The sequence below is a fragment of the Sciurus vulgaris genome (assembly GCF_902686455.1).
Source record: "Sciurus vulgaris genome assembly, chromosome: 13".
Lineage (NCBI taxonomy): Eukaryota > Metazoa > Chordata > Mammalia > Rodentia > Sciuridae > Sciurus > Sciurus vulgaris.
The window spans coordinates 78,346,879-78,491,057 of NC_136474.1; the positions used below are offsets into that span (position 1 = coordinate 78,346,879).

Here is a 144,179-nt window from a genome sequence, read left to right on the forward strand (position 1 = left end):
TATGATAGAGCATCTACAGGTGTATATAATCTGGTATCTGACAATTCTGAGAAATTATTTTTCTTTGCACTCTAATGTCAAAATTTTTTGTTAATGGACCTTTTATTTATTTATATGTGGTGCTGAGACTTAAACCCAGTGCTGCACACATGCTAGGCAAGGGCTCTATCACTGAGCTACAATGCCAGCCCTAACGTTGAAATTTAAAATATTTACTGTTACTTTTTTTTTTTTTTTTTTGCACCAGGAATTGAACTGGGGGCACTTAACTACTGAATTCCATCCCAGTCCTTTTTTAAAAAAAAAAATTTGAGACAGGGTCTCCAAAGTTGCTGAGGCTAGCTTTGAACTTTTGATCTTCCTACCTCAGCCTCCTGAGTTGCTGGGATTACAGGCATGCTCCACCATGCCTGGCTAAGTATTACATTTTTAAAAAAATAATATTTTTCAACTTACCCTTGTAGTTCATTCTATGATGATGACAAGAGGAACTGGCTTTGGTTGGGCCAAATATTGATTTAAATAGTTATTTGGCAAAAACGTGTATTTAATTCAGTGTGATTGCTTTTACTACTTTAGAATTATAAATTTGTACCACTGTAATTGGATCATATGTCAAAACATGGACGACATTTCAGGTGAAGTTCATTTTCATTGATAGTAGATGTAATTTCTTATTTCAAAGAAATTTGCAGCTGGCTCTCCATACCCACATGCATCCAAAAATTAAACCAATCTTTAAGAATACTGGGGGGGAAAATGTTAGTACTGGACCTGAACAGACTTCTTTTCTTGACATTATCCCCTAAGTAATGCAGTATAACAACTATTTACATAGTATTTGTATTATATCAGTTATCACAAACTAGAGATGATTTAAAGTATAGTATAGGTTATATGCAAATACTATGCCATTTCATATAAGGAACTTGAGTACATCTATGGATTAGAGGGAGGGTATCCTGAAACTAAAACAGAGGACAGCAAGGGTTGACTATATATTCTATTACAATGTGTAGTTCAGTGATTTGTGTGTTTGTGGAGTTAGTAGCTAAAAGGCTCACTTTCTTCTAAGAGTATAGTCTAAATTGGAAGAAAATAAAAATGGGATTTCAACAAAATAAGGCATATTCTAAATCAACATTAGACCTTTAATTATGTCTTCTGAAAATTTATTAGAAAAGGAAAAATAATACTCAGAACTCAGTTTTAGGGAAGAGAGAACAACATTGAGAGTTGAGAGGAGAGTAGAGATTCCCCTTAGTTCTAAAACATAGCTATCTTTATATTTCTCAACTCCAGGCATCTCCCCCAGGTTTCTGTGCATCCTCTCACATAAAGTTGGCAGGAAGACAAATATCTGAGCCTAGAAGGGAATTATCAGGGGAGTCAGGTGTGACTTAGCCATGGAAAGATCTAATTATTCTTCATGGGAATGGTATGTCATCTTCCTACACTTGCATTTTGAAATTATTTTCTATGAAACATCAAAACTATTCAAGCCAGAATTCCAAAAAGGTGTGTGCTTCCTTAGATTTGTGATTTGAAATTTAATATTTACAAATAAATGCAGACTTTATCCTGGAACTAAGTTATTTCCTTAACAATCATTGCAATCCATAGAACGAGATAAAAAAAAATCTTTCCTAGAGAAAATGCTTGTAAAATCAAAAAAGTATTAATAATGCAAACACGTCAGTTATATATATTGGTAAATAATGAGAAGTATGACAGTTAATTAAAATAAATCTAAAAAATGCTATCAACTATGCGATGTCTTTATAGTTGTATGACTCATATTACTTTTTTAGCTTAGGCAGATTTTTCTTCTTATTTACTTACTTTTTGAGATGGGGTCTCACTATATTCTCTAGGCTGGTCTTGAATTTGTGGGTTCAAGTGATCTTCCTGCTTCAGCCTCTAAGGAGCTGGGACTACAGGTGTGCACCACTATACCTGGCTGCTATTCTTTAAAAAATTTATTCTGAGATAATAGTAGATTTGTATGAAGTTTTACATGCATGCATCTGTGTGTGTGTGTGTGTAGAATTTTACTGCATGTGTAGATTTGTGCAATCACCATCACAGTCAAGGCACGGACCAGGTTTATCACAAGGATCCTTCCTGCTGCCCTTTCAAAGTCATAGCTACTTTCCTTCTGGCCTCCTTCCAACCCCAGTGATTGCTAATTTTGGTTCTTCATTTCTAGCTGTCTTTTTGTCATTTTGAGAATGTTGTATTAATGGAAGAATATACTATTTAACCTTCTGAAATTGGCATTTTCTATTCAGTATAATTCCCTTGAGACTATCAGAGTTGTATCAATAGTTTGTTCCTTTTGCTCATTAGTATTTCATTTATAGCTCACCACAGTTTATTTACCTATTAAAGGAATTGTGGGTTGGTCCCAGATTAGGGCTGTTTAGAATAGAGCTACCATAAACATTTGTGTGAACATTTTCAATTCTGTGGGAAAAAGTGCACTAACTAGGCACATGTTTAGTTAAATGAGATACTACTAAACTTTTCCAGAGTGGCAGTGCTTTTTCTCATTCCTACCTGCAATATATGACTGATCATTTTTCCACATCCTTGCCAACACTTGATTTTATCACTATTTTTTAAAGTTTTGGTCATCCCGATAGTGTTTCAACATCTCGTTTTGACTTTTATTTGTATTTACCCAATAGCCAATGATGTTGAACATATTTTTGTGAGCTTATTTTCCATCTATATATCCTGTTCAGTGAAATGTCCTTGTCTTTGGGCCTATTTTCTAATTAGATTGTTTATTAAAATGTTGAGTTTTAAAGTGCTCTCTCTCTCTAAATGTATAATATTTTTAGATACACAACTTTGCACATATTTTCTTTCAGTCTACGCTTGTCTTTTCATCCTCTGTTCACAGGATCGTTCACACAGTATACATTTTTCATTTTATGATAAATTTTCCTTTTATGAATCCTGCTTTTGGGGATCATGTTTAAGAACTGTGCTTAGATGTAGGTTGTGAGGATTTTCTCCTAGAGGTTTTAGGGTATTATGTTTTCCATTTACACCAGGTTCTGTTTTGTGTTAATTATCATGGATGGTGTAAGGACAGGTCAAAGCCTCAGGATGAGGGGCTCCATGCTGTTTGCTGAAAGGCTGTCTGTACTCCCCATTGAATTGCCTTTGATCTTTTGTCAACATCAAATATGATTTAACACACTTAGGAGGATAGTGTATCTTTACCTATTCCAATGTTCTTTCCTTTCTGAAGGACTCTCAATCCTATTTAATTGTTCTTGTTAGCAGTCAGCCTCACTTTTCAGTTGTAATGTTAGGCCAGGTGGTGTTTATCACCAACCTGGCCAAAGTGGAGTATTGACTGACCCTCACTGCAGATAGCCAAGGTGGCAGTTCAGTCCTGCTGATACTGTCCTGGGAAAAGTGAGGCACTGACATGCACATCCATGCTGTCTCCCAGTGGGAATGTAAGCTTACTACTGACACCAGGGATGGGGACATGGAAGAGGAATACTGGTTAGATCCATGTCATACCACCTTTGTTTTATCTTACTGATGCCCAGGTAGGAATGGAGGTTCTCAGGTCCAAATGTCATTGGCCATGTATTCTAGAGGGATTTTTTTTTTTTTTTTTTTTTTTTAGGATTTGTTCTGGGAATCAAACCCAGGACCTTACGCATGCTGCACAAACACTCAACCATTGAGCTATATCCTGTAGTGGAACTGTTTCAATTTTTATGTTCAGGTTTTCTACAATTCTCATTTAGGCAGTGAGTGAAAGAAATACTATTTAAAATGTATTTTAATCTTTAATGCTGAGCTTGGAGTATATCTGTTTTCTGATGAAATTTATAAAGAAATCACTTTTCAGGGACAAAAGGCAAAAGATCAAAGTGTATTAATATCACTTGTTATTTAACATCATTATGTGAGAATAAAAAGTATATTTAATGCTGTTTTCTTGTACAACTATGAGTTTTTATTTTCATAAAGTATCTTCAGTAATTTGTACAAGAGTACTGTCTATGACAGTTTAACAGTATTTAAGCATATTGACTCAGAAGTAAACTGCAATAACTGCTACACCATACTTACTAGCAGTTTGTATGGTCTTAAATCTCTGATTTAATAGTAGAAAGATCTTATTTCTTCTTTTGGAATGATGGATGGCCATTATGACGTCCACGTCCTGATGGAGCTCTGTGTGTCTTTATTCCATCTTTTGCATTGAGGACGAAGCTCACTAAGTTAGAAGGCATGGTTTTTTCAATTATTGATGGGGACAATTTTCCTCTCATTTCAGTTTGGACAAACATTACTAGTCTGGAATATGCTGGGTTTCTGTAAGCAAAGGAAGCATTAAGATAAATAATTTATAGATTTATCTACTGAGTGCTTATGACAGGTTACTGAAAGAGGGGGAGGCGGAAATAGTAGAATGATTTGTAGTTACATTTTATAAATGAAAATTTTACATAAAAATACTAAGTACTTAGAAAATGTATTAAAATCTTCAAAATATGTATTAAAATCTTTAGCTTTAGGCATCTTTTCCTTTTTGTCATTTTATTGAATTTTAAAAATAACATGCATATAATTTAAAGATTATATGTATATGTTCCCCACATATATAATCTACAGTTTTGTTTTTTTAAAAATGAGATATATCTTTCTGCAACTAGTTTTATTTCTTATTAATAGAATATAATGCATTTCCTTCTTCATTTATTCTTACAGGTCTATTTAATTTTTTCCTATGCCATCCATGATATTTCATAGTCAGTACTCCTTTTATAGACTATGATTTAGACTTTTTTCTCACATTTTGCTATTCTAAATAAAACTGCAACAAAACATCTTTGTAATGTATCCATTCACACTTTTTATAAGTACTTAGAATGTCTGAGTTGATCATTCAACATTCTGATGTGCTATTTTCAAATTGCCCTCTAAAAAACTAGTATTTATAATTGTTCATTTGTTTAGTTTCTAGTGCTTGGGATTGAACCCAGGGCCTCATACATTTTAGGCAAGTGATTGACCCCTGAGCTTACATCCCAGTCCTTTTTATTTTTGAGACAGGGTCTCACTAAATTGCTGAGGCTGGCCTCAAACTTGTGATCTTCCTGCCTCAGCCTCCTAAATTGCTGGGATTATAAGCATGCGCCAGGACACCCGGCTTGATTACTTTTAAGGGAATAAAATTTCAAATTCCTAACTTAATTTTATCTGAGAATATATCTTTGATGGAGATGTGGGCTTATTATTTCCCACTGACCTGTTCAAAATAACTCTTCGCTTGCTTTACAGAACAGTCCTACTTGTCATCCACACTGAAAAGTCCTGGATATTCCCATAACGTTTTAACATGGCATATGAGAGTCTTCTAGGTGTTAATGAAAAATTAATCTATTGGAAGTGAGTTGAGAAAGTGAATGACCTATTGTTGGGGGCTGTGCCATGTTGATCACATCGGCAGCGAGGAGGTTAATTGACATAAGCACACTCAGGTGATTTTATCATCCACGCACACAATGTATGCGCACGTGTTCTCAAGCACTCCTAATTGTGCCTGCTCGGACATCTAGTGTCTTGCTAATCTTTGCGTAAGAGGCGTGGCCCTACTCGCTGCCTCCTGGAGGTGATATAAGCGTAGGTGGAGCAAGACACGCGGGGCAGCTAGTAGAAGACACGGAAGCAGCTAGGTACACGGCAGCAGCTAGTAGGGACACACGCAAGGCAGCAGCCAGAGAGAAGACACGCACGGCAGCAGCGAGTAGGGGCAGCTGTGGAAGGCAGATCGCAGAACGGAGAACTCAGACGCATCACTAGGGCACCTTAGGTAGAAGCGCCCTTAGTTCACAGGATGCAGGACGCACCAGTGGGAAGCAGCGGACCTTGGGTGGGGCGTGGCAAGTCTCTCTTCCTCTAAACTCTAAGCAAAGCCTGTCCTTCGCTCAACGTCTCTCTTAAGCAAAGTCTCTCTCTCTCTCCTCTCAAAGCAAGTAAACCTCATTTCCTCTATCCTCTATAAATAAACAAGCAAGAAAGCAGCGCACTAAAGAGAAAGATAGAAGTGCCTCAGTTTCCACTCCACCACCTATAAGACCCGTGCAAGTTGTTGCTGCAAGTGGTGACAAATATCCATGGATTTTGTACCGCAAAGAGTCAGCGACAACTAATGACAGGGTAATAAATATTTTTCAAAAATATTCTCATTAAAAATATTTTTGATGATAGGTATATAATTCATGATCTAAAATCCAGAAGGATTTCAGGGTACTGAATGTCATTTTTATTGTTTTCATTTTAACCTATTTATTTATGTAAATAAAGTTTCTCAGTTCTAAACCAGCCACAGTGGTGCATGCCTGTAATCCCAGCTACCTGGGAGGCTGAGACAGGAAAATCACAAGTTGGAGGCCAGCTTGGACAATTTAGCAAATCCCTATCTCAAAAAATAAAAAGGATGGGGGATGGAGCTCAGTGGTGGAGGGACCTTGAGTTCAATCTCCAGTTCCAGGGCAGGAGTGGGGGTAAGGAGTTTCTTAATTCTTAGTTCTTTTATTTATAAAATGAAAAGTAGGAATAGATTTGGTATTGAAAGTTGACTCTCTTATTAGTAATATCCATTCACTGTTAAACAAAATGAGGGTAGTAGAAATCTGTTTTGGTTTGAAACTGAGCTTTGCTATTATCTATGTATAACCTTGAGACAAGTTAACCTCTGGGTTTCTTTCTTTTTGTGACTGGGAATGGGAATACTACCAATTTCTGGACATACTTTGAGGATAAAGAGTCAATGTATACAAATTGTTTATTAACAATGCTGGGAAATAGTGCAAAGTTTTGCTAATAACTGTTTCCAATGAAAGTTTGCTTTATGCTTGGTAAGTATGGGACAAGATTTGTAATTTAAAATTTTGATTAATGTGTAATAGTAACAACTTAACCCACAAGGAATTTTTTTTTTTTTAAGGCTTAGATACTATGTACACAGAAAAGAAAACAAATTAAAAAACTTAAATTCATATATTTTTGTAGAAAATTATGATAAATTAAAAAAGAATTCAAAGCCTAAAACCGATTCCATTAGGATGCAATTATGTGAGCGAAAAATTTTAATTTAATGTGAGGTTAAGGAGGAAAGGAATAACATAAAATTTCTGACTACTATAGGTTGTATTTGTGATGGATAAAGGAATGGTAGATTTCAAGCTGTTTTGGTATTTAGAATCTATAAGATGCATTTATAAGGGAGATATAACATTTTTTAAAAAGTTAATATTTAAGAGTATGCTTGAAATTATACCCTTTTCATAAATTTATTCATATGAAAAAATTTAATGTGAACTTTAAAACATACAAGGGAACTGTAGTTTTATGAAATTCTTTTGGGGGATATGAAGACCACTGTACTAGCCAATGTGAGTGTGCATTTTCTCAAACTGTTCTCTATGCAGAGCTTAGACTATTTTCACAGTGCCTGAAATGGCTCAATTTAGGGCATGTATGGCTCCTAAATCTCTATCTGAATTTACTATGGATTGATACACATAAGGAAGCATTTCCAGTATTTACTAGCAAGTAATTTACTGGTGATAATGTTTTCCAAGTGTCCTACATGGCTTGTTTACAAATGTTGGCTGACTAAAATGCTGGGCTTCATGGAAAGAGAAAGTAAAAACAAATCTTTTTAAAAATATTTTTTTAAATCAGTATCTTTTCTCTGTAACTGTGAATGAGACTGTCTCTTCACTCCAGCAGGATGGGAGGCTGAGTTCCCATCCAGAGCTTTTGCCCCATGGTTTTTGCAGTGGAAAGTGAAGTCCAACAAGGGGCAAGGAGGGTGCTTGCCTGTGAAGTGCACTTGGGTAACTTCCCAACTAGAATCCCTGCTAACAACCCATTAATTCACTGATTTGAAGTAATAATTCTTTGTTCTATTCTCTGCTGCTATGGAGAATAAAATCTGGGCCATAGATTCAAAACAAACAAGTGGAAAGAACACACATTATTGTTATTATCATCATCTATACCAATGATTTTGTCCATTGTTGCTTAAAAATAGTTTTTTAGCTCTCCAGTTCAGTAGAGGAAACATTAAGAAACACAGGTCTAACAATAAATTTTACTTTAGCTTATACTGTACCAATACAAAGTTTTACATCTATTTTTATGTAGTAATACCTTTTATTAAATAAATAATCATGAGGTATAAAATAAAGCTTAAGGAATTTGTGAAATGATATATGTTGAAATAGAGTACATGTTTTTATAGAATCTATGCATTTTTTATTGCCTCTTTATCCCTAGATTGGCCACCAGTCAGCAATAACTCATCTCTGATTTCTCCAGCTTTTCCCTTATCTGAATGTACTTATTTGGATGTCTCATTCTGTAGATTGTCAGCTGGAGGGAGGCAGTCCATTTGAAAAAATTCATTCAAGATAAAGTAATCACTGCTGGTAGATTTCTGGGGAAATTTATTTCTAATTCACAAAAATCCCTAATAATTTATAGAAGTAAATAATGGAGACACAGAGAACATAAGAGAAAGTTTAACTATAGGGATTGTATGTATTTGACTAATCCAAGAAACCTCAACTCATTTTATGAAAAATTTCCCATTCTGATTATATTTCAGATGAAAACAAGTTTTAGAAAAGTTATTTTAGCCTGTTGGAAATTTTTTCAAATTTGTTTATGTGATTGTAATAGGAGCACAGGACTGAGAGGAAGCAGATGCTTGGACTTCAGATTAATCCTCATTGATGTTAGATTCAGGTTCCCACTCAGAAGTAAGCAATTACCATTATAATTGTCATTAAAATTGTCAATAGTTAAAAAAAAGAATAAAAACTATTTTAAAATGGCACTTAGGGACAGTTTTTATTTTTTTTACCCCAACAGAATATGGTGGTACATGTTTCTAATGATGAACTAGGAATCCTGAACTTAATCACAAGTTGAACTAAAAAAACACTGTTAAAATAAGTAAATGCAAGAAACACTTACTCTTTCAGAGGTGAACACACATAGCCACAAGGATGGTTATAACCACGGACATAATTTGAAGATGGAGGATATTCTGGGAAATCCACACTTTTAGCTAAAGAGATTAAAAATATTAAAATGTAACCTAATTCACAAAGATAAACACTACTGCCAGAAGCATATTTTAGAAATGTATTACACTTATTTTAACTTAGTAGCCAACATTAATTTTTATATGCATATACATTTGCAATAGTATTTCTAAAGATGCTGTTATCTTTTTATAAAGAAAAACAGTTAAAAGTATTATTATGAGATTTGAAGCAAAAGAAGAAATAACAAAAAGACCATTAGTGTCATGGGTTGAATTATTTTCTGTTAATCATTTTTTTAAAATAAAATGTTTGAAGTGACTAGTTTTAAATGTTCTCTTCGCTAATTCCAAATAGCTAACTTCAAAGTATAAAGATCAGTAGAATTTGTTTTAGTAATTATGCAGAAAAGTATCTAAATTACATGTAAATGCAGAGAAAGGTGATTTAATTATGACTGAATTAATGGTTATATATACTCTTTCTAAAATATTTTAAAAAACATATGTTTATTCTGTGGGAATGGGGTTGTGGTTCAATGGTGGAGCACTTGCCTAGTGCATGTGGGAACCTGGGTTCGATCCTCCGCACCACATAAAAATAAAAAATAAAGGTATTGTGTCCACCTGCAACTAAAATATATACATAAAAAAGAAAAAAAAATGTTTATTCTGTACAACTAAATTCTGTTCTTGTCAAAGGTGGTTAATTTTCCTATGTGATTTGAACATATGCAATCTGTTATATGGGAAATACAATGTGTTTGGGTTTTTTTTGGTTTGTTTGTTTTTTTTCCCCATCCTGTGGTGCTGGGGATACGAAGAGAAATACAATGTGAAACAGAAGTTTAGGAGCCTATGTGTTGAGTGAATTTTTCATTTTTGCATAATTATCTTAACAGAGCCTATTGCATTGGCATTATGGTAATTCCAGAAGTGATAGTAAAATATTTTTCTCTATTTCAATATGGAGATTATACTTGTGCTTCTTTTTTAAAGAAATAGTCTACAAACAGGTATGCATTTTTTTTTTTTATGAAGTACACAGTATGATAGTTAGCACTTAATTTGGAAAATTAGAACAGAGTTTTAATCTGGTTCAGCTGCTTATTAGCTAAGCAATTTAATTTCTTAACTGGTTAACTTCTGTGAACTTCAGTTTCGTTATTAGTGAGAGAATACATGCAAAATATTTAGTTCAAAGCAAGGTGCAGAGTAAGCTAAAAAAAAAAAAAACCCACTAAGAAAACCCCAAGTATTCATCAAAAATTCATTCAATAGAAATTTCTTATAGCAAATTCAGTAGTAATTTCTGCACTAAATGACTGATTACCTCTAGTTGTTGATTTTATCCCATTTGATTTTTAAAATTTCTATCTGACCACTAACAGAGAATAGAAATGATCTGATTTCAAAATATGGAAAATAATAGATGTATGATTCAGACATGACAGTATGTTGTATTGTAGGCAGTGAATACATTTTATGTGCTGTCATTTCAAAAATGAGATGAAAATATGTGAACATGATGAACTTCAGCTCTTAGTGGCCTGCTACAAAACAACAAAATGGATTTGATTGAGAGCAATCACTCGGACTGGGTAGAGTAACTGAAACTTTATTGGGACATGCTAATGAAATGTAATTGTCCGTATATCCACAGTAGAGGAAACTATTTAGATAAGAGTGGTAAGATTAAATCAAGTACAGAGAAAATCACGGATCTTTGCCACTATTCTACCAAAGTCTCTTCACCATGAGTTATCTTATTAGTGTACAACAACTTGGTATGTTTTGAGCCAATAATGTGAGTAAGGAAATGGTTACACATTTGCACATTTGCAAAGGGGATGCTAAGGATATACCAAGGTCTTCAGTTTTTAAAAAAAAGTGAAGCACATTTATGTAAAGACATATCTAGTGGAAATTTCTTCAATAGTTTCATCAGCTACTATATACGGCCATTCTAAGAAACTGAAGTATAAGATTATATATCCCTAAATTAATTTTGTTTCTGTGATTTTAAAAACATATGCCTTGAAGTTTTAGTCTATGGGCATCTTGATACAGGGTTTATGCTGTAAAAGTTCAGGAGATGCCATAATCATTGACATTATATATATCACACCTCCTAAGGTGGGTGAAATATCTGGCATATCTACCTGATACATGTATGAATTTGTCCCACTAAGTAAATAAAAACAAATAAAGGAAATAGCTGAAAATAGTGTTTCTTCCTAACTGCAAATTAAAGGGAAGTTTTATTAATGACTCATAGTAATTCCAAAACATGTGCAAAACTTCAACTTACAACTGATAATGTCCATGTTCCCTTCGCAGCGCTTGATATATACCAAGTCGATAAAGTCTCGGGGGGAAATTGAGCCCATGGCAAAACTTTGTGTTATGGTATGACATATAAATGTGTCCTGCAACAAATCAAGCCACAAAGATTGCAAAAATTATTTAATATCTACCATTTGTATTGTTCCCCAAAGAACTGCAATGCACAAGTTGGGTCTCTATTTGGAAAAAGCAAGGCTTTGCAGTTTTAAGACCATCATCACCAAATCAGCTTGCATTTTCAGTGTTGAAGGGGTATGAGATCTATAATTTTGAATGTAGAAAATTCAGGGTGTAGTTAAGATTGTCTAATCTTTCAATTTTTAGATGAAGAAATTGAAGCCTAGCAGATCAAACCATATGTAGGATAAGTGATAAGTACAGAATTAGAATCCAGGTTTTCTGATTCTCAGTTCGGTACTATGTCCACTATTCCACATTGGTTAGGTAATTATTCTGAAAAATACACTGATTTAGCAACCCATGCTATAAGGCCTAAAAATTAGAGACCAATATCATGGGCTACCTTGACATCTGGGGAAACTGGGAGGGTCCTGAATGGAATCACTTCAAATTCCTCCCTTTCTCTGTTCTGCAGGTAAGCACCCCTAGCCAAACACCCCTCCTTACCAAAAGGACCAGCACAGTTACTACTTATTCCTGTTTAGTGGATTTTACATTACAGCAAGAGAGAATTATTTTTCATTTTGGGTGCTTATTTTTATAGCAGTTTTAATGAAGAAAGAATCTATAGTGTGCTGCACGAATGTTCAGAATTCCTTACGGTACGCTGCTTCTCTCTCCTTGCTGCTACCTCTTTACCATGTGTCATTCTTTCTCTTATTTCATCCCCCTCCTGATCCTTTTCACTGTTCTCACCTCTTACTGATCTTTTTTCCATGCCCTTCTAAACTTTTCTTGCCTCTCACGTTCACTCTTCTCATCTGTCTTCAACTTTCTACTGTGATTACCTATGTTTTTCCTTTTGTTTTTATTATCCCACTGTATATTTAACTAAGACAAAAGTATTTCTAAACTGTAGCCTTCTATATAATGCTACTTCTTTGTTTTATATTTTATCTTTAGTCTTCAGTGCTACATGCTGTTTGTTTGGAAGTTCTTATAGTATGTATCTGCATTGCTCCTGTTTTGTAATGTAATAAGTCTTGACTTCATGAAGGCATGTTTTTGTTTTTTATGTCATGGAGGTGAATCCCTGAGTTCAGATCTCTAATAACAAGGTACAAGAGACTTTGCCAGATTCAAAATGTGATACATATTTACAAACAGAATGATGCTAAATGTAATTAAACTCTTGATTAATAAGGAGGGAAGTTTTAAGAATTTTATAAAAACTTTCACTCATTTGAATCTATAAAATACTAAACGTCTACATATATTGTTCCAATAAACAAGTCACTAATATATAAAAATAAAGATGTATTAACACAGTAAAGGTCTAGTATTAAAAAATAAATTACCGAATCAATCCTGTGTACCATATTGTAAACTTTCAATGCTTTATCCCATGTAACCCTGTTTCCAGGTTGGTAGAGGAAATCAGATAGTTTAAACGTTGATTCTGGAATTATCCCTTCAACACGATATCTATTGTTAGCAAAATAAAGAAAAATTAAAACAAGTTTAGTTTAAGCTGAAAATAAACTGCTATCTAATTTGAAGCCAGGCTAATTTAACAAATAAAAAACCTGAAGGTAATATTAAGTATTACCTTATCTGAAACACTTGCAACTAAGAGTTTGGATTTTTTCAGATTTTGGAGTACTTGCGTATACATAATGAGACAGTGTGGGGATAGAACCCAAGTTGAAAAGCAGAATTCATTTATGTTTCATATATATCTTATACAATAGAGCTGAAGGTGATTTTTTTGTGTGTGTTTGTGTTGTTGGGGATTGAACCTAAGGCCTCACATATGCTAATAAATGCCCTACCACAAAGCTGCATCCCCAGTCCTTTTTATTTTATTTTGACACAAGGCCTCAGCAAGTTGCCCAGGCTGGCCTTGAACTTGAATCCTCCTGCCTAGTCTTCCAAGTTACTAGGATCACAGTGCTGGAAGATAATGTAACCCAGTATTTTAAATAAATAATTTTTGCATGAACAAAGCTTCATGGAATGAAGTTGTCTACTCATGGTGTCATGTTTTATGCTCATGAAGTTTTGCATTTTGAAACAGTTCAGGTTTCAGTCTTAAATTTTTTTTCAACCTATGCCAGCAATTTGGTACACTAATATTCAACTGGAAGTAACAATGCTTATTTAAACATGTACTGCAATAATTGTATTTCAAAATTAATTTTTCTACTAATTTTGTTTGCAATATTTTCATGATTGTCTTTTTTAAAGGGCTGCTTTTATTTATGGTTATTCTGAAGTCTTTCCACTAACTTTTACCTGCTCTTTTTATCATAAGCCAATGATCAATGATATTTGTGTGGTGTGCAGTATCTCATGGCTTCCATTTTTATAATTTATTTACTTATTGGTTTTATTTATTTATTTATTTATTTTGGTACTGGGGACTGAACCCAGGGGCATGCTTAACTACTGAGTCACACATCCCCAGCCCATTTTAATGTTTTATTTAGTGACAGAACCTCGATGAGTTGCTGAGCTGGCTTTGAACTCAGGATCCTTCTGCCTTAGCCTAGCGAGCCTCTGGGATTACAGGCATGTGCCATTGCACCTGGCACCCTGACATTTAATTTATGAACATAATATGGTCTAGAGCACGGGTCAGCAGGCTTTTTAGTAGAGGTCTGGATGGTAAATAATTTAGGCTTTGCAGGTCACATTTTCTCTCCTAGTGTAGTGGTAAAGCAGCCATAGATAACATATAATGAATGGGTGTGGCTATGCTCTAACGAAGCTTCATAGATATTGAGTTTTGAATTTCATTAATTTTCATAAGTAAGAAAACATTCTTGTTTTGATTTTGTTTCATCCATTTGAAAATATAAAAGCCATTGTTAGTTTTAAGGCTGTGCAGAAATAGGCAGCAGTCCAGATGTGTCGTACTGGCAGTTGTTTGTGGACTACTGTTCTGAGTTAGTGTAAATTCCAGCTTAACATCAACAACTTGGGCAAATAAACCTTTGTGTGGGTTTGGCTATATACCAATGAAATTAAGACAGTGTGAGAAAACTGAATTCAAACTCACTATAACAGAAGAGCAACAGAGGAAAATAAAGTCAGGTCAGTGTGGGCCCTGTTTCCACTCTTTCTTTTCAAAGCAAAGGGATAAATTTAACTGAGATCAAACTTCTAAACCTTTAAAAATTTAAATTTATTCAGGAAGTGAGTTAAAAATAAATACTATTATTATAGAAAATAGTTGTCATATTTATGAAAAATTATTACTCTGAACTTTTATAATTTGGTAAACAAGGAATTCATTAGGCTATTTCTCTGTACGTTAATTTTTCTCTAAAAGTTCCGTTGGAGACAGGCTTGGTGACACAGGCCTGAAATCCCAGACTCAGAAGGCTGAGGAAGGAGGATTGCAAGTTTGAGGCCAGCCTGGGCAATTTAGTGGGACCCTGTGTCAAAAAACAGAAAAAGTTGGGAGTGTTGGAGCATGCCTATAATCCCAGTGGCTGGGGAAGCTGAGGCAGGAAGATTGAAAGTTCAAAGCCAGACTCAGCAATTTAGTGAGGTTGTATGCAATTTAGTGAAAATGTGTCTCAAAATAAAAAGGGCTGGGGATGGGGCTTAGGGTTAAGTGTCTCTGGGTTCAATCCCTGGTACCAAAAAATAAAAATAAATAAATAAAAAGACTAGGGATGTAGTTCACTGGTAGAGTTAGTTTCCCTGGGCTAAATTCCCAATACCACAAAATAATATAAATAAACTAAAATTTTAATTTAAAATTGTTGGTTGCTAATTTTTTTCTGTGAGGTATTATCAAATTCCTTCATGTAAAGTTTTCTTCTTTCAGATCAACAAAGTTTTTAAGAGCTTATTATTGAACTCTGTATAAGATAGTGAGAAAACAACTTAAATATAAATTAGCAAATCCTGCAAAACAGAAGTCAGACGTGAAACAATTAAAGTTCAAGTATAAAACTTTTGTTCAGAGTTGTGCATACATGGCCATGGATTGTTTTAAAATTATTATTATTAATCTGTTCTTTCTCTAATTATATTATAAATTTTATAATCTTTTTGTGTTTATAACTGATTAGGTGTCTTTCATAAAGTAGTTCTTCATTACATATAATTACTGATGATGACTACCACTAGTCTTTTAATCCATAATTGAGTGATCAAACATTATCTATTTATTTTAAGGGTACTTTTAAAGATACAAGATTTTCTACACTTAAATACTTCACCCTGGTTGAGAGTTGGACATATAAACCAAACACTTACTGGACAGGATGTAAATGGAGAGGATCTACAAAGCAAAAGACTGAAGGGCAAGAAGAGAAAGGTTTTGGAAGCTTTCAAAGATTGTTTCATAGTTACTCAAGACAAAATTAGGGATATTGAGATGCTGATGTTACTAACTGTTGTATTTGTGAAATACAGAAGTGTGTGATATGGTCTAGTGTAAACCCCAAGTTCTATTTTCCAAAGAGTAATATACTACACAAAACTCACCATGAAATAATACAACTTTGATTCTGTAAATGTTTCATAAAGTGGGAGGGCGGCAGAGTTTAAATAACACTTTTCAAATCATCTTATTAATAATACCTGTATTATTTTGATCATCAATTAGAATTTTAGGACTTGAGGTTTAGTAATATTGACCCAGGATGAATACTGAGCTAAATTAGGACTTTTCATTTTGGTCACAGCAACTTTATTCCTTACTTTTGCTGCTTCCAAAAAATTTAGCCCTAAGATTCCATCTCACCCCAATTAGAATGGCGATTATCAAGAATATAAGCAACAACAGGTGTTGGCGAGGATGTGGGGAGAAAGGTACACTCATACATTGCTGGTGGGGTTGCAAATTAGTGCAGCCACTCTGGAAAGCAGTATGGAGATTCCTTAGAAAACTTGGAATGGAACCACCATTTGATCCAGCCATTCCACTCCTAGGCCTATACCCAATGGACTTAAAATCAGCGTACTACAGAGATACAGCCACATCAATGTTCATAGCTGCTCAATTCACAATAGCCAGATTGTGGAACCAACCTAGATGCCCTTCAATTGATGAATGGATAAAGAAACTGTGGTTTCTTTATACACACACACACACACACACACATACACACACAATGGAATATTACTCAGTCATAAAGAATAATAAAATTATGGCATTTGCAGGCAAATGGATGAAATTGGAGAATATTATGCTAAGTGAGATAAGCCAATCTCAAAAAACCAAAGGGCAAATGATCTCGCTGATGAGCGGATGGTGATACATAATGGGGGTTGGGAGGGAGGCAAGAATGGAGGAAGGTGGAACTATATAGAAGGAAAAGAGGGGTGGGGGGGGAGGAAAAAAATAACAGAATGAATCAAACACCATTACCCTACGTAAATGTATGATTACACAAATGATACGCCTCTACTTCATGTACAACCAGAGAAACAAGTTGTACCCCATTTGTTTACAATAAAAAAATTTAACCTATTGAAATATAAATTATTAATTTAAAAAATTTATGATTATCTCACTTGTCTGTCCTAGAGGGTATGAGAGAGGATTAAATGTAATGATGATACCAATGGTAACAGTAAACAGTATGGAGTAACTGGCAGAGAAGAAGAGAGCAGCATGCTAAATAAGCATGACATGCATAAAGGTAGAAAGGGTACATTCTACTGAATTCCTTCTCTGAATAATTTGCTTCAGTTATCTCACAGGTACATGCAATAGATTTGTGGAGGTCAAAGAAAATAATAAATAAGTACACCTAGCATCTGAGGGAAAGGTTTTGGCTTCTGAAAAGTTTTGTCTAACAGTTATGAGCTAGGTGACTTGGGGACACTTAAGTAGGTCTTGATCTGTAAAATGGGAATACGTTGTTGGATATAGAAAGAGGAAATTGTGAAGCAAAAGAAAAGCATTCAGTGTCATTTCTGATGTATAGAAAGAGACCAATACATGTGAATTGCTTCTCACATTTAGGGGATGTGTAGGCCAGACTGTGTTGCTGGTAGATCTGTATTTCATTCCTCAAGGTCAAAAAGGAAAGAAAATTCAAGGAAAAAACTGGCCCTCTCTTCTCATGCATATAAGCAAGTGCTCAAAGTAACTACAAAAGGTCCCCTTTGGATGCTATATCATTAAGAAAAAACATTAACGTTGACAGAATGTATTGAGGTTTCATATAGTGATTCCAGCATTCAAGCATCAAGAGTCGACTGTGGCTGTACACAGGGAGAGAGAGATTGAAGTGGTAGAAAATGAGGTTGGAGAGGAAGGCAGGGGTCAGATCTTGAAAAAATGTTTAGATATTCTTTTTGTTGTAATTGAGAGGCTTTAGAAGATTTTAGGAAGCAAATTACATTTTAAAAACCCACCTTGATCATTGTGTGAAGAATGGGGCTGTAGCTGAACAAGAGTAGTGACAAGGAGATTGTTAGGAAGTTGACCAATCCAGGGAAAGCTAATAGTTGTCACATAGGGTAGTAGTAAGGAGATAATGAAAAACAACTTCTCTTTCTACATATTTGGTCAGACAGATTTTCTATCAGAATCGAAATCTAGGTCAATGTTTTATAGGATGTTTTTGGTCAAAAATTTGTAAAAGTATGAATTAAAGTTAACTAGGTGTATTTACTTTAGGACTTCTTGAAATTTAAGACCAAATCTCCAAGAACGTAGTATGGAGTGTTTTGAAAATTTATTTGACACTGCAACTCACTGTTTCCCTACAGGGCATTTTGACAGTTTACACTTCTTCCAGACTCTAGATTGGCAAACTGTATTGGACCATAGTATATATCTCATGTGTGTATAATGTTTATGTTCAGTTACTCATTCTAAATTCATACCTACATGTTTCTTACTTTGATTTTTTTCAATTCTTTTTTTTTTTTTTTTTTTTTTTTTTTTTTTGTGGTGCTGGGGATTGAACTCAGGGTCTTGTGCTTGGCACTTTACCAACTGAGCTATCTCCCCAGCCCTATTTTCAATTCTTTTAAACTGTGAAGCCGTGAAGCAATGGAAAAAGGTAAGCTCCCCTTGACTGGTGGTAGTTTAACTTTCTTACTCTCCTCTGGATAATGTAAACTTTCAAATGAGGCATACCAACCTGGCCCACATGCCCAGCTTGATTTCCTTTGTAAGTACCTAAATATCTGCCATAACTAATTAAAAATATATTTTGACAGGTATAAACTACACCAATCATACTCTTTCTATACATAAACAGAAAATTTAGAAGAATCAGTGGGCTGTGATTGAAAAACATGTATACAAAATTGAATTTCATGTACTTTTTATTAATTTTAGTTTTGAAACAATTAAAGGAGGATTTGCCAAAACCAATGTGCAGTAAGCAGCCTCTAAAAACCCTCCAATAAACCCAACTTCCAGGTATTGACACTCTGCATAACCCCCTCCATTTTGAATCAGGATTGTATCTGGTGATTCACTTAATATTGTAAACATGATGGGATATAACTTCTGAGATTAGGTGTGCAGGAAGGCTTTGTTTCTGTCTGTTTGCTCTTTCTACTTGTTGCTGTCTCCTAGACCCCTCACTCTGAGGTAAGGGACATGCCATGTCCTAATAGTTCTATGGAAAGGCCTATATATCAAATACTAAAGATTTTAGCCAAGAAAAATTGAGGAACTGAAGCCCTCAGTCCAACAAGCCCACAAGGAACTGAATTTGTGATAACCACGTTAATGAGCTTGAAAACAGTTCCCCTTAACTGAACCTTCAAGTGAGCCCTATGTCCCACCTGACATCTTGGGTACACTCTTGAGAAATTCCCTGATACAGAGGAAACAGGCTAAGCTGTGCCTGGATAAATGTCTGAGCTACTAAATTATAATGTAACTTGTGCATCAATATATATAACTGGTACACAATGCACATAAATTCCACTCAAAATGTGAATACAAAAAGTTCCAATTGTTTGTTTGGTTTTGCATGTAAGGTAGCAATAAAATATCTCTGATAAAAAGTTTCAATAAAATCTTAAAACAGCCTAAGGGAGGCTATTTGACAGAATGTAGGCATTATATATAGTACCTTGCAAATAAATAACTAGACATATTTGCAGACTACATGAACAATTTTGAAGGTTTTTAAAATGCACAGGTTTCTATCTACATTGGTTTTGTCTGGAAGGAAACAAAAAGTCACAGGATTCAAAAATTTATTTCCTTAGAGGGCCTGGACTTGACTGTACTCATTCTCCCCTTGTTGTTTTTGAAGGTACCACTGTTAGCCACTAATTGTTTAGATAACAGGAAGGCATTATTTTTTCTCATAACTGTTAAAATGAGTGGAAGAAATCATACCAGCTTTGCCCAATAGTAAAAAATCGGATTGATGTACAAGATAGGTACATTTTAGTAAGGAGTTGAAAGGAGTGAATTCTAAAAGAAAAGGAATTGGATAAAATTTGGTCTTCTCAATAATATATATAGATCTGAAGAAACTGATGTCATATTATAAGCAAATGAATAAAGAAGTTAGAAAACGTCAGCACAATTTTCCTTAACATGCTTTCATTTGAAATAGGATCCTAAAACATATCCTTAAAAGCAACTTACAAAAAAATTGCATATATCAGCAAGAGAAATAAAATGAGGAAGAGAACTACTTTTTATGGTTCATTTAAAAGGAAAGGTGAAGATTTTAAAAGACCATAAAATACTACTGCTAGCTAGAAAATACCAATGTACTTTTATAGTAATTATTTCTTGAAGTGCAAATTTCCTATTTTCATGAATTATTCACTAGAAGGGCTTTTTTTTTTTTTTTTTTGGTGGTACTAGGAACTGAACACAGGACCTTGTACATGCTAGGCAAGTGCTTGACCACTGAACTACATAGCCAGTTCAAAGGGATTTATTTATGTTTTTGTGCATGATTATCTTCAGGTGTGAAAATAAAGGATTAGATGGTACATAACTGCTTTATTATATTAATACCACATTTCTGCCTAGGGACAATAATTTTTTCTTGATTATTGTCAAATAATCTATTGTAGCTAATGAACAGCATTAAATTCCAGATACAATAATGCCATTGAATTTAAAAAATGATTGCAAATAGGCAAATGTACTCACAGATTTCCGAGGAATTTTCTAGAAGCCTTGCTGGAAACAGTTATCTTTTTCTCAAAGGGGAATAAAAATCCAGAAAGAAGTTGTCAGTTATAGAAAAAATGAATTTTTCTGCTTTGTAAAAGAAAATATTTTAAAAAATATTTTTACAGTAAATTCTCAAAAGACAAATTCTTGAAATATATTTAACTTTTCTTACTGAAATTTTAACAACTTTCCAGCCCGATGTATCTTGATTGTAACCTAAAACTTCTTGAGCAGTTTGTTGGGCAATTGCCTTATAGTCCATTTATCTGTAAAGTTTTAGAAACAAATGATTGGTAAGAATATAATCATATGAAAACATTATTTTTTAAATACAGGGTCTCACCATGTTGCTCAGGTTGGTCTTGAACTCATGGGTTCGAGATCCTTCCGTTTCACCTCCCAAGTAGCTGGGATTACAGGTGGGTGCCACCATGCCTAGCTCATATAAAAACTTTTAAAATGCTACATTATATTTTAATATAATTTCTATAATGACTGTCACCTAGTAATGCAATATAGTTACTTGTTGATTGCATAAATGTGTGAATCCCTTTCTCTTTTTACATTCTTTCAAATGAGAAACTGGTAATAGTAGGAAAAGTCAAACTTTTGCAAGCAAATACACCTGAATTAAATTGTTTCTACCACTTATTTTGTGAAGCATGTTACTTAACATTTGTTATCTCATTTTCTTCTTGGTGTAAAATTGAGATAATACCTATCCTGTAGAATTAGCATGAGGACTAAATGAAATAATGCACTTAAATGTCCTACCTCAGTGCCAGTTATGTAAGTCATTCAATAAATCATTATTATTTCTAACATCTGTTGTTCATGTGCTCTTGGGAATTGATATTTTAAAAATGAATGGCAGTGACATGATCTAACCCTTGTTTTCCTCTTGAAATAAATATAACTTATACCAGTTATATTATTGTTCACTTAGCTCCAAACATACTGACCTCCTGGCTGTTCCTCAAATATAACCAAGCAACTTTGTACCTCAGGTTCTTTGTACTTGCTGTTCCCTCTGCTTGGAAAACTCTTCTCCAATGTGTTTACATGACTGATGTGGTTTGATTGGTGTTTTTGTTTAAATGTCACTTCCTCAGAAAGGATCAAATTTAAGTCAATTCAATTTAAACACATTTACTGAACTGCTACTTGAACTTAGGTACTGAATACTTTTGCCTCCCTAGAAATTCATTATGTCAAAATCCCAACCTCCAATATGATGTTATTAGGAGATGGGGCCTTTGGGAGGTAATTATTAGTTCATGAGGGCAGAGACCTCTTGAATGAGACTAGTGTCCAAATGAGAAATTGCAGAGTTCATTTGCCCTGTCTGCCATGTGAGGACATAGCCAGAAAGTGACAGCTGAAAGGTGGCAATATGTAACCTGGAAGAGGGCTTTTGCAAGAAACTAATTATGAGGGCAGCCTGATCTTAGGCTTCCAGCCTCCAAAACCATGAGGAACAAATTCATTTACTGTTTATGAGCCACCCAGATTATGGTAATCTTGAAGCAACTCAAAGGGACTAAGACTGGTACAGTGGTAGGAATAACAAAGAAGTTGAAGAACTTAATGTTTTTCCTGTGAGTGAGTTCAGGAAGCTGTGGTCTCATTGGCCCTTCTTCCTATCAAACCAGTTTTCAGTTAGGGGAAGCTGACAGGTATGGTGCAAAGAATCTAAAGACAGCTGGATTCGAATGCTAACCTTGCCAATTATCATCAGCTGTCTTATTGAATAAATTGCTCAACTTTAACTTCAATTTCCACATTTATAGATTGGGATAATAATACTTATTGCATTTATTAAGTGCATTAATATATGTAGAAGTGCCTGAAACAATGAGGGGCCTTGTTATAGTTAACCAAAAAGATTAGTTACTTTTCTTAAAATGGACACATTTAAAACCATTATTGTTCTTTTTTTCCTAAAAGCTGCCTCCTTAAACACCTCAATAAACTGTCTTAGAGTTTAATCATCAGAACATTTCCATGTTAAACCTCTTCTAAAACTATGTTGGATCATGAATTTATTTTCTCCTTTAGTTCTCAGCAAGGCACAACAGGTAGATGATATCTTTTTACATTAGAAAAGCTTTACTAAACCATTATAACTTCCTCTTTTCTAGCAGAGTCCTGGTTTCTTTACCTTTCCTAACAAATCTAGTCCAGAATTTTAGCAATCATTGGGACTCTTCTCCAAATCCTCATAGAAACCTCCATATCTGTTAACCTGGAAGGGAACAAAGTGAAGTAGAATTACTTTGATCCATGAATTAGATCAATATATTTGATAATTTCCTTTAAATATTTTCAGTGTCCTTCATTTATACTTTATTTCTTCATTAGGAAATATCTGCTGTATATGACCCAAGATACAAGAAAAAGCTAGTACAAGACACTTTAAAAGACACTGTTTATGAAGAACCTTCTGAAACTTTTTAAAAGGTTAAAAAATATTTAGGTAGAAAGTGGATTTTTTTTTAATGTCCATCTTTATTCTCTTAAAAAAAATTTTTTTTTAGTTTTCAATGGATGTTTTATTTTATTTATATGTGGTGCTGAGAATCGAACCCTGTGCCTCACACATGCCAGGCAACCCCTCTACAACTGAGCTGCAACTCCAGCCCCCATAGAATGTGGATTTAAAAAAGTCTTAACTTTTTAAGCTCGTGCCATTAATAGTCCTTGGCTGATCCCTGACCTGGGCTTGTCTTAACATACAAAACATTTATTTTCTATCAACAGCCTACTTGATATTAATCTAAAAATTTTCACAGATTATCACTAGCTATAAAATCCTACAGGGACTGTCTTATCATTTTCATATCAGTAACTCTGCCACAGTAGATGCATTTAATTGAACCACTAAACTGAATTTTTTAGCGTCTGGGCTTTTATTTGCTATGAGAAATGGGAAGGTAAAGTTTAGTAGGTTAGAGAGGGTTAAAAGTAGAAAGAAACAGCAAACAAGACTTCAGTGGTATTACCTGGTGACATATCGGATGAGCTGGAAAACATTCAGATGGAGTTATTAGACAAGGATATCTTCACCCACAGGGTCAGTGGAAAATAAACATAAACCAATATTGAGATGGCATCTTTTTGTGACACACCACTTGGATGAAACCGGATTCTTCGCACCTCATATCCTGTCCCAGCTTTGTAGATAGGTTCACACATGCTGGTATTGGGTCTTTACATCGGTTTGTACAAACTCCCTGTTTCTGGGCTGCCTGACTGGGCCCCCAATCCGTGGTGGGTCACTGCCATGGGAATCAAGGTCCCCAAGGGGTCCGTTAAATCCCATCCCTGGCCCAAGTGCCTTCTCCAGTCCTGCATCTGCTGTGTGTATGAGGAGCTGGCTGCAAGCCCAGGAGGGCCGGGGCTCCGCGGTGGGATGGGTGACTAAGGAATGGCGGGAAGAGGTGGCGGGGAAGCTGCCCTGCTGGGACGCCTTAGCCGGAGAGGGAATTCTCTGAAAGCCGGGAGGCCGAGCTCACTTGCAAGGACCGGGGCTGTGGGGCTGCCTCTCAGCTACCGGAACCGTGGCTGCCAACGCCCCCAAGTCTCCTTCCCACCCGTTCGCCTCCCACAGCCCAGGGCGAAGATGTGCCAGTCGGCTGCACCGAGCGGCCGCGAGCAGCGGTGATGGAGGCGAGCACCGCGGCGGGGGTGGGGGGCACTGCGACGTGGACCAAGCACAGAACCGCCCCCTCCCAACCCAGAAAGCAGACCCGGGAGCAACTCCACGTCCCCGCCCAGCCCGCGACCCAACGCCCGCAGCGGCCCCGCCTCCGCCCCGGGGCACCCCGCCCGCGCCCAAGCGCCGCGCACGCGCACCGCAGGCCCGCGCCATGTTGGGTCGGTTTGAAAGCGAGCGCGGGCGTGGCCTGCGCTGTGACGCCGGCGAGGCTGCGAGCTGGGCGCCGGAGGGGATGCTTTGTCGCGTCGCTCGCGTTCCGTAAGAGGCCCGGGCTTTCGGCGGAGACTTGTGGAAGCCTGCGTTTTTTGAACCTCTTTTCGGGCCTCAGTTGGGTGAGTTAGGCCGGAAAGAAGGGTGTAGTTTCGAGGGGCGTCCCATCCTTTGACAGCCCGAGGGCACGGCTAACGGACGGGCGTCCCTGCGGGAGGAGGAAGGCGTCTCGGGAGGGAGGGCGCGCCTCGAGCTGGAGAAGGCTGCGGGGAGTGCGGCCGGCGCCGAGAGGGTCCCGGGACGCGCGGCGAGCGGGCGCGGGGCCGGGGCTTGCGCTTTCTGGGCAGTGGCCCGGAATGCCCGCCGCGGCGCTCTCTGCTGCCGCTGAGTAAAAGGTCTCGGAGTGAAAAGCTGCGGAAGACCCTGTGTCTGTGACTGACGGGGCCGTGGACCTCCCCCCACCCCCCCGGAGCAGGAGGGTTGGAGAAATCGGGCAGAAAGTGTAGACCCAGCGCGCGGCGAGTGCGCGAGAGCCGTGCGGCGGGGCGGCGCTGGCCAGCTTGGCTTTCCCGGTCCCGCTTTTCTGCTGCAGAGCAAAGCAGCGCTCGCTTCCCCAATTTAGCGCCGCTGTCCCAAGAGTTCCTAACTTCCTGTACGATTTTCTCGCTGCTTAATGCCGAACATTCTCTCTGCATCAGGGACGGTGACATTTTTCGCTAAGTGCCAACGTTCTATTCGGCATGATGGACTTGCTTTTGGATAATCGGACTGAAGTGATCCTGGAGGAAATGGTAAGACACTTGGGCATTGCGTCAATCCCGTGGTTGACGTGGGGAGAGAAAGGTGGGGATATAGGTAGTTGAGGTATGTTGGTAATTGGTGGAAGCAGCATGATGGGATGCAGAGGAATTTATTAAACGACCCAACTTTTGCATAGGTTTGAAAACTTTCCATAATAAAAATTGTCAGTCTTGTGAATTAAAATAACTGGTAAATGTCATCACCCACTTATTAAGAACTATAACCCAATAGTTAAGGTTTTGTAAAGTAAAATTGTAACCTGTTATGTTGTCCATACAAGGGGAAAAACGTTCAGTTGAGCTTAGGGAAGTAAATTTGCTTGAGTGCAAATTTGTATTTCTTTAGTAGGAGGGATAAAGAAAGGACAAAACTGACAGTCTAGCCATCTCTGGAGATATCTCAATATCATGGCATTTCAAGGATATGGAAGAAGCTAAATAGTCGTTTTCTTATGTTTTGTGGCTTCTACAACCACTGTCAGATCTCCTGAAAAGGCATACTCTCTGAGACTTTGACAGGAAGGTGATTTACTATCTCTTCTTAAATTAAAACTTTCCATAATTTAAAATCAAATTTGACAGTTGCTAAGGTTACTTCAAAAAGTTACTATGACAAATATTTCCAAAATTATAGTAAAAAACTAAACATACTGACTTACAACATAGCATGTTAAGTTTTAGACATTAATCCTTTTTTAGTATAGAAAAGTCTTTATTTCTTAACAACTGTTACATGTTCTGAGTTAGTGCCTGTCCATTTTGTTATTTCTTGGGTTTTCAAATATAGTTCGTGTTATTACTGTAAAAAGTTGTTTTAGTTTTCATAATGGGAAAAAATCAAGATGAATACATTAAGTTGATTTTCAAACAATCTAAATGTATTTTGAAAGATGAGCTGACTGTGCTCAAAATAAAAATTGAAAGTAGGATGATATAAAAAATGAAGGTATATAATAAGAAGGTTAATTTAGCTGGACATGGTGGTGCACACCTCTAATCCCAGCTACTGTGGAGGCAAGAGGTAAGAGGATTGCAAGCTCAAGATCACACTGGGCAATTTAGGGAACCTTCTCTCTCAAAAAAGGGGGAGGGTGCTTGTCTAGTGTGCATGAGTCTGATCCCCAGCTCTGTCAAAAAAAAGTTATTTTAGGAAAAGTCCAGATTGCTAGCTCATTCTGAAGTAAGATTTCTAGTTTGTTTATATTTCCATTCTTTTCAGTCTCTTTTCGGGGAAGGGTTGGCTGAAGTTTTTTATCTGCATTTACAATATTGAAAGTGGATGCTCTTTTTGCTTTAATATTTAATGACTTTAAAAATTTATTGGAAGCTGGTAAGTTACAGTGGCATATGTCTATAGTCTTCTCTATTCAGGAGGCTGAGACATGAGTATCTCTTGGGCTCAAGAATTCAGGGCCAGCCTGGGCAACAGTGAAACCCCAACTCGAAAAAAAATTTTTTTTTCTTTTTCATTGACTACCTACTATCTACGGTGCCTGGTAGTAGGCTTATGATTTATTGAATATAGGGGAATGTTAGGTTTGTGATGTCATAGAATATGTCACCATAAGAAAACAGATTGTACATGAGTAGTTTTTAGGACTTTAAATGTGAGTATTTTTTCATCGGTGCTTCTCATGTATATTCTCAGTCAACTCTTGTATATATACTTCTAGTCACATCGTAGATGCTTAAGTGTTCTCTACATCATTGATGAAAGGTTTCATAAGATACTAGAAAAACTACAATGCCTGAAAAGGAGTTTCTGTTATAGAAAAACTGATTTTATTCATTAAAGAAAAATTTTCAAAGTTAGCATATTTAGTAATTTTCTCTGCATGTCATCATTATTCCTTTTAATTGGTGCCTTAACTGTTTGTTTTCATGTTACAGTTGTTTTTAAGGAAAATGAATACAAGTAACCCATGTTGAGGAAGCCATGGCAAAATCAAACACAAAGCACAGAGTTTGTTCTCAGGAATCTTCAGTTTCTTCCCTTCTGGCAAGCTGCAGCCTGAGTGGTGGTAATTCTTCCAACACTGATGGCCCTTTTCACTATAAGGATAAGCTGTACAGTTCTGCTTCCCAGGCTCTACAGGCCTACATTGATGATTTTGACTTAAGCCAAGTATACCCTGGTACAAGCACTGGAAAAATTAGCAGTGATGGGAGTTCTGCTAATATGTGTCAATTCTCCAAATATATTTACAAACCAAACAATGGTATGCTTTTATTTTCTTTATGTCTAATAATTTGAAGCATTTCAGAGAATATTGTAGCCTTATAGTTAGACCTTTTTTGTTATGTTGGAATAAAAATAACATGTAGCATCAAAATCCGAATATTTTTTTGAAACGCGTAATTCTCTGGTTATCAGGAATTTTCAGCTTAAAAATTCCTCTTTGACCTTGGAAGGGAAGTTTACTACAGCATAAGAAATAGACTACTGATGTGGTTCTAGCTTTCAGTAACTAACTTAATGAACTTAAACACAATGCAACCTTTCTGAGTTTATACTCGCTCAATTTCAATTGATAGGATATGTTTGTATTAGTCTTTCTAGTCTGTATCCTATGGAACAATACTGGTCAAAAGGGTTTGTCCTTGATAAGGCTTACACAAAGACAAATTTGGATAAAGTGGTTGCTGATAAACCAGTTAGCACTTTCTTGAGCACTTAGAGAATGGGCCTAGAAAGGAAAAAGTTTGCATTAAACTCTTAGATGTGAATAATGTACTTCAGAAGAAGAGAACTAGAATAGCTGTCTTCTGTGTTGTAACCATACCTTTGTAGGGCGAGTAAGAGAGAAAAAAATTATTTTTTTCCACCTAGTTGAATAACATTTTTCTATGCTACAGACAAAATTGAATGACCCATGTTGATTTGATTGTATTAATATATTAAGTATGTCTAGATGAAAAAAATTGAAAGAAATCCTAAAGTAAAAAACACAGGAAAATGTAGGTGATTGGAGAGAAATGTGTAGAAATAAAACATTGAAGAGATGTGCAAAAGAAAGCATGTTCTGTTTTGTCAACCTGTATCTTTTATACTTTCAATCAAAACTTTAGTGAGGATAATGAGAAGGTGGCAAAAGCAATTCTTAAATCCTTAATTATCATTTACAGTTGAATGTTATTAAGTATATGTGATAAAGGAAGATAAACTGAACTATGTTTTATTTTTCAGCTTTTGAAAATCTTGATCACAAAAAGCACTCAAACTCCTTACCCTTATCATATAGAAGAGAGATTGTTAATGACATAGATTCTGTTAGCCTAACAACTGATGATCTGTTAAGACTTCCAGCAGATGGATCATTTTCTTTCACTGATGTTGGACCAGTGAAAATAAGCAAGAAAAACAAGAAATGTACTGGAAGACTGGGTTCCTCGGCCATTAAAAAGCATCTGAATTTTCAAGATTCCTGCACTGCAGTGGGCAAGGATAGCTTAGTTACACGTGTTGTAGACACAAATATAAATGGAAAGCAATGTGGTAAACTAAAAAGCCCCAAACTTATGAATAGGACCAATAAATGTATTTTTGAATCATCTTTATCTTTCCCCAAGAAATCATCATTAAAGGACAGTTCACAACAGAGTCATGAAAAGAATTATCCAAGATGGCTCACTAGCCAGAAATCTGACCTCAATGTTTCAGGGATAACTAGTTTACCTGATTTCAAATACCCAGTCTGGCTCCACAATGAAGACTTGCTACCTGATGCAAGTAGTCAAAAGGTTTATAAAGTATTTAAAGAAGATCATTCTTCCCCTAGACATAGTTATCAGGCACAAAGAACTTCTCGGCTTATGAATAAATTAGATTGTTTTGAATATTCTTTTGAGCCCTCAAATTATTCACATTACTTCAGTGATGATAAAGGATTAGTTAATGAATACAGATGTGATTCTGAACATAACCAATGTCATTGTGAGAATCCACTTCTCCCAGGACAATCCAAAAAGCCATTCAGTGGTAATATTTTGTTTTTAGTTTTTTGTTTTTGATTTTTTAAATGAAGTGCTGAAAATTTGGACTAATATCTAGGACCTTTTATGTTTTATTTTTGCTATAGTGATATATGTTTTTAGAGTACTTCTTAATTTATGTAGATTCGGTAGATTTATTTTTTCTCCCTTTTCGCATTTTGATATAATTTATCGTTACAGATGTCTTAATTGTCTTGTTGCCTTTGTGAGATTTTGTAGTACTTTCCATTTGGTTTTGAAGAATTAACATAATATTCTAAAATTAGGTGACAAAATTGAACTGCTTATCCTGAAGGCCAAGAGAAATCTAGATCAGTGTACTGAAGAATTACCGAAGTCTGTGGAGAAGGATGACAGTCCTTGCTCATTAGATAAACTTGAAGCAGAAAGATCATGGGAAAATATTCCTGTGACTTTGTAAGTGACAATGGAAAAGCTGTTCAGTTTTCTAAATGAAAAATGCCATACGAACATCAGATTTATTTTTTAAATAACAATGGTAATAATAAAAACATTGTAATTCTGTAGAATGTAGACTTCATTGTTACTTACTTTAAATTGCAGTTTTCATTGTTACCACAGGATGGGGTAATGATTTATGCTCATAGGTACATTATGTACTTTCTGTCTTTGTTACATGTTCACTTTGATTCACTGTTAAATATCAATATATATCAGTATGAGGGATTAGAACCATACAGCAAATGGAGAAGTATTAGGAGATTCTTGTTCCTTTTTTTCAACTTTTAAGTTCTACCCCAAGTTCTTTCCATGTATTATGTATTAGTTATTCATTCCTTTTCATTTATATTTTGCATTCTCTTTTAGTTACTCATTTCCTTAAATGATGAGCATTTCCTTATATGGTCTATTGTCTAGGTTTTGTAGTTTCTAAAATTGTTTTCATTTGTTTTGTTTAATCTTTCTATGATATAGTTTCTTAGAATAATTTTAAAAGTGTTTACCTACCTACCTGAGAATGTGAGTGTGGAGTTAGAATTTGGAAAGTGGGAATGTTTTTATTATTAGTGATGTTATTACATTAGGACTTATCAGACATGCATTACTGGTGACACATCATGCCTTAGGCTCTTATAAATTATTATTATTATTATTATTATTGGTACCAGGGATTGAACCCAGAGGTGCTTAACCATTGAGCTTGATCCCTAGCTCTTTTTGTATTTTATTTAGAGACGGGATCTTGCTAAGTTGCTGAGATTGGCTTTGAATTGGCTATCTCCCTGCCTCAGCCTCCCGAGCTGGTGGGATTACAGGCATGCACCACTGTACCCAGCCTCTTATTATCTTCAGTTGTCTGGGCTTTTGTTTTGTTAAACAGAGTCCATTAATTCCTGCATTCATTTTTTATTACTTCTAAGTTAAATAGCTCCATTTTTGAATGTTGATGCTGACTGTAATTCCAGTTCGAATTCCTGCCTCTGCCTCTTTGAGATGGGAGGAAAAAAATAACTACATTGTGATTGTTAGGAAAAGTCAATTAGCTAGAAAGTGAAACTACTTATAGTACAATTTCTGACTAAGGTTGAACTTTTTTATAAATTGTAGTAGTGATGATGATTATCCAGAATATTTCGTTTTCTTTTAGCTTTTCATCTTGAGTTATTTCAACAGTATCTTCTTTGAACCTTGTTATAGAAAAAAGCTCACTTAATGATTAGCATCTCTTATATTTCTTATTCCCTAATTTATTTTCTTACCAGTTGTTCTGTGGATTAGTAAAGTATCATAGCTTCAATACTTTGTTTTCAGTTTGAACCAAAATGAACGGGCAAGTAGTGTCAGAAATGTTTAAGAGGAAAATTTTTGAATGTATTTGATGTATTTTGTAATTAGATATTATAAACCCCTGACTTGTATAGTATTATCAATGGTTTGACCTACCAGCCTGCATACAGTAGTTCATTTTTGGAGGATCAGTTCACATTTTGATGCTTCTCTTTTTAGATAAAACAAATTTGCTTCAGATGGATAAATTATTATCAACCTGTCATTAGACCAAAACAAAGTAGAATAGGAAGCAACTAAAGGTAGCATTCTGAAAGGAAGAACATAACCATAACAACGAATTGTTTTTTAAACAACTTTTTATTATGAAAAATTTCAAACAAATACAAAAGTAGAGGAATAGCATAATAAACCTGCTTTAATAATCATATCACCTTCAGTTAGTAGGTGCAAAAATGTTATTTCACAACACCTGGTTAATGTATATACACTCCATATATATGTATATATATATATATTTTTTTTTTTTTTTTGATAAACAGTAAGGGAAAAGACTACCTGGAGTGAGAAAAGCTCATAGTAAATTACAAATATGTCAGTAAAGAAGTGCTTCTTATTAAGAAACAACATTAGCATGTGACATTTCAGTGATTTAAAAGGTTACTAGATTAAGTTCTTGAGAGTTACATACATTTTAGTGGTCCATAAGTAACAGAAATGGAATGATCAGACTTATTCCTGTGACTAATACAATTTGATTTGGCTAACATTCTTATTTTTGCTGGGGGTGCTCTTTTCTCTATTACTTGAACATTAAAAAAGAAACGAGTATTTATAGAGCATCTATTAAATGAACCAGGTTCATAAAGAGTTCACTCAGTTATTTTTGCAATATCTGTATGGGATAAGTGGGACAAAAAAATGTAGAAACTGAAGTTCAGACAAACTACCTAAGATCCTATCATGAATGGGATTGGGATTTGTACTCAGGAATTTTAATTTTGTAAATAAACCAGTTCTGGAGGGGGAGATCTGTCCTATCATCTTGAAATGGGAGAACATCTAACTGCCATTCCAGTAGAAATTCATGAGATTGTAGGGTTTTTGATTATCATTGGATAAGTAGCCTTTAAAAAAAAAAAAAAATATATATATATATATATATTTTTTTTTTATTTATTTTGTGGTGTGTGGGATCAAACTCAGGGCCTTGCATGTGTTAGACAAGTGCACTACTGAGCTACACTGACCCCCAGTCCTAAAAATGTTTAATTGGAAAAATGTACTGCTAATTTTAAACAGTTTTTTGTAACTGTTCTGTAGTTGAGGGCTTTTTCATTTAGTTGAGTACTTGTATCTTCAGTTTCTTTATAGTTTTACTTTAAGGCTTGAAAGGTGAAGCAGGAGGATAGAGAGGGGTTGGATTGTTATCAGTTTAGGAAGAAGATAGAGGAATTATCATCCAACATTGATATGAGTCATATTCATGATGGTTATTTCTTGGTGACCACTTGTATATAAATGAAAGTGCTTAAATTATATACTATATAATTTTTAGAATTTGGGAACTTAGTTGCTGTTTTATATTCTTTCAATTCTGTTTAGCAAATCTCCTGTTCCTGTTAATTCTGATGATAAGCCTCAACAAGCTTCAAGTGAGAAATATGCTAAAAAGGTTCTTGAAGATTTTTTAAATAATGATAGTCAGGTGAGTAAAGTTAAATCTTACTTATTAAAAGACTTATGACTAATACATAGTTATTCATTTCTAAGTTCTTAGGTATTTAACAATAACAAACCCAAATTCTCTTCTCCTCAACATACATCTATAAAACCATAACTCCTTTCAGAATTATTGGTAATTTTATTTTAATATTCTAAAGTAGAAGGATGCGGGGTTGAATTCTACAGATAGGCTACATTGTTATTACAATGTTTGTTTGTTTATGAAAGCCGTATAAATAGACCATTATGCAGGAAATTGTATTTTTCAGGCCAGTTGAATATTGAGGTTTGTGTTTTTACAGGTATAGATATTTTAAAATAGAAAATGACAGATCTGCATTTTGAAATAGAAACTAACAGTTGTGTGAAGCATATCTTGAAACTCCCTGGAGAAGGAACTGGGACCTAGTTGGGAGGCTCTTTCAATCTTTCAGAATAGGAAGAGTAATGACTTTGATTACAGTGGACATGTTGGAGGGGGTCAGAAATTGTTAGACTTGAGATGTATTTTGAAGATAGACCTGATAGAATGAATACATAGAGAATCCAAAGGATGAATCCAAGATGGTTTGAACCAAGCAATTGAGGGATTGGTGGTGGTGTTTACTTAGGGAAGGTGCACTGGTAGAAGAAAAAATTGGGGGATTTGTTTTTTTTTAAGCTTGAGATAGATGAGTGTTAATACTAATCAGTTGTAACCTAGCCCTTGCCCACACATACACAACCTCACTACCAGGAACATTTTTGTTTTTTGAGGTTTTCACTTCTTTGAAATTTTAGATGTACAGAAAATTGCAAAAATAATATAGAAAGTTCCTGTGTTTCTTTCTCCCTGATTCTCCTAATATTAATAATCTTACTTAACCATAGTACAATGATTACCAGGTCATTGTCTTAGTTACAAAACTGTGTAGTGTGTACCTTTTTACATTTTCACCAGTTTTTACTCAATGACCTTTCCAGGTTCCACTCTTGGATCCAACAATTACATTTAGTTTTTATGTTTCCTCAATCTACTTTACTCTGTTGTCACTTTTTAGTCTTTCCTTAAAAAGTACTCATCAGTGTTTTTGTAGATAGAGTCTATAGAATTTTTCTCATGATAAGGATGGGGTTTTGTATTTTTGGCAGGAATACCAATAAAGTAATATTGTGCTTTCTCAGTGCATCATTTTAGATTGTTCATAATATATTGATGTCATTGATATATTGACATATTAATGTAGTAAAACAGTAGTAATGTAACAATATTCTGTTCATACTCATGGTATGAACATGGTAAGGTGGTACTTATTAGCTTTAGTAAAGCTACCATTTTCCCTTGTAATTAATAACTATCTTAGGGAAGATACTTGGAGACTATGCACAGTTACATCCACTAATTTTAGTATAAGTGGTGAATCTTGTCCTTTCTTCAACATGTATTAATTAAAATTCTTGTGTAATGATAGTTATGCCTTCTCCCTGATTTATGAAATTGTTTACATCAGTAGGGACTCAGATATTTATTTTATTCTAGTTTTATAATGCAAAATTATTTATATTGTTCAAATTGTTGCAGTTTAGGACCATAGGAATTCCTTTAGGTTAGCCCCTGTGTCCTTTTGACATGGCCCCATTCTTTTTTTAAGAACTTCTCTGAGGAACTGTAGTTCTTTATATTTAGAGCCAGGCATGGAGGCACACACCTATAATCCAAGTGGCTTGGGAGGTTGAGGCAGGAGGATGTTGAGGTCAAAGCCAGCCTCAGCAACTTAGCAAGGCCCTAACCAACTCAGTGAGACCCTATCTCTAAATAAAATACAAAATAGGGCTGGGAATGAGGCTCAGTGGTTGAGTGCCCTTGAGTTCAATCCCCAGTAACCATCCCCACTGCCAAAAAAAACAAAAAACAAAAAGTATTTAGAAACAAAGATCTAGGCAGTAGATGTGCTTATTTCTGTTGGGTTGTTATTCATTCTAGACTCAGCAGGTCATCTAGGAAGCATGTTTACAAACCATATATTATCACACATCTATGTTTCTATACCTATACATGTATATTTACATATTCATAAATGTGTGTGTGTGTGTGTGTGTACGTATAAGATCATGAGTTTATACTGATACTTAAGATTTTCAGTATAATTCTACAAGGTTTGGTTTAGCTTTTCCCTTCCTTCTTTTTTTTTCTCTCTTTTTTTTTTTGGGTGCCAGGGATTGGACTCAAGGGTGCTCAACCACTGAGCCACATCCCCAGCCCTTTTTTATTTTTTATTTTGAGATAGCATCTCACTAGGTTGCTTATAGCCTCGCTAAATTGCTGAGGCTAGCTTCGAACCTGCAATCCTCCTGCCTCCACCTCCCAAGCTGCTGGGATTGTGGGCATGCGTCACCATGCCTGACTCCTTATTTTTAATTATTTTCTTCCCAGCTAACTCCCTTTAATGTGGTTATATTTACTTATTATACTTTTAGGTAATTCATTCTTATATATTGGGCTCTCCTAATGTTCTGTTTCATTTAAATTGTCTGTTTTTTGAATATGTAAAACATTAATATGGTTCTAAGAGTTAGAGATAAACAAAAAGATGTACCCAGAGACATTCATTACTAGGTTTTGTTTATTTGTTTGTTTTGTACTGGGGATTGAACCTAGGGTCACTTATGCACTGAACCATATTCCCAGTCCTTTTTTATATTTGATGTAGAGGTAGGGTCTTGCTGAGTTGCTTAGGACCTTGCTAATTTGCTGAGGCTGGCTTTGAACTTTAAATCCTCCTGTCTCAGCCTCCCAATTCACTGGGATTACAGGTGTTTGACATTGTGCCTCACTTCATTATCAGGTTGTAATGACAAGTCTCAAAACAAATTATATCACACAATACCAACATTTATTAAACCCAACCGAATCCTTATACTGTTTCTTTTTCTTCTTAAAAATTTGAAACAAATTTATTGTAGCAAAATATGTATATTTAGCAATATATTTAAAAATATATATGTAACAAAAATTTGCCAGTTTAACCAAACCTTTTGTGTGTCTGGTGCTAGGGATTGAACCCAGATCCTTGCACATGTTTGGAAAATACCACTGAGCTACGTCCCCAGCCCCTTTTTAAATTTCATTTTGAGACAGTCTTGCTAAATTGCCGAGCCTGACTTTGAACTTGTGATTCTTCTGCCTCAGTCTCCCTAGTATCAAGGATTACAGGCCTGCACAGCTATGCTGACCTTTAGGTTAGCTCTTTTTAAATATACTGAGGCATTTAGTATTTTTACATTGGGTATAGCCACTATCATCATTCATGTCCAGAAATTTTTCATCTTCCCACATGAAAACTCTGCACTCATTAAAGACTAACTCCTCTCTCTCCCACCGTCTGGTAAAAGCAACATTTTTCTTTCTGTCACTATGAATTTGTTACTCTTGGAACCACATGTATGAAATATCATATAATATTTTTCTTATTGTGACTGGTTTATTTCACTTCGCTTATTGTCTCTAAGATTCATCCATGTTGGAGCATATGCCAAAGATTTCCTTTGTTCCTTAGACTGAATAATATTACATTCTGTGCATGTGCCATATTTTGTTTATCTATTCATCCAATATGAACACTGGGGTTCTTCAGCTTTTTGCTATTGTGAATGATGCTGCTACGAATATGAGGATAGAGATATCTGCTTAAATTCTTGCCTTTGCTTCTTTTGGATATGTACCTAGGAGGAAAATTGCAGGTAGTTCTCTGTTTAGTTTTTTGAGGAATTGTACTGTTTTCCACAATGGATATACCATTATATATTTCCATACTCTGTTTCTTATATCCTGTTCATATATTGTGGGAAGATCTTGAAAATCTTTTTTGTCATTCTGCTTTCCTTGAATATCTTATGTAAGTCAAACACTTCCTATGTAAGTGAAGTTTAAACGTTATATATACTTGCATAGTCAATGCTGAAATATGTTAAATTATAGACATCTTCAGAGGTTTATTTGCCACTTTGTGGATAACTGTGAGGACACAGCAACTCATTTAAAAGATGTAAAAATAGGGGCTGGGGATATAGCTCAGTTGGTAGAGTGCTTGCCTTATAAGCACAAGGCCCTGGGTTCAATCCCCAGCACTGCAAAAACAAAAGAAAAAAAAAATGTAAAAATAATAGACTATTAAGACTTTTTAAAAGAAGTTTTAAAATATCCCTTACAGATTATCTTAAAAGAATCCTGACCACCTTATGTGGCTAAGTGCTGTTGCCTTCTTTGGACACAGGTAAGGTCAGTGATAAGTGAGATGTAGTGTTATTTAGGTAGTTCTTTAGATATGTGACCCTGAAGCGGTGAAAAGCCAATATTCTCTATTTGAAAACATAAGCATGTAAGTATGCAGAGAAAGCTATATTTAAAATTTTAATCCTTGCTTAACTGATAACTAGTTTCATTCACACATCTGAAAAGAGCATGTTGGTTTACCTGCTCTTTGAAGACATTTTCCATCATAAAAGACTGTGATTTAAATCTGCAAAATGAATTTGTTGTAAATATAAACACGTACTATTCATTTTGAAAGAGTAGGGATTAGAAAGGATATGCCAAACTTAATCACATTGTCTCTAGATAAGCTCATCTGGGGACTGGGTATGGGGAAGTGGTAAGTTACAATTTTGATTTTTTAAACATTTTAATATGCATTATTTAGATTTTTGTATTAATTTTGTGTTGGGGGAAAATAACAAAATGAAACTCTTATTCTCTCACTTTTGATTGGTTAACTTTACTACTATCTGTTTTAACTGTAGAGCTCTACCCTTTCTGGAGGCAAACATCATGGTCCTGTTGAAGCATTGAAACAAATGTTATTTAATCTTCAAGCAGTACAGGAAAGTTTTAATCAGGCTAGAACTACAGAGCCAATTGAAGAGGTTAAACAAGTAAGCAAAAACTTGATTTATAAATTGAGATTTGGGTTGCTGTTCTATAGGAAGTGAATTTTCTTCATGAAAGTATAGTTTTAAAAGTGATTATGAATTCTAATTCTGCCACTTACTAGCAAGTAGAACATTTGTACAAATCATTTAACCTCTTTAATTTCAGTTTGTTTCTTTGTTTTTAATTAACAAATAAGCATTATGTGTATTTTTGGTGTACAACATATTGCTTTAAAATATGTATATACTGTGGAATGGTTAAATTGAGTTAATTAACATACATTACGTCACATACTTATTTTTTGTGATAACATTTAAAATCTACTCTCAGTAATTTTAAGTATATAGTGCATTGTTATTAACTGTAGTCACCATGTTGTACAGTAGCAGCTCCCTTGAACTTATTTCTCCAAATTTAATTTTGTATTCTTTAACCAAAATCTTTTATCTACCACCTACCAGCCATTGATAACTACCATATTTTGCTCTATTTCTGTTAGTTGGACTTTTTGGATTACACATATAAGTGAGATCATGCAGTATTTACCTTTTTGGACCTGGCTCATTTTGCTTATAAGTTTCCTTTTCTATAAAATGCGGTTGTTGAGAAAACTAGTTGAAACTAACCATGTAAAGTACTTAGTATAGTGCTTGGCAACTGGTATATACTCAATAAGTGTTAGCTGTATTTTTTTTTGGTCATTGTTTTGTTGTTGTTATTCAGTAGAGTTTTTATGAAATTCAGTTTTTAATGAGTGAATCAGCTCTTGAGAACTTCCACAGCCTAGTCATTTGAATTTTATTTTAAATTTTTCTCCCAACATTCTACTAATCATAACATTAACATACAGAGTGTAATCCATCCTTCTTTTCCTTCCCCTTTTAAGCATCATTGAGATACTACCTTATTCAGAAAAGTTGTAATTTCAGGTCAACATTTAATTTTTAACAAACATATAATTTTTAATGGACAATTGAAAGATGAATCTAAGTGGCAGTTGTATTTTTAGAATATAGGAAAAATAAAAATGTTTAATGTTCTCTTGTTTGCTAGAATTAATTCTTTGAAAATGTAGAGAATATATTTTAATGTTCTTAATCACATTTTAATAGGATTTAATTTTAAAATTTAAAAAAATTAATTTTTTTGTTCTTTGGTGTTTTTAATAATAGATTGCAGAAGATGATTTCTCTAAACTACAGTTGAAGGAAAGTATGATTCCTATTACTAGGTCTCTTCAAAAGTAAGTATTCTTTACTAATGTGGATACAAATTCATCTTAGTCTTCAGTCCTTTGAAATTAGGATGGAATTAAGTAGTTCTAAAAATAGATGCATAGTAGGCATATTTAAGCTTCTTGGAGCACATTATCTTTAAGAAAACATTGCTTTCTCTTATTCCTATTCTATTTCCTATTTAAAATGTTCTAAGGACCTAATGAGATATCCTTAGACATTTAAAATGTAACAGATATGAATGGCTCACTCTCTCCTTTCATTTCTGAGTAATAACAATTTGAGATAGTACCAGTATAGATATCCTATAATAATAACTTGTTATGAAATGAATTTTCATATAGTTTGTCTAGAATAAGTATAATAGTAACAAATGTGTCATTATTTGACACATATCTGAAAGTATATACAAAGTATATATAAAGTATAATATTCTGGATATAAAGATACATATAATTTTCTTAAATTGTCTTAAAAAAGTGAATAGAAGTCTTTTCTGTGGTCATGATATTTACAGAAGAGAAGGCTATTTATGAGTTTGTGTGAATATGAAGTGTCCTCAGAAGACAGAATTACTAAGCTTAAGAAATACTAAGATTAAAAAATTTTACTCTAGTAACCTATTTCAAAACTTGACTATAAGTGAAGCTAAGTAAATGTTTCCTACCTTTTGTATTTTCAAAATTTGCTTAGCAAGTAGTGGAGACGTAAAATTCAAGACATAAACTTATGACTCTAATTTTTAAATATACATGTTTGTTAGAAATAATACTTCTTTATTTGTAGCTTGTTATTGTACTTGAATAAGGTGTTTTATACTTAGTAGAATTCAGTGTATAATGATATATGTAACATTTATTGAATATTTACCAAGTATCAGTGTTTTAAGTGCTATTGAATATAATTCCTGTGATCCTTGGGACCCTGTGAAGAAAGTACTATTTTTGTCTTCATAATATAGATCAGGGAATAGTTGTGGAGTAATAAGAAAGAATTTTGCCCAAGGTTGCACAGCTAGTAAGACGCATCACTGGGACTCAGTTAAAAAAAAAAAAACAAAAAAGAAAAAACAAAAACTATTTCTAACATGAATGATAGCGTAAACTGTTTATGGAGAAGTAGTGGAGAAGTAGGTGCAGGACCTTAGTTGATCATCTAGGGTGAAGACATCATTCTACTTTAAAGTGAATGATTTCAAGCTATCTATTGCTGTGAAAAACATTGATATTAAACTTGTGTTGCAGACCCAAATGTGTTTTCTGAGATAAAGTACATATCTTAAGAGATCTTTTTCTTGGTAAAAATGAACACTGGGCTGTAAGTCATCACAAAAACTGATACTGATCTATAGGTACTTTTACAATGTGCAAGAATTTTTTTTAACATTAGTAACTTTTTTGTAAACAGTGATCTGGTCTACCTATAAAATTCTACTTTTAAGGAGAGCAAAATTCATGTTTTGTTAGATTGCTTTTAGTAGTTGATTTTGTTGGGTTAACAAGAGCAATCTTAATTTGGCTTTTATTTTATATTTCAAAAATGTTGTCAGTAAGGAATTTACCGTTTATGTTACTTCATAAACAGGACAAACTGTTATGAAGTAAATTTAGACTTACAAAAGTATATCAATGTATTTTTCATTGTTTTCAGTCTGTAAATTGACACAAAGGACAATCGAAAATTAATTCAATTCCAGAATTACTCTTTCTAGATTACAAAGTATTATGATTATGCGTGTGGTCATCTTTTCCATATTTTATCATTAGGATAATACCACACTATTCAATCTTATTGGAGAAGTCATTGATTTTCCTTCTATTCAATAAAATGTGTTTTCTTCACAACTGTAACTAACCTTTTAAATACTGTTACTTGTTAAGTGTGATACAAATGATATCTGTTATTTTTTCTTCTTAGGTTACTTGGCAGATTAACTTAAAAATTGAAAGTCAAAAATAAAATTTCTAAATAAATGTTTATTGAAGATAGGAAATTATTTTAATCCCCAAATATTCAGATCTCAAAGTTTTATAAGGAATAGTTTTCAATAGTTTGATATTTATATTATTCTCTTGAGTTCATTTCTTCAACTAATTTTGAAGTTAATAAACAATGTAAATCACCCTTTCTTGCTGTCTTCATTGGCTGTTCAGTTCTTAATATTGGTTTATAATGTGTTCTATACTTTTTAATGAAGGGCCTTGCACCACTTATCTCGCCTGAGAGACCTGGTTGATGATACCAGTGGGAAACAGTCACCGAAAATGTGAAGAGGAAAATAAAATTGTCACCACAATAAATAGTCACCACAGAACAAATATGTATTTTTTTTCTATTACTTAAGCTAACAAATACAAACCATGCACTATTCTATGATTGGTTCAAGTATATTTCTCAAAAGCTAACCTTGAAAATGTTCATACATTTTGTGACCTATCTTCATTTTGTGCCTAAATAGTAGAATGTGAACTGAAGGACCCACAACTTATGTTAAAGTGTTACTTTAGTCTTTAGAACAGGAAATGTATAATATTCAAACATGGATGATTTTCATTCTTGATGCTTGTCTATACTTAACCTTTCAGTATCCTCCATTTTTTTAAAATAAAAGTGCAGCATCCACTTTTAAGCACTTAAAGTAATACCATACCAATATTGTTATAGTTTTATATGAAGTCTGTTACTTTTAAGATTTCAGAAATCAAATATTTAAGATATGCTGTGTTTGTTTATGGCATTAGTTTAACAGGAAGTGACACAGACCTAAAAATTTTTTTTTAATTGTGATGTCTAACAACACATTCAGTTAATGTTTTGATTCCGTGTGAGATAATCTTGATAATACTTGACAGTTTACAGATCACTTTGCAGGAAACATTTGAGTACTTATTACTAGACATTATTTTCCAGATTTTAGTTTAGAGAATAACTGTGAACTCAGTTGCCAGTTGCTTTATGAAATTTGGGAAACTAAACTTTAAAAAAAGTTTGCAAATCAGAAAGCAACTCTATATTTTAAAGATTTTTTAAGGGTTGGGTTTTCTTTAAAGCCTCTATAGTCTTTAAAGTTTGACTTTAGCTAGAACTGAACAGAGCTCTATAATTTTGTAATTTATTCCAAGCAGCATTATAACTATTTCTAATAAACAGGAAGCATCTTTAACAAAACTAAAAATTGTCATAAAGCATGACTAATACAACATATTAAAAATTCTGATGAAATTAAATAATACCTATATATTTTCAAGTACTACAGATTAACACTTTACCCACATGGCAGCATCTATGCTTAGTAGATTTACTTGTCAGATAGGCATTTCTTTTTTAAAAAAATATTTTTTTCAGTTATAGATGGACGCAGTACTTTATTTATTTATTCTTATGTGGTGCTTAGGCTTGAACCCAGTGCCTCACACATGCTAGGTGAGCACTCTACCACTGAGCTACAACCCCAGCCCATCACATAGACTTTTCTATGCATTTAGTGTCAAAGAATTTTTTTTCCCAAAATACTGTTTGCATTTTGTACTTTGTACTGTTGTGTCAAACCCTAAAGAGTTGAATACTTGTTGGGTTCCCCTCCACCCTTGAGGGTTTTTTTTTTTTTTTTAAACCTCTACTCTGGCTGGTTTGAGAGGCACTTTCCAGTAGTTATTTTGTTTATTCTGTGGAGATATACTTTTAAAAATACCTTTATTTATTTATTTATTTTTCTGTGGTGCTGAGGATTGAACCCAGTGCCTCATGCCAGGCAAGCACTCCACCACTGAGCCACAACCCCAGCCCTGTGGAGATATTTTTGCCACTAACATTCTGTTTTATGATTATGGTCTACTGCATAGCAAAGAGCCTGCATAACCAAACAAGGAATTACTTTGAAGATTATATTTGGCTATTAAAAATGCAGATTTTCAGTGGGTATACATCAGGTGGATCTGAATGAATCAAGTTCCAGGCCTTGTGAAATCTACCTTTAGACAAATTCTAAAGAAGGCAGAGATGATGAAGACATCAGGTAATGATTTTCAATTGCATATTAACTATATGTTGACCAGAATGATATATGCCATACTCAGAAAGCATCTCCAAAGAGATTTTGCTGTAATGACTTTCAATAGTGCTACTTTTGGTTTGTGCTCCCATTTGCAAGAACGAGTTCCAAATTGTGAATAAGATAACCTTGTTATAAAATTGTATGTTATCACTAATATTTTAAGAAACTTTATAATATCAGTGGAGCAATATTTTCCCTTTTGTGTTAAATATGGAAAAGATTTTTTTATTTTTTACCTACAAAAAGGGATTTATGTGTGGTGGCACATGCCTGTAAATCCAGCAACTTGGGAGGCTGAGGCAGGAGGATTGGAAGTTCAAAGCCAGCCTCAGCAATTTAGCAAGGCCCTGAGCAACTTTGTGCTATCTTGTCTCAAAATAAAAAATAAAATGGGCTAAGGATGTGGCTCACTGGTTAAGTACCCCTGGGTTCAATCCCTGGTACCAAAAAAAAAAAAAAAAAAAAAAAAGAATTTACCAAAGTCCCATCCTTCTTTGAAGAAAAATGCAGATGAGTCTACTAAGAAGAACAAATCTAAATAATAAATGCTCAGGAAATTCTGTAAAGAAGTCATTTAGTTACATGCTTAGTTAATATTTCAAGATTTTTTGTTCGTTTTTGAGATTTGTGGGAGGAGAAAGGGACTAGCAGTATGGTGACTGCTAAGTTGAGAATTAAAACTGATAATGAGAACAAGTATATTTTAAAAAATGCATTGTGAATATAAAATTGTATCAATTCTTTACTCTTATTGTTTTAGGTATATTGAGAAAATGTTAAATAGAAAAAATCAAATTTATTAAGATGTTTCAGAATTTTAGTTGAATTTGAAAAATGTATTTTAAAAAACCTAATCCAAATTATTTGAGATCAAGGGATAAAGGTATGATCAATATAGGAAGAATCAAGAAACATGTTGTCTTTATTAGTGTGAATTCTACTTTCAGTCTTTTCTGTGACTTTTCTTTCCACCTTCATAGAGATGAAACATGTGAGATGTTTCAGAATTTTATATTTAATGGTTTATGATGCCTTGTTAAATTATATGTAGCTACAAAAAAAATCACCCAAAGATAAATCATGACAAGATTCCTTGTTTTTTTTTTTTTTTTTTCTGTGTTGTGAATACAAGGGATTGCTCTTCTAGCTGTGAATTTTTGTTTTTTTGTTTTTTCTGTTCCACCCTTTACTCTTGTATTTCAAAACCTATTTGGTTGAAGTACTGTCAAGAAGTGAACTTGTCAAAAGGAACATAGCATGAAAAGAAAAAAAGGAGCAAAAGGTCAATAAAATTGATAATTTTTGAGCACAAGTGAGGGTTCTTGAAATGTGCAAAGCTATATATGCTGTTTCATGTGTAGATTGCATGTTTCATACTGGATTATATGATATATTGGATTGCATTACCTGTTACATAAGATTGGGTAAATCTTGTCCTCAACCTTGACTGGTTGTACAACAAGTTATATTGTTAGATATTTTTTTCCCTGTGTTGTTTCATGTTATTCCTTTCTTTTTTGTTTCTTCATAATCACGTCTCTATGATTGTTTCCCCTCTTTTGGCAAAAAGATCTTGGCTTTTAATTCTCCCTGTTTATTCCACGTTGTCCTTATTCTAGACGAGGCTCTTCTATGTACATGTTTCTTCTAAGATTGTAACTACTTTATCAGTCCTTTATTACCTTCATTGGGACTGGTTCATTTATTTTCTAATACCTATTCCTACCTTAAACATTTCTCCCTGCTTGTCTTTGTCTTTTATACTGAAACCAGACAGATGTGTCTTTGTGCAACATTGTGTACCACTACTCTAACTTAACTGATTTCAACAATTTGCTGTAGCCTTACTGGTTAACTCAGAATCTTGCAAGTTTTCCATTTGTCTCCTCACCTTTGCATATTATTTCTCATACTTGAAATACAGGTTGGGTATCCCTTTTTCAAAATGTGTTAGATATTTTTTTCAGGAGTTTTAGATTTGGCATTTTTCAGATTTGGGAATGTTTGTGTAGACTTCAGGTTAGGCATTCCTAATCCAAAAATCCAAATCTGAAAGGCTACAAAATCTGAAAAATTTTGAGCATCATGTCAGTGGTAAGATTTTCAGATTAAAGGGATTCAATTCAGTTTTCATTCTTTTTTTGTGTGTTTATCTAAAAACTTACTATCACTTTTTTTGTTAAAGCTCTGACCAAGGTTTGCATTTCCTTTTTCAAACATTCTAACCATCTTCCAAACTTGTGTAGGTTGCCTCTTACTTGTTTAGCTTTTATATTCCTTGCTTTGATGTTTTGCATAGTTCTTATACTCCTCCAGTAGAGAATATATCTCAAAAAATGTTAGCTGATAGGGTTTTATTTCTTTGATGATAGCACAGCTTCTATCTATATAATAATCAGGAAAAAGTAAACTCTGTTGTGTATATTGGTCTTAAGTATTTATTGATGATCCTAAACTTGGTTTTCTGTATAAATTATAAATTCAAGATAAGAGATATCACATCCTATTCTGCAAATCCATTTATTCAAAAAATTCTTAAAAAAATTTTGTACTTGTTCTAATTAGTTGTACATGACAGAATGCATTTATACATTTTGATCATACATAAATGGAGTGTAAGCTCTCATTTTTCTGATTGTACATATTGCAGGATCACATCAGTCATGCAGTCATATATGTACATGAGGTAATAATGTCTGTTTCACTCTGTTGTCATTCCTACCCCCATACCCCTTCTCCCTTCACTCCCTTCTACCTAATAAAAAAAAAATTTGATAACTTTCTTATTACTAAAAACAATTTTAGAGCACTTTTAGAGCAAGTTAATAGAGTTTTCCCATTAACTCCATGCTCCCACACACATAGCTTTCCCTCTTTTCAGCATTTACTGCCACCATCATAGATTCATTGCCATTGATGAACCTCATTTGTCACATACTCACCCAAAGTCCATATTCTATATTAGGGTTCACTCTTGGTGTACATTCAGTGAGTTTTGGCAGATACAAATGACATATATCTACCATACATAGAGAGTAGTATTTTCATTGCCCTAAAAATCATTCTGTATTCTGATTATTTATTCCTCCCTCTACCCATACTATGCAAACCCATTTTCATGAATAATTTAAAAATGAATAAAATTGTCCATATTTTGGAAGACATTTCCTTTTTGATGTTGCTGTTGCTATTCATCACATAGGATCAACAATTGTGTAAGTACTATGGATAATATAGCTGTAAGCCTTCTGACTTCTTGAGCTCTCAAACTTCGGATTTTAGGAGTGTTGAGTATAATCCATTTTACAGATCTAGAGCTAAATCTAGAAAAAAAAAAAATCAGTGATTCTCTTAGTTCATCTTTATTGCTTTAATACAATACCCCAAACTGGATAAATCATGAAGGACATAAATTTCTTACAGTTCAGGTGGGTTTGGAAGTTCAATATCGAGATGCTGGTGGGTTCAGCTGTCTCTCCATTGAGGACTGCTTTACCCTTCTAGGTTGGTGCCTTGATGCTGCATTCTTGGGAGCTGGGAAGGATTTCTGTTTTCTGGTGGTTGAAGGATGGAAGGTAAAAGGGACCAAACTCCTTAAGTCAAGCCCTTTTATAAGGGCATTAATACTAAATACCTTTCAAAAGGCCCCCCTCCCAATATTGTTGCATTGGGGATCGAGTCTTAAATACCTCGATTTGGGAACACATATTCAGACTTTGCATTGTGTTGCTTCTCTGAGCCTGGCTTAGTAACTATCAGTTTGAATTCAATCTAGAAACCAATTACACCGTGATTTTAAATAAGGGAAGTTTGTTTTGTTCAGTGGTTCTGGGGATTGGACCCAGGGCCTCCTACGTGCTAGACAAGTGTTATCACTGAACTGCATCCCTAGCCCACAAGGGAGATTTAATATTTAAAACATTTTAAACTAAGGGAACTTTGTAATACCCTAGTGCTGAGGGAGAGAACCCAAGTAAGGACAAACTTGGAAGAGAGGGGCCAGTTTCTGGGTTTAGAGTTTACTGAAGGAAGAGTAGCTTAGCTCACGGGGTGGTGGAGGTTACTGGTTTGCCCACACCACAGCTGAAGGGGTGCTGGAGTTTTCAGGCCTGCAGTGTGAGATATCTGTTGGGAGGGTGGAGGAAGGTGATCAGCAACACAGGCCAGGTCTATGAAGTCACTGAGGAGAGTGGCACATTCTTGGAGCATGGCTGAAGCAGAGTGCTACCAGATGTTTTCACACCCTTACCTCTTACTGATACCACACCTGTCAGAAAGCAACAGGAGAGCCACTTTAGGGTGAATTTGGAGTTGAGGGTCTATAAGTTGGTAACTTATACAGAAGTTGATCAGATTCTAGAAAGGTTTTGGTGAAGGGAACATCAAAAAAGATGTCTTCAAAAAAGACCACTTCTGTCCTCAGTTTTGCAACATACTGCAGAGCTTGTACAAGAAATTCAGGCATATAGTAGCCAAAATGTTAGCTCATTTAGAAAACTGAAGAGTGATGAAAAGGTCTGAACCAGTATTTCCAAAACCCAATGATAACTTTCTAAAAGAAAACAGTTCATGAACTAAAAATCTGGGACTATTAGGAGTTTTATGAATGTTACCCTCAATCAAAATATGAGGACTATAGAGCATTCCTTTCATTGCTCTTTCTCAAGATAGCTGTAAAGCTTTTATATAAACATTTCAGTTAAGCCATGATGTGCTTTTCTGTTTGTCACGCACTACTCTTAATTTTGCCTTTCAAAACCATTTCATATACATATTTCAGTTTTCCTAAAATTAAAAAAAGCAATGTTCCATCCTTTAGGTGAAATGTTTCCAGTTTCTAAATTATTTATTTGGACACCATTTTGTTTCTTCATTATTGTATCATGTTTCTGGATGCTCTTTAGCTTTCAGGGTTTTTTTCTTTTAAATGTGGCACCCGATGTCCAAGATGCATAGGGTAGATTGTGAGAACTCTGATTCCTTAGTAATCACTGTGCTGGATGCATGTGAATGGGTGGGTAGGGAAGGATGGTGGGTGGGATGGGTGATAATGAGCAAGAAGGCATAGGTAAAGGTACACTACAACCAGGTAAGTGCAGCTTCAGAGACATGAGGATGGAACTGATAATGAAGCACAGAAGATGGATCGACTCAGTGGCCTGAGAAAAATTAGAAAAGATTTCACTCAGTATAGGCTACTTAAGTTGATCAAGATAAATAAACAGGTTTTCATCAGAGGAACTAAATCAAGGTATATTGATAATAGCCAGAAGGTAATACAAAGACCTGAGTGCTAAAAAGTTCTGATGCAGAATGAATTGAATCAGAAGGGTATATTCTGTGTTGTGGAAGAAATCTGGGCTTTGGGATCAGGCAGGTTTGTTTTTATCATTCTGCTCTTTATTATTCTGCTATTTAATATTGTGAACAAGTGATGTGATCTTACCTGAGCCTGTCCCCCCCGCCCCCTTTTTTTTCTTACAATGGGGATCCAATTCAGGGCCTCACACGTGCTAGGAAGGTGTTCTACCACTGAGCTACAGCCCCACTCCACTCTCATTTTTATACCCTTAAGTTTCATTTTTAGGATTGAGAAAAGGAATGTCTGGCCCATATCTCACTAGCTGCTAATGCAGTAATATATTTAGTTGAGGGAGGCACTAGGACTAAGATAGGAGGCTGCTTCCTTGATCTGTGTACCAGCAAGAATATTTCCTGTACAGATACGTCAGATGATAATGCAACTTTTCTAAAAATTTTTGGTGCCTTCTATCGGTAAAATTTGAAGTTCCTACCATATCCTAGAAAGGCCTGTGTGGCATGCCACCACCTCTCAGTCCCTTTGCCCCCAAAACTAGAACCTTTCTCACCATTTACTCTGTAATTCTGCCACATTGGCCTTGTTCTCATATAAGTACCAACAGGCTCTGGCCTCCATCTGGAGAGTCTTTCCTCTCATATTCCATGTCTTATGCATTCACTGCCTTCAGTGTTTGCTCAAGGATACTTTCAGCAGAGCCCTGCCCTGATCACCAACCCCTCCTGATGCTATTGCTCTTTGATTCATTACTCCTTTTCTTCACTTAATATTGACAATAGGATCTAGGTTTCATTTCCTGCTATATTCCCAACAGAGTACTGCCTAGCAGTAATGGGAAGTGCTTCATAAATATTTGTTTTCTGCGTGAATGAATCTGAGATGGTGATTTGGGCCATCCAAGGCACTTGGTATAATCACCTAAGAATTTTGGATTTTGACCTGTAGGCTAAAAGGAGGGAGACCAGCATTTTTATGCAACCTAATATGAATATAATGTTTCATAGTACTGTCATTGACTTGTGCTTGCCATAAGAACTTTTCCTCAAAATCCAAAACCATTTAACTTCTTTTCAGCAACCAGTTCCTTATAAATCCTGAAAACCATGGCATCAATACTCTGTTGATTTCTATAGATAGTAGTGAAAATTATAATGCAGACCTATTATTTTTGTTCTTGTTTGGACATAGAGCTACTACTCTTAGGTTTAAAAAGGTAAGAAAAACATGAGTATTAACGAAAGTTTCCCAATTTCCTATTGCTATATTATGTATGTGTGTGTGTACGTGTGCGTGCACATGTAGTTTTATGAGACTTGTTGTTTAGGAAGGCTTAAAATTTAAATGTTATCTCTGTTTTTCTCGTATTTGGTGGGGTACTTGGGGCAAATTGAAACTGTGACCCTAGATTTCTAGCATGGTTTCTCACACAGATGTAAACATTAAATGAGGTGATGCCTATAACGAGCTTGCTTAGTGCAGTTCCTGCCACATGGTAAATTATCTTCACTAGCTGTTACCAGTAAGCAGTCACGCCACCATGTGATATCAGAATTTCAGCTGATTATAATTATTTGTTGCTACTCATCTGCCCATGTCTCTATTTTGTAGGAACAAAGCATAGGTCTGTTGGAGCTGTTACCACCCCCCCCCAACATTGGAGGGTATCTTTCAACATTCTATAAGCCTGATTTATTTTTAGACTTAAGGTACTATGACTGGGGCCCATTTCCTTCTCTTCCCTTTAGTATGCTTCAGCCCAGGATTACTGCTGACTACCATGAACTTACATGTGCCAGTCTCTCCCCAAATACTATCACATGATCCAAGGTTTGTCTTGTGCCTTGGCACGCTTTTGCCAGTGTAAAGGGGTGGCCTTTGAGAAAGTAGAAAAGGATAATTGAGTATGTATCAGTGAGACAAAGGCTTGACCTAGAGAGCCGAGAGCCCTGTCCATGTGATTAAAACTAGTTAGAAGACTGAACTAGTGGCATCGTCTTTCCAACATCTATTCTAAGCCAACTTGGGGAAAGGCAATGAAAGTAAGGCTCAACATAAAACAGGTTAAAATACCAACTTTGATACTATCACTCTTTTGAACTGACAGAACCTGAAATTTAAAACTGGGAGCTGGAGCCCTGGAGCCCCAGTTCTGAGTGTGGAAAGTAGCATTCTATAGGATCCTTTACCTTGGGTTTGAATGAAACAGTTCCAACTCTTAGTTATGACTGTGTTCTTGGGACTTCCCTGGATATTAGAGGGCCTCACTTGTCAAGAATGAGCTAATTCCTTCTACAGTTCTCCCTATCTGGGAGGTAAAAGTAAACTTTTTGACCTTGCGGAGAAAGGGGGCAAAGTAAAAATACTTTTGATATTGACAAAATTGAAGTAAAGGTCAACATTAAAACCCCAATAAAAGATTTTCCAAAAACAACTGACTTAGACAAAAGTGGCAACTACTGGTTCTGCTGAAACTAGATTCTAAGCAATCTACTACAAATAATTATCCCTGTAATAAAGTAGGAGCCACCCTGCCTGAAAAAGAAGCCAATAAATGATGATCAATGGGTTTTGATCACACACCTTTCTAAATGACTGTAGTTCCTGATTTGGGGAATGGGGAAAAGACAGATTTGTACTGGACAGCAGGGGTGGGCAAACTACAGCCCGCAGGCTAAATCTAGCATGCTGATGGTTTTTATAAGGTCCACCAACTAAGTGATTTTTAAAAGTTCGAGTAAAATTAAAAGAATATATTATGACACCAAAATCTTATGAAATTCAAGTTTTAGTTTCCACAAGATTTTATTGGAACATTATGTAATTAAGGATTTTCTGTGGATGAATCTGCACTGCACTGGCAGCACTGAGTAGTTTCAGCATAGACCATTTGTGGTGCTTTCTTGACTTTGCATCACTGCCCAGCACACTGTAGATTGTAGTGCTATGCTTACAAATTGGCAGCACGAGCATGGATGCTGATAAACTGTCAGATCCCTTTTCCTCCAGCTGTATGTGACCACTGGTGATCCTCAGTCCTTCCAATTTGGGTTCAGTATCTGCTTTCCCCAGAATTTCTCAGGTCACTCGCCATTCCCTTCCCTATATTTAGTGTTGTGCCTACATAAAAATAAGTATGTAAAATTTATAAATACATTTATCATGAATAAATATTTCTTACATATTAAAAGTTCTGCTTATTGAACTATAGCATGGATTCTATGTATATTTTTATATTGCAACTGCCTTTATCAATAGTTTATAATACTTTTTATCTTTAGAGTATCACCATGAATTTAAGACCTTTTATAGATTCAATATATTTCAATTAGCCACAATATAACTGTTATTTGAAGCTCAAATTGTCACAATCTGGTTTGTCCAATCTGGTTTTGGAGCTCTTAAGATCTTCTTTTATGGTGACATTCTTTTTCTTTTTTCCCCTGGTACTGGTGATTGAATCCAGGGCTTCATGCATGCCAGGCAATCACTCTACCACCAAGTCATACCCCCGACCCTGTGTTGATATTATTGAAAACATTATTGCTCTCTGGCAACAGGAGGAGCAAGAGGATACTTCAGACTCTCCTGATATTGTCTTGCTGTATGACATAGACACAATCTCCTAGGAGGGCAGAGGTATAGCTACTACAGTTGCATTGTTTAGTGGTGTCCAGTGAAAAATGTTGACATGAATTCACATTGATATTTTTTATTTAGCACATCACATATTCCTATACCATACATTAAAAAAGAAGACATGGTCTCACCACATTTTCTCCTATGCTAACAGCACCCTAGAAGGGTAAGATAAGGGGAGAATGATGAGAGCTGAGTGCATTGTTGTAGTTGGTAGTGGCTTGGGGGAAGAGATGTAGTTGTATTATATTGTAAAGATAATGTAAGAATCAATTATATATTTAAACCTACTAAATGCCAGTCCTGATACTAAGCTTCAATGATGATGTCTCCATTCTGTGCAATTTGTAACCAGACAGTGGCAGTGTTAAATAAGTTTTACAAATTTTTAAACAAGGTCTTCAAATGTAACATAACAGGATGTTCTGAGAACCTAATCTGAGTGTATTAGTTTTGAAAGATAGGAGCAAGAAAATGACATTTGGCAGGTGGGTAGTAAAAAACAGTGAACCATGTTTAGAAGAAACTTGCTGTATTTGGAAGCATTAAGGGGCCCACTTAGGAGATAGAATTGTAGCCACTGAAAACTGCCCCCTGCAAAAGATGAGTTTATTCAGGAGTAGCACAGCATTGAAACAGGAATAGATCTGACATAGCATGTGGGCTTATTCAAGGAAATATTCAAGGGAATTATTAATAACTATGGGCTTATTCAAAGAAGTTGAGGCAACATTAAATTTTTAAAGGCAAAATGAGAATTACTGTACTTGTTATTTCCAAATGATAATCCTTTCCTACACAGAAAAATAACAAATATGGTATCAATTCAAATTTGGGAAGGCGTTTGCTGAGCAAATGACTACCTTGTAGAAATACATTTTTGTGTAAGGTTGTGGTAACCTTTGTACAAAGTCCAGGTCCTGGTAGTCTTGTGATAGTGTTTATATCAGGCATAATGTGATGAGATTCCTTCATAACCTCCTGACTTCATTTTTGTTGAGATTTGACACAAATGGCTCCATTTTCTTTCTGACAACTTTCATATTCCCACTTTAATCAAGATCCTTCTCCAAAGACATTGTCCACCAACTATTTTGTAGTTAGGTTTTTTTTTCCCCCCATTGGTACACACGGATGATACAAAATGGTAGGTTTGATTATGGCATATTTGTGCATATATGAAAACATAATTTGATCAATTCCCCAAGACCTTCCCTCTTCTCTTCCCTCCCCTTCCTGTATCCTATTGGTCTCCCTCCTAATTTCATCATTTTTTTCTTTCCCCATTTTTTTCCCCATATAATTTCAACATATGAGAGAAAACACATGATACTTAGTTCTTTGAATCTGACATTTTCTTTATCCATCTGTTGACAGACACCTAGTCTGATTCCATAACTTGGCTATCGTGAATTGTGCTGTGATAAGTATGGGTATATGTGTATCTTTAAAATATGTGGACTTTAATTCTTTTGGATAAACACCAAGGAGTGGTATAGTTGGGTCATATGGTAGTTCTATTTTTAGCCTTTTGCTGAACTTCCATCCTGATTTCCATAGTGACTATACTAATTTGCATTCCCACCAACAGGGTATAAGAGACCCCACCCATCTTCACTAGCATTTATTGTTATTTGTATTTTTTTAACATTATTTTTTAGTTGTAGATGGACACAACGCCTTTATTTTAATTATTTATTTTTATGTGGTGCTGAAGGTCTAACTCAGTGCCTCTCACATGCGAGGGAAGTGCTGTAACACTGAGCTACAACCGCCATCCCTGTTACTTATATTCTTGATGCTTCCCATTCTAACTGAAGTGAGATGGAATTTCTGTGTAGATTTGGTTTGCATTTCTCTGGTGGCTAAAGATGTCATACATTTTTTTCATATAATTGTTGGTCATTTGTACTTTCTTCTTTGGAAAAGTATCTGTTGATACAATTTTAAGAAATAATTTCTTTTTCTTCCAAAGATTTGTTAATTTGCAAAAAGTAAAACCAACACAAAAATTTTTAAAAAATCATTGACATTCTGCATTCATCGAGGTGAGAATCGACCACTGTGGTGACTAGCAGTGACAATGTCAGGGTTTGCCAGCAAATATGCACTGATATTGTTCAAAACAAGTTCTCTCAAACTTGTATGATTGCATCAGAGATGTCGCATTCCTTACCCACAGTCTTACATTATGTTCTTGGGTCATTAGTGAGCAAGGCATTGGAAAAGTATAGAGGTTTGGGGGAGCATGTTTATTCCCCTGGTTAGCTGCTATGAAAGTGAAAATTTTGTGTGTTTCTTGAGGGGAGAGATCATGTTTTGTTTTCTGATTTTCTTCTCAGCTTAACACACTGTTTGAACAGAGCGAGTACTTTATATGTATCAGTTGATCAATTTGTTTGCTGTAATGTTATTTGATGAAGCGTGTCAGTGGATCTATCCTTGCATTTAGTGATTTACTTGGTTGCTTCTTTCTTAGAACTGTGCATAGTGTTTACTTTGTAACTTAATTCTTAAGACAGAGGTTTTTTTTTTTGTTTTTGTATATTAAAAAAATTGTTGGGAGTATGAAAAATTTGGATGGATATTTATTTTCCCTCCAAAGGGAGGAAGACTAGGTATCTACTAATCCCTTCAATTTTATGGTGAGTTAAAGGTTTTCTGAAACACTGTCTCATGTATTTCTTTGAATTTTTACCACAACCTTCAGAGGTTGTTGGCAAGGGCTTGTGCTTATAACTTTACCTGTTTACCTGAAGAGTAAGAAAGACACTTAGACATCAGAGTATGTATTCTTTACCTTGGGGCACAAAGCTGAGACAAGCACAGAACTCTCTTTTCTATGTAATTTTACTAAACCCCTGACAAGACACATCTGATCACCTTCTTACAGTAGCTTCCTATGACATCGTGCACTAATGCCCTCCCCTTGATTTTTTTTTCTCAAAGCACTTACCACCTTCTAACACAGTGTGAAGGTTATCATTTTATTTTATCTAGCTGCCCATCCATCCATCTATCCATCTGACTCTTCTGCTTGGGTGTAAACTTTATGTGGGCAGAGAATTTTTGTCTATTATGTCTACTAATAAAACCCAAGCACCTATAAACATGCCTGGCACATAGTAGGCATTCAATCTATATTTGTTGAGCAAATACACATGAATTATGAATTATAATAAAAGTTTACTGACTTTGGATTTAGCTAATTTTGTTTTTCATGGAGTTACTCAGCAACCTTCCTTATGTTTTACTTCTCTTACAATATGTTGTTAATTGGCATTTAAAATTACATATGAAGCATTTATTTGGGGGAACCAAATAGTTGGAATGCTGAATGTTTCATTATTATGTTTTTATTATTATATCTAATGGAATCTTGAAAGATTGGTAGTGTTGGAGAGCTAGGAGTTTGATACAATTTCTCAAGATAATTATATCACCAACTCAAGTGATAGACAGTCAAGGGTCTGTCTTAGTCTCCTTTGTTTTGCCATAACAGAATACTGGAGACTGGGAACTTTATAAGGAAAGTTATGATTTTGGTGAGCGGAAGGTTCAAATAGTGTGGTGCCAGTGTCCTGGCAAGAACCCCTCTGGGTTTTCACAACATGATAAAGAATTGGAAAGGAACTGGCTATGTGCAGAAAGGACACATGTTCAAGAAAACAAGCCAAGACAGTTGAACTTGTTTATGACAACTGATTTCCAAAAGAACGAATCCAATCATTGGAGACTTTGAGCTTCCCTGAGATAATATTCATCCATTTGTGAGGGCGGAGTTCCAATGCCCTAATTACTTTCCATTAGGGATCCCCCCTTTATTTTTGGTGGTGCTCAGGATTGAACCCAGGGCCTTGTACATGCTAGGCAAGTGCTGTACCTGTGAGCTAATCCCCAGCCCCTAGACCCCACGTCTTAAAGGCTCTGATGCCTCAGCACTGCCACACTGGAAACCAAGCTTCCAGCACATGAACCTTGGGGAACAGTCCATATCCAAACCATAGAAAGGTCTTTATTCTAGTTTTCATTTTGGACACATAAACACTTTAGCGTGGTTAAGAAACTAATCCAAAATTGTATTGCTACGTGGAGTAGAGCCAAATGAATAGAATAGTTATTTCACTACTGTCACAAGGTCAAGGCACCTTCCCAGAATTTCCTGACACTTCCTGGAAGTTCATTTCCATCCAATGCCAGTATACTTTGAGTTCTTCCTAAAAACAAGGGTGGTTCTAGAGTGAGTAATGGTGGGTGTGGGAACATTGGGGATATATATTGACCCTTTACCCACAAAGATCTAGAATTGCAACGTATGGCATTATCTGTGGGGTCAGTGAGGTGATTTCCCCATCTTATCAGGGTACCATAAAACACAATTTTTTTTTACATTCAATTTTCCTTGTGTGTGTTAGTTGAATCATTACGTTGTAAAATCTTTGAGGTAAGGGGCTATGTCTTTTATGACTTAGTGATTCTCAATCTTGTCATCCATTCCTGATATCTAGTGCTCTTCTGAGAGTTGAGCAATAAATAAGTAACATTTACATAAGGAGAACGTTGATAAATCCTATTACTGGTAGACATTTCAAAGGAGTTCCAAAGAATAATACAACATCGCCTTATCAGCCTTTCCACCTGCATAATTGCCAACAATTTGTTTTCCTGAGAAATTGCTGCACAGTTTGTTCTCTTAACCACTTCACTATATACTTGTGCTCTGATTGTAGCCATTGACAGATCTGATGTTCATCTAGTACACATGGATGTGGCCACACCAACTAATTACTTGGGTTCTGATTGGTCAGTGCCTGTGTCCTGTCACTTGTTAAATATTTGAGGTGTAAGCCTGGTCATTGGGAGATGAAAATGTTTGTATTTCCTAAATATCTTAAATTTAACAAGGTAGATAATCGAGAGATGGGAGCAATTTCTTAGTGGAATTTTCTATCACTGCTTTTTCTCCTCTACCAGCATGGCATGCATAATAGAAGGATCTACTTGGCTCAGTTTTCTGAGGAAAACATTATTCTTTTGTATTGTATGTCTTCTGGCCAAATGAACTCAAGTCATGAGATGAAGAGTTATCTATTCAGTTTATCCCTTTGACAGATACTGTAGTCAATGACTCTTGTATTTGCCACATTTATTATTAGTATGCTCCTAGCCCTTGTGATAGAGATAAACATTTCAAGGAATAAAGTTTACAGCATATCCTAGTGGGAAATAAGGGATAGAAATGTTATAAATATGTTTTAGCTTTAGTATAGGGTAAAAAATAGATTGCCCAAAAGTATAATGGTGCAGTGTGTCAAAACGTTAGTGCTGGTGTATGTGGGAGTTTGAAGCGGGTGTTCTTCATTGGAAGCTGGGTTTCCTTCGCACAGCAAACGAGAGACTTATGCTCCTTCCACCAGTGGCTCCGCCACCTTCCCTCGATCCCACAGGGTATCATAGTACCCAGCTGGTGAGAATGTAAGGGGGTTTGCCTTCGCCTTCCGTTTTTTTTTTAGATCTTAACTTGAAAATGGCACATGGACTTCTTTCTCCTCATATTCTTTTGAATAAAGGTTAATGAGAACTGCTAAATTTAAAGGATGTTGTGTACCTAGGAAAAAAGAATAGCTTTTTTTTTTTAACTGATTTTCCTTCCTCCTTCTTTCCCTCTCCCTTTCTTTTTACTTTTTCCCCCCCGCAGGCTAGGAAGTGAACCCAGGGGCACTCTAGCACTGAGCTACATCCCCAGGCCTTTTTATTTTTGAGACAGTGCTTCATCAAGTTACTAAGGCTGGCCTTGAACTTGTGATCCTCCTGCCTCCTTCTCTACTTCTTTTTTGGAGGTAATTTTAGATTTCAGGGTTGCAAAGATATTCCCTGAATACTTTTCTCTCAGCTTTTCCATATGCTAGTTCCCACATAATTACAAAGTATGGTTTGCAATTATTCTGGCACAAAAACTGTTAACCAAATTATAGACTTTACTCAAATTTCACTTATTTTTCCTGTAACGTAATTTTTCTGTTGAAGGATCCAATCTATTTAATTATCACTTTTCTTTAGTCACCTCAATCTGTAACAATATCTTTTTCCACCTTTATGACTTCATTGCCTTTCTTTAAATATATTTTTATTTTCAATTGACACATGCAATTGTACATATTTATGGAATACAGTTTGATATTTAACTACAGCTATGCAAAGTGTAATGTTTAAATCAGGGCAATTGTTTTATCTGTCACTTTAGACATTAATCATTTCTTTGCTGGGAACATTTAAAATCCTCACTACTAGTTCTTTAAAAATATTCAATTTATTATTGTTAACCATAGTTATCCTACTGTGATATAGAACAACAGAAGCTATTCTCTGCTTTTGTGAGATCAACTTTTTAGTCTCCACATGTAAGTAAGGAACATGCAGTATTGTCTTTCTCTGCCTAATTTACTTCATTTAACATATCTTCTAGTTCCTGTCATGTTGCTGCAAATGATAGAATTCCATTCCTTTTTATAGTCAAAGAATATTCCATTGTGTATATTTGGTACCTTTTACTTACCCATTGATCTGCTGATGGATATCCACATTGATTCCTTATCTAGGTTATTGTAAATAGCGTTTTAATAAACATGGGCGTGTAGATAGTTTTTCAACATACTGATTTCATTTCCTTTGGCTATGTAACCAGAAATGGGATTGCTGGATTGTATAGCAGTTCTATTTTTAGTTTTTCAAGGAAGCACCATACTATTTTCCATAATGACTGTACTAATTTACATTATCAAAAAAAGCAGGTAACAATTCCTCTTGCTCTTCATTGTTGCCAGCATGTACTATTATTATTTTGTTTTTGATAGTAGCCATATTAAGTGGGCTAAGATGATATGTTATTGTGTGGTTTTGATTTGTATTTCTTTGATAAGTGATACTGAGCATTTTTTCATGTACTTGTTGCCCCTTTGTGTATATTCTTTTAAGAAGTGTTTATTATTTCCCCATTTTCTCATCAGGATATTCATTTACTTTTTGCTGTCAAGTTGTTTGAGTTCCTTATGTATTCCGGTTCTTAATCTCTTACTGAAAGAATAGTCTACAAATATTTTCTCCCTTTCTGTTGGTGGTTTCTTCACTCTGTTGATTGCTCTTTTTGTTGCTGTTACTTTGAAGAATTATTAATTTTGTAAAATGTTTCTTGATTTGTATATTTTGCTGTTTTTTCAAGATTAGGTTGAAGTTATGCCTTACTGGGAAGGCTACCATAGACTGGAGATAGTCTGTTCTTCTCAGCGCATTGTATCAAGGGTGTGTAATGTCTAGGTTTAATAAGTTAACACTGATCACTTGAAAAGGTGATGTCTTCCAAGACTCTTATAAAATTATTATTTTCCTTTTATAATTATCAAACATTTGAGAGAGCTACTTTAAGAATATGCAAATATTCTGCTTTCAGCTTAATTTTTTAACCAGCATTCTTAGCACCCATTAAAGAATTTTGCCTACAGCAATTGTTATTGTGATGTTCTAATGATAATTTTGTTCTTTCATTAAAAATAGATTTTTGGTATATATGATAGTTATATAGATATCAATAATTCTTTTCCTCTTTCCTGCATCATCCATTGTAGAAATTAAAGTGGCCATGGTTTTAATGATACTCAATGGTGAGTAGTGATTTAGAAAATGGTGAAGGGGTTAAATGATAACAGTTATCCTGCCACAGCTTTGTAGTGATAGGAAGCTCCCTGAGATGACTGTAAGAAAACCTGACATTTAGCTATAATTCACTTTTGAATTAACATAAAAAGATGTTTCTGCTCTAATTTTCTGATTTGTAGTATAAGTATAGTACTACCAATCATTCAATATAATAAGTGAGGTTGTAGTACTTTAAATTTCTAGAAGTAATTCATTTTATTAATTCAAAGTGTTCTTACACCATATTAAAATATATCTATTATTAAAATAGTCTGCTTGTGGAGCAAGGCTGATATTTATTGGACATCTACTATTGTGCAGGCCCTGTGTTAAGAGCTTTACGAATACTAATGAATTTAATCCTCTCAAACCAGTATTGTTGCACCATTGTATAGAAGAAGAATTTGAGACACAGGGAGGTTTAACCACCTGCCCCTGATCATTTAGCTAATAAATAGTGGAATCAAGATTTGAACCATGCTGGTCTGGCACTAAGCCACTCCATTATAAACTTGTGCTTGTTGGTAGCTGTTGGTAGGACTGATGTTCATCCAGTACCTATTCCCACTAGTGTGACCGCACCAACCAACTACTTCTGTTCTGATTCATCAGTGCCATGCTCTGCAGGTTGTTAAATACTTAGGGCATGAGCTTAGACACTGGTGATTAAAAATGTTTGTATCCCTCATTATGCTTACCTTGACAGCATAAATGAACCTCAAGAAATATTTGGTGGTGGTCTATATTGAAGTTAAAATAGAAGCATTAGGCATGTATTTAGCAATTGTTCTTTCCCAGTTACGAGTGCATGTCTATCTTTGGCCACAATATGAAGTAGTATGATTCTTGTTTAGATGTGATTATTAGAGCCAGGGCAGTGGTTCACACCTGTGATCCCAGTGACTTGGGAGGCTGAGACAGAAGGATCACAAGTTCAAAGCCAGCCTTAGCAACTTAGGCCCTAAACAACTCAGTGAGACCTTGTCTAAATAAAATATAAAAAAGGGCTAGGATGTGGCCCTGTGGTCACTACAGAGGGAAAGGGAGCTGGTGTAGCCTCTGATATGTCCTTTTTGGGATGATGAAGCTGTGTGCAAGCCAGCAGGAAGGACCACAAACATCCTCTGATGTGTGCTCCATCCTACTGGCTGATAATTTATGACCTAAATTTAGAAGAATAAAAGAAAACAGAAAAAATATTCTTTACACTTTTCTCAACAGTTCCAGTATTGGCATAAAAAATTATATATGACTTTAAGTTACTCAGAGAGTGAGCAAGACTAAGAGGCACTTTCAGCCAGAGAAGCAACTGCTAATGACCTCTGAGAAGTCACCTAAACATGATACCTGTAGGATGGGCTCTCTCAGAGACAGAGGACCCCGGGGACAGGAATGAATTATATGAACAAGTCTTAAAAGTTTCTGGTGAGTGAAAGAGAAGCATTTCTTATCAGAAATGAGTGCAGCTCTGTCTTTTCTCTGTCTCTTTGTGTCTTTCTCCTGTAGAGCCTCTGATGTTCACTTACTGTCCACATTGTCAACGCTTGGGCATAGACAGCCCTGGCAGGATAGTGGTCCAGACCCAGGGAACTCCATCTTTACAGAGTCTCCATCACATCTAATGAGGAAAACAAAGTACCTCCATAGGTTATGAGGAAATGTGGCAAGATGGAAGAAGGGCAAGAAGAGAGGGAAGAGGAAATGCCTGGGTCTAAAACGTCTTCTGCAGATTTTGTTCTGTGGCTGTGGAGCCTCAGGCAGTTTGTAGCTGTGGCTTGGAGTTAGACAAGTCTTGTCTTAGGTAATATTCAGGAAGGATGGGTCTATGCATTGCACTAACAGAGGAACTGTTACACAGGGAGCCAGCTTCATGCAACAGCACCAAAATGACCAGCTGTCAAGGACTTAGTGAAACATCTGCAAACAGGCCCAATCCCTATTCTCCAGGTCAGTGATGCTAGTTTTCACTCTTGTGAGTGTGACAAAAACAGAGAAAGGCCTCAAGGGCTTAAAAGCTAAGTGGAATGGAGGTAGTTCTTCTAAAAGATGATTGGAAATAAAATTAATCAAACAGAAGCTGCCCAGGATTGTTAGATTACTGGGCCTTTCCCTGCAGTGTCTGTTGTATTTGACACTTTGCCCCACATCCAATCTTTATGCGTATGAGGGAACCCCAAAGAAAGTGGATACCCCATAACACCTCTTGGGCATCCTGACCTTAGCTTTGTGTGTTGTGCAGATAAAGGAGTGAAATAGGCTATCCAGACAACTGCAAAGACAGAGTGGACCTGAACTGAGTGTCCTCTGAACTCTTGAAATGTTGATCAATTTTTCATGGCTACATGAAGCAACTTTGAGAGATGTAACCACATATAGGAAGATAAGGATGATGCCGACAGAAATAGTGAATACCACAGAAGGCTAAGACTGAGAACCAGTTATGGATTCTGTACCAATGGGATGTGAGTCCCTCTCTGGATCTTGGAAAATGAGGTTCAAACACAGAGGAGCCTAAGCTCCCAGTGTATACTTGGCAGGGGGTGGATTATGCTGCGAGTGGAGGCATGTGATTGAGACTAGGCCTCTGATTATCACCCCTCTTCTCATCTATCCTTGTCCATGGTGCGTGTGGATGGCCCACTCTGTACAAATAAATGACTTTGGAGTAAATGAAGAAAGAAGAAACTGTTGTCACATGTATAGTCTACCTGGGGAGATTGGAATTTTCCATGCAAAACATGTACACAGTGGCAGATTGAGTTCAATGTTAGAAAATCAGGAAATATGATTCATGTGGTTAAGAAAATTAAAAATAAAAATGGGTAGGAATGTAGCTCAGTGGTTTAATGGCCCTGGGTTCAATCCCTGGTACCAAAAAAAAAAAAAAAAAAAAAAAAAAAAAGTGATTATTAGATGTATATCTAGGTATTGTACAAAGAAATCTGAATGGAGTCACCAGTTTTCTACTCTTTCTATATGTCTAGCACTAGCTTGACTTCTATTTGTAGAATCTGGTTTAGTTTAAAATTCTACCTCTTTTCTTCCCATTCTCCTATGCATTTCTGGTTTAACAGGGCCAAATCCATTTCTGGGTGATGTGCGTGGCTGACATACCCACTATTGGAGTGGGGGTCTCTGCACCACACCATGGAATGATATTTACTCACCCTAAAGACATTTTAAAAATATTCCTGCATTCTGTGGTCCTGCTGAATTCACCTTGAACTATTTACATGTGTATCAAAGACATAAAGTCCTCCTGCTGCAAATAGAAGTTGTAGGAAAAGCTCTGACAGACAATGGGAGAACTGGCCTTTTGTTTTGGTTCTGCCAGTAACTTATTCTGTTACCTTGGGAAATACGTTGAGCCTCTTTGGGCTTTCTTTTCTTATCTGTAAAGATCAAAGGGTCCTTATCCAGCTGCAGTGTTGTTTGATTCAGTGCATCTGGGAGTTTTAGTTTGGTTGATGATTAGCTGGTTCTGCCGTTTAAATAAATGCTAAGTACAATCCCCAAATAATGCTGGTGTCAGAGGGTGGTGTTTTCACATTTCCAAGAAAGAGAAGCAACCGCTGGGGTTGTAGCTCAGTGGTAGAGCACTTGCCTAGCACATGTGGGACACTGGGTTTGATCCTCAACACCACATATAAATAAATAAAATAAAGGTATTGTGTCCATCTACAACTAAAAATATTTAAAAAAAGAGTAGCCAAACAAAAAAATCGTATAAAACTTGCTTTGAAGACTTATTGTGTGTTTCAATGATTTTAAAAGATTATTCATTTTGAAACCCATCCCATTTTCAGATATCAAAATGTGGGAATTTCTGCATCTTAAATTTGATAAAATTTAGTAGGAAGCCCAAAGTTTAACTCCCCATCACTGAAGTGTAGATTTACCTGAAGCCTCGTTGGAACCTAGGCTGACATTGTTATCACAGATGTCATTACCTGTGTATGTGTCATCAGTGGGCAAAGGATTGGGAAGTATTTTATTGGTCTCTTGTTTGGCAATTCTTTCAAGGGTTTTTATTTTTCATCCAGTTATAATTTGAGTTACTGCTTCCTTATTTCATTTCCTTAACCGTCAGTTATATATAAGTAGTCCCCTACTTAGGAATTCTCATACTTCTCCTAGGAGTTTCCTAGTTTGCTAAAGTCATCCTTTTCTCCCTTCTTCCTTTCTTTTTCAGTGAACTGCTTTATGCCTTTTGCCAATGGACAACTCAGCATTTGAAATGCATGAAGGAGGAGCATGGAATGATTTGTCTGCGGGGAAGATCAGCACCAACTCTAAAATGGTAAGATGGGGATTCATATCCTGAGGTTAGGTTCCCCTCAAGACTCTTATGCAGAGCTCAGGAAAGAATCCTTTTTTAGACAGGTCTCCTCAGAGACCCTCTTCAAAAGGTAACATCTGCTCTGAATATTTCCTGCTGTACCTTTTCTCTCATAAACTTGACACATCTCTCACTCTTTAACAGCACAACTCTCTCTGTTGCTAATGGTATCAATGAGTGCTTTTGACTTTGTGATTTATTATCACCAGCTAAAAACCTGCATCTTACTTGAGACTTTCTAGAGGCAATGTTTTTATCCATGCTGATCAGTGAGCTTCAGATAAGTTAAAGGAGGAAATTTAAAGTTTTTTTGTTCAACTGGTTTTTTTATAGTCCTTTTCATAATGTTTCCCTTCTCTATCAATTTGAAGAAGCAGAATAACAACTCATCCTCTCTTCTATTTAAAGGAATCCAGACAAACTACAGGTTGAATGTAGTAGTCATTAAATACATATAGTGGGCTGGAACTGACATTTAAAAATGGAAAGAATAATGGATAAGTATTGTTTGGGAAACTTTTGTTTAAATTGTGTGTGTGTGTGTGTGTGTGTGTGTGTGTGTGTGTGTATACACATATGTATGCCCACATACATGTGTGTTTGTATGTGCATTTATAGGTGTGTTGTATTAGATCACAATGGAAAATGTATTTCTTAATTAGATGTAAAATATTTGAGAAACATTGATGAAGGTCAGTGATCAAGGAAAAATATTAATGTCTAGTAAAGTAATACTCTTTGAAATGTATAAAGTTATATGCTATCCTTTTGTTTTTAATTTAAACATGAGCCTGGGACCATATGTAAATGTAAAATTTCCTTTGAGGGTGCTGGACCATAAGAATTGATTCAAATTTTAATGATTGCCAAATGATATGGAGTAGTAGCACTATGGTTTAGTGGAAATAGCAGAGATTCAGATCTACAGTTGCAGTGTGGCTTTTCAGAAGTCATTGCTCTTCTCTGAGCCTCACTGGGAAAATGGGACATACAGGTTAACCTAAAATCTTTAGGATTCTTTCCCCTGCAAAATTTTTGCTTTGGGTTTCCCCCAGGATCCTGATACAGAGCTCAGGAAATATACTTTTCTTTGGGAAGGTAATGCCTCCTGTTCTGATCATTTTCTGATTCAATACCAAATAGATAAAATAAAATTTAAGTATAATTTAAAAAATACATTCTTGTACTATATTTTTGTCCATCGAAGTTAGTGGAAAGAAAAATTTAAGAGATAGAGAAAGGAGGTAATCTTTCTTCCTAATGTGTCTTGGGTAGAGAATAATAGCTTCGTCATTTCTCCTAGGAAAAGAAGAGGCAGTGGTCATTGTTGAGCATTTTCCTGGTGTGTCTCTTGGCCTGTGTCATCACTACAGCCATAGGAGTACTGATCATCTCCTTGGTTTACATTAACAACTCCCAGTCTCATTTAAATGTTCAGTTTGCATCTGGAGTCTGGCCTCTGCGAACAACAGTGGGTCCTAAAGGACAAAAGGCAGTTGATCCAAAATTCCAGTTTCTTAATCATTTACCTAAATCCAAGGTATGAATCATGCAATTAAGGAGAATAATTTTTCTAATGGTGATTTCCATGACCTTTTCCTGTCACTAAACTCTATTCTGTACTGGAAGTGCCAGGAGGATAAAGGGAGGTGAGGGACAGCGAAGAGGGGAGAGTTGGTTGATGTCAGCTTCAGGCAGAAATTTTCTTTAGTAGGTATTTCTGTGTTCAGCTGGAAGAGAGAATTGCAGGGCACAAATGGAAACCCCTCTGTTCTCTTGCCAACATAAATATCTTTGTCTGGCAGAGCTTAGATGATAGCACTGCATATATCACTATTGTCATTCCTGGACTCCTGCAGAACTATTCCTTATCTTCCTTTTTTTTTTTTTTTTTAACGTTTTATCCCCCCATCCCCCCCCCCCCTTTTTTTTTTGATGCATTGTAGTTGTACATACTGATGGGATTTGTTGTTACATATCCCTATATGCACACAATATGTAACAATATAATTTGACCAGTACCTTATCTTCCTTTATGAAACTCCAAAATTCACATCACTTCCATTGTCTTTTCTGTCTTACCTCCTTCTTACTCTGTAGATCATGGTGGCCTCACATTCCTCAGGAGATGATCTCCATGCAGATGTTTGCTTGTATTTGATTTTTTTAGGTGTTTGAGTTCCCTGGTGGTGCAATCCAGTGGGCCCGGTACAGGAACAATGTCAAAGACTATCTCAATGATGAAGAAGAGGCCTTTGGCACTAGCTTGAACAGTCAGAAATCACGGATGACTCTGGGGACCTTGAGAATAAAAAGCAAGGGCCTCCGGGCCCCTCACTGGCACTTCAATGCTAATGAACATGGCTATCTGGTACAGGTATGACTGTTCACCCACACTCTGCTCTTAAGCATCTGTGTTGTATGTCTTCAGGGTATTATTTTGTCACAAAACCTACTTAACTAAGTGATAGACAACCATTCAGGATTTCAATTAGATTCTGTTAGGTTAGTTAGCAGTTCCTTTAAGTATTAGCCAGTTTACTATGATTATTTTTGGCATCACTTTCTTTGGTAGGAAATAATTTTTCACACACGATTGTTATAGCAAGATCACTGTTTAGTCCTGTGAACCAAAGTTAAAAGTGGCAGCTATGATCTGATGAGCAAAGAAACAACAGCTTTCCTCTATGAAGAAAATCAGCAACTAGAATGACTAACTTGTTTTCTGGTATTCAGTTTTGAGTCTCCAAGATTGGGCCACATGGGTGCTTTTTTTGTGGTTTAGACCTTTCAGAATATTTTGAAGTCACATGAAATGGAGATGGCTGAAGGTGTACTTACCTGACTTTTCAAATAATTCATTAATTCCAAAAAGTACTTATAGGTCTCCATTTGTATTCTAGATACTGGGAAAGCAGAACTTTCTGAGTTTGGTCTTACTCTGACAATCTGATTCTTAGATGTCAATTTTATGGTGTAAATTTTGTTGTTAATTAAGACCTCTTTTGTATTTGGACGATTCATTCAGTTTTAGAACTTATAACAAGAAGAGAGATTTAGAGTTTCATCTATATGAGACCAAAACCTTCTTATTTTCCACGAAAGACTGATAAAAATGAGATGACTTTTCTAAAAATGTGCTGTAGTTGTTGGCTGTAAGATATACTGTGGTTATTGGCGTGCTTTCTGACTTCTTGTCTTTTTCCACATACAAAAATATGTAAAGGAGGATAATCTCCAAAAGATTAATTTTCATAGCCTTTGCTGAGCAGTGGCAGAGTGGTAGTTCAAAGAAAAGCCTGCTTAGTGGACTTGCTTGGGAGAGGAATTATACAACAAACTCTATGCCAGGGACATTGGTCTGGAGCATGCTTCAGAGATAACAGTCCTGGAATCTAGCTCAGCCTGGGGAGGCTCTTCTGAAAGTCTAGAGAGAGTTCATAATGTGAGCTTCTAAATGTGGACTGTATGGAGTGGAATATTCTCTAGATCCCAAGAAAACTAAAGATTACCAACTGTTACAATCAAAGCAGGGAACCATCAAATAGAGTGAGAAGGAAGTCTCTACATGACTCATCATGGAGATCATTTCTGAGCGTCTTTCTGAACACGTGCAAGCAGCTCTGAGGGAAGCAGGGTAGATGAGGTGGCCGGCATGCCTGGCCTGCAGCAAGGATCCAGTTAGCACTGTACCTTCTCTGCTCAGCATCTGGAATAGTTGGTGCCCTTATAGGAATAGATGGAGATTTCTGCTGCTCATTCCCTGTGTATGGAGGGAAACAAAACTCTGTGAGGTTCACTTTCCCACTCTATCTTTAATACCCAAATGGATCCAAGTTACACATGATGAACTTCAGACATATTGTCTGTGCAGACAGAACAAAGACTCCTTTTTCATATCTATTTTACATGAGTATTTTTGTATACATTCCACTACGTGACCATGAATCAGTGGTAAAATATAAATAATGGTATCTTCTCTACCTGCCTTAAAGGGTAATACTTAAGAAAAAATATAGAATGAGAAAAAGTATAGAATTTTATATAAGCAGAATCAAAGTGTGGTGCAGTGTGGATAAAAAAGTGTCTACTGTGGATCAGACTACTTAGACCCAAATCCCATCTTTGCCCTTGACTAGCTGAGTAGCTTTGGGGAAAGTATATGTTCTTACCAAACTAATTTTCTCATCTGAAAATGGAGATAATAATAGTTTTAGTACTCATGGAATTTATATAAGGAATAATTGAGTTGAATGAAGTAAAGTGCTTACCTAGATACCTGACACTAAAGTGTAGATGCCTTATTATTAAAATTGTATGTCAACTTTTTCTGTCTGGAAAGCACACTCACATCTGTATGCATACATATACACAAACATGCATATACCCAAATGTATATTCACATATCCTGATCATGTGGTTTGAGTCTTTTCAGATTCTATAACATGGACTCTTCATTAGGGAGTGTTGCTCACATGGTGGGGGACAAGGATCTTGCTCTTTTTATATATAAAGTATAGGTACACATATGACACATAAGCAGTACATGTATACAGAATATTGATCTAGGGTCTATCTGTCCTGTTAAAATTCTGCATGGTAATAGGGGGAAAAGTTTGAAAATATACCTTGAAAGGAAGGTAATAAAAAGAGGTTGAGAAAGATTGCTCTAAAGCAAAGTGGGGTGTGCTTTTGTTTTTATGTTTCAGGGAACAGCATGGATTGGGGTAGTTGATGATGGTGGTCAGGTGGCTACAACATACAATGTCACAGCTGGCCAAGTGATCTTCTTCCCCCAAAACACACTACACTGGATAAAGAATGTGGGTGATGAAGACTGCTTTTTCTTACTCTTTTTTTCTACACATGATGAACTTCAGACTCTGGATGTTGATGATGTATTTTTTTCTACACCTGAAGACATTGCTTCAAGGTCACTTAAGGTATGTACCATTTCTAAAAACACATCTCACCATAAAGGTGTGTATTATGCAGGCACAAAAGGATCATGAGTATTTGTGTTTCTAGGACAGCAGTCAGTACAGATCCAGAAGAAATTGGTTAATAGGCATGGTAAATATTGAATTATTGACTCAAATTTACCTTGTGTTAAAAAATCAAAGTCTAAAATTAAAGTCTTGATAAGTGTGAAGATGTTTCTGTGGTCCAGTTAATATTGAACTATTAAAGAAATAAAATTGCAAATAAATAACTTATTCATGTAAAAAAAATGTACCTTGTGTTCCCACTGAAGACAAAAACTTGTTGAAATTGAGTTCCTTTTTATTTTCTTTTTTTATGGTCTTCCATAGGAAACCTTAATGTATTGACAGAAAGCATATAATGTAATCACTTAAAAATTACTCTAATTTATATGCCCGAAGAACCATAAGTTCACTCATTCCTTCTATAGGGAGAAGTTTTCTATAGATAATGGAATCATGTTTTCTTAATCTCATGCAGAGGATCCCACACTTTCCCTAAAGAATCACTACTTAAAAAGTTTTAAAATGCATTTTTAACTGATATATATATAAACATTATATATATATATTTATATATTTATATATATATAAATGAGGTACCACAAGGTGTTTTGATACATGGATAAATGATGTAATGTTTAAATCAGGTTAAGCACACACACACACACACATATATATATATATACACATATATATCACAAACATTTATCATTTCTTTATAGTAAAAACTAAAAATCCCTTCTAGCTTTTATAAAGTATATTACATTACTGTTTTTTATATTTATATAACTTTATTTTTTATATTATTTTTATCTGTTATCATCTTACTAAGCAATAGCACAGCAGAACTTCTTACTTCTATCTAACTGTAAATTAGTACCAAGAATCACTACTTTTGATCTCTCCATATATTTACATTATCATTAGAAGGACAAATGATAGTGCTGCTTACAGAGGGTCAGCATTGGATGCTAACAGTATAAATGTGCAGAATTGATGATGGCTTCTGATCAGCAGTCGGAGGGGGTTCTGTGTTAAGTTTAGAAATCTGCATAGTAAGTTTTTGAGATTACCTCATAGTGGACACTAGTAGTCTAGTGCAATAGGGATAAGTAAGAGAAATGATTCATTAGAGAGAATACTGGTAAGTTTAGGAGCCAATGTATATTTTTGCAAGAGTTTATACTGACCATAAAGCAACCAACCATTTAAAACCAAGATACATTGCAAACCTATGGAATTTTCATAAATAGCACAAACATAAGGCTCTTCTGCCTGAGCTACTGAAAACCGCACTGCTGCTAATGTTGTTCTACTTTTGGCTACTTATCAGTCTATTACTAAAATTTGTGGAATGTTTCATAAATATCTTATTTGCTTTCCTATGTGTTTCAGCCTGAAGGTGGAATTGATTTCATTAGAAAATTCCATAAGCAAAAAGAGGATCAGGCAGTCAATCTTCCTCCCAACTTGGCAGAACTGGTTATGAATGCTAGTTATGCGCAGTCTCCTGACAACCTTGTGTGGAGATACTTTTATGACCTTAAAGGTACAGCATGCTGTTTTATGAAGCCATTTTAATTAAGTATTTATATATGAGATTATATGTTTGGATTGAACATGCATGTGTGTGCATGTGTGTGTGTGTGTATGTGTTTTATGGTGGGCCATAGTCAAGATAAAAATGAAAAACCACATTTCTCAACAGACTGGTAATGTGAGAAAAGGTCCTGGAGGCACAGCAGAATGTGACAACAGATTTCCAAGTGTGAGGGGTGTGTGTTGGGGCTGGGGGCGCTGCAAGAAAGAAGGCTGAGGAGAGAGGAAGGATCCGATCATGCAGGGTCTAGACACCATTCTAAGAGTGTGTACAGTATCTTAGTGGAAAAAAGGAACAACTGAGGAGTTTGAAAGAAGAGAGGGATACAGTCCTTTTTTTCCTTGAAGTGAAGAACACTCTGGCTGAATTGTGGGAAATGGGTTGAAAGGGGCCAGGCAGGAGGCAGGGTGATTAGTCAAGGGCCTGTAACAGCCCCTCCAACAGGGAGTGCTGGTGGTCTGCCTGCATTTGGGCAGTGGTGAGAGACAGACAGGTTGCAAAGTCAGATAGATACTCAAAGAAGCAGGGCAAAAGGCTTTGATGGTTGACTGGCTTGAGAGTGAGGTGGGAAACGGTGGGTAGGATGACTCCCAAGTTTTCTAGCCAGCCCCCTGAGTTGAACACTTTCCTAAAGAGGACACTCTATGCTAGAAATTTTGAGAGACCTTACAGGATGGTATAGAATCTGACTGGGTCAGGTTAATATTGTGTGGGCCCCATGATCCATTGTCAGCAATTTCTACTACATAAGTTTTCTGTGACTAGAAGAGCTGTACAGTTTGCTGAATTTCCATTGAAGTGCCATTGTGAATTGTTTGATTTTATTTTTAAAGTAAATCAAATTTTTTGCAGTGCAAAGGATTGAACCCAGAGTCTTGTTCCTGTGAGGCAAGCACTCTACAATCAAATTATACTCTCCACCCCCTTATTTTGTTTTTTTGAATTTCCTTTGACTCAGGTTCAAAAGAATATCAGTTTCCAGGAGGAGTAATACAAAAGGCACAACACTGGAAGAATGGAAGTGAACTCAGCAACAATGAAAAAGTTTTCAGTGAATTCCTTAATCAGGTAATTGAGAAAAATATTTTGATGTACATTGAAATGGATGAACTATGAAATGTAGATCCTCCAGTAACAAAGCCACATCAGTGTTTATAGCAGCTCAATTCACATTAGCTATATTGTGGAACCAACCTAGATGGCCTTCAACAGACAAATGGATAAAGAAACTGTGGTATATATATACACGATGGAATATTATTCAGCCATAAATAAGAATAATATTATGGCATTTGCAGATAAGTGGATGGAAATGGAGAATACCATGCTAAGTGAAATAAGCCAGTCCCAAAAAAACCAAAGGCCGAATGTTTTCCCTGATAATAGATGATGATATATAATGGGGGTGAGGCATGGGGGGGGTGAGAAAAGAATGGAGGAACTTTGGGTTCAGACTTCTTTTGGACAGAAGGAGAAGGAAAGTTCTGTTGAACTTTGGTTGCTTTGATCAATGCAAATTGTGACTGAAGCTTTGCTTTGGATATAGGGAGCATAACTTCTCTGGCATGAATAGTTGGATTAATGGAAAGATTGGATACTTGTGAGAGTTCTCTTCATTTGTTTGAAATACTCAGTTGACTTTATCACATAGTTGTGGCATTGCATTGTGTGGGTTCAGATTCTAATTCTGCCTCTTCTTAGTTGTGGATTCTTAGGCAAATTTCTCAACCAGTTTAGATTTTAATTCCATCACCTCTGAAATAGTATAATACTGTTCACTTTATGAGATTGTTGTGAGATAGAACTGACAGAGTAAGTGTAAAGGACATAGTAAATGGCATGATCTCAGTTGGAGCTGCATAAGCATTAGCTACTATGAAGATTGTATGAATTGCTAACTTGTTGAGTAAGATGTTGGCCAAATAACTAGATTTCTTTTTCTTTTCCTTTTTGAAGCATCAAAATACCCTCGCTTTGAGTACACTGAGAATTTATAACAATGGATTACGACAACCACATTTTCATTTTAATGCAAATGAAATGGGATATGTGTTAAGTGGATGTGGAAAGGTAATTTCTCTGAAAACATTTTTTGGATGTTCTTTTATGCAGAAAGAAGCAAATTGGAGGTATTTCTTTGCTTTGGTTTAGGCATTAGTAACATAAAAGGACTCAGTTCTAATTGCCTTTGGTGCACAATTTCTGTAGAGGGTACCATGCAGACCCATTTTAGATAGTCCCCAAGTTTGATGAGACAAAAAGATCCAAGATGTGCACAAGAAGAGGCCAAGAATATTTCAGAGAACACTTGCTTAGCTTTTCAGAGTTTTGCATCCTCAGGTAATATAAAGTGGAAGGTGCTGTTGGCCTTGGGGGAATGTGGAGTAAGTTTTTGCCTCTGTGTGAGCGTGGGTAGCTGGGAAGCTACAGAGCATCAGTATGGTGACCACGTAGCCCACCTCATCCAGGATACTCCTCATGCATACTTGTTGTCTAGGTCAAATTAATGACACCCACTTCCACTCTTCAGAGCCTGGTTTGGATGATCAGTTGCAGGGGTACCATAAGGAAAGATAAACTGGGCAGTGTGCTAATACAGCGATTTGACTGCAGTTGTTCAAGACTCTCATGGGTTCCCTGGGGAACTCTGTTCCTCTTACATGTGTTGGGAGTGAAGGGAAGAGAGAGTGTGTGTGTGAAGGAGTATCTTCTGCATGAAGGGAAACTTCAGGGGTAGTGAAGTAGCATTTCTTCTCATCATTCTTTATCTTAAGCAAATTTAATAGATCATGATCTATAAATTAAGGAAGCATATTAAAGACATAAAGTAAGTAAATAATGAGTGGCAGGTGAAGTTGGCTTGTCTGGCCTTTACTTTTCTTATTCTTGAAAGAAAACCAAACCAGACTAAAAATTCACTCATTTTGTCATTTGTAGCAAAAGTTTTATTCTATGTTTTTAGATATGAAAGCTTTAGCAAATTGGAAAAGAGATTTTTAATCTTCCACAGATTGATTTTCAAAGATCAGACTTTATTTCCACTGTGCTTGTGTCTGCATTCACGTACACATTTAGTCTCTAAGTCCTAAGGAAGACTGTTAGGATATCACCCTCCCCGGACACTGGTGGAAGTAAAAGCACAGGGCTAGTGAACACGGAACTGCAGATCCTCTGCCTAGAGTATATGGGACATAATCCGTAATCCTTATTTAGAATGTTGTGATTGATGCTTTTTGGTTTTTGCATGATGTTCTGCATACTGAACTCACTAATGCACTTTTAAGAGCATTTATCAAATAAACATTTGGGGTCTACATCTGTGGCACAGGAATTTTGTGTGTGCATGTGTGAACAATGTTCTACCTCTGCTCTTCACCCTCACAGAGAAGTCTCTGTATAGCCATGAGCTTTTGTCTGTTCTTCACTATTAATATGTATCCTTAGTGAACATTTGATTTTATGTGCTTAACATTTTTCTTTCTTTTGTCTTTCTCTTTCTTTCTTTTTATGTATTTTAACTTTTGTAACTCCCTCCCTCTCAGGTGGGCATTATTAATACTCAGAGTACCATAGAGTTTAACATTCACATTGGAGATGTGGTATTTTTCCCCATTGGAACCCAGCATTACATTAAGAACACATGTGATGAGGATTTGCTTTTCATTCTTGCCTTCAGCACTGGAGATCAGGTAAGAATAAGCCAGCTTAAGAGAGGCTGTAAGTGTCAGTGATCTGTAGAAAATTCTGCGGAGTAACGTGTCCAGACCAAAGGGGGCTCTTGGTAGATGTGTGTAGAATGGGCGAATGAGTGAGCTGGATGAAGCAGTGTGTGTCGGGGAGGATCAAATAAACTTCCATCTCGTTAAAGGGTTCAGTGTATCGCATTCTCTCTTAATTCCCCAAATTCTGAACCAAAGGATCAGTATATAGGGATCCAAGAAATCATTTTGATTGCTAATAAAGCAGACATTAGGGAATGTGACTGTTGTGTGGGCGGTGGTTTTCCTGATACTGATGCCCTGAATTGGATAGGCCTCCCCAGGTTGAGGCAGGTCCTGAGTACACCTTTGATACCTTATGGCATAAAGTAGCAGAGCACGCTCCTTTAAGGTCTTCCAGCTCTCAAACAGGAAGTCGGAGGGGCAGAAGGAGTGTGGGCGCATGCTCATTCTATTCCTCTTCCGAGCCCTGGGAGTGAAGGGAAGAGAGAGTGTGCGGGAAACTGCGGGGGTAGTAACGTAGCATTTCTTCCCATCATTCTTTATGTTAAGCAAATCTAATATATCATGATCTATAAATTAAGAAAACAAGTATAAGAAAACTATAAGGTAAGAAAACAAATTATATGTAAAACAAATTAAGAAAAATTATTTGTTGGATTTAATTATTTGCTTTTAAATTCACACTATGAAATATAGGGTTCAAAGTACAAGGATAAATCGTGGAATTTATTTATTTATTTACTTTTTGAGTTTGCATAATCTGGTTTGCATTTTTTATTGCTTGTTCTATTTATACATAACAGCAGAATGCATTTTGATTCATTGTTCAAAAATGGAGTACAACTTTCATTTTTCTGGTTGTACATGATGTAGTCACACCATTTATGTAATCATCCATGTTCATAGGATAATGATGTCTTCACATTTCCCTATCTTTCCTTACCCCAGCCTCCTCCCCTGCTCTCATTTCCCTCTATACAATCCAACCTTCCTCCATTCTTCCCTTACCCCCTCACGCCCCACCCCCCATTATGCATCAGCATCCACTTATCAGAGAAAACATTCAGCCTTTGGTTTTTTGGGATTGGCTTATCTCACTTTGCATGATATTCCCCAACTCCATCCATTTACCTGCAAATGCCATAATTTTATTCTTCTTCATGGCTAAGTAATATTCCATTGTGTGTATATACCACAGTTTCTTTATCCATTCAACTATTGAAGCAAATCTAGGTTGGAAATAATGGAATTTAGTTATTAAAATATCTTTAGGAATAGATTACCGTCTGAGATAGGGTAAGAATTATAATGATCTGTTTCATTTAAATGAAAAGTCATGTTAGTGATTCCTAACAGGAAAGAAAGAAATTAATCAGAATTTTGGGTAGAACAATCTTTTACTCACTCCTCCCTTTAGGACTGTCTCATGTCCTGGAGGCAGGATGGCCCCCTTGACCCCATCAGAGTGGGTAATGGGAAATGTTTCTAATAGGGACGTATTTTGCATAAGGAGTATGAAGAGAAGGAGGAAGGAAGGAGCATGGAGAAAGAGAGAGAAAAAAACAGTTACACATAAACAAGGAGACAAGCACAGAGAAACATACGGAGAGAAATATACAGATGTAAAGAGAAAGATGCAGAGAAGCAACACACACAGGGAGTGACACGCAGAGAGAAGCAACACAGAGACACACAGAAGGAAACACACCTGTGCATGAAGGGCAGAGACCTAGAGAGACAGACACCCCACATCCAGACAGACCTATACTTGGAGGGGAACAGAAAGACAGACACACATACAAACACACAGGCACCAACATATGTTGAGATAAACATAGACAAAAGTGAGAGGTTCACATATGCACAGACACCCACACGTAGAAACAGAGAGAAAGAGAAATACCCCCACACACATGCAGAAATTGAGAAGGGCAGGCCAAGGAAGAGAGGTTGTGTGTGTGTGTGTGTGTGTGTGTGTGTTGTGTGCATGCGCGCGTTGGTGGGGGGCACTTTATAGGGAACAGACACAAAGAGTCAGGCCTATCCCTTTGGACAACCAGGCCAGGTAAGAAGAGATTATCAGCCCTGCAGAGAGAAGCCAGTCCCTGGCTGCAGAGTTCCAGGATGGCTTCCTTGGCAGTAGGGTTTGCTCTATCACATGCCCCTGGGTGTGCATCTCTGAGAAGTCCTTCTGACCTAGTCCTTACTCATAGGCAATTACGTGAAACTGCTCACTCCTCTAAAAGAACCACTTCCTGGTAGGACAGAGGTTACTTCTAAAGCACCCTCTAGCCATTAGACATTCCCCCCCTATTTTTTATTGGTACATTATAGTTGTTCTTAATGATGGGACTTGTTACATATTCATACATGCACACAAGACAACAGTATAATTTGGCCAATATCATTCCCCTGTGTTTTCCCTTTCCCTTCTCTCTTCCCATCCCCTGGTCTCTTTCCTGGGCTTTACAGAACTTCCTTCAATTTTCGTCAGATTTCCCACCTGCCTTTCCTTTTCCTTTTTCCTTGCTAGCTTCCACATATGAGAGAAAACATATGACTCTTGGCCTTCTAAATTTGGCTTATTTCACTTTACATAATGTTCTTAAGTTCCATCCATTTTCCAGCAAATGATATAATTACATTTTTCTTTTGTCTGAATAACACTTCATTGTGTATCCATTCATCTGTACCATCAGACTTTTCTTTTTTTTAATTACTTCTCAGTTTTGAAAACATGAACTCCCATAGGCAAGGAAAGATTGGCACACAAGGTGACCATGTAAGGAGTTCATAGCTGGGTAAAGTTAGACCGCTAACTGCCAGGCGGTACTGCACATGCCTTGAGAGCTGTAGGATCTCTTTAGGAATCTGAGCATTTTTGTGCTGACACATCTTCTTTTGGTTTATGCTATCAGCTGCAAACCCTTGACATGGATGATTATATCCAAGCCACTGCAGATCACATCTTGGCCCAGCTTTTCTTCAGGAAGCAAAATGAGTTTAAGAAGATCCCAAAATTCAAGGAGGACCAGGCAATTAACCTGCCTTAGAGTTACTGATGAGTTCGGATCTAAGCCTCTGCTTTTGTTGTTGTTAAAGAAGGACCATTTGGCTAATGAGCTGGGGGCTCTTTATGGAGTAGAGTGGTACATCAGGTACAGAGCAGCCCTGCAGGTTCATTTAGCTAATAGTGATTACAGGCGATTCTTGCTAAGGGAACATTTCAGATTAATAGATGTAATGGAGCAGACCTGATACATTAGTATATTTTTGTATGAATTTTAGTATATGTATATATGTGTTTATTTTCCTATTGTTATTTCAAGTTTATTATTCCAACTGTAAAACCATTCTTTTTCTGCACATAGGTAAAGTTTAATTCCATGCAAATATTTTTGTTATTCATCATTGTGAAAGGAAGTAAGGTCAACTTATATATGTACATATTGAGGCACTGAAATCCACATTGTCAATCCTTGTCCAAGAAGTTTAGTTTCAAGCTCTAGCTGGCAATTCCCATGACATGCTTTTTATGGTGCCAATATTTTCAGGGACTCACTCTTACTAGTATTGTGCACTTACAATATCTTAGTTTAGAAAACAATGATAAAATAATTATGAATTCAACATCATCTTTGAATGTATTTGGATTTTATAATCACATCAACTGTTTACACTTAAGGAATAGTCATTCCTGTGTTTGAAAAGCATATGGTTAATTTAGTCTATTGGTAATGCTGGTTGTGTATAAGGATTTAAGGACAACTTATCATTCTTGAAGCTTGTCAGAGTTGGTAGTCTCTAAGTAGGATGTTACTGTCTTAAAAAGAAAATAATTTGTTCAGATCTAATTTGTATTTTGTTTTTGTTTATAATTTATTTTAATAGCTATTTTTACCCTACAGTGTGTTAGGTACCACCATCAGTTCTGGACTACCCTGTATACAGTTCTAAAGTAGGAAAGACTGGTTCTCAATGCCTTTGGCCACCATCCCCTTTAACCTTTGCTCTGACTTCTAACAAGATTTTTTTTTTTTTTAGATGTCTCAGGCTATTTCTAGGCTACAAAGAATCTGTACTTCCCTCACCCCTTCTATCTGAATAATTAATCTGTTGACTACAAGTGTAGAATACAGTGAAAATGAGGAATGGTTCACCTTTAACAGGGGGAAATGGCCACCTACATAATGGACTTTAGGAACAACAAGGCAGCCTTTCCCTGCTCTTGAGTCTTTCTTGGTTCATCCATCCATCTACCAATCCACTAAACACTTACAAGCAACTACTATAAGCAAATGCTGTGATGACCATTAGTGATATGAAGTTGACTATGAAATTATTTCTGCACTCAGGGATTTTACAGCCCATTAGGCACATGCACACAAACAATCAGTGTGATATATTGTGATAAAGCTATGATAGGTATACACTGTAATAAGTGATTTATTTGTATGATCACACAAATTGAATGTGCACATATACATACATATATACACATGAAACACCAAACCCAGCTATGGGGTGCGAAGTGGGGGATTTTAAGGTTTCCTAGAGTAGCTCTGAGTAAAGTTGAACAGTTAGCTGAAGCACGAAGAGGAAGATGGGACGTGTTTGTGTGAAGCTGTTCTAGGTTGAAGGTTGACGTAGTCAGTTGTTCCAGGCAAAGATGTGTGAGAAAGTTCACTATAACAGGGAGGAACAGACCTAGTGGCAGGAGACAGGGTTGGAGGAGCAGGGAGAGATCAGTTGGTAGAATTCCTTCGAACCACCTTACTGTGAATTGTTCTTTTCTGGGAGAGCTAGCTAAGATCAGAGCTTGGAACCAAGGGAAGTCTTTTGTTCTGAAGACACTTAGAAGTTTCAATCTGGGAGCAGGATTGAGAACATGCAGTGAATGCACAAACAAAATAGGTACATGGAAGAGAATGTCCGAATAGAAGGAAATAGTCATAAAAAGTAGATGAAAATGTGTGTAGAAAGATTTTATCTACTGATTTTGTTTTATTTTGTAAATATTTTGTATGCTGTAAGCCAGTTCATTATCCATTTCCTTGTATCAGAAAGTATTGTATCAGATTACTATGTGGTCATTTAATAAAGGATTTATGCATTTTTGTATATTATTTTGTCATTAGAATCTTAAATATAATCTGTTATTAAGTTCTTATTAATTTGAGACATTACTGGATTCTTCTTAGGCATCTTTGAAATATGATTCACCATCACTTAAGGAAAATATGTTATGGTGCTGGAACTTTCTGAGTTTCCTGACAATAATAATGTGAAGTCTGGCTTAAAATTCTGGCTTTATAATTCAATTTAAAGAGGAAATATGTTAAAAATAAAAACAACCCCTGAAAATCAATTCCATTGGAATATTATTGATAAATTATTTTGTGGTAGGAAATGTTCTTAAAATTTACTTGATTATCTGAACATTGACTCTTTTTTCCCCTTTCAAAATATTGATATCTATTTCCCTACACCACTTCATCCATTAAAATACTCAAGTGTTTTTATACTTTTTGGTGTATCTACTTTACTTCATATAAAATCAGTGGCTAGATTGACAATTGGCATCATGTAGGCAAAAAGTGGACTCGTTACTAAAAACCTCCTTTAAAACTGAAACTACCTTAATAACTGTTTTATAACAGACATTCTATGATATGGCCAAATTTGACTAATATGAAGTGGTATGTATTGTAGTACATAAGATGTTCTTAAATATTGACAAAAAATTCAGGAGTCTTTTTAATAGCAGCTTTAGAATAACTAAGTACAATGAATCTAAGTTGAATAAAGGAACTACTGAATGTTCCTTATTGCTTCTAAATAAGAGGAAGAGGTTATAAAAAGTTTCTTTGTTCATATTCTCATCCTTACCTGTTAAGGAGTAAACAGAATTTTTTTTATCACCCACGCAATCCAGGAATATGAAGACAGTTACTGTTACTATGTAACTTGATTCTTAATGGCCATAATTTATCAACGGTTGAAAATGAGTCAGCAATATAGTATTATTGCCTGAAAAGTAAAACAGGAAAAAAAAAGTCAGCTATTTTATGCTATAATTACAAGTAATGAGTGATCTCTTCTCCATACTACCCATACCTTTAGGAAACTGGTATGTTCACTTTGGATCACTGTTCTCTTAAAAAAAAAAAAAAATAAGAAGAAACTGGAGAACCCAGAGAACAATAGTGATGATGAAAGAAGTGGGAAACTGCATTTTCTTCCTCAGACTTAAGGTGAACCATTTAGAAGTAGTTAATGGATGCTTTGGAATCAGAATTGTAGAGCCGGTAGAGGCCACACATCATTTGATCCCATCACTTTAAAGTGCAGAAATGGACACCTAAGCCAGCTTTACCCTAGTTGCAAGGAAGACATTTGAGACCAAGGCCCAGGTTTTTTGACCCCACTCTCCAAACCAGTGTGGGTTTTCTTCCTCCTCCTCCTCCTCCTCCTCCCCCTCCTCCTCCCCCTCCCCCCCTCCCCCTCCCCCTCCCCTCCTCCTCCTCCTCCTCCCTTTTTGTTACTGTGTAGACCACCATATGAGGCAGAACACCATACTAGAAACTGCACCACCTGAAGTGGGAGAAATGGCTTTTATTACCTACAAATCAGCCATCCCCAGCACCAGCACCACTTCTCTGCTGGGCGTCCCACAAGCTGCCTGCTTAGGTCCCAGCTGCTTCTAAAAGGAGGCATTTAGAGCCTCCTGAGGTCGCAGTTCACTGTTCCCGTCTAGCCAAGCATTCAGTTCTTATTTATTTTTATTAATTTTAAAAATTGTAGTAAAATACATATCATATAAATTTCACCATTCCAACCATTTTGAAGTGTATAGTTCAGTGGCATTAAGTACATTTGCAAGGTTGTGTACAACCACCACCACTATCCATTTCCAGAAGTTTTTCACTGTCTCAGACAAACTCTGTAGCCAGTAAATAACAACTCACTGTTCTCTGTCCCACCACACCCTTTCTCTTCTCCTGCTCTGGTAAAGACTTTTGTCTTAGGAATTTGCCTCTTCTAAGTACCTGCTGTAAGCAGAATCATACAATACTAGTCAATGCTTATTTTTATTAAGTATTTGCTCATTTACTAAACTGTTCTTTACTATATGCTTAGTGTCATTCTAGGATTATAAGAAAGAAAATGTGACATCAGAGAATTTGTGATTTAAAAGATTTATTCATATTCAATTCTGTATTTCTCTTTCCTCCCTAACCCTGTCTTGAATGAAGTAAGATTTTTACCTGTCATGAGTATTCAAAAGAATGTTTATTTAGTCAGATTTCATCAGGGATTCTGCATTAACAAATATGAAAAAAAAAATTAAACAGGCGGACCTACATTACGTTTGATTTTTCCACACAAGGCAACGCAACACACAGCCTCTTCAGTGGTTCCTGTTCCAGTGTCTGAACAGTCCTTAGACCTTGATTTTTTTTTTTTTTCTTTGTACTAAGGACAGGGTGCTCTACCTCTGAGTACATCCCCAGCCCTTTTTAAGACAAGAGTCTCACCAAGTTACCCAGGCTGGCCTTGAACCTACCATCCTCTTGCCTCAGACTCCCAAGTAGCTGGAATTGCAGGAGTGTGCCCCCACTCCAGGTTTAGATGGCAAACTTTCTATAAATTTTGTAATATTACTTTGCCTGTACTTGTTTTTCTTTTTTTTACTCCTTTATTTATTTATTTTTGATTGGTAGTTTCTACATATACAGAAAGGCGAAATTCCTTTTAGCATATTTATATAGATATGTAAAATAATTTTATTAAAATCATTCCATATTTCTTCTTGTTTCCCTTCCTTCCTTTCTCCCTTTCCTTCTCCTTCTACTCCACTGATCCTTCAGCATGGGGAGTTTCTTATTCCCTGAAATTTACACATCCACATGAGAGTGTTTGAATTCAGTTTTTTTACCCCCAACATTAGCAAGAAATCCCAAATAGCCTGAACAGTTATCTCTGACTTATCTTAATTCAGTAATGCTCAATTTCATTCTGTTGGCAATCAGTGCATTATTTTATTAACATAGACTGAGCCTAAAGTATTTGAATTTCTCCTTGGTTCCAGATGCAGAGTAGCTTATGCTGAAAGGAAGTAAACTGTAATGTTCAGGCTAAATGAGGTGCTATACCATGTTCCAGGACATTGGATTCATTGAAGTTGGCTGATGACTTAGCGCACATTCAAAAAGTTCACTTCTGATGTCAGGTCAATTAAAATATTTAAAAAAATTAAATCACCCAGAAAAAGAATGGCCGAGTAATTATAATATATATATTTTTTAATTTTAGTTTTCAGGAAATTGGGCAAGCGTGGGGCATGACTTATTAGTTTTGTTTTGGCATTAAAGATGCAGGGTGCTGTAGATGTTAACCTTGTCAGGTATAAATTGAATGATAAATAGAACAATTGCTAGTAAAATTGGCTTATCAAGTGATTCATGTAAAGACTTTAAATGTCACCTGTATTTAGATAACCTTTTCTACAGTATCAGCACTGCTCAAGTGACTATTGTCCTCGGAGATAGTTTTGTCTCTGTTTATAAGGAGCTAGAGATAATGAAAGCTGAGAAAAAAAAAAAAAAAAAAAAATCCCTGTCAACCAGGATAGATTGCCCTTCCAAGTACATTTTCTCTTATCTTGTAAAATAAGCCATTGGAGGTAGTTTTACAAGTTTATAGTACCAAGCTCTCACCTGGCCTGGCTGTGAAAAGGATTTGGAAAGATAAAGACAGTTGTAAGATAAAGAAAAGCAGGAACACATAAAAGAAGAGAGAAACTGTGGATTCACTTTCTGATTTTAAACGTCCTGACTTGACCAAAGGCTGGAGCAGAACTCCTGAACTTTCTTCCCATGAGATATCTTGACTCGTACATTTTCTTCGTACATATTTGCCTTTGAAGGTACACTTCTCTAATTAGGCATGGCCTACTTCAGTCCGTATCTTTAGCTATTGCCCCTTAGGTTTTCAACTTTTAGTTTACTAAAATAGAAACACACAAGAAGAAAAAACACAAATGTCCTAAGCTTGATATATCTCTGCACATTGAATATGTCCACCCAACAGCACCTTGAACAACAAGTGTGGCATTATCTTTTTAAGTCTTTTGTGCCTGATTTAGTCTCCACTCACCTTCGTCCTGACAAAATTACTTGTTCCTGATTTGAACTTTATGTCAGTGGAATCATACAATATGTGTTTTTTGGTACCTGGTTTCTTTTGCACAGTATTTTTTCTGAAGCTCATTAATATTCCCCCCTTCATTTTTATGATTCTCTTTCTCCTTTTTCCTGTTTTGAGATGGAATTATGCTAAAATGCTTAGGCTGACCTTGAACTTGCAATCCTCCTGCTACAGCCTCCTCAGTAGCTGGGATTGCAGCGTGTGCCACGGGACCAGCTCCTGCTTCTCTCTTAATTTTTATGCTTCTCAGTGCTTTCTTTTGCCCCCACAGATAAAGAGACACTTGGCTTCTATCTGCCCCTATTTGATTCAGTGATGACACCCACGATACTTATGTAGAGTGACTCTAAGTCCCCACAGCAGCCTTTTCAGCTGAGGCTGTCCCTGTTCTTTCTCCCACCGGATTATCTGGGAAGAACTGAGAGCTTAGAGGAGAGAGAAGGAAAAGACAAGGTGGTTCTCCTCGGCCCCGCAACACTCAACACTGTCCTCTTCGCACCACAGGAGAGTGGTGGTGATACCCTTGCTGTGGAACTTGATGGTACCTGCTGACCTGAGGCCCAGCTCTCCGTGGAAGAGGGAGTTCAAGGGCAACGGGGCTTTGTAAGGCTTTGGTTTGATGTAGAGATCTCAACCTTCCAGAGGGCGGACTTAGCTTTTCCTTTCAATTCCCTAACATTTTTAAAACACAATTTCGGAGCAATGTATTGTTTCAGGAACCAGTTTCCTAGCAACTTTCAGCTAATGCTTCCCCTAGTAATGTAGGACAGGGTATTGCAATGAAGACTTCCCTCACTTGAGGTTTGTCTTTAGTGCACAGCCTTCTTCCAGGCTGTGAAGAAGATCATGACGAAGTGATATGTTCAGGATATGTCCCATAGTTCTGGGACGACCATCTCTCAATTTGTGGTGATGCTGGAGACCCTTGTCTTTACTCCTCCACTTGGTTAACCCCTCTCCCTTTAGACCCTCTCTCTAAAATGCTGTACTCTTGTATGCAGACACCTACTTGACATTTCTATTTGCCTATGTAATAAATGTCTCAAACTCTCCCTGGACAAAATGGAATTTCTGATTGTCTCTGCTGAACCCGTTCTACTTGAGCAAGTTTCATTTTGGTTCAGTGGAAGCGCTATCCTGCTCATTTCTCAGGACATTCTTGCCTCATCTCTCTTTCTTTCACTCTTTATTCACCTTGGCAAATCCTGGATCTGACCTGCTTTGCCACCTCCACTGCTGCCACCCTGATCTGAGCCACTACTAAATTTTTTCTGACTTCTTTCGTGGGATTCCTAACCTGGCTTTCTGCTGCTCCTTTTATACCCCACATTTAGTCTGTTCTTAACAAAACAGAGCCATCCTTTTGATAAGTAAGTCAGATCATGAGTGCTCTCTCCACCCCATCCAGGCGCTCCCTTCTTTATCCAGAGAGAAGCCAGAGTCCTCCAAGTTCCAATGTGCTCTACCTCCTTCCCTTTAATGCACCTCTCTCTATGCTCTACCTCTCCATGGCTCACCCCTAGTACCTCTCTAACTCACCTTTCCAACTCTTGCTCTTGGTTACTCAGTTTGAACCTGATCTCAGGATGAACCCCTCTTTGCCATGTGACTTTCCTATTCTGCCCATCAGGAGGTGGAATCTCTTTCCCCATCTCCTAAATATGGTCTACTGGTCTTGTAACTTGCTTAGACCAGTAGAATGTAGTGGAAATGACATTATGACAGTTCAAAGGCTAATCCTTCAAAGGCCTTTCCTGCTTCTGCTTGCTCTCTTGTAACCCTATGGGGTCATGTATGGGGATGCATGTGGCCCTGTTAATCTAGTCACTCAAACTAACAGGAGTCACCTTTTGAGATGTGAGTAAGGCCATCATGGACCAGCTGGTCCCCAGTCAAGATATCAGCTGAGCAGTAGCTATGGTAGACTCATGAATGAGCCAGTCAGAATCAGAAAAAAGGGTTACTCTGCTGAGTGCAGCCCAAACTGCTGACCCATAGAAAAGTGAACTAAATAAACTAGTTATTTTTAAGGCCCTAATCTTGGGAGCTTGACCTGTTTTATGGCAAAGGTAACCAATATATGAAACAGAGAATTCACTAAGGGACAGCCTGTGGTGTAACTTTATTATCAAATACTTTGTCTTTTCTCCACTGATTTGAAACAATACTTTCATTTCAAATACATTGTCTTGGTTCTTCTTCTGGGTTCTCCATTATGTACTATTGATTTATTTGTCCTTTGTGGCTTAGCTTCACTCAAAGGTATATTTCACTCAAAGGTATATCTAGAAGGACAGGTCTCACTTCATTACTTTTTTCTTTAACAACTCTTAGCTATTCTCATTTTTTTTTTTCTTTGTAAGAACTTGATATTGTTTTCCATATCCCCAAATGTAAATGTTGAGTTCAGGTTGGGATAGTATTAAATATATGATTTAAAAAAAATAAAAAAATACCTCATAGGATACCTGAGTTTGCTTGTGAGTACATTTTTACATAATAAAAATATTTAGGTTAGTTTAAATATAATTTGTGTTTTTCCTATGTTTAGTCTAATTCTTTGAGAATCAGAATAAGATTGTAGTCCACCATTATATGAAATAAAATAGACTAAATATTAACTGTAAGTTGATTTCTTTGCCCTTTAATAATAGTAAAAACTTTTCACTGTTAAACCCTGGAGTTCATGGTGGGGGTGGGTTTCTCAGAAAATCTAGTGATGTGTTTGTTCTGAAGGTCGAAGGCTGGCAGATCATGGTGCCCTCAGTTTAGCTGGGAGACAAGATTGTTTTACTCTAGCTGGGAAATAAGGTTGCTTTGGTCTGAGCTGTCATACAGAGGGAATGTGTGCTTTGAGAAGAAGCATAGATTATACTTTTGAAGGTTTTTCTTATTTTAAACTAACCATAAAATGATATAATCATTACTAAAGAAAATATCTGTAAAAAGGCTGGCAGAAAAATAAAGACAGATTCAGCCTCAGAACACTTGGTGTCTCTGCACGCTGTTTCTCCAGGGCGCCAAGCCTCCCATCCACCTAGGACCCCCGACCCCTGCTAGGGCTGGACCCTGGCAACTGGCGCCATGGCAGGCGTGGAAGCCGAGTGCAGTGCAAGTAGCAGGTGAGAATGGAGCGAGGAGCTCTGCAGGGAGGGCAGAGTGAGCGGGTGGTTCACAGCTGAAGCCCCAGCAACATCCATGCCTGGGGTTCAGATGCGCCCCCCTGGGCCTTCTGTACTAGCAAGGTGGCTACATCTGAAACTTATTAGGGGCTGTGACACCACTTTGTCAGGCAGCTGAGTATAATCTCAGTGGGGGAGAGAGGGTCTTCCCACTTGGTGAGGGATTGCAACATGGCTTCAGCATGATGAGGATGCCGGAGAACACAGAGCACCTTTGGCTTCTCCAGGTCGCCAAAACTTCAGCCTGATGGATAAGGTGTTTATCAGCAGCACAGGCTACACTTCCTGGGAAATGCAATAGTACCTGGAAGAAAAAGCACTATTGGTATGATCATGATACCCAGTGGCAGCAGTGGCTGGAGGATGCAGAAGTCCAGTCCAGGAAGAAATGGCATTTTCCAGGTGCTTTCCAGAAGGGGCACTTGCCAGTGGCTGAGGTGGTGCCTTAGGACACTGGAGGAGATGGTGTACTTCATAGGATACCTGCCTGAGTTTGCTTGTGAGTACATTTGAGGCCGTCCTTGAGTATGGTTAGAAACATACAAGGGGGCATCTAGAGGCATAGGGGCCTGTGGCATGTAAGGTAAGAGCCAGCAAAATAGGGGCAGCAAACATGTGCAGCCGTAAGCTAGGGTGCACCCAAGGCAACATGGGTTATCTGGGGAAAGAATTGTTGCTAAGCAGGTTAAAAAAGCCCTGGAAGAATATGGACATTTCCTACTGTCTTGGAATTGTCTCTGCATTTCAGTTCATTTAATTAGGACAGACAGAGGAATGCGTGCGCGCGCGCGCACACACACACACACACACACACACACAGTTTCAGGATGAAATAACCTGAGAAACAATGGGTTAAAGAATATCAAGCAGATCCATACAGAGTCTCTGGTATCCTGACTCATTCAAATCATACTCACTGAGCACCTACCAGGTTCTAGTGGTGAATACTTCAGACATGGTCCAGTCGCCTAGTAGGGAGACAGTGCTAATATGGATTACAGATCTTTAGGAGGGACAGTAGAGTATTCAGAATGTCCCATACGTATGACTATGAACCCCTTCTAGCAGAAAACTCTCACCTGTCTTTAGTGTGTGAGGTTTGGGAGCATCGCACAATATAGGACCGTAGAGGGAGAGTAGAGGAAAGTTAGCAGATTGGGAAGTGGATATTTGGTTGCTAAGTAAAGTACATTAAAAAGAAAGTCAAATCAAGGAATAATTAGTAGAGTAGAAGATATTTATAAATGAATGACAAAACCCAACTTGGGGTGAAGCTATAGAGGAGATTCTGAACTGCCCCCATGCTCCAGAACCCTAATAAGAGGCTCTCATACAAGAGTGTGGTTGTGGACATTTGGTTAAGAATTGAGACTCCCAAGACATGGAGATCACACAATGGCCAGTCCAGGTTCCAGAACTTTAAAAACTGAGGACTTGGACTTGGCTTAGGTGACTTTCACTTTGGTCTTCCAGTGCAGTACTTTCTCTCTCTCTCTCTGGCTTTCCAAATAATTTAAAAATTTTTATTTTCCCTGTCACATTTGTATTTGACACCTAATTTTTTTTAATCGTACGTTTAAATAGTTGTACATGATGCAGTAACTGGGTTATAGCAAATTATGTCTGTGCCTCAGATATACTTTTGAAGCTTCAAATTAAAGCGATCTCTGTAAAATTTGCGCACCGTGTAATCAATTAACAAGACCATTCCTCATTGTTAACCCACATAGCCAAATCCAGTTTTCTTTCTGACATAAAGTGGCTTTCATGATTTTCGATTCCATTTGAACGTATTCCCGAGCTTCCCATCTCGTTTCTGAAGTCTCATCCTACAGCACAGGGGAAAAGAGAGTGAAATTGATAGGAAAAGAGGTGCAGGCTTGGAGAGTCACTTGCGTGTGTCAGTTGGGTGAACAGAGCTTCATCTACCCCGGTGTCTCCTTCTCTGCTCACTGTGCTTGGCCCTCACAGGACCTCCCTGCAGGGGTGATGCTTTCTCAAAATTTCCATGATTTTAGCGACTTGGAAGTTCTCCCAGGCTGGAGCAATGCTCCATAGTAAGATTGGGTGAAGGCTTCACAAGTGTTAGGTGACTGAATGAATTTGGAGGTGACATAATATACATATAAAATAGGAGATGTGATTTGGTAAGACCCAGACCACAGGTTTAAAATCAAATTCATAGAAAAAATATTGACATACAATTTACCACTGAGTGTTCAGGCAGTCATAATGGATATTATTTGTTATGTATCACTGATGAGGATCTGAGTGGTGGCCCCACATTGCGATGACATTTTCTGGTTAAGCCTGTAACCAGAGGTCTGAGACTGGAGCCGCTCTGCCTCTGGGCGTCAGATGGCGCTCACACACCACCAGAGATGTGTTCGTTAACTCCTTCCGCCTCAAGTTTCTGTTTTCTGGTGGGAAGAGCTGTGGCTCTATGTAACATTCTCAACAGATAGCTCTCCTGTGGGTGCCCGGCCAGGCCATAGTCTGTTTTCCAAAGGGGATTTAATACAAATGCATGAACACCTTCTGATAAAGCAGCCAGCTCAGGCATCACCAAAGCCAAATCCTACATCTGTGTCACAGTGACACTGTCTTTTTGTGCATGGTCTTTGTATTTTCAAACAACTTCCTTACAGAGAAAGTAAAGACCAAAGGGAAAAGCAGAGACAGAAAGCTAAAGAGACAGGGTATTACCTACACTGGAGAGTCACAGTTGATCCACAGAGAAACCCAGTGCAGCGATCTGTGACTTCAGACAAATCACTCACTCTATTCTTCATATGTGCAATAAGGACACTTGACTCATTGTATTCTGGTTTTTGGGGAAGCTATTTTTTTTTACTATGTAAAAAGTTTACTATGTACCATCAACTATGGTCTCCTTTTCTCTGGAAGAATATTATGCCTTGATCTCTCTCCTCCTATTTTCCCTTTTCTCTTATTTCTGGGATCTAAGTGGGGAGAGTAGAAGGGGCTTATAAATCTGCAGGGTGAAGTGGTAAAAAACAAAGAAGAAGCAACAAGCAACCCCCCTCTGAACCCCCACCACACACACACACACACACACACACACACACACACACACACACACACCACACACAAACAGTTTCTGCCATTTTACCAAGTGTGAGACCCTGAGCTAGTGTCCCCTTTGGACCTCAGTTTATTTGTCCTTGAAATGGGATTAATTATACATAATTGAAAAGATTGTTTTGTTTTTATAAGACTTGAGCAAAGTAATAAATATATGATGAATTCTTTATTTCCTATGCCTCAGAATACATAGCAAATGCAGACTAAAGCTAATCATGAGTTTGAATCCAAAATCTTCAGGGATTCATTTTCAGTCTTGTTACTTCCAAGACATAAGATCTTTTTTTCAATTAAGTTGGCTTTTTGTGACGTGATTGTTTATCTATTCATTCAGTTATGGAACAAATATTTATTAAGGATGTACTGTGCTCCAGGCAGTATACTAGGGATGGGTGAAAATAAGACAATAGGAACAAAATCTCTGATCTCCTGAATGGATGTTTGAAGCAGAAATAAACAACAAATAGGTAACAAACACATAATATGTAATTACTATTATTTACTATAAAGGAAATAAAAAAGTGCTATGGTTTAAAAGATAATAATGAAGGGAGGTATAACTCAGATACAGTGGTCAGGGAAATCCTTTCAGAAGTGGTAAAATTAAAACAGAAAAAATGGAGAAGGTGAATACTGTGTTCTAGGCTGTGAAACCATGCACAAACTCAACACTTAATGGAAGATTTTTATTTTTATTATGTTTAAATAGCAAATGAAGCATAATGTAATACACTGTACATTTTTACTTCATATTAACATATTTCATTGGGAGATTCTATCAAATTTAACTTTTTACCCTAAAACTATACATTTAGCTTTGTCCATAGTAGGTACCCAATAAATGTGTCATGAGTGAATAAATGGTTGTAATAAGCCTCCATGGTAGCCAAGACAGATGTTATGCCCCATCTCAGAGATATTAAAATGACTATCGTTTGCAAGAAAGTGGAACTAGAACTAAAATTATGATTTTTTAAAATTTTACTTTAGTGTTCTTTTATTTCCGTGATTGGAGTTAAAATCTTACTTTTATGTTTATAGAAGTTCTGATTCATACTGAAGAGTTCTTAGGTGAGAGGCAGTACAAATATCCGGCAGAAAACCAGGGCAATCTTGCAGAGATATGTTACTTTTCGATAACACTGCCATTAATCTAGTGGAATTATCCATACCACCTATGCTCTACCCTTAGCATTCTAGACAGGTTTATATCCCTCAATTGCTGTCCCATAAACCAATTATTAATTTCAAACTTTTAATGTTTCATGATTTGTTATTAAAGAATGATTCCAGGACTTCTGGGCTTAGGGGTGCCAGATCAAACATCATGTGTGAAATCAATCAAGTTTCAGAAGTTGAAGATGGATTCCTTTAAGTGGATTTCTCCCTTGTAAATACCCTTTTCATAGGAGTAAAGTTCAGAACGATCTCATGGATGTCTTGTGTTGGTGGCTTTAATGGGCAATTAAAAAGATGCCTGAACAGAATGACTGAGAAGATCTCTCGCTAAGAAAAATTTCTCATGCGGACCTGGAATACCACCTTGATAACTTTGTTTCTTCATTTTAGGCAGAATTTTTGCATCAAAGTCTTCAAATACAAATCTATTAATCAGTCACTAAGCTGGGTTTTGGGAGGGACACAAAGAAGACAAGTTTTTTTCCAATGCGAAATTCATTCATTCATTCATTCATTCATTCATTCATTCATTCATTCATTCCACAGTATTTCCTGAGCACATTCTATTTTCCACTAGTGTGATAGGCACTTGGGGAATCAAATAACTGACATATTTGGGGCGTTTACTAAGGAAAGGCACTGACTGTTCAAGGTGATTTTCATGTAACTCATAGTCTCACAATCCCCATTTACAAATGAGAATGTGAGGTTAGTTGATTTACCTGGGGTCACACCTACAGGAAATAGTAGTGGTAGGATTCAAATGTGAGTGGTCTGTCTTTAGAACCTGAGTCTTGATAGGATTCCTGCCTTTGAGGAGCTCACAGCTCTGTGGGGAAGACACAATGACAGGAGATGAACTAGAGTCCAGCAGGTCTGGGGTACAGAGTAATGAATGCATAACCCCATATCTGGCAGCCTAGAGGAGCTGGTAGCTTTCCAAAGACGGGAGACACCTGGGCTGGATCCACAGCTTAGTTGGCATGTTAACAACAAAAAGAACCCTTTGTTCCCCTTTCCTACCTCTTTGATGTTAACTGTACCAAGCCACTGAAGTCAGTTTGGCAATATAATTTTTGTTTTTTTTTTTTTAAGAGTAATATAAAGAAAGAACTGATTAAAGCATTAGTGATATTTGGGTGGGTAAGATATGGCACGGAAACTACACATGGAATTTAGCTGTATGCTCTTGCTTTTCCTTCCTCAACCTTGTTCGTCTTCTGGGTTGGTTGTGGAGACTGAGCCAGAATGGAAACCTCAAGACACTAGGTAGGTCCTCCCAGGAACACACAGACCTAAAAATGACTTTGAGGGGAAAGTGGATGGATAAATTCAGCCTCAACCATGTGAGGCTTCATCCATAATTCTCTGCTTGCTGATTGTCCTTCAACATCTTGTTATTTCCATCTCCTTTCCTGGGAGTATAGTATCATCACTTATTCCTGCCTGTCCTTGGTCCTAAATGGCACTGCTTGTGACCCACCTTTGTAAGGAAGACTTCCCAGGCTCTTCTCTCCCAGCATTGACCTGGCTTTAACTTCCTATTGTGCGCGTGACCTCAAGCCCCCATGGAGCTTATAATCTCATGAGTCATCTCATTATTAAAAGTGTGCTGCTTTGAATGACTGATGTTTTCTTATTATGACATCCTATTTTATATTCCTTGATACTCATACTCAGTCCCCTTTCCCTCAAACCAATGGTTCCATTTACCTAAGGATATAGGGTGGTGCCTCTTTCTAAAGCCAAGGAAATCTGGACCATACACCTGTGAATTTTTCTCTGTTAATGCTTCTAAACAAGCTAAGTTTTCTAATCCTGTTTTGCCTAAAAATCAATTCCATTTGTGATTAAGTCTACTACTCACACTTTTGTATCAACTTCACGTACAAAGTTTCAAAAATTTCTAGGTGTTAGCATGATCACTGCTACTTCTGAGAATATTTGTGTTAAATTAACAATTTTATAAAATACAGCCATTTGCATATTCTTTTTTAAATCTCCCACATTTTGAGCTGAATAATCTGAATACATTTCTTCATTTTGTACTTCTACTATTTTCTGAGTCTGTAAGCTCCCTCTCGCATTCATTTATTACATCCCATTGGCGTGTTTTTGCCTCCTCTTTGCTGTTTTTCAGCAAAAGAGCGAAAGCCGGTGACGGATAGAGATATATCAGGAAAATATTTACATAATAATTTCATTACACTTTAATTTTGTGTTCCTAATTAATTTTAGATCATAGAAAGCTAATTGATGAGTTCCCAATTCTGGCCAACTGCACTGAAGCTCATCTCATTGTGTTTTTACCTCCACTCATTTTTAGTTTCCAACTGTTATTCATACTCACCCAGTGGCGGCTGAAGTATTTTTGACACTATATTGAATACTGTGATTTAAAATCTAATACTATAATATGAATACCACTATTACCAACAGCTAGGACTTGTCAAGCACTCACTCTGCTGCCAGGGACTATTCTGAGTGCTTCACATGGATTGACTTCTGTACTGAAAACATTGATTACAGTCAATGTGCAATAGTTTATGCTTTCCCATGAAGCTAGATTTACAATGAATGCAGATGTTTCTTGTCCTCCCCTGGCTTTTTCAGATTTAAGGCACAAATATTATAGCTGTTACAAGTTGAACTGGGTCCTCTCAACATTCTTATGTTGAAGTCCTAGCCATTAGTAACTCTGCACATGACCTCCCTGAAAATAGAGTAGTTTTTGCAGGCAGAATTAGTTAAGATGAGGTCACCCTGCAGCGTGTATGGGGTGGCTTATCCAATGTCCTTATGAAGATGGTAAATTTGGACATAGACATCGGGTTAGTGTCAAGGCAGAGATTGAGTTGATGTTTCCACAAGCTAAGGAGAGCCAAAGTTGCAGCAAACCACTGGAATCTAGAGGGCAGTCATGGGAACACACCCCAGAAGGAAACCAACCTAGCCAATATTTGGACCTTGGACTTCTTCAGAACTCTGAGGCACTTAACTTATTATGACACATCATTATGGCAAACGAATGCAATAGCTTACCAACAGGCAAGCAACAGGCGAGTAGCAAACTACATTAGATTGGCAACTTTGTGAATTATTTACTTTTGGTGCCCAGAGATTTACTTAGGACATAAGTATTTGAGAAAAAAATTAATATTACTTGAATAAAGTCAACAAAATACAGCATCTTGATGGGCTTTGAAATGGCAGGGGAAGCAGCTGAGCAGGGAGCTGAGTTTGTAGCTAGAATTTACCTGCTGTTAGGGAGGGAACTATTCTTGTCAAGGGAAAATTTAAAGTACATCGTTTTGGCTTTGCCCATGATTGCAAATGTCAAAATTCCATTAATTTGATTTTTAAAGTTTAAGGTATTCTGCCATTTGGTTACTCAGTATATGAATAGAATGACATTTCTTATACTTGGCTCTGTGTAAGCTACACATGCACGATTGTTTGAAGGATATCATTTATCCCTCGAATGAATGTTTTGGGAGCACGTCATGTTGAATTAAGTAGGGTGCATGATCCAAAGAACATGAGGTGCTCTGAATCATTAGACTGTAATGGAAGACAGACCCAACGCATATGAAATCTTAGGTTTCAGTGAAAAAACAGTGTGGAATTAAGTGGCAATGAGCGATACAGACAAGACAATACACCCATAAAGTCAGAGAAGGGAGAGAACAATCTGCCAAGACCTCATGAGGGAGGTAGGTCTATCTGGACTTTTCTGGGAGGGCAAGAATAGGGGCCTTTCAGAATGGAGGTATACTGGACCCAAAACAGGAATAAATAAGGTCTGTATTTCCAGGGAAAAATAATGTTTTTCTTTGACTGGAGTGGGGAATTTTTAAAAGGCTATTTATTGACCATCTGTTTTATTCTGGGCATTGTGCCAAGTATTAAGTATACAATTTAACCGATCCATAAAATAGGTCTTTGAAGTAGTTGTTACAAACTCCATTTCCAGAGAAGAAAATGTAGGTTATGGAGGTCAAGCCACTGGCCAAAGGTCATACAGCTAGAAAGTAGTAGACTTGATCTCAAGACTTCCTTCACAAAGGTTTGTGTGCTAACTCATCTGTGCCATCCAAATTTGTCCAAATCTAGCTATAAGCCAAGTGTCAATCTCCTTCTTTAAGACTTATTTAGGGGAGGATGATTTATATTGCATTTCTCCTTAGGTTATTCCTCTGTAGCATACGTTCCTGCCCATTTTCTCAGGTTGGCCTGAGGGACTGGTCGTTTCATGGGTGGTCACTACCTGGATCTTGCCAACATCGTCCTGATGATATGGTGCTGGTACCAAAATGCTCGTACCACCACCTCCACAGAGTGGCCACATTACTTAATTCTTTATCACAACACAAATATAAAATATTACTGAAGGAATGAACTGTAAGTTATATTAATGAGGATGTAGGTTTAGTTACAAAAATGGAGATCTAGCTTTAATAATAATTTAATACAATGAAAATTGTTTCTCTATGATATACTCTGAGTCTTCATGACAGGGTCCGAGGTTCCAGATTTTTCTCTCTTGCCCTACCATTTAAGACAGCTGAATGCAAGGTCTAAGATGATACACCAGCCTGTCTATATCCTCAGAGTCAGTCTAGAAGACATGGTGTAGAAGCTGCACACTTAACTTTCACAATTATCCTGTTGACCACACATAGTCATGCAGTCCCTTGCATTTCCAAGGAAGGAAGGGGACTGCTGTCTATATTCTGAGTGGCCAAGAAGCCACCTAAATTCAAAGATTCTCTTCATATGAGGAGAATGAACATTGAGGGATAGTTAGCAATCTCTCCCATTCATGAAACAATAAAAAGAAAGAAAACTTGAAACTTCGATGATCAGTATGGCTCTTCCCAGATTCCATTAAGATAGACCAAATTATTAAAATCCATTTGGGAGGGGGTCCTACCCCAACAGACATTGTTTAGTTACAATATTTACTTACTATTATCAGAGTATGCTCTCTTCATTTAGAGGATAGAGAGAGAGGAGAGAGAGAGGAGAGAGAGAGAGAGAGAGAGACGAGAGAGAGAGAGCAGAGAGAGAGAAACACCTAATGTGCATTTCACTTTAAACTATGTCCTCTCCTCACCCACGGATCCCTCCACCAGATACTATGCCTTAGACCACCAGATGTGTTGTTCTGTCTTTGCCAAATTTGCTCATCCTATCTTAGAGTTAGCACAAGAGACATAAGCAGAAAGCCCCCAGGGTGACCTGGGTTGGGGAGTTTTGCCACTTCTTTCTCTAGCACTATTGGGATAGTTGCTCATACTCCATTCACAGGGAAAAATTATTCTTAGAGCTGATGAGGTGTAAGTAAGAATGAATGAAGAGGCCTACTTTTCAAGAGACACCCAGCCCCCAGAGCTGAAGGGCTCTATGCCCTGTGCAGGGGGTCAAGTGTGACTTTCTTTTCTTTCACAGGAGATCCCTTGCACATTCCACACATCAGAGCCCTCTACCCCTAAGAACTACTCCTCAGGTATTCAAAGAAGCTTGGAAATTATACCTTTTAATGTTTGGATGAAATGGAAGTCTTACTCAGGCTATGCCTTTCTCTCTCCAAACTAATCTATGAAGCTCAGAGTAAAATATATAAACATGTATTCTTTCTTTTTAGAGTGAATCCTTGGGTCTGGCTGGGTGTGGTAGTTAGAGTTGTCTTCTGATTACATTTGGCTAAAAATGCTTTTATGATTCCAGATTTCTCTGAGCTATGCATCCTCTGCTAATGGCAGTTTTTCTGCTATGCTGCTGGTGCTTTGGTGAAGGTCTAGGCACTTGGCTCTCTCTGGCTTTGCCACCTTTGATTCTTTTAAGAATACCTTATTGTATTTATTCATTTTATGTGGTGCTGAGGATCAAACCCAGTGCCTTACATGTGTGAGGCAAACGCCTGTACCACTGAGCCATGATTCCCAGTTCACCACCTTCAATTCTTCAGCATACTCTTAACATCAGTGCCTCTAAGGGCGCACTGTGTTCTCAACACCTGCTCAATAGCTACTTTTAAAAAAAATTTAAATTTTATTTGTTCTAATTAGTTGTACACGACAGTAGAATGCATTTACACATTTCGGTAGATCATACATAAATGGAGTGTCCTCTCTCATTTTTCCGATTATACACGTTGCAGGATCTCATGAGTCATGCAGTCATACGTGTTCATGAGGTAATGACGTCTGTCTTTGTTGCCTTTGCCCAGCTCTTTTTTTTTTTCCTCCAAAACCAGAGCAGAAACACTTAAGACAGAAATGTTACATAGAAACCTGTTGCTCATAATAACAGCCATTAAGGTGAAGAGCTTTTATTTTCTCTTCTTTCCTCTTTCACCCTAGTATCTCTTTTGTTAAGGAATGAAATATTTGACTACAGTGAAGTGCTCCAAACTATGGATAATTTGGGGTCAAAAGAGTACTTTGTTATTAAAAGTACCAGTGAATGGATGTAATTGAGGAGAGTTACAAATGCTACCCCAAAGGGTCTTCCTTCATCTCAACAGCAAGCTCCTTTTCAGAAACTAATCGCAATATTCCCCCCTTTATCCAGTTTTGGTTTTCATGATTTAATTAGCCAGAGTCAACTTTTGTCCAAAATACAAAGTGGGAAAATTCCATGAATAAACAATTCCTAGGTTTAAATTGTGTGCTCTTCTAGGTAATATGGCGAAATCTCCTGGTGTCCGATCCTGGATGCGAATCTTCCCTTTGTCCTGCACATACACCCTGTATCTACTGCCCACTTTTTGTTAACTTCGTAACCTTCTCTCTTGTTGGATTGCAATGTCTGTGTTTAAGAACCCTTTATTTTACTTAGTATTGGCCCCCAAATGCAAGAGGAATGATGTTGGCAATGTGGCTATGACAAAGAGGAACTGTAAATTGCTTTCTTTAAGTGAAAAGTGTAAAGTTCTTGATTTAATAAGGAAAGAGAAAAAATCTGTATGCAGAAGTTGTGAAGATCTGTAGTCCTTTTTGCTAATCTCTTATTATGCCTAATTTATAAATTAAACTTTATCATAGGCGTGCATGTATAGGGAACACTGGTGTACGTAGGATTTGGTACTACCCATCATTTCAAGTGCCTACTGAGGGTCTTGACTGTAAGGGAGGGAACACTGTGGAAGTAAGTGTCCACCCTGCCTGGCCTCCAGCAGGAGGCCAGGAGTCTCCAACATGGTTGTTCTCACTCATGGTCGTGCATTAGAATTGCTGGGGAAATGTTTTTAACATTTTAACACCAATGCTAGAGTCTCCCTCTCAGGGATTCAAGTCAATAGGTCTTGAACATGGCTTAGACTTCAGGATTTAACAGGATTTTTGTGCATGGCCACCACTCTAAACACTGACCTTTCATAGAATATAAAATTCTGAGTTAGTGACTTATTTTAAATGTGTTCTGAAGCACTTGAGTCTGGATGGTAGGGAATAAACTCTACCATTGGGTAGAATTAAGATAAGAGTGAGATTCCAAATCTTTTGATTCTAAAACACAGTAAGGGTGATGTGAAGCAAGGCAAGTGTGCTTATGGGGTGGGAGACAAGATGACGGAGCAAGGCAGGTGTCAGGGGGAGGACCCAGCTCAGTGCTAGGTATGGGAACAAGAACGTGATCCCAAGGAAGAACTCTGCCCATAGGGATTTCAATTTGCTCTATGCTTTGGAAATGCACACAGGAAAGGGGGAATCCCAGGCAAGCTCCATGCAACGTTGGAGTTTCCTTCTTTCAAGCATTCTCTTTTCCAGAGCTTTATCAGTGCTGCTTGCTGGGACAATTGTGTAGGCAAGGGGCTGGGGGATGAGCAGGTTGGATCAAGTCTACCTCTTCCAAGGGCCATCTTTATTTCAGTTTCCCACCAGGGCACCATCATGGACAGCTCCTCCTCTCTCCTGGTGGTGGTGGGGTGGGTAGTGTGTGTCGTGCCCTCTACATTTACCTGGACTTTTGTTTTCCTGAATCACCATTTACAGCCTTGCCACTTGGTTTAATTACCATCAAGGAGATTTCAACAAGAGCTTTAAAAAAAATGGAGAAATGGAGGAAAAAGGGAGGGGATTCCCATTAATACCTATTCAAGTTGGAGACCTGGAGTGAGCAGGTGTTGCCTGGATGACCAGTGTTAGTTTGCTTATTCCCCAAAAGTACTTCGGCTCTCTGTGGGCATTTATTTTGTATTTTTATGCATCAACTTGCTCTTCAATAATTAGTATGATTTGATGTCTATTCAGAGAGAATAAAATTAGATGGCTATGTTTTGGCTCAGATGATATTTCTGCCCTCTAAGTTTGTTTTAATAGGCCAGTCGTTTTTTGTTTGAGGGCAAAACAAACATTAAGTTTGGCTTTTCTCCAGATTTTTTTTTCTTTTCTTTTTCCTGCCAAGCACTGGAGACAATAGAAATATAGAAAGAAGTCTAGAAAATTTATACTTGCCTTTAGAACTGTAATTAAGGATTTAAATCATTCTTTGAAAAATTGCTTAAGAGCTCTGAGTCTCAGTGTCTCTTTTATAAAATGGGGGTAATTTTAGTTTTTATTTTGTAGGGTTGTCATTTTATTTTAATTAATTAATTAATTAATTAATTAGTTTTTAGGTATTAGGGATTGAATCCAGGGGCACTTAACTACAGAGATACATCCCCAGTCATTTTTAAAAAACATTTTGACATTTTGAGACAGGATCTTGCTAAGGTGCTAAGGGCCTTTCTAAGTTGCTGAGACTGGCCTCTGACTTGCAATCCTCCTGCCTCAGCCTCTCAAGTTGCTAGTATTGCAGGCATATGCCACCATGCCCAGTTTATTTCTGTTTTAGAAAATTATTATTTTTTTTAAACTGTTTTACAATGCCAAAACAATTTGGATAACAGAATAATAAGATAATATTGAATTGTAACCCAAAGTCTAAAATAAATATCAGTACTGATACAAATAAATGAAGACTAGTAAATAAGTGTGAATAGGGGAATAAACAAATCTAAACAGAAGAATTGCTATCAATTTTAAAATCTAATTCCCTTTTCAGTACCAGATCAAGACCAAGCTATTGAAAGGTAGATAAAGATATTAAGACAATGTCAGTAACTCACTGTTTTGGAAAAGGGGAGCTCCCGTGTTCTTTCATCCTGGTTTTAAATGACTTTTAAGCCTCTAATCCTGCAATACAAGTTCTGAAGATGACTACAGCCCTTTTATTTTCTCGCCTTATTTAAAAAACTGAGGCTGGGATAGTTATGTTTTTGCTGACGTCAAGATGACAATTGATTCTTCCTCTTTCTCTCATCTTTACTTGTCTCCTTCTGCCAAATGTTATTTGTGGGTATTCAAAACTATTTCTTTAGCTAAGGGATAAATATTTTTGGAAAGGTAAAACAAGCAAATAAACAAACATAACCCTGTAATTTATTCCCTACAGACTGTTTCCATATTCCTTTTGGCAATCCCTGGAAGAGATGGATGAATCTGAAGGTATTCAAGGACCAGGGAGGGGCTGGGAGAACGAATGCAGAGGGCGTGTCCAGGATGCTGCTCTTATTAACAAGGCTCACCCTCCTCAACCTTCACCTGCTTCCCTCCCACACGAGGGATTAGGTTTATCCAGCAGTTTTGCACCTTGCACGGTATCCGCAGGACCTGTTGGAAGTTTGTATTCACGTAACGCTAATGTGTGTGCTCAACTGTACTGAACTTCATAGTTTTGAGAAGCCAATCTTGTTAAATCTTGTCTCAAGTAAATAGTTAAGCATTAATGCCTTATTTATTTCAAAGGTTGAAGAGCAAAAGTAGTGTGGTAGGATGAAGTAGAGAAGTTTTAACTGATTGCTTTCTTCTATTATGTTTCCTCTCTCCTCTATAGCCTGATCCAATTTTCTTGGCTCAGGGAGTTTTGTAAAATGGAAAGGAGAAACTCCCTTCCCCTCCCTTCTTACCTCTCTTCCCCTCCCCTTCCCTCCTGTCCTTCTCAGTTACCCTCCCACCCTCTCTCCCTCCCTCCCTCCCTTCCTTCCTTCCCACTTGAGGATTTAAGAGTTAATGAGACTGTGCTATCAGAAAAAGGTAACCAATAAGGCCTTTGAGGGCCTGGAGAAAGCAAGAAAGAGTCTCTCAAATTGATCAGAAGAAGTTTGAGTATCCCATGAGATGTGGGATTGAATGCATCATATTGGGATAATGACTGGGAGATGGAAAGATTTCAGAAAAAGGGCATTTAGAGAAGGGACTTTGGGCACAGAGATTTCCAGACCAAGAAAAGATCTCTAATTCCTCTATCAGCAAAAAGGCCTGAGTCCTGGCCCTTCAGGACCACCCCAGCTTGAAGGGTTAGGAAGCCAGTGATGGTCACTCCAAATTGTTGGGTGGAGGCACTTCCTACCTTTTCTATTCTCATCGATTCTGGTGCCACAAGCAATGGAGGATGTATTCAGAATGACTAGGGTGAAGATACCAACCTGGTGCCATATTAACTTGATTAAAAAGCACTAAAACAACAATATTTCTTGAACACCCACACTTGAGACTTATATCTGCTACACTAGAAGTAATTCATGGCTGATCAGTTTCAAGGGAAAATATTGATCTTTCACACCAAAGACAAATTTTTGAATCAGTCCCAACAAAAACAACAACAATAACAACACAACAAAACAAAACACACAACAACAAAAGAAACTGCATGTAACTTCTATCAAGAATAAAGAAGTACACTGTGTAAATAAATATAGAGGGTTTGCATTACTATACAACCCCAGGGTTCAAAAACCCTAGCCAGGTTTCTTTTAGAGAATATATACATTTTTAAATTCTAAGTGTTTTCAAATCATTTTGGTCAAAGTTTTAGGCATGAGTGAAAGGGTAGTTATTAACTTTAACACTTCACCGACCTTTCTTTTCAATATTCTACTGATGCACATTCTTATCAGTTAGAAGAGCACTGGGTTAGGATTCAGGACCCTGAATTCCAAACTTGGCCTTGAATGAGCTATTTCACTCCAGAATATGTAAAATGGGGGGTTTGGCATAGCTGTACGTTTTGGAGGTTGAGGGTGAGAAGCCGGCTGTGGGCAACGCGTAGTGGGCACTGGGCTTGCTCAAAGGACCTGGGCTCAAAGTTCGACTTTTCTGCTTACTTGCTTTTATGATCTTTGGCAAATAATTCTTCTCAACCAGGGTTTTGTAAACTGGAAAATGTGTGTACTGAGACAATCCTCATATGCAATATGTGTTGGATGCCTTGTAAATTTATAAAGTAATTTATACCAATGTAAGACCATTTTAGCTATCAATCAGCAAAGATTTTGGAAAACCTGGAATACTGTACTTGGAGATGGAGGGAAAAAATGAGAGGATCCCAAGATATGGTTACAAGTCTTAGTAAACTGTCAGTTCAGAGGGACACAAAACTAATATATGTGAAACAATTAAAGGATGTTTTGCAAAATGAAAATTTTAGGAAACAGTTTTTTTAGGTAGGACATGAAGATCTGGGGCCAAAAAGATGTGAATGTAAATAAATAAAAACAAATTATCCAGGCTAGGATTGTGGCTCAGTGGTAGAGTGCTTGCCTAGCACATGTGAGGCACTGGGTTTGATCCTCAGCACCACAAAAAATAAATAATAAAATAAAGTTATTAAAAATGAATTATTCACTGGTCTTCTAAAAGCTACCAGAACAAACCCAGATTTATCTTTTTTTTTTTCCTAAACAAACCCGGATTTATCGTATTTTGTTTTTGCTTTTTCCATGGAACTTTATGTATCATAGCAGTAGGTAGTTCCCATCAGAATCAGAAAATGCAGATGAGCTTCTCTGGGTGGGACTCTCCTGATGGTTGAATCCTAGATCAGTAAAGAATCTTACCACTTGGATTTACTGAAGTTGGCTTATCTACTGCCAGGAAGAAATGAAAGTAAGTGCCAGTTGTCAACATGCTTGACATAAATTAACCCATTTAATTCTCACAAAAATCTTGTGACTGTACCATCATTATCATTAATGTTCATATTTTACAGAGAGAAAACTGAGGTATAGAACAAGCAGCTGAGCTCTTAACTAATCTTGGTAAGCCTGACTCTCGCTGGTCCTAGAACTTAACAAGTGTCCTATGCTGTTGTCAAAACACAGAATCACTTTTGATTTCTTGACCTTTACCAACAAAATAATTTATACGATATTCAGTGTAGAACATTCAAAGTTCTTAAGGTCAATTTTTTTTTTCCCAAAAATATCTATGACAATCTATTTATTTTTGGAGCAGTTAGTGAAAATAATATCCCAGGAAAACTTGTAATTTATTTTTGGATAAGAATTTTCCGGAGTTTTGAGTCCTAAGCTCATCTATGAATACCTAATTAAGAGAGGAAAAGAAAAAAGAGAAAAGGAGACAACAGGATGAGGACTGGAAAAGACAGAGCAGAAAAACAACATATGTCTGATTTATTTTAATACCACTCCTTTGAATTCAGTGCATACTGTGAACAGTTTTTACTGAGATATTTGTATTTCTAGAAATTATTTTTTCTGTTAGTACATTCATCGCTTTCTTGAAACTTTAAGTCAAGTATTTGCACGTCTAAATGCCTGTCATCAGAGCAAATGTAAGCACCTAGGAACTTAATAAGAAGTAATGTGTGTGGTCGATGTGTTGAAAAAAACATTACCTCTTTGGGCAAATAATTCTAACCATGCTTAATTCTTTTTGTTAATCATAGTCACATGTAACTTCCAATCAATTGAAAAAAATGGGGTTGTAGTAAAGCCATTACATGAGCAACAGTAATAACATTTAAGAGTTGTGATGGGGGATGCTTTTTTTCCCCTCTAGTAAGCCCTATATACCTTCAAACATTTAGGGCACCCTTTTGAGGAATGAGGAAAAGATTAGAGAATATCTAATGATAATTACATTAAATTGCCAACATCTATTTGGTTGTGATACTAGGAATAATAATAATAATAAAGAAATTCCAATACAGGATGGCTGGAGAACTAGATAGACTCTCTGAAACTTGTAGAAGTCTCAGCAGCAAGAATTCCCAGTGCAGAATTGCTGTTCAATGGGTTTTCCTCCCTCCCTCCTTCCTGCCCTCCTTCCCTGCTTCCCTCTATTTTTCTTTAAGACAGCTTTATTGAGCTCTCATTGACCTGTAAGAGTTGTATATATTTAAGGAATACACTTTGATTTTGAAATATATACATGAGGCGGGTGGGAGACATTGATCAGTAGGTACCAAGTTTCAGTTATGCAGGATGAGTAAACTCTGAGGAGTTAATCAGTGTGCAGCTTGGTGACTGCAGTTAAAATACTACATTGTTTGCCTAAAATTTGCTGAGAGGGTAGCTCTTAAATCTTGTCACTGTGCATGTGCAGTGGCGAGAAGGATGTTACCCAGAATGTGTGATTCTTTCTTAGTTCTTGTGCACTGGGTGTCCTCTGTATTCAGGCATTATTCTAGGTACTCGGAGGCAACAGACAACAAGAGACTCTTCCTGCCCTCCTGGGGCTTACATTTTAATAAACATACTTCAAATGTTATACCAATTTTTTTTTTTTCATTTTTGTGGCACTCCTCATTAATAACCTAGGCTATTGTAACTAATCTAACTGGTTCCCTGGGATTCAACATTTTTCTTCTATTCTTTTTAGTGTACTACCATCAAATTAACTTTTCCAGTATGTTGCCTAGCTGACATCTCTGTACAGAGAGGGCCATAATACTACCCGTCCCATAAGGTTACTGTGACAAGTGAAACCTTCAGGTAAGACCTAGAGTAGCCAGTCCCCCCTAAAATTGGTCCACGTTACTCCTGAGCCTGTGTTGGCTTCTCCTTCTCTGCTGGGAAAGATTCACCACTCATCCCTCACTGGAAATCCTCCAAGATTCCTTTAAGGTGCAGCACATATTGGCACAGTTCTGGATGCTTTCAAGTTTATAGCATACGTGGGTTTGGATTATGATATGTGTATAAAGATGATTCATCCCCCGCACCAAGGGTGATCCTTCTTGGGTGGGAGGCAGACAGAAGCCATCTATTGCACTTTTCAGTATCTTAGATTCTGCCTTGTCACCCTATCCTGACGGTCAATTTGTGGGACATCATTGTTACTTCTCACTTATGGTGATAAATTCTACATGTCTGAACTAGGGCTCGTGGTTTTTCCTCCCAAATTTGCTCCTCCAGGTTGTGTTCCCCACAGTGGTAAATATCCCTGCTGAGGTACCACTTGTTGAGTCCAGAGACCTTGGAGTCATCTCTGATCTCTTTCTTTCTCTCCTGTTCTCTATTAAGTTTCTACATAAATCCTTAAGATGCTCATTTCAAAATGTTCCCCAACCCAGCCTTATGTCCCCTACCTGGATTCAAAATATCGATTCCTCTGGCCGGGGTTACTATGAGAGCTTGCCACCTGCATTCTGCTTCTGCTCTTTCCCTGACAGTCGGTTCTCACATAGCAGCCAGAGTAATTCTTCTGAAATAATAAATAATTGAAAACAGGAGTTCCCTTCTCCCTCAGTGATTTCTCATCACTTCTAGAATCAACGAGAACACCGTGCAGAGGTCCTTTCTGACTAGGCTCTCCTCGTCTACCTTCTCATCTCTTGCTCACAGCTTTCTAGCCACACTTCTCCCTGTTTATTCAAGTCATAATGAATGCTCTCTCCCAAGGACCAAAACTTCCCTATGCTTCAATTTCCTCTGTACAAAGGGGGTTTTATAATTGAAAGTTTCTGTCTTATGGGATATTTGGGAAGATTACATCGAGACCTGAAAATTCGTGGGTAATGAGTCTAGCATTTAGTAATTTCTCAGCAAATATGTACCATGATTCCTCTTATAATTTTATGTCCCATAGAGCAAATCAGACTCATCATCTCCACCTTGAGCTTGCAAGTGTTTTCCATGAACCAGTTTTTTCCTTTTCATTCTTGTTCTGGTAAGATCATCACTGTTTTCCTCGATCTTTGTTCTCAAACTCTGTCCTGTCTCCTCCCTCACCCTTGCTCAGCTCCCATTTCAGACCAATCAGCAAGTTCTACTGATTTTATAGTTGAAAATTTCCATCTCCCTGATGCTGCTACACTAGACTCCCACAATTGTTTCCCAACTGATTACCCTGCTTCTGGTCTTTCCATCTCAACCGTGATGTGCTGCAGTTTCAGATACTGTAACCCAGCTTAGGCCTGGTCAACTCATTTCTGTGCTCAGAAATCCTGGAAGTTTCCCCATCATCCATAGAAAAATGTCTCTGTGACTTGAATTATTACTTAAGGCCACTGCATTAATCAGGTTTCTCCAGGGAAATAGAATCAAAAGGATTTATTTATTTAATTTACTTATTATACGTTTATTTATTTATTTAATTTCCTTATTACATTTACTATAAAGAATGGGTTCGTATAATTCTGGAAGCTGGCAAGTCCAAAATCTTCAGGGTGGGCCAGCAAGCTGCCGGTGCTGATGTGTCAGTCTGAGGATCAGCAGTCTGCAGAGCAAGGAGGAGCCAGCTTTGCAGATGAAGTCCAAAGGCAGTCTGCTGGAGAATTCTTTCTGGGTTAGGGGAGGCTGGTCTTTTGGTTCTGTGCAGACCTTCAACAGGTTGGATAAATGGAAGGAAATCTGACTGAATTAAAGTCCACTGATCCAAATGTTATTCTCACCCAAAAACATTCTCAAAGAAACACCAGGAATAATGTTTAACCAAATATCTGGGCACTCCATGGGCCAAAACAATTGTACGGAAAATGAACATCGTTGCTTTCTGTGGCCTGACTCAACCCTTGTCCAACCCATGTCTCTGTGTTGCCCCATAGCATGCACTCCATGCCCTGACTTCCTACATTCTCCAAACCCTCCTCTGCCTTCCTGCCATGAGGAGTGACCTCTTCTGCAATCCTAGCCATGCTTCAGTCCTCCCAGGGAGCCCCTGGACCTGTTCCCTTCTGTCTCTAACTTGTTATCTCTCGTTTGCCACTTTCCCCAAACTGCCTTATATAGTAGGCATTTAAAAGCTTGTCTCGTCTTCTGAACCAGATTGTAAGCCGTTTCAAGGCAGGGATTATGCATACATACATACATTATATGAGCATATATATACATACACACATACATATGTATGTATATATATATATATGATATACTTAAGCAAACAACTTGTAAACAGTAGGTGCTAAATAAATATAACTCAGAGTTGACTGAAAGAAGACATGATCTCCATGCCCTTCCTTTTGTTTTTTATCAATAATGATATTTTTCACTATAAAATTTAAAATGTTTCTGTTTTCATAAAAGAAGATAAAGTATATGAACAACCTGGGTTTTAGGCAAAACCCAGGAAACATAAAACTTGCTCTAATAAAATAGTAAGTCATGAAAATAGGGTTTCTTTTTTTCACTTTTTTTTTCAAATGTACATGCAAGCAGAGTGTATTTTGACATATTATACATATATGGAGTTTGACTTATTCTGATTAGGATCCCTTTCTTGTGGCTGTTCATGATGTGGAGTTTCACTGCCGGTGTATTCATACGTGAACGTGGAAAGTGATGTCCGATTTGTTCTACTGACTTTCCTAGTCCCATGCCCCCTTTCTTCCCTTCATCTCCCTTTGTTTAATCTACCAAACTCTTATTCTTCCCTCCCTCCCCTACTTATGGTGTGTTAGCATCTACATATCAGAGAGAGTATTTGTTCCTTGTTTTTGGAGGGTCGGCTTTTTCACTTAGCATGATATTCTCCAGATCCATCTATTTACCAGCACAAGTCATAAAATCATTCTTTTTTATGACTGACTAAAATTCCGTGGTGTATGTATACCACATTTTTTTTATCCAATCATCTTCTTGTGAGTGTGTATCCTGCTCTGTAATCTGCTTTTCCAAATCAATCTCCTGTTTCCCTAATAAATCTCTGCCTACACCCCCTTTGATACATCCTGTGATTCCTTTCTGAGATATAAGTCAAGAATCTGTCAGGGCTGAGTTGAGGTCCCTGTTCCCTCCTGGGAGATCTCCTCAGACCTCATTTGGTGACAGTGGGAGAGAATACATTATCGATAACACTGATAGAAAATACAATGCCAATTTGAAATGACTTCTTTTTTTATTTGTTCTAATTAGTTATATATTACAATAGAATGCATTTTGACACATCATGCATAAATGGAGTACAACTTTGCACTCTTCTAGTTGTATGTAATGTAGGATCGCACTGGTTGTATAATCATATATGCACATAGGGTAATAATGTCTGATTCATTCTATTTTCCTTCTTACCCCCAATCCCCTCCCCTCATTTCACTCCCCTCTGTTTAACCTAAAGAATCTCTATCCTTACCTAGCCCCCACCCCTTTATTGTGAATTAGCATCTGCCTATCAGAGAAACATTCGACTTTTGGTTTTTTTGGAATTGGCTTATTTCACTTAGCATGATATTCTCCAGCTCCATCCATTTACTTGCAAAGCCATCATTCCATTCTTCTTTAAGGCTGAGTAATATTCCATTGTGTAATATACCCCATTTTCTTTATCCGTTCATCTGTTGAAGGGCATTTAGGTTGGTTCCATAGTTTAGGTATTGTGGATTGAGCTGCTATAAACACTGATGTGACTGTGTCACTGTAGTATGCTGATTTTAAGTCCTTTGGGTATAAATTGAGGAGTAGGATAATGGGTCAAATGATGGTTCTATTCCAAGTTTCCTGAGGAATCTCCATACTGCTTTCCAGAGTGGCTGCACCAGTTTGCAGTCCCACCAGCAATGTATGAGTGTACCTTTTTCCCCACATCCTCACCAACATTTATTATTGCTTGTATTCTTGATACTTGCCATTCTGATGGGATTGAGATGAAATCTTAGAGTAGTTTTGGTTTGCATGAAATAAATTTTTGGTACAAAGTTTGGTCCATTAGATATATCCTAACTCATCTATTTTAGCATAATGCTTCTCAGATTTGTGTGTCTACAGAAATCAACCTGGGAAATTTAAAAATAAAGTGATCTGTCCTCATTCCTAAGAGATTCTAATGTAGCAAGTGGGCCTGGGGTTCTGTATTTTTAAGAAACATTGCTGGAGACTCTAATACATGGACATGAGCCCAGGGACAGCACTGCTACACAGTGTAGTTCTGTTCTCTCCACTGCCACTGCCCCCCTGGTACTTCCAATACATTAAAGGAAACCAATAATGCTCAGATAATGAACTCACAGAGTGGTCACTGCAGCACAAGGAGTGCACTCAAGTGTGACAGAAGGGACAGTCACAAAGGAGGGGGCTGGAAATGGTTCTGAGGGACTGCCAAGCTGAAGACCAGTTGAGGACCGGGTTCAGCAGGGTCATGTAGACATGTGCTTGCCAGGAGGGCACCTGGTATATGCTCAGACCCACCTGCAAGAGAGCCTCTGTCCATAGATGAGAACAGCACACACAACAGCAGCTCATGGTTTCTGGTTTAAGGAGGAAATAGCAGAACCAGGCCACACAGCAAGAAAATATTTACAGAACACAGAGGAGCAAGATTCCAAGGTGCCTAAGAGCAGAGATGTCTTGGTTATTGGTGCTCGACACTTTGAATCACATTCATAGTTATTACACACACACACACACACACGCACACACACAGATAGATTCAGGGCAACAATAAGTGAATTTCATTGTAAATTGTAAATGTATATTTTTAACTTTCTTGAGTAGTGTATTTTCCAATGATTTTCAACATTTCTTATACAATCCATTTACGGTCTTCATAAAATGCCGAGTTTGAGTCCCTCCTAGTGTTGTGGAGGATGCCTAGTGTTATGGTTTGGATTTTGAATCCCAAAGACCCCGATGTTAAAAGATTGGCTATCAGTCTTTTGGTGCTTTTGGCAGGTGGTGGAACCTTCAGGAGGTGAGATCCAGTGGGAGGAAGTAAGTTGACTGAGATCTGCCCTTGAAGGGGACATTGGGGCTCCTCTTTCTCTTTTTACTTCTTTGTGGCCAGGAGGTGAACAAGCATCTTTCATGAGCTCCTACCATGTTGTATTGTGCTGCTTCAGGACTAAAGCAACAGGGCCAAGGGATCATAGACTGAAACCTCAGACACTGTAAGCCAAAGTAGACCTTTTATCCTTTTAAGATGATTACCTCAGGTATTTTGTCACAGTGGTGGAAAACTGACTATCACATCTGGATTGGCTGAGTTTAAATATTACTAATGTTATAATATAAAAAACCCAAAAAGTGAAAACACCTTATTTACTTCTATTTATCTGTAGCTGCTTCATTACATTAAAAAGTATAAAAAATCATAGAAAGAAACTTTGCTCATCTCAATTAATAAAAACAGAAAATCCCAAATGAAATTCAAAAGCAAATTTCAAAGCTGACATACAACAGTGATGCAAATTGCATGCTAAATAATCATGCTAAATAAGTGTATATTTGAACAGTGTATATTCGCAAGTTCTAAAATGAAAATTACCTATTCCAAGTTAGAAAGTATGCATTCAGCTGATGTAAAACAAAGGGGGGATGGCAGAGTGTACATATGACAACTTTTAGCAATCACACAGACTTCTGAGACTGCCTTTTACATATCAGGGATTTTTTTGACAACAAAGGAAACTATGAAACAGGAATAAGTTAAGGAATTCATCTGAAAAACTGACTGCAGGCTCACATATGCCAAATGCTTACTTAAGTTATTTGACATTTCACAGAGCTAGTGGAAGGATTTGCTTACTTTTCCCTCTTATTTCTTTCATTCTATTTCTGCACTAAACCAGCTCCTCAGAATCAAAACTTGCCAGGCCATATCATCTTTCTACCTTGTTTCAATTTTCTGAAATATTCTTTCTGCATTAATGCTATATCATCTTTTTTGTTTCCACAGAAGGCAGATAAAAATATTCATTTGAAGAATGAGAACAACTGTGAAACTAGTCAAAAGCATTTCCTGTATTCTGTGAGTCCATTAGAAGGACTGATATGATTGATATATTTTTCTTCCTACAGGCAATTTATGTATATGACCAAATCTAGCACCCGCACAGAGTGCCTGCTCACTACATAGTAGTGACTGTAATTAAAAAAAAAATCCTTTTAAGATTTATTACCAGAAAAAATATTGACTTTGAATTTGTTTACTTTTTAATAAAATGAATAACATGAATAATATCCTCTCACCTTTACCTATTTTATATATAGTTGTCCCTGTATATCCAAGGAAGATTGGTTCCAGGAATCCCACACCCCCATACCAAAATCCACAGATGCTCAAGTTCCCTGTATAAAATGGCATAGTACTTGCGTATAAGCTATGCACATCCTCCCCTGTACATTAACTCATCTCTAAATTAATCATAGTTTCTAATGCAATGAAAATGCTACATAAATAGTTATACTACGTTATTTAGACAAAAAAAGTACATGCTCAACACAGGTGCAATCATGGTAAGCCTAATTTCTTGGTACACATCAGCAAGAACCTAACATTTTCCATTACAGGTTGATACTGAACCCACAGGTAGGAGGCTCAATAACTGATAGACACTCAAAACTGAATCTAGTGTTTTACTTCAAAAATTATCTTACCCCAGATACTTCACATATATTTCTAGACACCTAACAATTGTAACAAAAAAATGAACCTCTTACTTTATACGGGTTTTAACCTGATGTTTCAAATGGTTTGGGGAAGAATGTGAGAATAGTTAAAAGAAAACAGTAACAAGAAGTACATTAGTGATATGAAGTTGACTATGAAATTATTTCTGCACTCAGGGATTTTACAGCCCATTAGGCACATGCACACAAACAATCAGTGTGATATATTGTGATAAAGCTATGATAGGTATACACTGTAATAAGTGATTTTTTGTATGATCACACAAATTGAATGTGCACATATACATACATTATACACATGAAACACCAAACCCAGCTATGGGGTGCGAAGTGGGGGATTTTAAGGTTTCCTAGAGTAGCTCTGAGTAAAGTTGAACAGTTAGCTGAAGCACGAAGAGGAAGATGGGACGTGTTTGTGTGAAGCTGTTCTAGGTTGAAGGTTGACGTAGTCAGTTGTTTCCAGGCAAAGATGTGTGAGAAAGTTCACTATAACAGGGAGGAACAGACCTAGTGGCAGGAGACAGGGTTGGAGGAGCAGGGAGAGATCAGTTGGTAGAATTCCTTCGAACCACCTTACTGTGAATTGTTCTTTTCTGGGAGAGCTAGCTAAGATCAGAGCTTGGAACCAAGGGAAGTCTTTTGTTCTGAAGACACTTAGAAGTTTCAATCTGGGAGCAGGATTGAGAACATGCAGTGAATGCACAAACAAAATAGGTACATGGAAGAGAATGTCCGAATAGAAGGAAATAGTCATAAAAAGTAGATGAAAATGTGTGTAGAAAGATTTTATCTACTGATTTTGTTTTATTTTGTAAATATTTTGTATGCTGTAAGCCAGTTCATTATCCATTTCCTTGTATCAGAAAGTATTGTATCAGATTACTATGTGGTCATTTAATAAAGGATTTATGCATTTTTGTATATTATTTTGTCATTAGAATCTTAAATATAATCTGTTATTAAGTTCTTATTAATTGAGACATTACTGGATTCTTCTTAGGCATCTTTGAAATATGATTCACCATCACTTAAGGAAAATATGTTATGGTGCTGGAACTTTCTGAGTTTCCTGACAATAATAATGTGAAGTCTGGCTTAAAATTCTGGCTTTATAATTCAATTTAAAGAGGAAATATGTTAAAAATAAAAACAACCCCTGAAAATCAATTCCATTGGAATATTATTGATAAATTATTTTGTGGTAGGAAATGTTCTTAAAATTTACTTGATTATCTGAACATTGACTCTTTTTTCCCCTTTCAAAATATTGATATCTATTTCCCTACACCACTTCATCCATTAAAATACTCAAGTGTTTTTATACTTTTGGTGTATCTACTTTACTTCATATAAAATCAGTGGCTAGATTGACAATTGGCATCATGTAGGCAAAAAGTGGACTCGTTACTAAAAACCTCCTTTAAAACTGAAACTACCTTAATAACTGTTTTATAACAGACATTCTATGATATGGCCAAATTTGACTAATATGAAGTGGTATGTATTGTACATAAGATTCTTAAATATTGACAAAAAATTCAGGAGTCTTTTTAATAGCAGCTTTAGAATAACTAAGTACAATGAATCTAAGTTGAATAAAGGAACTACTGAATGTTCCTTATTGCTTCTAAATAAGAGGAAGAGGTTATAAAAAGTTTCTTTGTTCATATTCTCATCCTTACCTGTTAAGGAGTAAACAGAATTTTTTTATCACCCACGCAATCCAGGAATATGAAGACAGTTACTGTTACTATGTAACTTGATTCTTAATGGCCATAATTTATCAACGGTTGAAAATGAGTCAGCAATATAGTATTATTGCCTGAAAAGTAAAACAGGAAAAAAAAAGTCAGCTATTTTATGCTATAATTACAAGTAATGAGTGATCTCTTCTCCATACTACCCATACCTTTAGGAAACTGGTATGTTCACTTTGGATCACTGTTCTCTTAAAAAAAAAAAAAATAAGAAGAAACTGGAGAACCCAGAGAACAATAGTGATGATGAAAGAAGTGGGAAACTGCATTTTCTTCCTCAGACTTAAGGTGAACCATTTAGAAGTAGTTAATGGATGCTTTGGAATCAAATTGTAGAGCCGGTAGAGGCCACACATCATTTGATCCCATCACTTTAAAGTGCAGAAATGGACACCTAAGCCAGCTTTACCCTAGTTGCAAGGAAGACATTTGAGACCAAGGCCCAGGTTTTTTGACCCCACTCTCCAAACCAGTGTGGGTTTTCTTCCTCCTCCTCCCCTCCTCCCCTCCCCCTCCTCCCTCCCCCTCCCCCCCTCCCCCTCCCCCTCCCCTCCTCCTCCTCCTCCTCCCTTTTTGTTACTGTGTAGACCACCATATGAGGCAGAACACCATACTAGAAACTGCACCACCTGAAGTGGGAGAAATGGCTTTTATTACCTACAAATCAGCCATCCCCAGCACCAGCACCACTTCTCTGCTGGGCGTCCCACAAGCTGCCTGCTTAGGTCCCAGCTGCTTCTAAAAGGAGGCATTTAGAGCCTCCTGAGGTCGCAGTTCACTGTTCCCGTCTAGCCAAGCATTCAGTTCTTATTTATTTTTATTAATTTTAAAAATTGTAGTAAAATACATATCATATAAATTTCACCATTCCAACCATTTTGAAGTGTATAGTTCAGTGGCATTAAGTACATTTGCAAGGTTGTGTACAACCACCACCACTATCCATTTCCAGAAGTTTTTCACTGTCTCAGACAAACTCTGTAGCCAGTAAATAACAACTCACTGTTCTCTGTCCCACCACACCCTTTCTCTTCTCCTGCTCTGGTAAAGACTTTTGTCTTAGGAATTTGCCTCTTCTAAGTACCTGCTGTAAGCAGAATCATACAATACTAGTCAATGCTTATTTTTATTAAGTATTTGCTCATTTACTAAACTGTTCTTTACTATATGCTTAGTGTCATTCTAGGATTATAAGAAAGAAAATGTGACATCAGAGAATTTGTGATTTAAAAGATTTATTCATATTCAATTCTGTATTTCTCTTTCCTCCCTAACCCTGTCTTGAATGAAGTAAGATTTTTACCTGTCATGAGTATTCAAAAGAATGTTTATTTAGTCAGATTTCATCAGGGATTCTGCATTAACAAATATGAAAAAAAAAATTAAACAGGCGGACCTACATTACGTTTGATTTTTCCACACAAGGCAACGCAACACACAGCCTCTTCAGTGGTTCCTGTTCCAGTGTCTGAACAGTCCTTAGACCTTGATTTTTTTTTTTTTCTTTGTACTAAGGACAGGGTGCTCTACCTCTGAGTACATCCCCAGCCCTTTTTAAGACAAGAGTCTCACCAAGTTACCCAGGCTGGCCTTGAACCTACCATCCTCTTGCCTCAGACTCCCAAGTAGCTGGAATTGCAGGAGTGTGCCCCCACTCCAGGTTTAGATGGCAAACTTTCTATAAATTTTGTAATATTACTTTGCCTGTACTTGTTTTTCTTTTTTTACTCCTTTATTTATTTATTTTTGATTGGTAGTTTCTACATATACAGAAAGGCGAAATTCCTTTTAGCATATTTATATAGATATGTAAAATAATTTTATTAAAATCATTCCATATTTCTTCTTGTTTCCCTTCCTTCCTTTCTCCCTTTCCTTCTCCTTCTACTCCACTGATCCTTCAGCATGGGGAGTTTCTTATTCCCTGAAATTTACACATCCACATGAGAGTGTTTGAATTCAGTTTTTTTTACCCCCAACATTAGCAAGAAATCCCAAATAGCCTGAACAGTTATCTCTGACTTATCTTAATTCAGTAATGCTCAATTTCATTCTGTTGGCAATCAGTGCATTATTTTATTAACATAGACTGAGCCTAAAGTATTTGAATTTCTCCTTGGTTCCAGATGCAGAGTAGCTTATGCTGAAAGGAAGTAAACTGTAATGTTCAGGCTAAATGAGGTGCTATACCATGTTCCAGGACATTGGATTCATTGAAGTTGGCTGATGACTTAGCGCACATTCAAAAAGTTCACTTCTGATGTCAGGTCAATTAAAATATTTAAAAAAATTAAATCACCCAGAAAAAGAATGGCCGAGTAATTATAATATATATATTTTTTAATTTTAGTTTTCAGGAAATTGGGCAAGCGTGGGGCATGACTTATTAGTTTTGTTTTGGCATTAAAGATGCAGGGTGCTGTAGATGTTAACCTTGTCAGGTATAAATTGAATGATAAATAGAACAATTGCTAGTAAAATTGGCTTATCAAGTGATTCATGTAAAGACTTTAAATGTCACCTGTATTTAGATAACCTTTTCTACAGTATCAGCACTGCTCAAGTGACTATTGTCCTCGGAGATAGTTTTGTCTCTGTTTATAAGGAGCTAGAGATAATGAAAGCTGAGAAAAAAAAAAAAAAAAAAAATCCCTGTCAACCAGGATAGATTGCCCTTCCAAGTACATTTTCTCTTATCTTGTAAAATAAGCCATTGGAGGTAGTTTTACAAGTTTATAGTACCAAGCTCTCACCTGGCCTGGCTGTGAAAAGGATTTGGAAAGATAAAGACAGTTGTAAGATAAAGAAAGCAGGAACACATAAAAGAAGAGAGAAACTGTGGATTCACTTTCTGATTTTAAACGTCCTGACTTGACCAAAGGCTGGAGCAGAACTCCTGAACTTTCTTCCCATGAGATATCTTGACTCGTACATTTTCTTCGTACATATTTGCCTTTGAAGGTACACTTCTCTAATTAGGCATGGCCTACTTCAGTCCGTATCTTTAGCTATTGCCCCTTAGGTTTTCAACTTTTAGTTTACTAAATAGAAACACACAAGAAGAAAAAACACAAATGTCCTAAGCTTGATATATCTCTGCACATTGAATATGTCCACCCAACAGCACCTTGAACAACAAGTGTGGCATTATCTTTTTAAGTCTTTTGTGCCTGATTTAGTCTCCACTCACCTTCGTCCTGACAAAATTACTTGTTCCTGATTTGAACTTTATGTCAGTGGAATCATACAATATGTGTTTTTTGGTACCTGGTTTCTTTTGCACAGTATTTTTTCTGAAGCTCATTAATATTCCCCCCTTCATTTTTATGATTCTCTTTCTCCTTTTTCCTGTTTTGAGATGGAATTATGCTAAAATGCTTAGGCTGACCTTGAACTTGCAATCCTCCTGCTACAGTCCTCAGTAGCTGGGATTGCAGCGTGTGCCACGGGACCAGCTCCTGCTTCTCTCTTAATTTTTATGCTTCTCAGTGCTTTCTTTTGCCCCCACAGATAAAGAGACACTTGGCTTCTATCTGCCCCTATTTGATTCAGTGGTGACACCCACGATACTTATGTAGAGTGACTCTAAGTCCCCACAGCAGCCTTTTCAGCTGAGGCTGTCCCTGTTCTTTCTCCCACCGGATTATCTGGGAAGAACTGAGAGCTTAGAGGAGAGAGAAGGAAAAGACAAGGTGGTCTCCTCGGCCCCGCAACACTCAACACTGTCCTCTTCGCACCACAGGAGAGTGGTGGTGATACCCTTGCTGTGGAACTTGATGGTACCTGCTGACCTGAGGCCCAGCTCTCCGTGGAAGAGGGAGTTCAAGGGCAACGGGGCTTTGTAAGGCTTTGGTTTGATGTAGAGATCTCAACCTTCCAGAGGGGACTTAGCTTTTCCTTTCAATTCCCTAACATTTTTAAAACACAATTTCGGAGCAATGTATTGTTTCAGGAACCAGTTTCCTAGCAACTTTCAGCTAATGCTTCCCCTAGTAATGTAGGACAGGGTATTGCAATGAAGACTTCCCTCACTTGAGGTTTGTCTTTAGTGCACAGCCTTCTTCCAGGCTGTGAAGAAGATCATGACGAAGTGATATGTTCAGGATATGTCCCATAGTTCTGGGACGACCATCTCTCAATTTGTGGTGATGCTGGAGACCCTTGTCTTTACTCCTCCACTTGGTTAACCCCTCCCTTTAGACCCTCTCTCTAAAATGCTGTACTCTTGTATGCAGACACCTACTTGACATTTCTATTTGCCTATGTAATAAATGTCTCAAACTCTCCCTGGACAAAATGGAATTTCTGATTGTCTCTGCTGAACCCGTTCTACTTGAGCAAGTTTCATTTTGGTTCAGTGGAAGCGCTATCCTGCTCATTTCTCAGGACATTCTTGCCTCATCTCTCTTTCTTTCACTCTTTATTCACCTTGGCAAATCCTGGATCTGACCTGCTTTGCCACCTCCACTGCTGCCACCCTGATCTGAGCCACTACTAAATTTTTTTCTGACTTCTTTCGTGGGATTCCTAACCTGGCTTTCTGCTGCTCCTTTTATACCCCACATTTAGTCTGTTCTTAACAAAACAGAGCCATCCTTTGATAAGTAAGTCAGATCATGAGTGCTCTCTCCACCCCATCCAGGCGCTCCCTTCTTTATCCAGAGAGAAGCCAGAGTCCTCCAAGTTCCAATGTGCTCTACCTCCTTCCCTTTAATGCACCTCTCTCTATGCTCTACCTCTCCATGGCTCACCCCTAGTACCTCTCTAACTCACCTTTCCAACTCTTGCTCTTGGTTACTCAGTTTGAACCTGATCTCAGGATGAACCCCTCTTTGCCATGTGACTTTCCTATTCTGCCCATCAGGAGGTGGAATCTCTTTCCCCATCTCCTAAATATGGTCTACTGGTCTTGTAACTTGCTTAGACCAGTAGAATGTAGTGGAAATGACATTATGACAGTTCAAAGGCTAATCCTTCAAAGGCCTTTCTGCTTCTGCTTGCTCTCTTGTAACCCTATGGGGTCATGTATGGGGATGCATGTGGCCCTGTTAATCTAGTCACTCAAACTAACAGGAGTCACCTTTTGAGATGTGAGTAAGGCCATCATGGACCAGCTGGTCCCCAGTCAAGATATCAGCTGAGCAGTAGCTATGGTAGACTCATGAATGAGCCAGTCAGAATCAGAAAAAAGGGTTACTCTGCTGAGTGCAGCCCAAACTGCTGACCCATAGAAAAGTGAACTAAATAAACTAGTTATTTTTAAGGCCCTAATCTTGGGAGCTTGACCTGTTTTATGGCAAAAGGTAACCAATATATGAAACAGAGAATTCACTAAGGGACAGCCTGTGGTGTAACTTTATTATCAAATACTTTGTCTTTTCTCCACTGATTTGAAACAATACTTTCATTTCAAATACATTGTCTTGGTTCTTCTTCTGGGTTCTCCATTATGTACTATTGATTTATTTGTCCTTTGTGGCTTAGCTTCACTCAAAGGTATATTTCACTCAAAGGTATATCTAGAAGGACAGGTCTCACTTCATTACTTTTTTCTTTAACAACTCTTAGCTATTCTCATTTTTTTTTTCTTTGTAAGAACTTGATATTGTTTTCCATATCCCCAAATGTAAATGTTGAGTTCAGGTTGGGATAGTATTAAATATATGATTTAAAAAAAATAAAAAAATACCTCATAGGATACCTGAGTTTGCTTGTGAGTACATTTTTACATAATAAAAATATTTAGGTTAGTTTAAATATAATTTGTGTTTTTCCTATGTTTAGTCTAATTCTTTGAGAATCAGAATAAGATTGTAGTCCACCATTATATGAAATAAAATAGACTAAATATTAACTGTAAGTTGATTTCTTTGCCCTTTAATAATAGTAAAAACTTTTCACTGTTAAACCCTGGAGTTCATGGTGGGGGTGGGTTTCTCAGAAAATCTAGTGATGTGTTTGTTCTGAAGGTCGAAGGCTGGCAGATCATGGTGCCCTCAGTTTAGCTGGGAGACAAGATTGTTTTACTCTAGCTGGGAAATAAGGTTGCTTTGGTCTGAGCTGTCATACAGAGGGAATGTGTGCTTTGAGAAGAAGCATAGATTATACTTTTGAAGGTTTTTCTTATTTTAAACTAACCATAAAATGATATAATCATTACTAAAGAAAAATATCTGTAAAAAGGCTGGCAGAAAAATAAAGACAGATTCAGCCTCAGAACACTTGGTGTCTCTGCACGCTGTTTCTCCAGGGCGCCAAGCCTCCCATCCACCTAGGACCCCCGACCCCTGCTAGGGCTGGACCCTGGCAACTGGCGCCATGGCAGGCGTGGAAGCCGAGTGCAGTGCAAGTAGCAGGTGAGAATGGAGCGAGGAGCTCTGCAGGGAGGGGCAGAGTGAGCGGGTGGTTCACAGCTGAAGCCCCAGCAACATCCATGCCTGGGGTTCAGATGCGCCCCCCTGGGCCTTCTGTACTAGCAAGGTGGCTACATCTGAAACTATTAGGGGCTGTGACACCACTTTGTCAGGCAGCTGAGTATAATCTCAGTGGGGGAAGAGAGGGTCTTCCCACTTGGGTGAGGGATTGCAACATGGCTTCAGCATGATGAGGATGCCGGAGGAGAACACAGAGCACCTTGGCTTCTCCAGGTCGCCAAAACTTCAGCCTGATGGATAAGGTGTTTATCAGGCAGCACAGGCTACACTTCCTGGGAAATGCAATAGTACCTGAAGAAGAAAAAGCACTATTGGTATGATCATGATACCAGTGGCAGCAGTGGCTGGGGATGCAGAAGTCACAGTCCAGGAAGAAATGGCATTTTCCAGGTGCTTTCCAGAAGGGGCACTTGCCATTGGCCTGACCGCGTGGTGCTTAGCGACACTGGAGGGATGATGTTTTACTTCATAGGATACCTGCCTGAAGTTTGCTTGTGAGTACATTTGAGGCCGTTCCTTGAGTATGGTTAGAAACATACAAGGGGGCATCTAGAGGCATAGGGGCCTGTGGCATTGTAAGGTAAGCGCCAGCAAATAGGGGCAGCAAACATGTGCAGCCGTAAGCTAGGGTGCACCCAAGGCAACATGGGTTATCTGGGGAAAGAATTGTTGCTAAGCAGGTTAAAAAAGCCCTGGAAGAATATGGACATTTCCTACTGTCTTGGAATTGTCTCTGCATTTCAGTTCATTTAATTAGGACAGACAGAGGAATGCGTGCGCGCGCGCGCACACACACACACACCACACACACACACAGTTTCAGGATGGAAATAACCTGAGAAACAATGGGTTTAAGAATATCAAGCAGATCCATACAGAGTCTCTGGTATCCTGACTCATTCAAATCATACTCACTGAGCACCTACCAGGTTCTAGTGGTGAATACTTCAGACATGGTCCAGTCGCCTAGTAGGGAGACAGTGCTATATGGATTACAGATCTTTAGGAGGGACAGTAGAGTATTCAGAATGTCCCATACGTATGACTATGAACCCCTTCTAGCAGAAAACTCTCACCTGTCTTTAGTGTGTGAGGTTTGGGAGCATCGCACAATATAGGACCGTAGAGGGAGAGTAGAGGAAAGTTAGCAGATTGGAAGTGGCTATTTGGTTGCTAAGTAAAGTACATTAAAAAGAAAGTCAAATCAAGGAATAATTAGTAGAGTAGAAGATATTTATAAATGAATGACAAAACCCAACTTGGGGTGAAGCTTATAGAGGAGATTCTGAACTGCCCCCTTGCTCCAGAACCCTAATAAGAGGCTCTCATACAAGAGTGTGGTTGTGGACATTTGGTTAAGAATTGAGACTCCCAAGACATGGAGATCACACAATGGCCAGTCCAGGTTCCAGAACTTTAAAAACTGAGGACTTGGACTTGGCTAGGTGACTTTCACTTTGGTCTTCCAGTGCAGTACTTTCTCTCTCTCTCTCTGGCTTTCCAAATAATTTAAAAATTTTTATTTTCCCTGTCACATTTGTATTTGACACCTAATTTTTTTTAATCGTACGTTTAAATAGTTGTACATGATGCAGTAACTGGGTTATAGCAAATTATGTCTGTGCCTCAGATATACTTTTGAGCTTCAAATTAAAGCGATCTCTGTAAAATTTGCGCACCGTGTAATCAATTAACAAGACCATTCCTCATTGTTAACCCACATAGCCAAATCCAGTTTTCTTTCTGACATAAAGTGGCTTTCATGATTTTCGATTCCATTTTGAACGTATTCCCGAGCTTCCCATCTCGTTTCTGAAGTCTCATCCTACAGCACAGGGGAAAGAGAGTGAAATTGATAGGAAAAGAGGTGCAGGCTTGGAGAGTCACTTGCGTGTGTCAGTTGGGTGAACAGAGCTTCATCTACCCCGGTGTCTCCTTCTCTGCTCACTGTGCTTGGCCCTCACAGGACCTCCCTGCAGGGGTGATGCTTTCTCAAAATTTCCATGATTTATAGCGACTTGGAAGTTCTCCCAGGCTGGAGCAATGCTCCATAGTAAGATTGGGTGAAGGCTTCACAAGTGTTAGGTGACTGAATGAATTTGGAGGTGGACATAATATACATATAAAATAGGAGATGTGACTTTGGTAAGACCCAGACCACAGGTTTAAAATCAAATTCATAGAAAAAATATTGACATACAATTTACCACTGAGTGTTCAGGCAGTCATAATGGATATTATTTGTATGTATCACTGATGAGGATCTGAGTGGTGGCCCCACATTGCGATGACATTTTCTGGTTAAGCCTGTAACCAGAGGTCTGAGACTGGAGCCGCTCTGCCTCTGGGCGTCAGATGGCGCTCACACACCACCAGAGATGTGTTCGTTAACTCCTTCCGCCTCAAGTTTCTGTTTTCTGGTGGGAAGAGCTGTGGCTCTATGTAACATTCTCAACAGATAGCTCTCCTGTGGGTGCCCGGCCAGGCCATAGTCTGTTTTCCAAAGGGGATTTAATACAAATGCATGAACACCTTCTGATAAAGCAGCCAGCTCAGGCATCACCAAAGCCAAATCCTACATCTGTGTCACAGTGACACTGTCTTTTTGTGCATGGTCTTTGTATTTTCAAACAACTTCCTTACAGAGAAAGTAAAGACCAAAGGGAAAGCAGAGACAGAAAGCTAAAGAGACAGGGTATTACCTACACTGGAGAGTCACAGTTGATCCACAGAGAAACCCAGTGCAGCGATCTGTGACTTCAGACAAATCACTCACTCTATTCTTCATATGTGCAATAAGGACACTTGACTCATTGTATTCTGGTTTTTGGGAAGCTATTTTTTTTTACTATGTAAAAGTTTACTATGTACCATCAACTATGGTCTCCTTTTCTCTGGAAGAATATTATGCCTTGATCTCTCTCCTCCTATTTTCCCTTTTCTCTTATTTCTGGGATCTAAGTGGGGAGAGTAGAAGGGGCTTATAAATCTGCAGGGTGAAGTGGTAAAAAACAAAGAAGAAGCAACAAGCAACCCCCCTCTGAACCCCCCCCACACACACACACACACACACACACACACACACACACACACACACACCACACACAAACAGTTTCTGCCATTTTACCAAGTGTGAGACCCTGAGCTAGTGTCCCCTTTGGACCTCAGTTTATTTGTCCTTGAAATGGGATTAATTATACATAATTGAAAAGATTGTTTTGTTTTTTATAAGACTTGAGCAAAGTAATAATATATGATGAATTCTTTATTTCCTATGCCTCAGAATACATAGCAAATGCAGACTAAAGCTAATCATGAGTTTGAATCCAAAATCTTCAGGGATTCATTTTCAGTCTTGTTACTTCCAAGACATAAGATCTTTTTTTCAATTAAGTTGGCTTTTTGTGACGTGATTGTTTATCTATTCATTCAGTTATGGAACAAATATTTATAAGGATGTACTGTGCTCCAGGCAGTATACTAGGGATGGGTGAAAATAAGACAATAGGAACAAAATCTCTGATCTCCTGAATGGATGTTTGAAGCAGAAATAAACAACAACTAGGTAACAAACACATAATCATGTAATTACTATTATTTACTATAAAGGAAATAAAAAAGTGCTATGGTTTAAAAGATAATAATGAAGGGAGGTATAACTCAGATACAGTGGTCAGGGAAATCCTTTCAGAAGTGGTAAAATTAAAACAGAAAAAATGGAGAAGGTGAATACTGTGTTCTAGGCTGTGAAACCATGCACAAACTCAACACTTAATGGAAGATTTTTATTTTATTATGTTTAAATAGCAAATGAAGCATAATGTAATACACTGTACATTTTTACTTCATATTAACATATTTCATTGGGAGATTCTATCAAATTTAACTTTTTACCCTAAAACTATACATTTAGCTTTGTCCATAGTAGGTACCCAATAAATGTGTCATGAGTGAATAAATGGTTGTAATAAGCCTCCATGGTAGCCAAGACAGATGTTATGCCCCATCTCAGAGATATTAAAATGACTATCGTTTGCAAGAAAGTGGAACTAGAACTAAAATTATGATTTTTTAAAATTTTACTTTAGTGTTCTTTTATTTCCGTGATTGGAGTTAAAATCTTACTTTTATGTTTATAGAAGTTCTGATTCATACTGAAGAGTTCTTAGGTGAGAGGCAGTACAATATCTGGCAGAAAACCAGGGCAATCTTGCAGAGATATGTTACTTTTCGATAACACTGCCATTAATCTAGTGGAATTATCCATACCACCTATGCTCTACCCTTAGCATTCTAGACAGGTTTATATCCCTCAATTGCTGTCCCATAAACCAATTATTAATTTCAAACTTTTAATGTTTTCATGATTTGTTATTAAAGAATGATTCCAGGACTTCTGGGCTTAGGGGTGCCAGATCAAACATCATGTGTGAAATCAATCAAGTTTCAGAAGTTGAAGATGGATTCCTTTAAGTGGATTTCTCCCTTGTAAATACCCTTTTTCATAGGAGTAAAGTTCAGAACGATCTCATGGATGTCTTGTGTTGGTGGCTTTAATGGGCAATTAAAAAGATGCCTGAACAGAATGACTGAGAAGATCTCTCGCTAAGAAAAATTTCTCATGCGGACCTGGAATACCACCTTGATAACTTTGTTTCTTCATTTTAGGCAGAATTTTTGCATCAAAGTCTTCAAATACAAATCTATTAATCAGTCACTAAGCTGGGTTTTGGGAGGGACACAAAGAAGACAAGTTTTTTTCCAATGCGAAATTCATTCATTCATTCATTCATTCATTCATTCATTCATTCATTCATTCCACAGTATTTCCTGAGCACATTCTATTTTCCACATAGTGTGATAGGCACTTGGGGAATCAAATAACTGACATATTTGGGGCGTTTACTAAGGAAAGGCACTGACTGTTCAAGGTGATTTTCATGTAACTCATAGTCTCACAATCCCCATTTACAAATGAGAATGTGAGGTTAGTTGATTTACCTGGGGTCACACCTACAGGAAATAGTAGTGGTAGGATTCAAATGTGAGTGGTCTGTCTTTAGAACCTGAGTCTTGATAGGATTCCTGCCTTTGAGGAGCTCACAGCTCTGTGGGGAAGACACAATGACAGGAGATGAACTAGAGTCCAGCAGGTCTGGGGTACAGAGTAATGAATGCATAACCCCATATCTGGCAGCCTAGAGGAGCTGGTAGCTTTCCAAAGACGGGAGACACCTGGGCTGGATCCACAGCTTAGTTGGCATGTTAACAACAAAAAGAACCCTTTGTTCCCCTTTCCTACCTCTTTGATGTTAACTGTACCAAGCCACTGAAGTCAGTTTGGCAATATAATTTTTGTTTTTTTTTTTTTTTAAGAGTAATATAAAGAAAGAACTGATTAAAGCAATTAGTGATATTTGGGTGGGTAAGATATGGCACGGAAACTACACATGGAATTTAGCTGTATGCTCTTGCTTTTCTTCCTCAACCTTGTTCGTCTTCTGGGTTGGTTGTGGAGACTGAGCCAGAATGGAAACCTCAAGACACTAGGTAGGTCTCCCAGGAACACACAGACCTAAAAATGACTTTGAGGGGAAAGTGGATGGATAAATTCAGCCTCAACCATGTGAGGCTTCATCCATAATTCTCTGCTTGCTGATTGTCCTTCAACATCTTGTTATTTCCATCTCCTTTCCTGGGAGTATAGTATCATCACTTATTCCTGCCTGTCCTTGGTCCTAAATGGCACTGCTTGTGACCCACCTTTGTAAGGAAGACTTCCCAGGCTCTTCTCTCCCAGCATTGACCTGGCTTTAACTTCCTATTGTGCGCGTGACCTCAAGCCCCCATGGAGCTTATAATCTCATGAGTCATCTCATTATTAAAAGTGTGCTGCTTTGAATGACTGATGTTTTCTTATTATGACATCCTATTTTATATTCCTTGATACTCATACTCAGTCCCCTTTCCCTCAAACCAATGGTTCCATTTACCTAAGGATATAGGGTGGTGCCTCTTTCTAAAGCCAAGGAAATCTGGACCATACACCTGTGAATTTTTCTCTGTTAATGCTTCTAAACAAGCTAAGTTTTCTAATCCTGTTTTGCCTAAAAATCAATTCCATTTGTGATTAAGTCTACTACTCACACTTTTGTATCAACTTCACGTACAAAGTTTCAAAAATTTCTAGGTGTTAGCATGATCACTGCTACTTCTGAGAATATTTGTGTTAAATTAACAATTTTTATAAAATACAGCCATTTGCATATTCTTTTTAAATCTCCCACATTTTGAGCTGAATAATCTGAATACATTTCTTCATTTTGTACTTCTACTATTTTCTGAGTCTGTAAGCTCCCTCTCGCATTCATTTATTACATCCCATTGGCGTGTTTTTGCCTCCTCTTTGCTGTTTTTCAGCAAAAGAGCGAAAGCCGGTGACGGATAGAGATATATCAGGAAAATATTTACATAATAATTTCATTACACTTTAATTTTGTGTTCCTAATTAATTTTAGATCATAGAAAGCTAATTGATGAGTTCCCAATTCTGGCCAACTGCACTGAAGCTCATCTCATTGTGTTTTTACCTCCACTCATTTTTAGTTTCCAACTGTTATTCATACTCACAGTGGCGGCTGAAGTATTTTTGACACTATATTGAATACTGTGATTTAAAATCTAATACTAATAATATGAATACCACTATTACCAACAGCTAGGACTTGTCAAGCACTCACTCTGCTGCCAGGGACTATTCTGAGTGCTTCACATGGATTGACTTCTGTACTGAAAACATTGATTACAGTCAATGTGCAATAGTTTATGCTTTCCCATGAAGCTAGATTTACAATGAATGCAGATGTTTCTTGTCCTCCCCTGGCTTTTTCAGATTTAAGGCACAAATATTATAGCTGTTACAAGTTGAACTGGGTCCTCTCAACATTCTTATGTTGAAGTCCTAGCCATTAGTAACTCTGCACATGACCTCCCTGAAATAGAGTAGTTTTTTGCAGGCAGAATTAGTTAAGATGAGGTCACCCTGCAGCGTGTATGGGGTGGCTTATCCAATGTCCTTATGAAGATGGTAAATTTGGACATAGACATCGGGTTAGTGTCAAGGCAGAGATTGAGTTGATGTTTCCACAAGCTAAGGAGAGCCAAAGTTGGCAGCAAACCACTGGAATCTAGAGGGCAGTCATGGAACACACCCCAGAAGGAAACCAACCTAGCCAATATTTGGACCTTGGACTTCTTCAGAACTCTGAGGCACTTAACTTATTATGACACATCATTATGGCAAACGAATGCAATAGCTTACCAACAGGCAAGCAACAGGCGAGTAGCAAACTACATTAGATTGGCAACTTTGTGAATTATTTACTTTTGGTGCCCAGAGATTTACTTAGGACATAAGTATTTGAGAAAAAAATTAATATTACTTGAATAAAGTCAACAAAATACAGCATCTTGATGGGCTTTGAAATGGCAGGGGAAGCAGCTGAGCAGGGAGCTGAGTTTGTAGCTAGAATTTACCTGCTGTTAGGGAGGGAACTATTCTTGTCAAGGGAAAATTTAAAGTACATCGTTTTGGCTTTGCCCATGATTGCAAATGTCAAAATTCCATTAATTTGATTTTTAAAGTTTAAGGTATTCTGCCATTTGGTTACTCAGTATATGAATAGAATGACATTTCTTATACTTGGCTCTGTGTAAGCTACACATGCACGATTGTTTGAAGGATATCATTTATCCCTCGAATGAATGTTTTGGGAGCACGTCATGTTGAATTAAGTAGGGTGCATGATCCAAAGAACATGAGGTGCTCTGAATCATTAGACTGTAATGGAAGACAGACCCAACGCATATGAAATCTTAGGTTTCAGTGAAAAACAGTGTGGAATTAAGTGGCAATGAGCGATACAGACAAGACAATACACCCATAAAGTTCAGAGAAGGGAGAGAACAATCTGCCAAGACCTCATGAGGGAGGTAAGGTCTATCTGGACTTTTCTGGGAGGGCAAGAATAGGGGCCTTTCAGAATGGAGGTATACTGGACCCAAAACAGGAATAAATAAGGTCTGTATTTCCAGGGAAAAATAATGTTTTTCTTTTGACTGGAGTGGGGAATTTTTAAAAGGCTATTTATTGACCATCTGTTTTATTCTGGGCATTGTGCCAAGTATTAAAGTATACAATTTAACCGAATCCATAAAATAGGTCTTTGAAGTAGTTGTTACAAACTCCATTTCCAGAGAAGAAAATGTAGGTTAATGGAGGTCAAGCCACTGGCCAAAGGTCATACAGCTAGAAAGTAGTAGACTTGATCTCAAGACTTCCCTTCACAAAGGTTTGTGTGCTAACTCATCTGTGCCATCCAAATTTGTCCAAATCTAGCTATAAGCCAAGTGTCAATCTCCTTCTTTAAGACTTATTTAGGGGAGGATGATTTATATTGCATTTCTCCTTAGGTTATTCCTCTGTAGCATACGTTCCTGCCCATTTTTCTCAGGTTGGCCCTGAGGGACTGGTCGTTTCATGGGTGGTCACTACCTGGATCTTGCAACATCGTCCTGATGATATGGTGCTGGTACCAAAATGCTCGTACCACCACCTCCACAGAGTGGCCACATTACTTAATTCTTTATCACAACACAAATATAAAATATTACTGAAGGAATGAACTGTAAGTTATATTAATGAGGATGTAGGTTTAGTTACAAAAATGGAGATCTAGCTTTAATAATAATTTTAATACAATGAAAATTTGTTTCTCTATGATATAACTCTGAAGTCTTCATGACAGGGTCCGAGGTTCCAGATTTTTCTCTCTTGCCCTACCATTTAAGACAGCTGAATGCAAGGTCTAAGATGATACACCAGCCTGTCTATATCCTCAGAGTCAGTCTAGAAGACATGGTGTAGAAGCTGCACACTTAACTTTCACAATTATCCTGTTGACCACACATAGTCATGCAGTCCCTTGCATTTCCAAGGAAGGAAGGGGACTGCTGTCTATATTCTGAGTGGCCAAGAAGCCACCTAAATTCAAAGATTCTCTTCATATGAGGAGAATGAACATTGAGGGATAGTTAGCAATCTCTCCCATTCATGAAACAATAAAAAGAAAGAAAACTTGAAACTTCGATGATCAGTATGGCTCTTCCCAGATTCCATTAAGATAGACCAAATTATTAAAATCCATTTGGGAGGGGTCCTACCCCCAAACAGACATTGTTTAGTTACAATATTTACTTACTATTTCAGGTATGCTCTCTTCATTTAAGAGAGAGAGAGAGAGAGAGAGAGAGAGAGAGAGAGAGAGAGAGAGAAACACCTAATGTGCATTTCACTTTTAACTATGTCCTCTCCTCACCCACGGATCCCTCCACCAGAACTATGCTTAGACACAATGTGTGGTTCTGTCTTTGCCAAATTTGCTTCATCCTATCTTAGAGTTAGCACAAGAGACATAAGCAGAAAGCCCCAGGGTTGACCTGGGTTGGGGAGTTTTGCCACTTCTTTCTCTAGCACTATTGGGATAGTTGCTCATACTCCATTCACAGGGAAAAATTATTCTTAGAGCTGATGAGGTGTAAGTAAGAATGAATGAAGAGGCCTACTTTTCAAGAGACACCCCAGCCCCCAGAGCTGAAGGGCTCTATGCCCTGTGCAGGGGGTCAAGTGTGACTTTCTTTTCTTTCACAGGAGATCCCTTGCACATTTCACACATCAGAGCCCTCTACCCCTAAGAACTACTCCTCAGGTATTCAAAGAAGCTTGGAAATTATACCTTTTTAATGTTTGGATGAAATGGAAGTCTTACTCAGGCTATGCCTTTCTCTCTCCAAACTAATCTATGAAGCTCAGAGTAAAATAATATAAACATGTATTTCTTTCTTTTTAGAGTGAATCCTTGGGTCTGGCTGGGTGTGGTAGTTAGAGTTGTCTTTCTGATTACATTTGGCTAAAAATGCTTTTATGATTCCAGATTTCTCTGAGCTATGCATCCTCTGCTAATGGCAGTTTTTCTGCTATGCTGCTGGTGCTTTGGTGAGGTTCTAGCACTTGGCTCTCTCTGGCTTTGCCACCTTTGATTCTTTTAAGAATACCTTTATTGTATTTATTCATTTTATGTGGTGCTGAGGATCAAACCCAGTGCCTTACATGTGTGAGGCAAACGCTGTACCACTGAGCCATGATCCCAGTTCACCACCTTCAATTCTTCAGCATACTCTTAACATCAGTGCCTCTAAGGGCGCACTGTGTTCTCAACACCTGCTCAATAGCTACTTTTAAAAAAAATTTAAATTTTATTTGTTCTAATTAGTTGTACACGACAGTAGAATGCATTTACACATTTCGGTAGATCATACATAAATGGAGTGTCCTCTCTCATTTTTCCGATTATACACGTTGCAGGATCTCATGAGTCATGCAGTCATACGTGTTCATGAGGTAATGACGTCTGTCTTTGTTTGCCTTTGCCCAGCTCTTTTTTTTTTTCCTCCAAAACCAGAGCAGAAACACTTAAGACAGAAATGTTACATAGAAACCTGTTGCTCATAAATAACAGCCATTAAGGTGAAGAGCTTTTATTTTCTCTTCTTTCCTCTTTCACCCTAGTATCTTCTTTTGTTAAGGAATGAAATATTTGACTACAGTGAAGTGCTCCAAACTTATGGATAATTTGGGGTCAAAAGAGTACTTTGTTATTAAAAGTACCAGTTGAATGGATGTAATTGAGGAGAGTTACAAATGCTACCCCAAAGGGTCTTCCTTCATCTCAACAGCAAGCTCCTTTTCAGAAACTAATCGCAATACTTCCCCCTTTATCCAGTTTGGTTTTCATGATTTAATTATCCAGAGTCAACTTTTGTCCAAAAATACAAAGTGGAAAATTCCATGAATAAACAATTCCTAGGTTTTAAATTGTGTGCTCTTCTAGGTAATATGGCGAAATCTCCTGGTGTCCGATCCTGGATGCGAATCTTCCCTTTGTCCTGCACATACACCCTGTATCTACTGCCCACTTTTTGTTAACTTCGTAACCTTCTCTCTTGTTGGATTGCAATGTCTGTGTTTAAGAACCCTTTATTTTACTTAGTATTGGCCCCCAAATGCAAGAGGAATGATGTTGGCAATGTGGCTATGACAAAGAGAAACTGTAAATTGCTTTCTTTAAGTGAAAAGTGTAAAGTTCTTGATTTAATAAGGAAAGAGAAAAATCTGTATGCAGAAGTTGTGAAGATCTGTAGTCATTTTTGCTAATCTCTTATTATGCCTAATTTATAAATTAAACTTTATCATAGGCGTGCATGTATAGGGAAAACATGGTGTACGTAGGATTTGGTACTACCCATCATTTCAAGTGCCTACTGAGGGTCTTGGACTGTAAGGGAGGGAACACTGTGGAAGTAAGTGTCCACCCTGCCTGGCCTCCAGCAGGAGGCCAGGAGTCTCCACATGGTTGTTCTCACTCATGGTCGTGCATTAGAATTGCTGGGGAAATGTTTTTAACATTTTAACACCAATGCTAGAGTCTCCCTCTCAGGGATTCAAGTCAATAGGTCTTGAACATGGCTTAGACTTCAGGATTTAACAGGATTTTTGTGCATGGCCACCACTCTAAACACTGACCTTTTCATAGAAATATAAAATTCTGAGTTAGTGACTTATTTAAAATGTGTTCTGAAGCACTTGAGTCTGGATGGTAGGGAATAAACTCTACCATTGGGTAGAATTAAGATAAGAGTGAGATTCCAAATCTTTTGGATCTAAAACACAGTAAGGGTGATGTGAAGCAAGGCAAGTGTGCTTTATGGGGTGGGAGACAAGATGACGGAGCAAGGCAGGTGTCAGGGGAGGACCCAGCTCAGTGCTAGGTATGGGAACAAGAACGTGATCCCAAGGAAGAACTCTGCCCATAGGGATTTAAATTTGCTCTATGCTTTGGAAATGCACACAGGAAAGGGGGAATCCCAGGCAAGCTCCATGCAACGTTGGAGTTTCCTTCTTTCAAGCATTCTCTTTTCCAGAGCTTTATCAGTGCTGCTTGCTGGGACAATTGTGTAGCAAGGGGCTGGGATGAGCAGGTTGGATCCAGTCTACCTCTTCCAAGGGCCATCTTTATTTCAGTTTCCCACCAGGGCACCATCATGGACAGCTCCTCCTCTCTCCTGGTGGTGGTGGGGTGGGTAGTGTGTGTCGTGCCCTCTACATTTACCTGGACTTTTGTTTTCCTGAATCACCATTTACAGCCTTGCCACTTGGTTTAATTACCATCAAGGAGATTTCAACAAGAGCTTTAAAAAAAATGGAGAAATGGAGGAAAAAGGGAGGGGATTCCCATTAATACCTATTCAAGTTGGAGACCTGGAGTGAGCAGGTGTTGCCTGGATGACCAGTGTTAGTTTGCTTATTCCCCAAAAGTACTTCGGCTCTCTGTGGGCATTTATTTTGTATTTTTATGCATCAACTTGCTCTTCAATAATTAGTATGATTTGATGTCTATTCAGAGAGAATAAAATTAGATGGCTATGTTTTGGCTCAGATGATATTTCTGCCCTCTAAGTTTGTTTTAATAGGCCAGTCGTTTTTTGTTTGAGGGCAAAACAAACATTAAGTTTGGCTTTTCTCCAGATTTTTTTTTCTTTTCTTTTTCCTGCCAAGCACTGGAGACAATAGAAATATAGAAAGAAGTCTAGAAAATTTATACTTGCCTTTAGAACTGTAATTAAGGATTTAAATCATTCTTTGAAAAATTGCTTAAGAGCTCTGAGTCTCAGTGTCTCTTTTATAAAATGGGGGTAATTTTAGTTTTTATTTTGTAGGGTTGTCATTTTATTTTAATTAATTAATTAATTAATTAGTTTTTAGGTATTAGGGATTGAATCCAGGGGCACTTAACTACAGAGATACATCCCCAGTCATTTTTAAAAACATTTTGACATTTTGAGACAGGATCTTGCTAAGGTGCTAAGGGCCTTTCTAAGTTGCTGAGACTGGCCTCTGACTTGCAATCCTCCTGCCTCAGCCTCTCAAGTTGCTAGTATTGCAGGCATATGCCACCATGCCCAGTTTATTTCTGTTTTAGAAAATTATTATTCTTTTTTTTTAAAACTGTTTTACAATGCCAAAACAATTTGGATAACAGAATATATAAGATAATATTGAATTGTAACCCAAAGTCTAAAATAAATATCAGTACTGATACAAATAAATGAAGACTAGTAAATAAGTGTGAATAGGGGAATAAACAAATCTAAACAGAAGAATTGCTATCAATTTTAAAATCTAATTCCCTTTTCAGTACCAGATCAAGACCAAGCTATTGAAGGTAGATAAAGATATTAAGACAATGTCAGTAACTCACTGTTTTGGAAAAGGGGAGCTCCCGTGTTCTTTCATCCTGGTTTTAAATGACTTTTAAGCCTCTAATCCTGCAATACAAGTTCTGAAGATGACTACAGCCCTTTTATTTTCTCGCCTTATTTAAAAAACTGAGGCTGGGATAGTTATGTTTTTGCTGACGTCAAGATGACAATTGATTCTTCCTCTTTCTCTCATCTTTACTTGTCTCCTTCTGCCAAATGTTATTTGTGGGTATTCAAAAACTATTTCTTTAGCTAAGGGATAAATATTTTTGGAAAGGTAAAACAAGCAAATAAACAAACATAACCCTGTAATTTATTCCCTACAGACTGTTTCCATATTCCTTTTGGCAATCCCTGGAAGAGATGGATGAATCTGAAGGTATTCAAGGACCAGGGAGGGGCTGGGAGAACGAATGCAGAGGGCGTGTCCAGGATGCTGCTCTTATTAACAAGGCTCACCCTCCTCAACCTTCACCTGCTTCCCTCCCACACGAGGGATTAGGTTTATCCAGCAGTTTTGCACCTTGCACGGTATCCGCAGGACCTGTTGGAAGTTTGTATTCACGTAACGCTTAATGTGTGTGCTCAACTGTACTGAACTTCATAGTTTTGAGAAGCCAATCTTGTTAAATCTTGTCTCAAGTAAAATAGTTAAGCATTAATGCCTTATTTATTTCAAAGGTTGAAGAGCAAAAGTAGTGTGGTAGGATGAAGTAGAGAAGTTTTAACTGATTGCTTTCTTCTATTATGTTTCCTCTCTCCTCTATAGCCTGATCCAATTTTCTTGGCTCAGGGAGTTTTGTAAAATGGAAAGGAGAAACTCCCTTCCCCTCCCTTTCTTACCTCTCTTCCCCTCCCCTTCCCTCCTGTCCTTCTCAGTTACCCTCCCACCCTCTCTCCCTCCCTCCCTCCCTTCCTTCCTTCCCACTTGAGGATTTAAGAGTTAATGAGACTGTGCTATCAGAAAAAGGTAACCAATAAGGCCTTTGAGGGCCTGGAGAAAGCAAGAAAGAGTCTCTCAAATTGATCAGAAGAAGTTTGAGTATCCCATGAGATGTGGGATTGAATGCATCATATTGGGATAATGACTGGGAGATGGAAAGATTTCAGAAAAAGGGCATTTAGAGAAGGGACTTTGGGCACAGAGATTTCCAGACCAAGAAAAGATCTCTAATTCCTCTATCAGCAAAAAGGCCTGAGTCCTGGCCCTTCAGGACCACCCCAGCTTGAAGGGTTAGGAAGCCAGTGATGGTCACTCCAAATTGTTGGGTGGAGGCACTTCCTACCTTTTCTATTCTCATTGATTCTGGTGCCACAAGCAATGGAGGATGTATTCAGAATGACTAGGGTGAAGATACCAACCTGGTGCCATATTAACTTGATTAAAAAGCACTAAAACAACAATATTTCTTGAACACCCACACTTGAGACTTATATCTGCTACACTAGAAGTAATTCATGGCTGATCAGTTTCAAGGGAAAATATTGATCTTTCACACCAAAGACAAATTTTTGAATCAGTCCCAACAAAAACAACAACAATAACAACAACAACAACAAAACAACAACAACAACAAAAGAAACTGCATGTAACTTCTATCAAGAATAAAGAAGTACACTGTGTAAATAAATATAGAGGGTTTGCATTACTATACAACCCCAGGGTTCAAAAACCCTAGCCAGGTTTCTTTTAGAGAATATATACATTTTTAAATTCTAAGTGTTTTCAAATCATTTTGGTCAAAGTTTTAGGCATGAGTGAAAGGGTAGTTATTAACTTTAACACTTCACCGACCTTTCTTTTCAATATTCTACTGATGCACATTCTTATCAGTTAGAAGAGCACTGGGTTAGGATTCAGGACCCTGAATTCCAAACTTGGCCTTGAATGAGCTATTTCACTCCAGAATATGTAAAATGGGGGGTTTGGCATAGCTGTACGTTTTGGAGGTTGAGGGTGAGAAGCCGGCTGTGGGCAACGCGTAGTGGGCACTGGGCTTGCTCAAAGGACCTGGGCTCAAAGTTCGACTTTTCTGCTTACTTGCTTTTATGATCTTTGGCAAATAATTCTTCTCAACCAGGGTTTTGTAAACTGGAAAATGTGTGTACTGAGACAATCCTCATATGCAATATGTGTTGGATGCCTTGTAAATTTATAAAGTAATTTATACCAATGTAAGACCATTTTAGCTATCAATCAGCAAAGATTTTGGAAAACCTGGAATACTGTACTTGGAGATGGAGGGAAAAAATGAGAGGATCCCAAGATATGGTTACAAGTCTTAGTAAACTGTCAGTTCAGAGGGACACAAAACTAATATATGTGAAACAATTAAAGGATGTTTTGCAAAATGAAAATTTTAGGAAACAGTTTTTTAGGTAGGACATGAAGATCTGGGGCCAAAAAGATGTGAATGTAAATAAATAAAAACAAATTATCCAGGCTAGGATTGTGGCTCAGTGGTAGAGTGCTTGCCTAGCACATGTGAGGCACTGGGTTTGATCCTCAGCACCACATAAAAAATAAATAAATAAAATAAAGTTATTAAAAATGAATTATTCACTGGTCTTCTAAAAGCTACCAGAACAAACCCAGATTTATCTTTTTTTTTTTTCCTAAACAAACCCGGATTTATCGTATTTTGTTTTTGCTTTTTCCATGGAACTTTATGTATCATAGCAGTAGGTAGTTCCCATCAGAATCAGAAAATGCAGATGAGCTTCTCTGGGTGGGACTCTCCATGATGGTTGAATCCTAGATCAGTAAAGAATCTTACCACTTGGATTTACTGAAGTTGGCTTATCTACTGCCAGGAAGAAATGAAAGTAAGTGCCAGTTGTCAACATGCTTGACATAAATTAACCCATTTAATTCTCACAAAAATCTTGTGACTGTACCATCATTATCATTAATGTTCATATTTTACAGAGAGAAAACTGAGGTATAGAACAAGCAGCTGAGCTCTTAACTAATCTTGGTAAGCCTGACTCTCGCTGGTCCTAGAACTTAACAAGTGTCCTATGCTGTTGTCAAAACACAGAATCACTTTTGATTTCTTGACCTTTACCAACAAAATAATTTATACAGATATTCAGTGTAGAACATTCAAAGTTCTTAAGGTCAATTTTTTTTTTCCCAAAAATATCTATGACAATCTATTTATTTTTGGAGCAGTTAGTGAAAATAATATCCCAGGAAAACTTGTAATTTATTTTTGGATAAGAATTTTCCGGAGTTTTGAGTCCTAAGCTCATCTATGAATACCTAATTAAGAGAGGAAAAGAAAAAAGAGAAAAGGAGACAACAGGATGAGGACTGGAAAAGACAGAGCAGAAAAACAACATATGTCTGATTTATTTTAATACCACTCCTTTGAATTCAGTGCATACTGTGAACAGTTTTTACTGAGATATTTGTATTTCTAGAAATTATTTTTTCTGTTAGTACATTCATCGCTTTCTTGAAACTTTAAGTCAAGTATTTGCACGTCTAAATGCCTGTCATCAGAGCAAATGTAAGCACCTAGGAACTTAATAAGAAGTAATGTGTGTGGTCGATGTGTTGAATAAAAACATTACCTCTTTGGGCAAATAATTCTAACCATGCTTAATTTCTTTTTGTTAATCATAGTCACATGTAACTTCCAATCAATTGAAAAAAATGGGGTTGTAGTAAAGCCATTACATGAGCAACAGTAATAACATTTAAGAGTTGTGATGGGGGATGCTTTTTTTCCCCTCTAGTAAGCCCTATATACCTTCAAACATTTAGGGCACCCTTTTGAGGAATGAGGAAAAGATTAGAGAATATCTAATGATAATTACATTAAATTGCCAACATCTATTTGGTTGTGATACTAGGAATAATAATAATAATAAAGAAATTCCAATACAGGATGGCTGGAGAACTAGATAGACTCTCTGAAACTTGTAGAAGTCTCAGCAGCAAGAATTCCCAGTGCAGAATTGCTGTTCAATGGGTTTTCCTCCCTCCCTCCTTCCTGCCCTCCTTCCCTGCTTCCCTCTATTTTTCTTTAAGACAGCTTTATTGAGCTCTCATTGACCTGTAAGAGTTGTATATATTTAAGGAATACACTTTGATTTTGAAATATATACATGAGGCGGGTGGGAGACATTGATCAGTAGGTACCAAGTTTCAGTTATGCAGGATGAGTAAACTCTGAGGAGTTAATCAGTGTGCAGCTTGGTGACTGCAGTTAAAATACTACATTGTTTGCCTAAAATTTGCTGAGAGGGTAGCTCTTAAATCTTGTCACTGTGCATGTGCAGTGGCGAGAAGGATGTTACCCAGAATGTGTGATTCTTTCTTAGTTCTTGTGCACTGGGTGTCCTCTGTATTCAGGCATTATTCTAGGTACTCGGAGGCAACAGACAACAAGAGACTCTTCCTGCCCTCCTGGGGCTTACATTTTAATAAACATACTTCAAATGTTATACCAATTTTTTTTTTTTCATTTTTGTGGCACTCCTCATTAATAACCTAGGCTATTGTAACTAATCTAACTGGTTCCCTGGGATTCAACATTTTTCTTCTATTCTTTTTAGTGTACTACCATCAAATTAACTTTTCCAGTATGTTGCCTAGCTGACATCTCTGTACAGAGAGGGCCATAATACTACCCGTCCCATAAGGTTACTGTGACAAGTGAAACCTTCAGGTAAGACCTAGAGTAGCCAGTCCCCCCTAAAATTGGTCCACGTTACTCCTGAGCCTGTGTTGGCTTCTCCTTCTCTGCTGGGAAAGATTCACCACTCATCCCTCACTGGAAATCCTCCAAGATTCCTTTAAGGTGCAGCACATATTGGCACAGTTCTGGATGCTTTCAAGTTTATAGCATACGTGGGTTTGGATTATGATATGTGTATAAAGATGATTCATCCCCCGCACCAAGGGTGATCCTTCTTGGGTGGGAGGCAGACAGAAGCCATCTATTGCACTTTTCAGTATCTTAGATTCTGCCTTGTCACCCTATCCTGACGGTCAATTTGTGGGACATCATTGTTACTTCTCACTTATGGTGATAAATTCTACATGTCTGAACTAGGGCTCGTGGTTTTTCCTCCCAAATTTGCTCCTCCAGGTTGTGTTCCCCACAGTGGTAAATATCCCTGCTGAGGTACCACTTGTTGAGTCCAGAGACCTTGGAGTCATCTCTGATCTCTTTCTTTCTCTCCTGTTCTCTATTAAGTTTCTACATAAATCCTTAAGATGCTCATTTCAAAATGTTCCCCAACCCAGCCTTATGTCCCCTACCTGGATTCAAAATATCGATTCCTCTGGCCGGGGTTACTATGAGAGCTTGCCACCTGCATTCTGCTTCTGCTCTTTCCCTGACAGTCGGTTCTCACATAGCAGCCAGAGTAATTCTTCTGAAATAATAAATAATTGAAAACAGGAGTTCCCTTCTCCCTCAGTGATTTCTCATCACTTCTAGAATCAACGAGAACACCGTGCAGAGGTCCTTTCTGACTAGGCTCTCCTCGTCTACCTTCTCATCTCTTGCTCACAGCTTTCTAGCCACACTTCTCCCTGTTTATTCAAGTCATAATGAATGCTCTCTCCCAAGGACCAAAACTTCCCTATGCTTCAATTTCCTCTGTACAAAGGGGATGTTTTATAATTGAAAGTTTCTGTCTTATGGGATATTTGGGAAGATTACATCGAGACCTGAAAATTCGTGGGTAATGAGTCTAGCATTTAGTAATTTCTCAGCAAATATGTACCATGATTCCTCTTATAATTTTATGTCCCATAGAGCAAATCAGACTCATCATCTCCACCTTGAGCTTGCAAGTGTTTTCCATGAACCAGTTTTTTCCTTTTCATTCTTGTTCTGGTAAGATCATCACTGTTTTCCTCGATCTTTGTTCTCAAACTCTGTCCTGTCTCCTCCCTCACCCTTGCTCAGCTCCCATTTCAGACCAATCAGCAAGTTCTACTGATTTTATAGTTGAAAATTTCCATCTCTCCCTGATGCTGCTACACTAGACTCCCACAATTGTTTCCCAACTGATTACCCTGCTTCTGGTCTTTCCATCTCAACCGTGATGTGCTGCAGTTTCAGATACTGTAACCCAGCTTAGGCCTGGTCAACTCATTTCTGTGCTCAGAAATCCTGGAAGTTTCCCCATCATCCATAGAAAAATGTCTCTGTGACTTGAATTATTACTTAAGGCCACTGCATTAATCAGGTTTCTCCAGGGAAATAGAATCAAAAGGATTTATTTATTTAATTTACTTATTATACGTTTATTTATTTATTTAATTTCCTTATTACATTTACTATAAAGAATGGGTTCGTATAATTCTGGAAGCTGGCAAGTCCAAAATCTTCAGGGTGGGCCAGCAAGCTGCCGGTGCTGATGTGTCAGTCTGAGGATCAGCAGTCTGCAGAGCAAGGAGGAGCCAGCTTTGCAGATGAAGTCCAAAGGCAGTCTGCTGGAGAATTCTTTCTGGGTTAGGGGAGGCTGGTCTTTTGGTTCTGTGCAGACCTTCAACAGGTTGGATAAATGGAAGGAAATCTGACTGAATTAAAGTCCACTGATCCAAATGTTATTCTCACCCAAAAACATTCTCAAAGAAACACCAGGAATAATGTTTAACCAAATATCTGGGCACTCCATGGGCCAAAACAATTGTACGGAAAATGAACATCGTTGCTTTCTGTGGCCTGACTCAACCCTTGTCCAACCCATGTCTCTGTGTTGCCCCATAGCATGCACTCCATGCCCTGACTTCCTACATTCTCCAAACCCTCCTCTGCCTTCCTGCCATGAGGAGTGACCTCTTCTGCAATCCTAGCCATGCTTCAGTCCTCCCAGGGAGCCCCTGGACCTGTTCCCTTCTGTCTCTAACTTGTTATCTCTCGTTTGCCACTTTCCCCAAACTGCCTTATATAGTAGGCATTTAAAAGCTTGTCTCGTCTTCTGAACCAGATTGTAAGCCGTTTCAAGGCAGGGATTATGCATACATACATACATATATATGAGCATATATATACATACACACATACATATGTATGTATATATATATATATGATATACTTAAGCAAACAACTTGTAAACAGTAGGTGCTAAATAAATATAACTCAGAGTTGACTGAAAGAAGACATGATCTCCATGCCCTTCCTTTTGTTTTTTATCAATAATGATATTTTTCACTATAAAATTTAAAATGTTTCTGTTTTCATAAAAGAAGATAAAGTATATGAACAACCTGGGTTTTAGGCAAAACCCAGGAAACATAAAACTTGCTCTAATAAATATAGTAAGTCATGAAAATAGGGTTTCTTTTTTTTCACTTTTTTTTTCAAATGTACATGCAAGCAGAGTGTATTTTGACATATTATACATATATGGAGTTTGACTTATTCTGATTAGGATCCCTTTCTTGTGGCTGTTCATGATGTGGAGTTTCACTGCCGGTGTATTCATACGTGAACGTGGAAAGTGATGTCCGATTTGTTCTACTGACTTTCCTAGTCCCATGCCCCCTTTCTTCCCTTCATCTCCCTTTGTTTAATCTACCAAACTCTTATTCTTCCCTCCCTCCCCTACTTATGGTGTGTTAGCATCTACATATCAGAGAGAGTATTTGTTCCTTGTTTTTGGAGGGTCGGCTTTTTCACTTAGCATGATATTCTCCAGATCCATCTATTTACCAGCACAAGTCATAAAATCATTCTTTTTTATGACTGACTAAAATTCCGTGGTGTATGTATACCACATTTTTTTTATCCAATCATCTTCTTGTGAGTGTGTATCCTGCTCTGTAATCTGCTTTTCCAAATCAATCTCCTGTTTCCCTAATAAATCTCTGCCTACACCCCCTTTGATACATCCTGTGATTCCTTTCTGAGATATAAGTCAAGAATCTGTCAGGGCTGAGTTGAGGTCCCTGTTCCCTCCTGGGAGATCTCCTCAGACCTCATTTGGTGACAGTGGGAGAGAATACATTATCGATAACACTGATAGAAAATACAATGCCAATTTGAAATGACTTCTTTTTTTATTTGTTCTAATTAGTTATATATTACAATAGAATGCATTTTGACACATCATGCATAAATGGAGTACAACTTTGCACTCTTCTAGTTGTATGTAATGTAGGATCGCACTGGTTGTATAATCATATATGCACATAGGGTAATAATGTCTGATTCATTCTATTTTCCTTCTTACCCCCAATCCCCTCCCCTCATTTCACTCCCCTCTGTTTAACCTAAAGAATCTCTATCCTTACCTAGCCCCCACCCCTTTATTGTGAATTAGCATCTGCCTATCAGAGAAAACATTCGACTTTTGGTTTTTTTGGAATTGGCTTATTTCACTTAGCATGATATTCTCCAGCTCCATCCATTTACTTGCAAAGCCATCATTCCATTCTTCTTTAAGGCTGAGTAATATTCCATTGTGTATATATACCCCATTTTCTTTATCCGTTCATCTGTTGAAGGGCATTTAGGTTGGTTCCATAGTTTAGGTATTGTGGATTGAGCTGCTATAAACACTGATGTGACTGTGTCACTGTAGTATGCTGATTTTAAGTCCTTTGGGTATAAATTGAGGAGTAGGATAATGGGTCAAATGATGGTTCTATTCCAAGTTTCCTGAGGAATCTCCATACTGCTTTCCAGAGTGGCTGCACCAGTTTGCAGTCCCACCAGCAATGTATGAGTGTACCTTTTTCCCCACATCCTCACCAACATTTATTATTGCTTGTATTCTTGATACTTGCCATTCTGATGGGATTGAGATGAAATCTTAGAGTAGTTTTGGTTTGCATGAAATAAATTTTTGGTACAAAGTTTGGTCCATTAGATATATCCTAACTCATCTATTTTAGCATAATGCTTCTCAGATTTGTGTGTCTACAGAAATCAACCTGGGAAATTTAAAAATAAAGTGATCTGTCCTCATTCCTAAGAGATTCTAATGTAGCAAGTGGGCCTGGGGTTCTGTATTTTTAAGAAACATTGCTGGAGACTCTAATACATGGACATGAGCCCAGGGACAGCACTGCTACACAGTGTAGTTCTGTTCTCTCCACTGCCACTGCCCCCCTGGTACTTCCAATACATTAAAGGAAACCAATAATGCTCAGATAATGAACTCACAGAGTGGTCACTGCAGCACAAGGAGTGCACTCAAGTGTGACAGAAGGGACAGTCACAAAGGAGGGGGCTGGAAATGGTTCTGAGGGACTGCCAAGCTGAAGACCAGTTGAGGACCGGGTTCAGCAGGGTCATGTAGACATGTGCTTGCCAGGAGGGCACCTGGTATATGCTCAGACCCACCTGCAAGAGAGCCTCTGTCCATAGATGAGAACAGCACACACAACAGCAGCTCATGGTTTCTGGTTTAAGGAGGAAATAGCAGAACCAGGCCACACAGCAAGAAAATATTTACAGAACACAGAGGAGCAAGATTCCAAGGTGCCTAAGAGCAGAGATGTCTTGGTTATTGGTGCTCGACACTTTGAATCACATTCATAGTTATTACACACACACACACACACACACGCACACACACAGATAGATTCAGGGCAACAATAAGTGAATTTCATTGTAAATTGTAAATGTATATTTTTAACTTTCTTGAGTAGTGTATTTTCCAATGATTTTCAACATTTCTTATACAATCCATTTACGGTCTTCATAAAATGCCGAGTTTGAGTCCCTCCTAGTGTTGTGGAGGATGCCTAGTGTTATGGTTTGGATTTTGAATCCCAAAGACCCCGATGTTAAAAGATTGGCTATCAGTCTTTTGGTGCTTTTGGCAGGTGGTGGAACCTTCAGGAGGTGAGATCCAGTGGGAGGAAGTAAGTTGACTGAGATCTGCCCTTGAAGGGGACATTGGGGCTCCTCTTTCTCTTTTTACTTCTTTGTGGCCAGGAGGTGAACAAGCATCTTTCATGAGCTCCTACCATGTTGTATTGTGCTGCTTCAGGACTAAAGCAACAGGGCCAAGGGATCATAGACTGAAACCTCAGACACTGTAAGCCAAAGTAGACCTTTTATCCTTTTAAGATGATTACCTCAGGTATTTTGTCACAGTGGTGGAAAACTGACTATCACATCTGGATTGGCTGAGTTTAAATATTACTAATGTTATAATATAAAAAACCCAAAAAGTGAAAACACCTTATTTACTTCTATTTATCTGTAGCTGCTTCATTACATTAAAAAAGTATAAAAAATCATAGAAAGAAACTTTGCTCATCTCAATTAATAAAAACAGAAAATCCCAAATGAAATTCAAAAGCAAATTTCAAAGCTGACATACAACAGTGATGCAAATTGCATGCTAAATAATCATGCTAAATAAGTGTATATTTGAACAGTGTATATTCGCAAGTTCTAAAATGAAAATTACCTATTCCAAGTTAGAAAGTATGCATTCAGCTGATGTAAAACAAAGGGGGGATGGCAGAGTGTACATATGACAACTTTTAGCAATCACACAGACTTCTGAGACTGCCTTTTACATATCAGGGATTTTTTTGACAACAAAGGAAACTATGAAACAGGAATAAGTTAAGGAATTCATCTGAAAAACTGACTGCAGGCTCACATATGCCAAATGCTTACTTAAGTTATTTGACATTTCACAGAGCTAGTGGAAGGATTTGCTTACTTTTCCCTCTTATTTCTTTCATTCTATTTCTGCACTAAACCAGCTCCTCAGAATCAAAACTTGCCAGGCCATATCATCTTTCTACCTTGTTTCAATTTTCTGAAATATTCTTTCTGCATTAATGCTATATCATCTTTTTTGTTTCCACAGAAGGCAGATAAAAATATTCATTTGAAGAATGAGAACAACTGTGAAACTAGTCAAAAGCATTTCCTGTATTCTGTGAGTCCATTAGAAGGACTGATATGATTGATATATTTTTTC

The 144,179-nt window shown here is 37.3% G+C and overlaps 3 protein-coding genes and 1 long non-coding RNA gene across 13 annotated transcripts; 2 read left to right on the top strand and 2 right to left on the bottom strand.

Annotated features, from left to right (window-relative positions):
* Positions 1 to 211: 211 nt before the first annotated feature.
* On the bottom strand, positions 212 to 24,571 carry STARD6 (StAR related lipid transfer domain containing 6). 4 transcript variants are annotated; one of them, XM_079109121.1, is made up of 9 exons: positions 23,702 to 24,547; positions 22,861 to 22,944; positions 20,872 to 20,965; positions 20,676 to 20,725; positions 12,922 to 13,048; positions 11,409 to 11,526; positions 9,028 to 9,121; positions 4,105 to 4,350; positions 212 to 1,366 (listed from the first exon to the last, which is right to left on the bottom strand). In XM_079109121.1, the coding sequence occupies exons 3-8, from the start codon at positions 20,959 to 20,961 to the stop codon at positions 4,152 to 4,154; spliced, it is 678 nt and encodes a 225-aa protein (XP_078965247.1). In that variant the 5' UTR covers positions 20,962 to 20,965; positions 22,861 to 22,944; positions 23,702 to 24,547; the 3' UTR covers positions 212 to 1,366; positions 4,105 to 4,151. The 4 variants fall into 4 exon arrangements, with proteins under 4 accessions (XP_078965247.1, XP_078965250.1, XP_078965249.1 ...); XM_079109124.1 differs by lacking the exon at positions 212 to 1,366 and adding an exon at positions 24,555 to 24,571 and having other exon boundaries at positions 2,452 to 4,350; positions 23,702 to 23,721; XM_079109123.1 differs by lacking the exon at positions 212 to 1,366 and having other exon boundaries at positions 2,452 to 4,350; positions 23,702 to 23,721; positions 24,215 to 24,547.
* Positions 24,572 to 24,601: 30 nt separating this feature from the next.
* On the top strand, positions 24,602 to 41,667 carry LOC306643164 (lung adenoma susceptibility protein 2). Of its 3 annotated transcripts, XM_079109112.1 has the most exons (9): positions 24,607 to 24,753; positions 25,326 to 25,418; positions 27,318 to 27,646; positions 28,615 to 29,406; positions 29,687 to 29,837; positions 32,775 to 32,877; positions 37,674 to 37,805; positions 38,976 to 39,046; positions 41,236 to 41,667. In XM_079109112.1, exons 3-9 carry the CDS (start codon positions 27,364 to 27,366, stop codon positions 41,306 to 41,308), a joined length of 1,605 nt encoding a protein of 534 aa, XP_078965238.1. In that variant the 5' UTR covers positions 24,607 to 24,753; positions 25,326 to 25,418; positions 27,318 to 27,363; the 3' UTR covers positions 41,309 to 41,667. The 3 variants fall into 3 exon arrangements, with proteins under 3 accessions (XP_078965240.1, XP_078965238.1, XP_078965239.1); XM_079109114.1 differs by lacking the exon at positions 28,615 to 29,406 and having other exon boundaries at positions 24,602 to 24,753; XM_079109113.1 differs by lacking the exons at positions 38,976 to 39,046; positions 41,236 to 41,667 and adding an exon at positions 37,085 to 37,147 and having other exon boundaries at positions 37,674 to 37,788.
* Positions 41,668 to 41,800: 133 nt separating this feature from the next.
* Positions 41,801 to 45,546, bottom strand: LOC306643169. Its single transcript, XR_013758831.1, has 3 exons — positions 44,868 to 45,546; positions 42,624 to 44,833; positions 41,801 to 42,550 (listed from the first exon to the last, which is right to left on the bottom strand). It is a non-coding gene; the product is annotated as an uncharacterized lncRNA (long non-coding RNA).
* On the top strand, positions 42,935 to 79,507 carry DYNAP (dynactin associated protein). Of its 5 annotated transcripts, XM_079109117.1 has the most exons (11): positions 45,638 to 46,667; positions 50,021 to 50,118; positions 63,933 to 64,040; positions 65,383 to 65,619; positions 66,250 to 66,456; positions 68,789 to 69,022; positions 70,460 to 70,613; positions 71,623 to 71,732; positions 72,621 to 72,734; positions 74,207 to 74,353; positions 77,305 to 79,507. In XM_079109117.1, the coding sequence occupies exons 3-11, from the start codon at positions 63,957 to 63,959 to the stop codon at positions 77,437 to 77,439; spliced, it is 1,422 nt and encodes a 473-aa protein (XP_078965243.1). In that variant the 5' UTR covers positions 45,638 to 46,667; positions 50,021 to 50,118; positions 63,933 to 63,956; the 3' UTR covers positions 77,440 to 79,507. The 5 variants fall into 5 exon arrangements, with proteins under 5 accessions (XP_078965241.1, XP_078965245.1, XP_078965243.1 ...); XM_079109115.1 differs by lacking the exons at positions 45,638 to 46,667; positions 50,021 to 50,118 and adding an exon at positions 42,935 to 43,053; XM_079109116.1 differs by lacking the exon at positions 50,021 to 50,118 and having other exon boundaries at positions 45,639 to 46,667.
* The last annotated feature ends 64,672 nt before the right edge of the window (positions 79,508 to 144,179 follow it).

What these genes read in the sequence shown, in the direction of transcription:
- DYNAP (XM_079109115.1), top strand. Translation starts at nt 63,957, where the DNA reads ATGGACAACTCAGCATTTGAAATGCATGAAGGAGGAGCATGGAATGAT. An exon ending in TCAGCACCAACTCTAAAATG is followed by an intron (nt 64,041 to 65,382) that starts GTAAGATGGGGA and finishes CATTTCTCCTAG; the next exon opens with GAAAAGAAGAGGCAGTGGTC. An exon ending in TTGCTTCAAGGTCACTTAAG is followed by an intron (nt 69,023 to 70,459) that starts GTATGTACCATT and finishes TATGTGTTTCAG; the next exon opens with CCTGAAGGTGGAATTGATTT.
- STARD6 (XM_079109121.1), bottom strand. Translation starts at nt 20,961, where the DNA reads ATGGACTATAAGGCAATTGCCCAACAAACTGCTCAAGAAGTTTTAGGT. An exon ending in AGAAAATTCCTCGGAAATCT is followed by an intron (nt 13,049 to 20,675) that starts GTGAGTACATTT and finishes TGCTAACAATAG; the next exon opens with ATATCGTGTTGAAGGGATAA. An exon ending in GAACATGGACATTATCAGTT is followed by an intron (nt 9,122 to 11,408) that starts GTAAGTTGAAGT and finishes TAATCTCTTTAG; the next exon opens with CTAAAAGTGTGGATTTCCCA.
- LOC306643164 (XM_079109112.1), top strand. Translation starts at nt 27,364, where the DNA reads ATGGCAAAATCAAACACAAAGCACAGAGTTTGTTCTCAGGAATCTTCA. An exon ending in ATCCAAAAAGCCATTCAGTG is followed by an intron (nt 29,407 to 29,686) that starts GTAATATTTTGT and finishes TTCTAAAATTAG; the next exon opens with GTGACAAAATTGAACTGCTT. An exon ending in ATTACTAGGTCTCTTCAAAA is followed by an intron (nt 39,047 to 41,235) that starts GTAAGTATTCTT and finishes TTTTTAATGAAG; the next exon opens with GGCCTTGCACCACTTATCTC.